Raw genomic sequence first — 144,179 nt, 5'->3', positions numbered from 1 at the left:
GTCACAGGATAAATTTCTTATGAAATAATACAAATTTTTAAAAGAAAACTATAAAACATATTCAGTAAGATATCTCTTATCTAGATCAGAAAGTACTTAAAATGTTATACATTTTTGTGGAAGAATAATAGATTTTTTTCTTAAGACTACATATTTTTATGAGTTGTTACTCAAAAATTTCTAGATAAAAACAATAAACTAGTTTAGAAAAAAAGCAACTCTAGGCTATCTTTTGAAGTCACTTCTTCAAAATGTATTTATTTATTGAGTGTGAAATGCTAGAAATACAGTAGTGAACAAGGAAGCCATCACCTCACCCTCATACTGTTTATAGTCTAAAAGAGAACCTAGACAGAAAACACAGAAATATATCTGAATACAGGGGTCTCTGAGAATCAGATCTAGATGCTGCACCTGATTCTGCCTCTGATTTGCCACTTGACTGTAGTCAGCAACTTCTATCTGCCCTGCTCTCCTTTTCTGAAAAACACCCTCCCTATTCATATGGTTGACGTGAAGCAACCATGTTTGTGTAATGGCATCCCACCCTTCATCGCAGCACTCTGGATTAGGAGTAGGAACCTGACTTTAGCTGAGCCAAGAGATCCTTCCCCCAAAGTTTTAGACTGTCACTCTCCAGTGGACAAAATTTTCAAAATGTAAAACTGAAAAACTGTTTGCTTCCAGGCTATGGAGAAAGCCAATCTTAGCATGATATAAAAATACCAGACTGAAAATAGAGATGACAGATAGAGAAGGCTAGTTCTAGTACTTCTTATAGTCCAGTATCCTTGCCCTTCCTACAGTCTACTTTCTAAGTCTTTCCTTCTAGCCTATAAGCCAATAATTTCCCATTTTGCTTGACAGTGTATGCTCTATTTTGGTCAGCTGCAACCCCAAAAGACAGAACAAATAGTGTCGTTTTCTATTTACCTACCCTCCCTATTTTTTTATTTGTACATTGGAAAGAGTAATTGTGTAAATATGTAACTAGGATGTTAAGAAGTTCAAAAGATAACAAAAGAGAATATGCCTTGAATGTGCTATCCATATACTGGTAATTAAAATTAATTTGCAATAAAATTCAAAGCCTGGAAAAAATATTCTAAGTGCCCTTTTGGTGGAGCCTAAATAATTTTTTTTTTTTTACAGAATCTCACTCTGTCACCCAGACTGGGTGCAGTGGTACAATCTCTGCTCACTGCAACCTCCGCCACCTGGTTTAAGCAATTCTTGTGCCTCAGCCTCCACAGCAGCTGGAATTACAGGCATGTACCACCACACCTGGCTAATTTTTTTGTATTTTTAGTAGAGATGGGATTTTACTGTGTTGACCAGCCTGGTCTTGAACTCCTGGCCTCAAGCAATCTGCCCTCCTTGGTCTCCCAAAGTGCTGAGATTACAGGGATGAACCACCGTACCCGACTTCCTATTTTTGTCTCTGGTAAAACTCTGGACAAAGCAATGTGTCTAGCACAGGACTCTGCATCCCACAGCAGCCTAAGATACTCTGTATGAATAGCTCAGTCGGTCAGAGGAAAAAATCTTCTAGACCATGAACTGAGGGTAGTCTTCAGGAAACGGATGAATCCAGTCTTGAGGATCAGCTCTTTGGAGGACAGGACCTGGATGTGGGGCAGTGATAGGAACCATGAGGCCATCAGGACTGAATGGTTTAATGAAGGACATCACACAGAGGCTTAAAAACCCATAGTAGAGCTACAAGTAATCAGCCCTTACACTAGGATGGATGAACTTGAGAGCTATTGAGAGATAACTGTGAGGAGAGAAGCTGCATTTTTTTCTAACAAGACAAGCTGCTGCTTTCACCAGTGATTAGCAATTTCAGACACCAAAGAATAGAGGCAAGGAGAGAGGCAATCACTGAAAAGGGTTCCAATTAAACCAATAGCTTCTATGTTTCCATCTGGAAGAGGCATAAGAGTAACAGTTATAGCCTATATGAAATACTTGGCAGATTAAAAATTACTTCAAATCCAATCTCGTTTAGTCCTCATAAAATTCTGCTAAATATGCTTCTTCACATCCAAAAAATTCTGAGAATCAGAGTGATTCAATGACTTACTCTGTTAATAAGGTTATAACTTCAAATTTTTGGTTAACACAATAAAACATGATTTGTTGTTCACAGAGAAAAGAAGAAAATGATGATGTTGCTGGTTGAATTGTGCTACTGATTGGCTCTCCTCCAAGTATTGACTTAGGATTCCAAACTCTTCTTTACTGGAAATGCTGCTATTTTCAACATGTGTTCTCTGATGTCACCATGAACAAGAAAGAGCACATGGAAATGCTACACTGGATATTTAAGTACCTCAATGTGGAAGTGACACACATCACTTCTGCCCACATTTCTTTGGCCATCCTAGTTATGTGGTCCCATATGGAAAAAAAGATTTTTTTTTTAATGTATCACTAGCTTGTTAGCTGTTTCCCAGGAACAGCTCTCTCCTATGGAAGGAGCAGAGTGGCTTAAATGTTACTGCATCATGGCCTAATTGACTGCTAGAGATGTCGTGAATGAGTTTACACCTGGGAATGTGATTGGCAGTTAAGAGGACTATGAGTTCTCTAGACTGTCTCACCCATCTTCATGGCTGGAAGAAAATAACAAAATTGGAGGAATAACAATATAGATGCAGAATTTTATTTGCAGATGGGGAGATAATAATCTGATAACAGAAATTGAAAAAAATGGTGATCTGTGCTATGCAATAGAAAAATAATTGGTATACCTGCAGCATGTCAGGAGAATAGACCAGCTGCCTCCTAGACTTGTAGCTCTAACAGAAGAGATGTTGGAAAATACAGTGTTGGTAATATGTGTTGGCAACATTTAGTGAGGTAGCCAGATGGAAAGAATTGGAAAGAAAAAAATTGAATAACTGGGCACTTTGCAAGAGAAAAGAGTGAGACTGGAGAGCATATTAGTTTACTATTGCTGCTGCAACAAATTACCAAAAACTTAGTGGCCTAAAATAACAAATTTTTTAATCTTCCAGTTCTGGGTGTCAGAGTCTGAAATGGGTTTCACAAGGCTAAAATCAAGGTGTCAGCAAAGCTGCAGTCCTTTCTGAAGGCTCTGGGGAGAATCTGTTTCCTTACTTTTTCCAACTTCTAGAGGCTGGTCCACATTTCTTGGCTTATGGTTCTATTTCACCTTAAAAGATGACAATGGCCAGTTGAGTATTTTCCAATGAATTGCCCCAATATTGACTCTTCTGCCTCTCTTTTCCATTTATAAGAACTCCTATAAATGAAATTGTGATTAAATTGTCTCCAACCAAAGAATCTTATATCCTTATTTTAAGGTTTGCTGATTAACGATTTAAATTCTATCTGCAATCTTAATTCCCTTTTGCCATATAACCTAACATAGGCCCTGGTTCCAAGGATGAGGTCACAGATTCTCAGGTGGAAAGAGAGGGCATTATTCTGCCTACCACAGAAGGTTTGAAAAAAAAAAAAAAAACTCAGCGCCTTGCAGAGATGGAAAAGTGAACTTCTCTTCTAAACTCCAAACAAAAAGAGATAGTGATATGGTTTGGCTGTGTCCCCACCCAAATCTCATCTTGAATTGTAGCTCCTACAATTCCCAGGTGTCATGGGAGGGAACCAGTGGGAAGTAACTGAATTATGGGGGCAGGTCTTTCCCATGCTGTTGTCGTGACAGTGAATAAGTCTCAGGAGATCTGATGGTTTTATAAAGGGAAGTTCCCCTACACATGCTCTCTTGCCTACCTCCGTGTAAGACATGCCTTTCACCTTCTGTCATGATTGCGAGGCATCCGCAGCCACATGGAACTGCGAATCTGTTTAACTTCATTTTCTTTATAAATAACCCAGTCTCGGGTATGCCTTTATCAGTAGCATGAAAACAGACTAATACAGGTGGTTTTTAAAACCTTCAGCAATATCTCCCCAAATTGTTTTATTAACTTAAGTGCTTAAGGATGAAGATCCTGTTATGGGTATGGTATCCAGTAAGCATCCCAGATGGATAAAGCAACTAAAGCAACTGAGAACAAATGTCAAATTAAAGATGAGACCATCGCACCAAAGCATTATATTTCCAAGTGAGTCTCCAGTAAGTTCAGGGAAATGTACATGAGAATGCTAAAGGGAAAAATAGAAAACTTGAGAATTATGTCTTTAAAAGATTTTGGAGTATATTTACTGGCACATAAGTGGAACCAAATAGATGAGAAACCTACTAGTCTCAATAAACATATACAGTATTGCCAAAGAAACCTAAAGCTCAGCTAATAAAGCCTTTGACTATTTAAGAACTAACACAACTCTTGCATCTCAATCTTTCAGCAATGGAAAGTGGACTGAGAAGGCTATGCTATCCCAAGAAAAGGGTAACTCCCAATGCCCCTTTTATTTTTTTTTTTTTGACTCTTTTTTAGAGATGGGATCTCGCTCTGTCACCCAGGCTGGAGTCAGTGGTGGGACCACAGCTCACTGCAGCCAGGAACTTCTGGGCTCAAGCAAACCTCCTACCTCAACCTTCTGAGTAGCTGGGACTGCAGGTGCATGCCACCACATCTGGCTCACAATGCCTATTTCAGATGTAGCCTAGGAATAAAACAATGAAGTTTCCAAAGAGAAGCTTCCACTGGCAACATAGATGCTTGAACAAGAGAGTGCCTCATAAAGGGTCTAATTAAGAAACTTCTCTAAAACCAAAGGTATAGAGCCTTCCCAATGTCTTCCCAGTAGGGATTTTAAAATTGCTCTGAATTTTTTTAAGTTTAAATTTTTTGTAGAGAGGGGTCTCACTATGTTGCCCAAGCTGGTCTCAAACTCCTGGCCTCCAGCAATCCTCCTGCCTCTACCTCCCAAAGTGCTGTAATTACAGGCATAAGCCATCATGCCCAGCCAAACATTGCTGTGAATTATTGTGTGTTTCATATTTTTTGCCTTTCCAAATGGCTGCTAGATGTCCCTGTTACATTATGAATTTCAAAGGGGGTGAGGAGCAGGCAGATAAATTCCCTTTTAAATCATAGATCTCTAGACCAGTAAGAGCCCCAGCCAAATCTGATGGAAAGGTTATTGTGTATCACCCAAAGATCTACCCTCTGAGCTGGATGGAGTGCTTCGGTGGGACCTTGGAGTTTCTCCTGTGGAGAGAATTTGGGTGTGGTCTCTACATTGGGAAAAGGGAGCAAAGAAATATTAAGTAACCAATAGTACAGATGGTGACAGAGACAATTAATACTGCAAATCCATGAGTACTCCTATATTTCCCAGCTTTCCCTGCAGTTGAGTTGGGGACATGAGGCCACAGGCTTACCAGTGAAAATGTGAATAAAAGTGATGAATTACTTAAGACCAAGGCAATTAATAATTGCTGTGTCTCATGCTTCTCTCTCTTTCCTGGCTTTAGCAACTCTGAAAAATGTATGTTTACATAACATCACAAGATGGAGGGATTCAGGATTCCTGACCCACTAAATGGATAATAGATCCTATTGACACACACTACACTTTAAATGATAGAGGTATGAACTTTGCTTTGATAATTCACTGAAATTGCATGATGCATTACTGTAGCACAGCCTAAGCTACGCTTCTAATACAGACATGTTTATTTTGAGATACCTACTAAATATACAACTGGAGAAGTCAAGAAATAGTTCAGTATATAAATGTGGATCTCAAGGGAAAAGGCTGAGCTGAAGGGAACAGTTTGGAAGTCATCATAATTTATAAATGGAATTTAAAGCTATTCAAAGTTAGCTCTGATTAGATTTTTTAAAAGGTACAAATAGATAAGAGGAACTAGCATCATAGAATATTAGCTTGCTTCATTTTTCTAACATCTGAATATAAGATACATCATTTTTCCTATTATCAGTGTAGGTCCATAACTTGTTCTTTGTTCCTGTGAGTTCAGACCCTCAGCTCTCTATGAGTAGTGCCTGTGTCAGTGTCACCTGGCCCATTTTCTGGATGAGTAAAAGGATTTATTTTTTTATATGTATTTATTTATTTATTTTGAGATGGAGTCTCACTTTGTCACCCAGGCTGGAGTGCAATGGAGCAATCTCAGCTCACTGCAACCTCTGCCTACCGGGTTCAAGCAATTCTCCTACCTCAGCCTCCCAAGTAGCTGGGATTACAGGCACCCGCAACCATGTCTGGCTAATTTTGTATTTTTAGTAGAGATGGGATTTCACCATGTTGGTCAGGCTGGTCTTGAACTCCTGACCTCAGCTGATCCACCCACCTCGGCCTCCCAAAGTGCTGGGATTACAGGCATGAGCCACCATGCCCAACCTGTAAAAGGATTTTAAAATATAATAATGGAGATCGTTCCTTACATATAATCAATGCAAACCTTAATCCTTTTTCAACAGCTTAGTGGGGTTCCCCCCAACCACACCTTTTTTTTTTTTTTTTTTGAGACAGAATCTCTTGCTCTGTCATCCAGGCTGGTGTGCAGTGGTGTGATCTCTGCTCACTGCAACCCTGGCCTCCCAGGTTCAAATGATCCTCCTGCCTCAGCCTCCCAGGTAGCTGGAATTACAGACATGCACTACCATGCCTAGCTAATTTTTTTGTGTGTGTGTATTTTTAGTAGAGATGGGTTTTCTCCATGTTGGCCAGGCTCATCTCAGGCTCCTAGCTTCAAATAATCCATCTGCCTCAGCCTCCCACAGTACTGGGATTACAAGTGTGAGCCACCATTCTGGTCTGCTTCATGTTTTTAAAAAGCATTTTTTAAATATTGATTACCCAGTTTGATTTTCACCACAAACTTGTGATAATGACAGCAGTGATGCTGGAGATGATGATGATGATGACATAGCCTTGGAAGGTAAGCAGGAGGAGGCAGAAGAGCCACTGGAAATATTGAGATTCTCATATACATCAAATCTAAGACATCTTCCTCAGGCAACAAACTTCAAGTTAAAATTATAGCTAACATTGAGATCCCACGTAATAATGGGCAATGTGTCAAGTAGTTTACATATTTAATTTAATCCTTACAAAAACTTTAGAGCATAGATATGAGCAGTTCAACTTTACAGGTTAAAACTAAATTTTCAAAAGATGGGAACCTCTCCATGTTTTTCAAAATCAGAAAGTGAAGGAGCCAGGATTTGAATCCAAGTATATTTTATTCCAAAGTCCATGTGCTTTCTGCTACAACACACTATAGGGCCTAAACTTGGGAACTTGATTGGCAACTTCTCTTTTCTCCTGCTGGTAAGAGAAAACCGTGAAGGGACCATGAACTGTCCCAAGACTTCCCCACCACAGATAACATGTGAGCCATACTGTCCCTGATTTGCTTCGTCTTCGCTCCATAGATAATGGGGTTAAGCATGGGGGGAACTAGCACATAGAGATTTGCCAGAAGTATGTGGACATGATGGGGGATATTCTTGCCAAAGCGGTGGGTCAGGAAAGTAAAAAATGATGGGATGAAGAAGAGGAGAATAACTCCAATGTAGAACCACAGGTGTTAAGAGCTTTGTGCCGGGCATCCTGGGAAGGAAGTCTGAACACAGCTTGCAGGATGAAAGTGTAGGAAAAAACAATGAGTGCAACATCTACCAAAACCGATGCCATTGTCACTGAAAAGCCATACCAGATATTGACAGTTATGTCAGCACAAGCCAATCGGGCCATCCCAATGTGCTCGCAGTATGAGTGGGGGATATTGATCCGACAGTATGGCAGCCTCTTCAGCAGGAATATGATAGGAAAAATTGTCCCAGTGCTTTGTCCCCAGATTGCCAGGGTCATTTTTCCAATTACCATAGTAGTTAAGATGGTAGTGTATCTCAAGGGAGTACAAATGGCTACATAACAGTCAAATGCCATGGCCAGCAGGATTCCTGACTCAGCCACAAAGGCAACTTGAATGAAAAACATCTGAGTAATGCAGGCATCAAAGGTTATCTCCCCAGCGTGGACCCAGAAGATCGCCAAGGCCTTGGGCACAGTGGTGGTGGATAGCAGGATATCAGTGCCAGCCAGCATGGATAGGAAGACATACAAGGGTTCATGCAGGGTGGGTTCACTGAGGACAACAAGGATGAGGGCTCCATTTCCCAAGACTGCAGTGATGTACATAAGGCAGAAAGGAATAGAAAGCCAGATGTGGTATTGCTCCAGTCCTGGGATGCCAAGGAGAATGAATAGAGTGGGATGGAAGGTGGTGAGATTAGCACCAAACATGCCTTCTTTTGGAGTCTCTCTATGAAGACTAAAGAACATGAGAGTTAGTCAACAGAGCCAGTTGTAAGTTCCACTAAAAGTTGAACATGGAATCAATCACTAATGCCTTGACTGAGAGTATATAATGTTATTCTTCCACTTCTCACATTATAATTGCAGATACAAATATAAACAAAGGTTTCCGATCACATCTCAGCAATATCTAGAAGCCATACATACCTCCCCATTCTCATTGGCATGTTCTTGCTCAGGCTTTGATCATCATTCACCTGTTCTGTTGCAACAGTGTCCTAACTAATCTGGTCTCCCTGTCTTCCAGCTTCCCAACCTCAACTCCTTCACATTCATCAGCTATGTTGCAGTCTGGGTGGTATGCTCAAAACAAATACCTTCGTCTGTTTTCTCTTATTACTCTTATATAATTATTTATTGACTTATAAAGTCCGAAGTTCTCAAGCATGCAAAGCCCTCCACAATCCCATTGTTACTTTCTTCTCCAGCTTTAATCGCCTGTAGACTCTAATAAAGCTAAATTAGATTATTTATACTAAATATTCTCCACACAAAACCTGGGTTTCTAACTCTCATAACTTTTCTCAAGTTTTTACCCTAATCTGGAACATACTTTTCTATCTTTAGTGTTTGTTGAAACACTGATCTTCCAATTCACAGCTTAAATATTTATTATTGGGAAAGACTTTCCTAGGTTCAAATCCTAGCCTTCTGATTTTCTGATTATTGGCAAAAAGAGTTTTTCACATATCAGAAATTTAGCCTGATCTGTGAAATTGAACTATCCACAGTTATTTTGCAAGAATTCATTTAAATATTTTCTGTAAACTGCCCAGCATAGTGCCTGGAAGGGAAACACCAAACAAATGCTAGTTATTGCTATTATGTGGATCAGTACAACTTAGTAGACATGTTAGAAACCAATAAAAATATATTTAGAATTCAAAATGTGATAAAGTAGCATTCAATTTAGTGGGGGAAAGGAAAGCCTATTCGATTAATGGCTTTGAGATACTGGACTATATTATTTTTGTAAGAGAATAAATTTAGTTCCCACCTCACTCAGTAAACAAATAGAAATTCCAGATTAATTAAATATGTATACTTTTAAGATGAAACTATAAAAATATTTTCTACACTTAAATGAGGGTCTGAAGCAAAAACATGATAAAATGTTTTGAAGGTTGGAAAGATCTGACTGAGATAAGAAAACCAAATTTCATAGAAAGTAGCCACTGAATGATGCAATATGTAAAAATGTAGTCAATAATAAATTACAATTTTTGGAGAAAAAACGCAAAACATGTAATATACAGGAGGTTAATATATTCTTAAACACTAAAAGTTGGTATAATTGAAAAAGAAAAAATTAGAAAATGTGCAAAGAATCCAAATAGATAAAGTCAATGCAAAAAACAGATGACTAATATACATATGAATAGATGCTTGACCTTACAAAATTTCAAGAAATGAAAATTAGCATCATCTTGAAATATCATAATTATCTTATTATATTGGAAAACATTAGGAAAACAGCCCCCACTGCTGGTGGCAGGTAACTTAGTATAGTGATTTTGGAAAGTAATTTAACAGTAGCTATTAAGAATTCTAATTGTTCAAATCATTTAATCTGATAATATCACTTTTGGCAACTACCTGCTGAAATTACAGCTTAAGAACATAGAGATATTCTATAAGGATATTCTTTGGTACATTGCTGCAATGGCAAAAGAAACTGTTAAAACTTCCATATCCATCAATAGGACAATAAATAAATTATGGTACACACATTATAATGGAATGTTTTGTTTCCATTAAAAATTAAAAAGTATTCATCATGGCATACAATTTATTTATTTATTTGTTCATTTATTTGAGGCACAGTCTCACTCTATTGCCCAGGTTACAGTACAGTGGCATGATCTTGGCTCACTGCAACCTCTACCACCCGGGTTCAAGTGATTCTCCTGCCTCAGCTTTCCAAGTAGCTGGGACTACAGGCGCACACAACCATGCCTGGCTAATTTTTGTATTTTTAGTAGAGACAGGGTTTGGCCATGTTGGCCAGGCTATTCTTGAATTCCTGACCTCAGGTGATCTGCCCGCCTCAGCCTCCCAAAGTGCTACGATTACAGGTGTAACCACCATGCCCAGGCTCCTGTAGTTAACTTTAAAAAAGTAAACTGAAGATTAAAATGTGTAAGATAATTCTTTTTTCTATCAGGATACTTTATATTATGGATTTTGGCCTGCAACAAAGGGGATATCTTTGCCCTGTAACTGAAAAATATGACTCTAGTATCAGGTTTATCTAAAGATTCAAGACATTATCAGGGGCACCATTTCTTTATAACTCTCTTAGCCCTCCAGATGTTGACTCTCCTAGGACCAGAAATAAGGTGAGATTAGTGAGACACTTACCTTGAGTGCAAAATTTAAGTGGGTACCAAAAAACCACAGTAAGCAAGATCAATACTTTAATACAATGTTTTAGAATGAAAACTGATGCAAAAAATTCACTATGAACACAATATTAAAATTTTAAATAAAGATAGGATCTGACAGTGCTATATACTGAGCTATTGTTTGGAGTCTGAAGCCCTTATAAATGTTTTCATGTATTATTAATAGCTAATTTTTTTCAATAATTTTATTTTGAATATATTATTCATTTTTTTATTAAAGCCAATAAAATTTTTTTAAATTCTAATTTTTATCTAAATAAAATATTTAAACTTATACTAATGTTATGAGTTTTAATATACTTACTTTTAAATATTTCAATATATTTAAAATACTTTAATATTCCAGAAAAAAAATTAACCCTAGTCCTAGCCCTGCACAGGAGAAATGTCTGCAGCAGTTCAAGATGTCAAGATGCACACATTAGATAGTGTGTACTTATAATACACTGTCCAGCAGAATTGTGAAGATCTTGTCTGAATCAACAGTTTATTGGATTTATTTCAGGAAAACCTAAAAATCCTAGGAAACAAACGTTTATTCCCTGCCCCAAAACTTACCCCAGTTGAAGAGAAAGTTATTCTCCAACATGGGGAAGGAGCTGCCAGATGCACAGTCTGGAGTGAAACAGGACAGTATTTGTATCTCCTCCTTAGGTCCCTGGAGTGAGGAGACAGCTTCTACCCTACTAGGTCTTTAGGGAGTGTTTGGTTTAATTAGACAGATGCAGACCCCAGCAGAACGAGTCTCCAGTGATCACTGCCTCAGGAACCAAAGAGGATGGGTAATCTAACTGTCCTTCTTGCAGTGTTCTGTACATACTGTGTTTCCTAAGGACTCCATATCTCTGACTAACATATAAACACAGAATGGATTAGAGCTTCTACTAGTTAATATGCAGAATATTAAAGCCCAAGCTGTACCTACTAGACCTCAATATACATATAAACATGTGGAGAGACAGAAGAAATAGTAGGTCAAAAGAAGCTAAGTGTATGGGTGTGTGTATGTGTAAGTGATTCCAGTTATAAAACTAGATAATATTTAACAAGGGTTCAGAGGTCAACCACCTCACCAATATTTCAATCCATAAATATACATATGGATGCTCTATGCTAGATATTGGAACTATAATGATGAGGAAGACATTCTCTGCCCTCACAGAACTCAAGTTCTTGTGGGTTCATAAGTAGAGTTATTAATATTTAGTCATTGGTTTGGAGGCCAAGAAGATAAGGTGATTACCTCTAAATTGGGGGGATCAGTGAAGAGTTCAAAGGACTCTACCATTTACCAGATGAGTGGCCTTGACTACTTATTCTCTCTGTGCCTTGGGTACCTCTGTGTATTAACCAGAGATAATAGCAGCACTATCTAATGGGGTTGTATGAGAATTAAATGAAATAATGCAGCAGAGAACTGAACGCAGTTTCTAGCATAGAGTCATCCCTTAATAAACATGAGTTGTTGAGAGGAGCAGAGCAAGATGGTCAAATAGAAGCCTCCACTGAGTGTCCCCCAACAGGAACATCAAATTTAACAACTATTTACACACAAAAATACAGCTTCATAAAAAACAAAAATCAGGTGAGCAATCACAGTGCCTGGTTTTAACTTTATATCACTCAAAGAGGCACTGAAGAGTGTAGGAAAAATAGTCTTGAATCACTGACGCCACCCCTCCCCCACCCCCAGCAGCGGCCACGTGACACAGAGAATCTGTGCACTTGTGGGAGGAAGAGCGCAGTGATTGTGGAAGGTTTTGCATTGGAACTCAGTGCTGCCCTGTCACAGCAGAAAGCAAAACCAGGTTGAACTCAGCCAATACCCACAGAGGGAGCATTTAGATAAACCCTAGCTGTCAGGCCTCTGAGCCCAAGCCAAGCCATCGCATCCCCTGTGACTTGCATGGATACATCCAGATGGCCTGAAATAACTGAAGATCCACAAAAGAAGTAAAAATAGCCTTAACTGATGACATTCCACCAGTATGACTTGTTTCTGCCCCACCCTAACTGATCAATGTACTTTGTAATCTCCCCCACCCTTAAGAAGGTACTTTGTAATCTCCCCCCACTCTTAAGAAGGTTCTTTGTAATTCTCCCTACCCCTGAGAATGTACTTTGCGAGATCCACCCCCTGCCCCCAAAACATTGCTCCTAACTCCACCGCCTATCCCAAAACCTATAAGAACTAATGATAATCCACCACCCTTTGCTGACTCTCTTTTCGGACTCAGCCTGCCTGCACCCAGGTGAAATAAACAGCCATGTTGCTCACACAAAGCCTGTTTGGTGGTCTCTTCATAGGGATGCGCATGAAATTTAGTGCCAAAATTCAGTGCCGAAATTCCTCCTCCTTCTCCCTTAGCCTGTGTTCTTAAGAACTTAAAACCTCTTCAACTCTCACCTGACCTAAAATCTAAGCATCTTATTTTCTTCTGCAATGCTGCTTGACCCCAATACAAACTCCACAATAGTTCCAAATAGCTGGAAAATGGCAGTTTCAATTTTTCCATCCTGCAAGATCTAAATAATTCTTGTCATAAAATGGGCAAATGGTCTGAGGAGCCTGATGTCCAGGCATTCTTTTACACATCGGTCCCTTCCTAGTCTCTGTGCCCGATGCAAATCATCCCAAATCCTCCTTCTTTCCCTCCCACCTGTCCCCTCAGTCCCAACCCCAAGCGTCGCTGAGTCTTTCTAATCCTCCTTTTCTATGGACCCATCTGACCTCTCCCCTCCTCCCCAGGCTGCTCCTCACCAGGCCGAGCTAGGTCCCAATTCTTCCTCAGCCTCTGCTCCTCCACCCTATAATCTTTTTATCACCCCCTCTCCTCACACCCGGTCCAGCTTACAGTTTCATTCTGTGACTAGCCCTCCCCCACCTGCTCAGCAATTTCCTCTTAAAAAGATGGCTGGAGCTAAAAGCATAGTCAAGGTTAATGCTCCTTTTTCTTTATCCCAAATCAGATAGCATTTAGGCTCTTTTTCATCAAATATAAAAATCCAGCCCAGTTCATGGCTCATTTGGCAGCAACTCTGAGATGCTTTACAGCCCTAGACCCTAAAAGGTCTAAAGGCCATCTTATTCTCAATATACATTTTATTACCCAATCTGCTCCCGACATTAAATAAAACTCCAAAAATTAGAATCTGGCCCTCAAATCCCACAACAGGACTTAATTAACCTCACCTTCAAGGTGTACAATAATAGAAAAAAGTTTCAATTCCTTGCCTCCACTGTGAGACAAACCCCAGCCACATCTCCAGCACACAAGAACTTCCAAACACCTGAACCACAGCAGCCAGTCATTCCTCCCGAACCTCCTCCCCCAGGAGCTTGCTACACCTGCCGGAAATCTGGCCACTGGGCCAAGGAATGCCCGCAGCCCGGGATTCCTCCTAAGCCGTGTCCCATCTGTGTGGGACCCCACTGGAAATTGGACTGTTCAACTCACCTGGCAGCCACTCCCAGAGCCCTTGGAACTCTGGCCCAAGGCTCTCTGACTAACTCCTTCCCAGATCTTCTCAGCTTAGCGGCTGAAGACTGACACTGCCCGATCGCCTCGGAAGCCCCCTAAACCATCACGGACGCCGAGCTTCCGGTCACTCTCACAGTGGAAGGTAAGCCCATCCCCTTCTTAATCAATATGGAGGCTACCCACTCCACATTACCTTCTTTTCAAGGGCCTGTTTCCCTTGCCCCTGTAACTGTTGTGGATATTGATGGCCAGGCTTCTAAACCCCTTAAAACTCCCCAACTCTGGTGCCAACTTAGACAATACTCTTTTAAGCACTCCTTTTTAGTTATCCCCACCTGCCCAGTTCCCTTTTTAGGCCGAGATATTTTAACCAAATTATCTGCTTCCCTGACTATTACTGGACTACAGCCGCATCTCATTGCCACCCTTCTCCCCAACCCAAAGCCTCCTTTGCATCTTCCTCTGGTATTCCCCCACCTTAACCCACAAGTATGGGACATCTCTACTCCTTTCCTGGCAACCGATCACATGCCCATTACCATCCCATTAAAACCTAATCACCCTTACCCCGCTCAACGCCAATATCCCATCCCACAGCACGCTTTAAAAGGATTAAAGCCTGTTATCGCTCACCTGCTACAGCATGGGCTTCTAAAACCTATAAACTCTCCTTACATTTCTCCCATTTTACCTGTCCAAAAACCAGACAAAGCTTACAAGTTAGTTAAGAATCTGCATCTTGCCAACCAAATTGTTTTGCCTATCCACCCCGTGGAGCCAAACCCATATACTCTCCTATCCTCAATACCTCACTCTACTACCCATTATTCTGTTCTGGATCTCAAACATGCTTTTTTTTTTTTTACTATTCCTTTGCACCCTTCATCCTAGCCTCTCTTTGCTTTCACTTAGACTGACCCTGACACTCATTAGGCTCAGCAAATTACCTGGGCTATACTGCCACAGGGCTTCACAGACAGACCCCATTACTTCAGTCAAGCCCAAATTTCATCCTCATCTGTTATCTATCTCGGCATAATTCTCATTAAAACACACGTGCTCTCCCTGCTGATCGTGTCTGATTAATCTCCCAAACCTTAATCCCTTACAAAACAACAACTCCTTTCCTTCCTAGGCATGGTTAGTGCGGTCAGAATTCTTACACAAGAGCCAGGACTGCACCCTGTAGCCTTTCTGTGCAAACAACTTGACCTTACTGTTTTAGCCTAGCCCTCATGTCTGCGTGCAGCAGCTGCCGCTGCTTTAATACTTTTAGAGGCCCTAAAAATCACAAACTATGCTCAACTCACTCTCTACATTTCTCATAACTTCCAAAATCTATTTTCTTCCTCATACCTGACGCATATACTTTCTGCTCCCCGGCTCCTTCAGCTGTACTCACTCTTTGTTAAGTCTCACAATTACCATTGTTCCTGGCCCGGACTTCAATCTGGCCTCCCACATTATTTCTGATACCACACCTGACCCCCATGACTGTATCTCTCTGATCCACCTGACATTCACCCCATTTCCCCATATTTCCTTCTTTCCTGTTCCTCACCCTGATCACGCTTGATTTATTGATGGCAGTTCCACCAGGCCTAATCGCCACACACCAGCAAAGGCAGGCTATGCTATAGTACAAGCCACTAGCCTGCCTCTTAGGACCGCTCATTTCCTTTCCATCGTGGAAATAATCCTCAAGGAAATCATTTCTCAGTGTTCCATCTGCTATTCTACTACTCCTCGGGAATTATTCAGGCCCCCTCCTTTCCCTACACATCAAGCTCGAGGATTTGCCCCCACCCAGGACTGGCAAATTAGCTTTACTCAACATGCCCCGAGTCAGATAACTAAAATACCTCTTAGTCTAAGTAGACACTTTCACTGGATAGGTACAGGCCTTTCCTATAGGGTCTGAGAGGCCACCACGGTCATTTCTTCCCTTCTGTCAGACATAATTCCTCAGTTTAGCCTTCCCACCTCTATACAGTCTGATAACAGACCAGCCTTTATTAGTCAAATCAGCCAAACAGTTTTTCAGGCTCTTAGTATTCAGTGAAACCTTTATATCCCTTACGATCCTCCGTCTTCAGGAAAAGTAGAACGGACTAAAGGTCTTTTAAAAACACACCTCACCAAGCTCAGCCACCAACTTAAAAAGGACTGGACAATACTTTTACCACTTTACCTTCTCAGAATTCAGGCCTGTCCTCAGAATGCTACAAGGTACAGCCCGTTTGAGCTCCTTTTTATTAGGCCCCAGTCTCATTCCAGACACTGGACCAACTTAGACTGTGCCCCCAAAAAACTTGTCATCCCTACTATCTTCTGTCTAGTCATACTCCTATTCTCCATTCTGAACTACTCATACATGCCCTGCTCTTGTTTACACTGCTGGTTTACACTGTTTCTCCAAGCCGTCACAGCTGATATCTCCTCGTGCTATCTCCAAACAGCCACTCTTAGCTCTTGAAGTAAATAAATAATCTTTGCTGGCAGGACTATGCTGAATCTCCTTAGGCACTCTCTAATCAGATGTCCTAGGTCCTCCCAATTCTTAGACCTTTTATACCTGTTTTTCTCCTTCTCTTATTCCATTTAGTTTTTCAATTCATACAAAACTGTATCCAGGCCATCACCAATAATTCTACATGACAAATGTTTCTTCTAACAACCCCACAATATCACCCCTTACCACAAGACCTCCCTTCAGCTTTATCTCTCCCACTCTAGGTTCCCACGCCGCCCCTAATCCCGCTTGAAGCAGCCCTGAGAAACATCGCCCATTCTCTCTCCATACCACCCCCCAAAAATTTTCCTCACCCCAAGACTTCAACACTATTTTGTTTCATTTTTCTTGTTAATATAAGAAGGCAGGAATGTCAGGCCTCTGAGCCCAAGCCAAGCCATCGCATCCCCTGTGACTTGCATGTATACATCCAGATGGCCTGAAGTAACTGAAGATCCACAAAAGAAGTAAAAATAGCCTTAACTGATGACATTCCACCATTGTGATTTGTTTCTTCCCCACCCTAACTGACCAATGTATTTTGTAATCTCCCCCACCCTTAAGAAGGTACTTTGTAATCTCCCCCACCCTTAAGAAGGTTCTTTGTAATTCTCCCTACCCCTGAGAATGTACTTTGCAAGATCCACCCCCTGCCCCCAAAACATTGCTCCTAACTCCACCGCCTATCCCAAAACCTATAAGAACTAATGATAATCCACCACCCTTTGCTGACTCTCTTTTCGGACTCAGCCCGCCTGAACTCAGGTGAAATAAACAGCCATGTTGCTCACACAAAGCCTGTTTGGTGGTCTCTTTACACAGATGCACATGAAACTAGCCACAGGTGAATCGTCCATGTCAGCGATTGGAACTTGAGCTTTGGTAAGTTTCACCACCACAAGCTAAAGTTCTCTGGAGTCCTAAATAAACTTGAAAGACAGTTTAGGGCACAAGTTCTGCAACTCATAGGCAAGTTCTAGAGCTGTGGTGGGCTCAGAGCTAGTGGACATGGGAGGCATGAAATCTAGTGAGACACCAGCTGAGGTGACTAAGGGGATGTTTGTACCACCCCTCCCTCAACCCCAGGCAGCACAGCTCACACAAATGAAAGTAACTCCCTTCTGCTTGAGGTGAGGGAAGTGTAAAGAGGACTTTGTCTTGCAATTTGGATATCAGCTTAGCCACATTTGGATAGGACACCAGCAGAGTCATGAGGCCCTCATTCCAGGCCCTAGCTCCCAGACGACATTTCTAGACACACCCTGGGCCAGAGGGGAACCCACCATCCTGAGAGGAAAGACTAAGTTCTGGCAGGATTCATCAGCTGCTGACTAAAGAGCTTTTGGCCCCTGAATAATCAGCAACACTACACAGGTGGTACCGCAGTAGTAGCCATGGGCTTTAAGTGAGACTCTGAGACGTGCTGGCTTCAGGTGAGATCCAGCACATTCCTAGCTGTGGCGGCTATAGTGAGAGATTCCTTCTGCTTGAGAAAAGCAGAGGGAAAAGTAAAGGGGACTTTGTCATGCATCTTAGGTACCAGGTCAACCCCAATGAGGTAGAGCATCAAGTGGACTCAGGGTCCCCAGTTCTAGGTCTTAGCTCTTAGATAGCATTTCTGGACCTGCCCTAGGCAAGAGTGGAGCCCACTACCCTGAAGGGTGATTCCCAGGTCTGGCAGCATTCACCATAAGCTGACTGAAGAGCCCTGAGCCTTAAGTAAACATCAGTAGTAGCTTGGCAGTACTCCTCATGGGCCATGGGGTGGTGGCCATGGGAAGAAACTATTCTGCCTGTGGAAAGGAAAGAGTGGGATCTTCCCTTTCCTTCCCTGGTATCTCGTGATTTGAGTGCCAGCATAGCTGCAAAGAATGGAGCACCAGGTAAATTTACAAGGTTTTTTAGTGCAGTCCCTGGCCCTTAGCATCTCTGGACCTGTCCAGGCCCTGGGAAAACTTATCACCCTGAAGGGAAGGACCTAAGACTGGCTCGCTTCATTGCATGCTGATCATAGACCCCTAAGGCCTTGAGCAAACACAAGTGGTAGCCAGGCAGTAAATAAGGGAAGAGAACAAGAGTCTCTGCCTAATAATACAAATAATTCTTCTGGTTATTATCTAAGACTGACAAGGTGGTGCTTCTATAAGTATGCAAAACACCAGTGTTACTAGGCTTGGGGTGCCTACTAATGCAGATATGGCTTAGATCAAAACACCCAAGTCTCTCCTTTGACTGGAGCAGTGAAAAAGAACAACAATAAAAAAATTTAAAACAACACCCAAGTCCCTTAAAATAGCTATAAAGTCTTCCCAAGAAGGACAGGTGCAAAAAAGCTCAAACTGGGAAGATTACAATAAATACCTATTTCTTCAATGCCCAAACACTGACAGACATCCACAAACATCAAGAGCATCCAGGAAAACATGACATCACCAAGCAAACTAAGTCCCCAGGGACCAATCCAGGAGAGACAGAGATATGTGACCTTTCAAAGAATTCAAAATAGCTGTTTTAAGGAAACTCAAAGAAGTTCAAGATAACACAAAGGATGAATTCAGAATCCTATCAGATAAATTTATCAAAGAAATTGAAAATAGTTTAAAAGAATCACTCAGAAATTCTGGAGTTAAAAAATTCAACTGACATACTGAAGAATGCATTAGTTTCTTAAGAGCAGAACTGAACAGGCAGAAGAAAGAACTAGTGAGCTTGAAGGCAGACTATTTGAAAAAACACAGAGGAGATAAAGAAAAAATAATAGAAAAGAAGGAAGCACACTTACAACATCTAGATAATAGCCTCAAAATTGCAAATCTGAGTCACTGGCCTTAAAGAGAAGGTAGACAAACAGATAGGATTAGAGTTTATGCAATGGGATAATTAAAAGAATTAAGAGAAAGATATCATTATTCAAGTATAAGAAGGTTACAGAACACCCAGCGGATTTAACCCAAAGAAGACTACCTCAGGACATTTAATAATCAAACTCCCAAAGGTCAAGGATAAACAAAGGATTCTAAAAGCAGCAAGAAAAAAGAAAAAAATAGCATACAGTGGTGCTCCAACATGTCTGGCAGCAGATTTTTCAGTAGAAACCTTACAGGAGAGTGGCATTGTTACAGGACAGGGGTCCTTATCCAGACCCCAAGTGAGGGTTCTTGGGTCTCACGCAAGAAAGAATTCAGGGTGAGTCTGCAGTGCAAAGTGAAAGCAAGTTTATTAAGAAAGTAAAGGAATAAAACAATGGCTACTCCATAGACAGAGCAGCCCCAAGGGCTGCTGGTTACCCATTTTTATGGTTATTTCTTGATTATATATTTTAAAAGGGGTGGATTATTCATGCCTCCCATTTTTAGACCATATAGGGTAACTTGTAAACTGTCATGGCACTGGTGGGAGTGTAGCAGTGAGAATGACCAGAGGTCACTCTCGTTGCCATTTTGGTTTTGGTGGGTTTGGCCGGCTCCTTTACTGCAACTTGTTTCATCAGCAAGGTCTTTATGATCTGTATCTTTTCTCAACGTCCTATCTCATCCTGTGACTTAGAATGCCTTAACTGTCTGGGAATGCAGCCCAGTAGCTTTCAGCCTCATTTTACCCAGCTCCTATTCAAGACGGAGTTGTTCTGATTCACATGCCTCTGGCAGCATGACATATTTAAGGTGATGAAAGAAAAAAAAAAGACTTTTAACCTAGAATAGTATATCTGGTGAAAATATCCGCTAAGCATTAAGTTCCCCAGGCAAACAAAAGCTGGGGGATTTCATCATCACCAGACATGTCCTACAAGAAAGGCTAAAGGGAGTTTTTAATCTGAAAGAAAACAATGTTAATGAGCAAGAAGAAGTCATCTGAAGTTATGGAACTCACTGGCAATAGTAAACAAAAAAAAACACATGACAGTATGTGAACCCCAAAAATCTGAGACAGGTATCAGTTAATTTTGAAAGTTTATTTTGCCAAGGTTGAGGACACAGCCTCAGGAGGTTCTGATGACATATGCCCAAGGTGGTCAAAGCACAGTTTGGTTTTATACATTTTAGGGAGATATGAGACATCAATCAACACATGTAAGGTGAACACTGGTTCAGTCTGGAAAGGTAGGATGACTCAAACAGGGAGGCAGCTTCCACGTCATATATAGAAAAGAGACAAATGGTTGCATTCTTCTGAGTTTCTGATTAGCCTCTCCAAAGCAGGTAATCAGATATGCATTTATCTCAGTAAGCAGAGGGGCAACTTTGAATAGAATGGGAGGAAGACTGGTTCTAAGCAATTCCCAGCTTGACTGTTCCCTTTAGCTTGGTGACTTTGGGGACCCAAGATATTTTTTCTTTCACAAGTATAGCACTGTAATTGTAGTGTATAATCTTCTCTTGACTTAAGTAGAAAAACTAAATTATGAAAAATAACTGTAATAACTATAACAACTTTTTAAGACAGTACAATAAGACATAAAGAGAAACAACAAAAATTTAAAAAGTAGGCAAAGTTAAAGTGAAGAGTTTTTGTTAGTTTACTTTTTGCATGTTTGTTTATGCAATCAGTATTAAGCTGTCATCAGTTTATTTTTATTTATTTATTTATTTATTTATTTATTTATTTATTTATTTATTTATTTTTGAGACAGAGTGTTGCACTGTCGCTCAGGCTGGAGTGTAATGGTGCGATCTTGGCTCACTGCAACCTCCACTTCCTGGATTCAAGCTATTCTCCTGCCTCAGCCTCCTGAGTAGCTGGGATTACAAGCACACACCACCATGCCTGGCTAATTTTTGTATTTTTTAGTAGAGATGGGGTTTCACCACGCTGGCCAGGCTGGTCTTGAATTCCTGACCTCAGGTGATCTGCCCACCTCAGCCTCCCAAAGAGCTGGGATTACAGGCATGAGCCACCATCCCCCGCCTTGTCATCAGTTTAAAATAATGGGTTAGAAGATAGTATTTACAAGCTTCATGGCAACCTCAAATCAAAAAACATACAATAAATACACAAAAAATAAAAAGCAATAAATTAAAGCATACCACTACAGAAAATCACCTTCACTAAAAGGAAGACAGGAAAGAAAGAGGGATGAGAAGACCACAAAACAACCAGAAAAAAAATAACAAAATTGCAGGAGTAAGTTCTTACTTATCAATAATAACATTGAATGTAAATTGACTAAACTCTCCAATAAGAAACATAAAATGGCTGAATGGATTCAAAAAAGAATCAACAATGATCTGTTGCCTACAGGAAATACACTTACCTATAAAGACACAGAGACTGAAAATAATGGGATGGGAAAAGATTTATATCAGACAAAATAGATTTCAAGGCTAAAGCTATGAGACAAAGAAGATCATTATATAATGATAAAAAGGTCAGTTCAGAAAGTGAATATAACAATTTAAAATATATATGCATCTTACACTGGAGCACCCAGATAGATAAAGTAAACATTAGTAGAGCTAAAGAGAGAGATAGGTCCCATACAATAATAGCTAGAGACTTCAGCACCCCACTTTCAGCATTATCCAGACAGAAAATCAACAAAGAAATATTGAACTTAATCTTCACTATAGACCAAATATGACCTAATACATATTTACAGAATATTTCATCTAATGGCTGTAGAATACACATTCTTCTCCTCAGCACATAGATCATTCTCAAGGATAGGCCAAAAGTTAGATCATGGAACAAGTATTAAAACATTAAAGAAATGAAACAAGCATCTCCTCTGACAAAAATGAAATAAAACTAGAAATCATTAACACAAGGAATTTTGGAAAGTATAAAGGCACAAAGATATTAAACAATATATTCTTGAACAACCAGTGGATCAATGAAGAGATTAAGAAGGAACATAAAAATTTTCTTGAAACAAATGATAGTGGAAATACAACTTACCAAAACCTATGGCATACGGCAAAAGCAGTACTAACAGAGAAGCTTATAGCTAAAAGTGCCTACATCAAAAAAGAAGAAAGACTTCAAATAAACAACTTAATGATGCATCTTAAAGAATTAGAAAAGCAAGAGCAAGCCAAACCCCAAATTAGCAGAAGAAAAGAAATAATAAAGATCAGAGCAGAATTACATGAATTTGAAATTAAGAAAATACAAAAGATAATGAAACAAAAAGTTTATTTTTTGAAAACATAAACAAAATTGACAAACCTTTAGCCAGACTAAATAAGATAAAAGAGAGAAGGTCCAAATAAATAAAATCAGACATGAAAAAGGACACATTATAAAAACTGATACTGCAGAAATTCAAAGGATCATTAGTGGCTACTATAAGTAACTACATGCCAATAAATTAGAAAATCTAGAAGAAATGAATAAATTCCTAAACATATACAACCTGCCAAGATTGAACCATTAAGTGATTCAAAACATGAACAGGCCAATAACAAGTAACAAAATTGAAGCCATAGTAAAAAAAAGTCTTCCAGAATTAAAAAAAAAAAAAAAAAAAAAAAAATCTTGGGACCTTATGGCTTCACTGTTGAATTCTAGCAAACATTTAAAGAAAAAACAATACCAATTCTACTCAAATTATTCTTAAAAATAGAGGAAGAGGGAATACTTCCAAACTCATTCTATGAAGCCAGTATTACCTTTGTGCCAAAACCAAAGACATATCAAAAAGAAAACTATAGGTCAATATCATTGACGAATACTGATGCAAAAATCCTCAACAAAATACTAGCATACTGAATTCAACAGCACATTGAAAAGATCATTCATCAAGACCAAGTGGGATTTATCCCAGGGATGCCAAGATGGTTCAACATATGCAAATCCATCAATGTGATACATTATGTCAACAGAATGAAGGACAAAAGAAACATAATCATTTCAATTGATGCTAAAAAAGCATTTGATAAAATTCAACATCTCTTCATGGTAAAAACCCTCAAGAAACTGGGGATAAAAGGAACATACCTCATGCCGTATACAATGGACTCACAGATAATATTATACCTAATGGGGAAAAACTAAAAGCCTTTCTTCTAAGATCTGTAACATGACAAGAATACCCATTTTCTCTAGTGTTATTCAACATAATACTGGGAATCCTAGCAAGAGCAATCAGATAAGAGAAAAAATAAAGGGCATATACATTGGAAAAAAAAGAAGTCAAATTATCCTTGTTTGCAGATATATGATATGATTTTATATTTGGAAAAACCTAAAGATTCCACAGAAAAATTATTCAAACTGATAAACAATTCAGTAAAGGTTCAGGATACAATATTGACATACAATAATCAGTAGCATTTCTATATGCCTCCTGTAAACAATCTCAAGGAAAAATCAGGAAAGCAATGTCATTTTTAATAGCTACAGATAAAATACAATACCTAGGAATTAACCAAAGAATTAGAGGAGCTCTACAATGAAAACTATAAAACACTGATGAAAGAAATTGAAGAGGGCACACCAAAAAATGGAAGGATATTCCATGTTCATGGATTGGAAGAATCACTATTGTTAAAATGTTCATACTACCCAAAACAATCTACAGATTCAATGCAATCTCTATCAAAATACCAATGACATTCTTCACAGAAATAGAAAAAAAATTTCTATGGAAGCACAAAAGATCCAGAATAGCCAAAGCTGTACTGAGCAAAGAGAACAAAACTGGAGGACTCATATTACCTGACTTTAAATTATACTACAGAGCTACAGTAACCAAAACGGCATGGCACTGGCATAAAAACAGATAGTTGCAGCAATGGAACAGAATAAAGAACCCAGAAACAAATCCATACATCTACAGTGTACTCACATTCAACAAAGGTGCCAAAAACATACACTGGGGAAAGGACATTCTCTTCAATAAATAGTGCTGGGAAAACTGGATATCCATATACAGAAGAATAAAACTAGACCCCTATCTCTTGCCATAAACAAAATTCAAATCCAAATGGATTAAAGACTTAAATCTAAGACCTCAAACTATAAAACTACTAAAAGCAAACAATGGGAAAACTTTCCAGGATATGAGAGTAGGCAAAGATTTCTTGAGTTTTATTCCAAAAGCACAAGCAACCAAAGCAAAAATGGACGAATGAGATCACATCAAGTTAAAAAGCTTCTGCACAGCAAAGGAAACAACAAAGTGAAGAGACAACCCAAAGAATAAGAGAAAATATTTGCAAACTCTGTATCTGATGAGGGATTGGTAACTAAAACATATAAGAAGCTCAAACAACTCCATTAAAAAAATCTAATAATGTGACCAAAAAATGGGCAAAATATCTGAATAGACAGTTCTCAAAAGAAAATATACCAATGGCAGACAAGTATATGAAAAGGTGCTCAACATTATTGATCATCAGAGAAATGCAAATCAAAACTACAATGAGATAACATTTCACCCCAGTTAAAATGGCTTTTATCCAAGACAGGCAATATCAAATGCTGGAGACAATGTGGAGAAAAGAGAACCCTCATACACTGTTGGCAGGGACATAAATTAGTACAACCACTATGGAGAACAGTTTGGAGATTCCTCAAAAAACTGAAAATAGAGCTACTATAGGATCCAGCAATCCCACTCCTATATATACCCAAAAGAAAGAAAATCAGTATATCGAAGAGATATCTGCACACCCATTATCTGCAGCCCTATTCACAATAGCCAAGATTTGGAAGCAACCTAAGTGTCCATCAACAGGTGAATGGATATAGGAAATGTGGTACATATACACAATGGAGTACTAGTAAGCCATAAAAAAATGAGATCCTGTCATTTGCAATAGCATGGATGAAACTGGAGTTCATTATGTTAAGTGAAATAAGCCCACCACAGAAGGACAAACTTAGCATGTTCTCATGTGGGAGCTAAAAATTAAAACAATTGAACTCATAGAGATAGAGAGAAGGATGGTTACCAGAGGCTGGGAAGGATAGTGGGGACAGTTAATGGGTACAAAAAAAATAGAATGAATGAATAAGACCTAGTATATGCTAGCAAAACAGGGTGACTATAGTCAGTAATAATTTAATTGCACATTTTAAAATAACTAAAAGTATAATTGGGCCAGTCTCAGTGGCTCATGCCTGTAATCCTAGCACTTTGGGAGGCCGAGGCGGGTGGATTGCCTGAGCTCAGGAGTTCAAGACTGCCCTGGGCAACATGGTGAAACCCATCTCTATTGAAAATACAAACACTTAGCCAGACATGGTGGCGGGTGCCTGTAGTCGCAGCTACCTGGGAGGCTGAGGCATGAGCATTACTTAACCTGGGAGGTAAAGGTTGCAGTGAGCCGAGATCGCACCACTGCACTCCAGCCTCAGTCATGGAGCAATACTCTGTCTCAAAAAGTAAATAAATAAAAGAGTACAATTGGATTGTTTGTCAAAATATAAATGCTTAAGGTGATTTAAATTTTTTTTAAATAAAATAAACATTAGCTGTTTATTGTAATATTGTTATCATTAATATTATCATGTTAATATTTTGTGTTATTATATAGTACGTTTTGTGATAGAGATGGAAAATAAGTTAGGACAAGATTATTAAATTAATGTTTAGCTTAGAACTTACTATGTAGTCCTGTGATTTCCAAACTATGTCTAATGGAACACTAGTTTATTTTACAGATGTAAATTTATATGCTTATCAAAATTATGCCAAAATTATGTGGACATCGATATAGATATCTACAGTCACAGAAGTGTCAGAAACACTGCTAACTTTAACTTTCTCTTGGACAGCCATGTGCATGACTCACAGAATATCAGCATTTTCCACAATTATTTGATCATGGAACTTTTTAATAAAACATTTATTTATATCTGATATCTACTGCTACAGAATATTCTGTGGAAAACTCTCTGTAATTAATGAAAAACCCTCCAAAGTATTTGACAGAAAGTGCCTTGATAAGCTCTGTCTTTTAGAAAATTTAATGTAGAGTCATTTCATAGTTTAGGCTAATGTGTAAAAGATTGAAAACATTGATCTCAGCTAAGAAAGTAATGCAATATCTGAAATGAAAGATGAGAAAAGTCATAAGTAATTAGTATAGGCAGTGTTGAAAAGACTAACGATACTAATAAGTATTAACAAAATATTTCTCAGAAACTATGAGCTAAAGATTATGTTAAGTATAGTCATAATGTTTATTTCATTTAATCTTCTAAATAACCCTGTGAAGGTAACCTATAAGGTACCCATTTTATAGATTTAAAAATTGAGGACTAAAAATGTTAAACGAACTGTGCAAGTTCGCATAGCTAGAAAATGATGGTGACAAGACTTGAGTCCTGATATGAGTCCAAATACTATCCATATACCTATTTAGTGGTACAATCAATATAAATATCAACCAATAACTTTTTGAGTATCAGCCCTAAGAGGAGGAAGTTGAAAAAGGCTATAGGGTTTCCAGCTCGGTGAAGTTGATGGGATCATCATAATCTAGTTCCCAAGAAATGAAATGTAGGAAGAAAAGTGGAGTGGGAGTTCTACATCCTAGGAAGAATAACCAGTTAATAGGTGGATTTATGTTCTAACACTCAAAAGAGAGTTTTAGGCTAGAGACAGGGATATGGGACTCATTAGTGTTGGTGGTGGCTAAAGAAATGAGTGTACATGACCTTTTCTGGAAAAGCATGAAAGAATGAGGGTTGAGACTGTGAATCCCAAGAGAGTACTCCAATTTTGCCAACCTGGCCATGAACAATGTACTATAATTCCTAATTCTGGGTCTGGTCAAAAACTAGATATAAGAGAGAATCAAGAGTACCCTGTTTCCTCCTACTTTGTCTTTTCCCTGGTCCCTGAGTTACAGCAGAGAGAAGTACTGCAAATCAGCAGTTGATTTGGCTCAATTATGCCAAACTGCCTTCATGAGGAGTTGATTTACTAATCACTAGCTGTGTGAACTAATTTAGCTGGTCATTTCAGTGTACCACAGAGATGCCTGTTCTGACCTCAAGGAGATAATTGTGCTCCCATTCATTTTTCAAAAATGTAGTATGCGTCAGGCATATTGTAATGCATTGGGGATACAAGTATGAATAATATACACTCTTCTGATTTCAAGGAGTTTGCAGTCAATTGAGGGCACAAATAAATGAACAACTCATTACACTACAATTTATTATGCACATTTGGAGATTTGTACAAGATACACTAGACATGCAAAGATAGGACCCTTGGCTTGCCTGGAGAAATTAGAAAAGACTTCTCAGGGAAGGCAGTTCTTGAACTAAAATTTGAAGGAGAGGAAGTTTTTCCAGATGACCAAAGGTCATCCATGGCTCTTCCTCAAACTCACCTGCCATTGTGGTAGTGGGTGGCAGGCCATTTGATTCTGTACAAATAATCAATGTACATTTGGGATTTAAAAAAAATTAAAACCCCTTAAAATGGTAAATATAAAATTATTTTTATCCACTTCTTTATAACCTCATTTCATGTGGTGTTCAGATCCTTGTGCTTCTGGTGTCTATCCAGTCTACTGAGGGTACCAAAGCCTCATATCAAAGGCATGTACGTTTAGTCATTATTTCTGGGTTGTACGGAGGAATGTGTAAAGAGGTTAGAGAAAACAAATAAGGAGGAAGAATTATGAGAAAAAAAGAAAAGTGGGGGGATGAGGATGAAATAGAAAGAAGAGGAAGAAAAGCCTTCTCAGTCCAGGAAATCTCTGCATTTCACTTCTAGCTTCCTTGAGGGAGCTGGACATGAAGATTCATGAGGATCCATCAGCCCAGAGGGGAGGAACATCACCAAGTCTTGATGTCAAAGAACCGGGGTGGGCTACACCCTCACGTATCTGCTTAGTCTTCACACGATAGACAATGCGGTTCAGCATCAGTGGCACCACCACATAACGACTGGCCAGCAAGATATGGACATGTTGAGGAATATTACGCCCAAAATGGTGGGTCAATAAGGTAAAGAAGGATGGAACATAAAACATAAGGATGACACAGAGGTGGGAGCCACAAGTGCTGAGGGCCTTGTGCCGAGCATCCTGGGAAGGCAAACGAAACACTGCTCGGAGGATCAGTGAGTAAGACACAGTGATGAGGATCACATCTAAGATGACCATGACAATGGGCACTGAGAAGCCATACCAGATGTTAACAGTGATGTCAGCATAGGCTAAACGAGCCACTCCAATATGCTCACAGTAGGAATGAGGAACAATGTTGGTTCGGCAGAAGGGCAGCCACTTCAGCAAGAATATGACAGGGAAGATGATGCAGAAGCTTCGGGAGATGATGGCCAGAGCAATCCTTCCCACAACAGGCCATGTTAGCACTGTTGTATATCTCAGTGGGGCACAAATGGCCACAAAATGGTCAAAGGCCATGGCTAACAGAATAGCTGACTCCCCCACAAACATCATATGGACAAAGAAGACTTGGGTGACACAGGCATCAAAAGCAATGTTATGTGCATGGAGCCAAAAGATGGCTAGGGCCTTGGGCACAGTGGTGGTAGACAGCAGGATGTCCGTGACGGCCAGCATGGAGAGGAAGAAATACATGGGCTCATGAAGGTTATGTTCCATGACAATGACCACTATCAGGATGCTGTTTCCCAGGACTGCAGTGATGTAAATGAGGCAAAGAGGTATTGACAGCCAAATGTGATAAGCCTCCAACCCAGGGATGCCAAGTAGGACAAAAACTGCAGGATGGAAGATGATAACGTTGGTGTGACTCATGATGCACTTTATGGTCCTCTCTATAATGACTTAGAAACTGATGAGTCTGCTGAAAGTGATAGAAACAGAAAGCACTCCTGAATATGTATAAATATCATAAAAGACAGCATGGGTTTCTAAATTGCTGGACTCTCCAGCGGCAAGTACTCCCAGAGAATGTTCACTTGGTGTAGGAATGGCTTCTGGCTCATGGTGCTTCCTTTGCAGATAGAGCTTCTGTGGCAATAATGCTTCAAGTATGAACAGAAGTGGCAGCACCTGTCTCCAACCACCTGCCCCCCAGAGGCCCCCAGAGTTTGGCCTCACCCTCCCTTTCTGACCTCATTCTACTATTTCCACACAAGCAGCATTTTCCACCTACCTGTGTTGTACTTGTCCCTTTCCCCAAGACTTTGTTCTGCATTTACCTTTAATTTCCTTCCCCTTCTACTTCTGTTTAACAAAATTGTAACCTTAAAATAACTCCTTAAGACATAGCACTTTGTAATGGTCTGTGTTCATAGCAATATATCTCCTTCCTAAAAAACTATTAACTAAACTATATTTTAACTTGGTTATATTTAATCCTATTAAGTTTATCTGGCTATTGCCTTGAACATTTCACAGGACGCTTGCACTTCTGGCCCCTTGTGCAAGGAAGTAGAGTATCAAGTGGGAATCCAGAGGAAGCCTAGAGGGGTACATTTCTCCACTCTGATCCAGATTCATATCTTCCCTAATGCAGTGAGCAATGGGGCAGCCAATGAAGCTGAGACAGGCAATTTTCATCACCGGCTCCTCATGGACTTCTCATGCTCCTCCCCGAATAGTTCTATACAGGAGCCTCTTGGTTGTGTCTGGGCTTCCTTATCTGTAGAAGCCCCCCAGGAAAACGATTCTGAGCAAAAGAAATCAATATATTGCCCACCTGTAACCCCTGCTGACTCCACTAATACTGCTGTTCTTCCCACCCCACTGTTCCCTAACCCTCAGAAAGAACCATGTTTCCCTGCTGCCAAAAAGGATTAAGTATAGAGCCCTTCTTGGCTCTCCTGCCACTCAGGTAATATTTGTTTCCTTCTAAAGTTCTGAACTATCTGTCAGCTATTAGGACTAGGGAAAGAGTGTATGATTAAGAATCTAGAAGGGAACATGAAGAAAAGGGACCACAGAGACAGTAAAGAGAGAATCAGAACTATAAACGTACCAAATAAACACTAGATTGATCTTCTGATAATGGTATTCAGAGGGCCCCAAAGAAGAGATGCAAAGGAATAAAATCCTCAGTTTATTAGTCCATCCCTCTGCCTCTATGCAAATGAACTTGCTCAGAGCACGGTGGGCTGTGGGGAGGTAGCAATGGGACTCCAGATGGATACAAGGAAGGGAATAGAGCCAGATCTAGATAAATAAAGGCCACAGGCAGGCTAATAATTTGATATCATTCAAGCCAGTATATTTTAAATATTGGGGCCAGGCCCAGTGTCTCATGCGTATAATCCCAGAAGTTTGGGAGGCCAAAATGGGAGGATCGCTTGAGGCCAGGTATTCAAGACCTGCCTAGGTAACATAGCAAGACCCTGTCGCTACAAAACAATTTAAAAATTAGCCGGGAATGGTGGCACGCACCTGTAGTCCCAGCTACTTGGAGGCAGAGGCAGGAGGATCTCTTGAGCCCAGGAGTTTGGCGCTGCAGTGAGTGAGCTATGATGGCACCACTGCACTCCAGCCTAGGTGACTGAGCAAGACTCTGTCTCTTTAAAATATATATATATATATATATATATACACACATATATACATATATATGTATATATATAAAATACATATTATATGTACACATATATGTATATATATGTGCTTGTGTGTATATATGTATGTTCAACTTCTACTTAGAAGAGAGGCTGAGCTTTGCTGGAATGAGCACAGAGAAGAAGTCATTAGTAGCATTGCTCTGGCTCTATTTTAAAGTATTGAACTCAAATTTATACAAGCAAAAGCCCCAGCAAAAAACACATTCATTTTCCTTAGGAGGAAATTTATTGGACATTTATTTTCTCACAATTTTCCCAACCCCTCCAGTTATTAACATATTCCTTCTCAATAAAACAGTAAGACACCTGATATATGTCCTCATCAAAACAACTCTGCTCTCTGCTTATGACTCTGTGATGTTTTATCACTCCAACAGTGAGATACCAAAGGCAGGGTGGAGAGAGGGGTAATGAGGCCTAGATGGCTGTTAATGAGGTCCTGGAAAGGAGGTTTACGGCCCATGGAAAGAAGGACTTTCATTTTATTCAGTGGCTTCTTAGAGCTCCATCAAAGCCCTGCTGCTTCTCTGTCAAGCACCTTTGGAGCGTTCAAGCCTCATTTACGAAAGAGTTAAGGGTGAGAAGAAAGGAAACTCACCGGCAAAAAGAGGAATATCCAACGTCTCCCAGAAGTACCTCCCAGAGCTCCCAAGCGAACATCCAGCTGAGCGAGAAAAAAAAGAGCCAGAATAGTAGAGATGGGGCCGGAGCCAAGCTAGCTGGGAAAGAACACAACAAAGAAGGTGTAGATATTAAGTTCCGGAGCCAGACTTTCTGCATTCATTTCCCAGTTCTTCCCTAACTAACTAGATCTTGGGCAAGTCACTTTACTTCTGCATGCCTCAGTTTTTCTATTTGTAAGATGTGGATAACAAAAAAACTTCATGTGGTAATTGTGGGGATTAAATAAGTTTGTATTGACTGCTCAGAAAAGTAGGCTATTATTCTTGTTTATATCATCATCATCATCATTATTATTACCTCTGTTTGGCCATCATTCTCTTGTATTTTTTCCAGTAGGCAAAACACCTTAATGAATATTTAGCCACATTAAAGTCTTATTCTTCATCCAAATATAACCAAAGGAAACTCCTTTCCCAGGAAGAAAGAGGAGGAAAAGGAATGAAGGAAGTGCCCAATGAAAGGAAAATAGCCTGAGAGCAGATCTCTCAGATGAACCTGGTGTCTCAAAAACCAGACCCAAGGGCTTTGGGTGGTGCACCAGGCATATCCACTACTGATGGACTTAGCTTCGGTGAGGACTACCTGGCAGTCTTCCTGCAAATGCTCTGAAAAACACCCACCTGTCTCAACACAAAGAGAAATTATCTCCATCATTTACAGAAGCCTCAGGAACATCGCAGAGCAATGGGAGTCAGCTTCAACTGTAGAATTAAGGAGATTTGGAAGTGGGAATCATAGAGAAGATTTGGTCCACACTTTAAAGGTGAAATGGAGCCACTTCTCCACAGCTCCTGACCAGACTGCCTAACCAGCTCTATTTTTTGGTAATAACTATTTCCTCTTTAGGGGTTATATAAAGGTCTTTTATGTCTTTATGCAATCTCAATTCAGAAGACTCTCCTTCCATCATAACGATGTATTCAAATGTGTTCACAAACCACATGTGATATAATTTTTAGGTAACTATACAGGAGTTGAGTTACATTTTTGCCGAGTTGTATTATCTAGATATTTATTTATACAAGTATTCATTTCACTTTGCCATTTTCCTTGTTATGTACATTTTAGATGTCAAGTATTTTTCACAAATCTTAGGTTCTTCAAAATGCACAGTCTCTGTACACTATAGCCATGTCCCTAATGGATAAAACAGGTGCAAACCTCACTACCCCACTGCCCTCTGCTTGTAAGACTGGTCTCTTTTTGCAGCACAATATATTGCAGGCTTTGTTATAATATGTGTCATAAGAAATTTGTTTCTAATAACATATAAGGTCTCAAAATTTATAAATTATTTACCCTTCTAATATATTGGGGAAAATAAGGATTTATACCTTTAATAAGCTCACTCTTGCCCACGTGCACTTAAAGCCAGCATGTAAGAAGATGTTTTCATAATCTAAAGCCAGTGCTATCCATGATGCAGAGGCACTAAAATTCCCTTAATTCAGACAACCCTTAATAGTAACTCATGGTTTTTTAATTACTTATTTTTTAGCTGACAAATAAAAATGGTACACATTTATGTTGTACAGCATGATGTTTTGATAAATGTATACATTGTGGAATGGCTAAATCAAGCCAATTCATGCTTATTACCTCACATATTTATTTTTTGTTGTTAAAACACTTAAAATCTACTCTCTTAGCAATTTTCAATTATATAATATATTGTTATTAACTATAGTCAGCATGATGTTCAATAGATTTTTTAAACGTATTCCTCCTAATTGTATTGTTTTTTCATTTGACCAACATCTCTCTAATCACCCTTGAACCTCAAGACTCTGGCAACCAGCATGATTTACTTTTGTAATGAATAAACATCTTGAGAAAAATTCCCACCTATCCATTTGCTTTGCTATCTATAAACATTTTGGGTATTTTGTCAAAACTTGAGTAAGCATATGGTGACGTATCATGTGTAAATATCTTCTATGTTCTTGTGATATAGTAGCAAAAATGTGGAGAACCCCAGCTCCAAAGCATCACCTCTTCCCTCCCAGTGTCTAGATCTGTTCTACAAGATGCAGGACAAACAAAAAAAAAAAGAAGAAGAAAGAGGATTTTTCAAGTTTAGACACATCTGACACCCAGATTACCAAAAGAAAGTTTCCTTAAGACTTTGAGACTGAGGAGCTCATAGCAGTAAGTACAGAGCCTGACACATTGTAGGTTCTTAGGAAATATTTGAAAAAAATAAGCCATGGAATTAGTGAATTAATCTTTCTCCAGTAGCTTTGCTTGTTTCCCCAAAACAAGGTGTTGATCAAACCCAAGCCATTTTTATGAATAGCACCCACTAACATACCCTTCCCTGGTAAAGTCTGATTCTGACGGCTCTAAAAACTGCCCTCAAACCCTTAAACAGGAAGTTTTATCTTTCTCATGTGCTCCTGGTGCTTTTCCTGGCCCCTCTCTGCATTCCTATTCCTATCTCTCATCAGCGTCTACCACCTAAACCCACTGATGTATCTCCCAATGCCCACACTCCCCACTCTATGCTCTGTCATGCTGCAATCCCTCTCTCATCCTTTGTCTCACTGACCCCTTATCTTTCTCCAACATACCCATTTCCTTCTTCACAACTGCAGCCTTTGTCCTTTACAGATACCCCTAAATACACAAACACAACACTCTCTCTCTCTTTCTCTCTGTTTCTCTCTCTCTCTCTCTCACACACACACACCTGCCAATCCCTCCCTCTGCCACCATCAATGCTCTTAAACTCACCTACTGTATCACAATATCAGCTTAAGGATGGAGAAAATGGTAGGGAAGAGCTGAAAAAAAAAACTCACTTTGCTTATTCTGAGGAAAGAAGAATGAAAAGAAAAGAGAAAGCTGGAGACTGTTCATGTTGGCATGAGGAGATGTCACTGTTCCTGCCCTGTACAGGACCCTTGTATCTGCAGACTGAGAAGCTACATGCTTCCTTCTTCTGGAGGCAGGTGTCAGAGTCACCCCTGGGATCATTAAGCATGGGGTCAATGAACAAAAGGAGACACAAAAACACTTCCCCTAGTGCCAATAGGGAACCTAACTCTAGGGATAATTAGTAGCTCCAGACAGAAAGCACATAAAGTATTAGAAGACACAGCATAGAGCAATGACAGAAATCTCAACAATAAAATAACATAATAACAGCTAACATCTGGTGATCGATTACTATATCCCTGTCACTATGTTGTTTTTAACATAAATTATCTCACTTAATTATCAGAACAACCCAATGAGAAAAGGCACTATTATTATATATCCATTGTGCAGATGAGAAAATGGAGGCTTAGAAAGACTAAGTAGCTGATAAGGAGAAAGACAAAAGCCCTCAAGTGAACATGTCAAAGTGTTCTGACTCAGTCTGAAAACACTCATTAATTCCTCAGAAACTATAATTTTGGAGGAGTAATTTTGAAGCAACCCTACAGGGTCAATCACTGAAGATAAGTTCAAGAAAAAAAGAACAGAATAAATGAAGATTGACTAAAATTTTTGCACCATTCAAAGCAAAATTTATAAGCACAGAAAAAGATGCTCAACATCACTAATTATCAGGGAAACGCAAATCAAAAATCACAATGCACACCTAACACCTATTAGGATGGCTACTATAAAAAATCTAAAATTTAAATTTAAAAACAGAAAGTAAGTTTTTGCCAGGATTTGCAGACATTGGAGCCCAGTGCACTGTTGGAGGGAATGTAAAATGATACAATCACTGTGGAAAGCAGAATAGTGGTTCCTCAAAAACTTAAAAATACAATTATCATATGATATAGCAATTCTACTTCTAGGCATATATTTAAAAGAATTGAAAGCCAAGTCCTGAAAAGATAAGTGTACAACCACGTTCACAGCAGCATTTTTCATAATTGCTAAAACATGTAGGGAACTGTGTCCATCGACAGATGAATAGGTAAGCAAAATATTATATATACATGCAATGGAATATTATTCAGCTTTAAAAGGGACAGAAATTCTGACACATGCAACAATATGGATGAGCCTTGAAAACATGGTACTAAGTGAAATTAGCCAGTCACAAAAAGACAAGTGGAATCATACAATTCCACTTACATGAGCTACTTACAGTAGTGAAAATCATTGAGACAGAAAGTAGAATGGTGGTTGCCAGGGACTTAGGGGAAAGGGAATGGGGAGTTATTGCTTAGTAGGTATAGAGTTCTAGTTTTACAAGATGAAAAGAGCTCTGGAAATGGGTTGTGGTGATGGTTGCACAATATAGATGTACTTAATCTCACTGAACTATACAACTAAAAAATGGTCAACATGGTAAATTTTATGATATGTATATTTTACCATAATAGAAAACTGAAGAAAAAAGCAAATTTACCTTCTATGAGCATTTAATTAAAGTACTCCAACAGTGTTGGGAGGAGAATAATTCATCCCAAATCATCTTGTAACTTTTGGAGCAATGAAATAGCTAGGAATCCAACAATGGGGAAAAGGGGGTAGAATACCAGCGTTAGATATTTACTAAAAAAAAATACACAAAATGTCTTATACACAAATTATAGTGGCTTTATTTATAATAAACAAAAATTGAGAAAAAAAAGAAATGTCCACCAACAGGAGAATGGACAAACCAATTGTGATACATTCATACCATGAAATATTATTCAGCAATTAAAATGAGCAAACTACTAAAACATACAACAATACAGACTAAACTCAAGATCTTTATGTCAAGTGAAAGAATCCAGATACAAAAGTCTACATGCTGTAGGATTGCATTTATATGAGGTTCTACAACATATAAAACCTAGTCTACAGTGTAGAAATAAGAATAGCAATTGTCTCTGTGGTGGGAAGAACCAGAGGACATTTCTTTGATGAAAATATTCTACATTCCGAGGTGAGTGTAAGTTACATAGGTGTCTGCAACTGTCCAAAGGACTTTTGGGGGTATTAGTAAAGAATAAACAGCAATGGAAAGAGCAGAAATATGAGTAAATTCTTCTCATCAGTTCTTTATAATATATGCAATAATTAAAACAAATTATAAACCATATGATAGTAAAGACAAGATATTTAAAAGTGGGAAGAGTAAGGGAACTTAAATAAAAGTAAAGTTTCCACAAAAGTGGTAAAATATTGATACCAGAAGACTATGATGAGTCACATATGTATATTTTAATACACAAACCAATCACTAAGAAAACTATACAAAGCAATACACTGAAAAACACTATAAATCAGGGGTCCCGTGGCCTGTTAGGAGCCAGGCCACACAGAAGGAGGTGGGAGGCAGGCAAGCAAGCATTACTGCCTGAGCTCTGCCTCCTGTCAGATCTGCCACACATTACGGTCTCACAGGAGCCTGAACCCTATTGAGAACTGAGCATGTGAGGGACTTAGGTTGCGTGTTCTTTATGAGAATCTAATGCCTGATGATCTAAGGTGAAACAGTTTCATCCTGAAACTACCCGCCCTTCCCCTGTCTGTGGAAAAATTGTCTTCCACAAAACTGGTCCCTGGTGCCAAAAAACGGGTGGGGACTGGTGCTATAAATAAATCAAGAGGAAATCCTAAAAATATTCAAGTAACCCACAGAAATGGAAGAAAACAGAAACAGAGGAATAAGACACAGAAGAAACAAAGAGAAAACAATAAAATGGCAGGTAAACCATAACATATTAATAGTTGCCATAACTGTAATGGTTTAAATACACCAATTAAAAAACAGATTGGCAAAGTGGAAAAATAAAACATGATCCAACTATATGATGTTTACAAGAATTAACTTCAAATTCAATGACGTAGGTAGGTTGAAAATAGAAGTTTGCAAAAAATGTATCATGCAACTATTTATCCAAAAAGAAAGCAAGAATGCTAATATTTCAGATAAAGTGGACTTCAGGGCAAAGAAAATTACTAGTGATAAAGTCACACATTACAAAATGATAAAGTAATAAATTCACCATGAAGATATAATCTCAAGTATGTAGGCTTCAAACAACAGTCTCAAAACATTTTCAGAAGCAAAAATTGAAATAACTGAAAGGAGACATAGAAAAATCCACAATTAAAATTTGGGACCTCAAAAGCCATCTTGCAGTTGAAGTTCTATCTCAGCAACTTATAACAGAACTACAGGGTTCCAAGATGGCTGAATAGGAACAGCTCCCATCTACAACTCCCAGCGCGAGCAATGCAGAAGACAGGTGATTTCTGCATTTCCAACTGAGGTACTGGGTTCATCTCACTGGGGCAGATAATGGGTGCAGGACAGTGGGTGCAGCACACCAAGTGTGAGCCGAAGCAGGGCGAGGCATCACCTCACTCGGGAAGCGCAAGGGGTCAGGGAATTCCCTTTCATAGCCAAGCAAAGCTGTGACAGACAGCACCTGAAAATCGGGTCACTCCCACCCTAATACTGCACTCTTCCAATGGTCTTAGCAAATGGCACACCAGGAGATCATATCCCACGCCTGGCTTGGAGGGTCCCACACCCACAGAGCCTCGCTTATTGCTAGCACAGCAGTCTGAGATCGAACTGCAAGGCAGCAGCGAGGCTGAGGGAGGGGCTCCCACCGTTGCTGAGGCTTGAGTAAGTAAACAAAGCCTCTAGGAAGCTTGAACTGGGTGGAGCCCACCACAGCTCAAGGAGGCCTGCCTGCCTCTGTAGACTCCACCTCTGGGGGCAGGGCATAGTCAAACAAAAGGCAGCAGAAACCTCTGCAGACTTAAATGTCCCTGTCTGACAGCTTTGAAGAGAGTAGTGGTTCTCCCAGCACGGAGTTTGAGATCTGAGAACGGACAGACTGCCTCCTCAAGTGGGTCCCTGACCCCTGAGTAGCCTATCTGGGAGGCACCCCCCAATAGGGGCAGACTGACACCTCACACGGCCGGGTACCCCTCTGAGATGAAACCTCCAGAGGAACGATCAGACAGCAACATTTGCTGTTCAGCAATATTCGCTGTTCTGCAGCCTCTGCTGCTGATACCCAGGCAAACAGGGTTGGAGTGGACCTCCAGCAAACTCCAACAGACCTGCATCTGAGGGTCCTGACTGTTAAAAGGAAAACTAACAAACAGAAAGCACATCCACACCAAAACCTCATCTGTATGTCACCATCATCAAAGTCCAAAGGTAGATAAAACCACAAAGATGGGGAAAAAACAGAACAGAAAAACTGAAAATTCTAAAAATCAGAGTGCCTCTCCTCCTCCAAATAAACGCAGCTCCTCACCAGCAACGGAACAAAGCTGGATGGAGAATGACTTTGACAAGTTGAGAGAAGAAGGCTTCAGACGATCAGACTTCTCCGAGCTAAAGGAAGAAATTCGAGCCCATCGCAAAGAAGTTAAAAACCTTGAAAAAAGATTAGACGAATTGCTAACTAGAATAACCAATGCAGATAAGTCCTTAAAGGACCTGATGGAGCTGAAAACCATGGCACGAGAACTACTTTAAAGTTCATGTGGAATCAAAAAAGAGCCCGCATTGCCAAGTCAATCCTAAGCCAAAAGAACAAAGCTGGAGGCATCACACTACCTGACTTCAAACTATACTACAAGGCTACAGTAACCAAAACAGCATGGTACTGGTACCAAAACAGAGATATAGACCAATGGAACAGAACAGAGCCCTCAGAAATAAAACCACACATCTACAACAATCTGATTTTTTACAAACCTGACAAAAACAAGAAATGGGGAAAGGATTCCCTATTTAACAAATGGTGCTGGGAAAACTGGCTAGCCATATGTAGAAAGCTGAACCTGGATCCCTTACTTACACTTTATGGAAAAATTAATTCAAGATGGATTAAAGACTTAAATGTTAGACCTAAAACCATAAAAACCCTAGAAGAAAACCTAGGCAATACCATTCAGGACATAGGCATGGACGAGGACTTCATGTCTAAAACACCAAAAGCAATGGCAACAAAAGCCAAAATTGACAAATGGGATCTAATTAAACTAAAGTGCTTCTGCACAGCAAAAGAAACTACCATCAGAGTGAACAGGCAACCTACAGAATGGGAGAAAATTTCTGCAATCTACTCATCTGACAAAGGGCTAATATCCAGAATCTACAAAGAACTCAAACAAATTTACAAGAAAAAAACAAACAAACCCATCAAAAAGTGGGCAAAGGATATGAATAGACACTTCTCAAAAGAAGACATTTATGCAGCCAACAGACACATGAAAAAATGCTCATCATCACTGGCCATCAGAGAAATGCAAATCAAAACCACAATGAGATATCATCTCACACCAGTTAGAATGGTGATCATTAAAAAGTCAGGAAACAACAGGTGCTAGAGAGGATGTGGAGAAATAGGAACACTTTTACACTGTTGGTGGAACTGTAAACTAGTTCAATCATTGTGGAAGTCAGTGTGGCGATTCCTCAGGGATCTAGAACTAGAAATACCATTTGACCCAGCCATGCCATTACTGGGTAGATACCCAAATGAATATAAATCATGCTGCTATAAAGACACATGCACATATATGTTTATTGCAGCACTATTCACAATAGCAAAGACTTGGAACCAACCCAAATGTCCAACAATGATAGACTGGATTAAGAAAATGTGGCACATATACACCATGGAACGATGAGTTCATGTCCTTTGTAGGGACATGGATGAAGCTGGAAACCATCATTCTCAGCAAACTATCGCAAGGACAAAAAAACCAAACACCGCATCTTCTCACTCATAGGTGGGAACTGAACAATGAGAACACTTGGACACAGGACGGGGAACATCACACACCAGGGCCTGTTGTGGGGTGGGGGGGAAGGGGGAGGGATAGCTTTAGGAGATATACCTAATGTAAATGATGAGTTAATGGGTGCAGCACCAACATGGCATATGTATACATATGTAACAAACCTGCATGTTGTGTACATGTACCCTAGAACTTAAAGTATAATATATATATATATATATATATATATATATATATATATATATATATATGACAGAATATCAATAAGGATATAGAACTACCAAAAAGTGAAATTACACAGACTATGTTCCTGACAATACTGGAATCAAACTGGAAATCAATAGCAGAGGGAGAACAAGAAAGTCTCTAAATAATTGGAAATTAAATAATAGACTTCTAAATAAAGTATGGGTCAAAAAAGTCGTAAAATAATTTTTAAAAAAACAGAACTGAATGGAAATGAAATTACAAGATATAAAAATGGGTGGAATGTGGCTTAAGAAATGCTGAAAGGAATTTTTAGCACTAAGTGCCTACATTAGAAAAAAGAAAAGGTCTCAAATCAATAATCAAAGTTCCTATCCCAAGAAACTAGGGGAGAAAGAGAAAAATAAGCTCAAAGCAAACAAAAACAAGAAAGTAATAAAGTTAAGAGCAGAAATTAAAGAAATTGAAAAATGGAAAAATAAAAAAATCAATAAAATTAAAAGCTGGCTCTTCAAAACATCATTAAAATTAATAAGCCATCTAGCAAGACTGACAAAGATAAAGAGAAGATACGAATCATCAATATGAGGAATAAAATTGAGGAATCTCACTATAGATTCTAGTATCACCACAGAAAATAAGGAAATAATATGAACAACTTTATGTTCACAAATTTGACTGTTTAGAAAAAATAGACCAATTTATCAAGACCCACAAATTTTCTTTAAGCTCAAGACAAAATAGATAATCTGAGAATAGCCTCATAACTATTTTTAGAATGGAGTCTTTAATTAATAAAAAAGAAATCTCCAGGCCCAGATGGTTTCATTGAAGAATTCTACTGAACTTTAAAGAATTAACACCAATTATTACATAATTCTTTCCAGAAAATAGAAGACTAGGAAACACTTCTCAAGCAGCCAATATTGCCCCAAACCAAAATCAGATGAAGACCATACAGAAAACAACCCTCAAAACAACATTAGCTAATTAAAACCAACAATGTATTTTAAAAAATTATACGCCACAACCAAGTGAGATTTTTTTCCAGGTTTGTAAAGTTGGTTCAACATTCAACAATCAATCAGTGTAATTCACCATATGAATAAGCTCAAGAAGAAAAATCATAAAATCATATCCATTGAAGCAGGAAAAACTTTTGTCAAAACCCAATATCCATTCATAACTAAAACTCTTAGCAATGTAGAAACAGAGAACTACCATAACTTGATAAAGAGCATTAACAAAAATACCTGCAGCTAACATCGTACTAATGGTGAAAATGGAATGCTGTTTCTGTAAGGTCAGGAACATGACAAAGATATCCATTCATCAATCTTGTTCAACATCATACTGGAATTTCTGGCCACTTCAATAAGATAAGAAAAAGAAATAAAAGTCATACAGATGGGAAATTGTTGGTAGGAATGTAAATGGTATACCCACTCATAAAATAGTTTGGGTATCTTAGCTCAGACTGCTGTAACAAAAATATCATAGACTGGGTGACTTTAACATTTATTTCTCACACTTCTGAAGGCTGGGAAATCCAAGATGAAGGCACCAGCAGATTTAGTGTCTAATAAGCAGCTTCCTGGTTCATAGCTAGCTGTCTTCTCACTGTTTCATCATATGGCAGAAGGGATAAGGGAGCTCTCTGGGGTTTCTTTTACAAGGGCACTAATCCCATTCATGAGAGTTCTGCTCTCATGACATAACCACCTCCCAAAGGCCCATTGCCAAATACCATCACATTGGGAATTAGGTTTTAACATATAAACTTGGGGTGACATAAACATTCAGTCTATAGCAGGCAGTTTCTTATAAAACTAGACATCTGAATATGCAACTATATATAACCCAGCAATTGTACCCTTGGGCATTTATCTCAGAAAAATTAAAATAATGTTCCCACAGAAAACTCATATACAACAGTTCACTGAAGCTTTATTACTCGTAGCCAAAAACCGGAAACATGCTCTATATCCTTCAACAGATGAACAGTTAAACAAACTGAGGCATATTTATACAATAAAATACCACTTGGCCAGGCACGGTGGCTCACACCTGTAATCCCAGGACTTTGGGAGGCCAAGGCGGGTGGATCACCTAGGTCAAGAGTTCGAGACCAGCCTGGCCAATATGGTGAAACCCTGTCTCTACTAAAACTACAAAATTAGCCAGGTGTGGTGGCACATGCATGTAATCCCAGCTACTTGGGAGCCTCAGGCAGGAGACTCGCTTGAACCTGGGAGGCAGAGGTTGCAGTAAGCTGAGATCATGCCACTGCACTCCAGCATGGGCAACAAGAGTGAAAACTCCATCCCACAAAAAAAAAAAAAAAAAAACACTCAGTAGTAAAATGAATGAACTATTTATATACTGAATCAAAAAAATTCCAAATGGCTACATACTGTATGATTTCATTTATATAACATTCTTGAAATGACAAAATTACAGAAATGGAAAAAAAAGAAAAGAGTAGTGGTTTCTAGGGGTTATCACTGGGGGTGTAGGAAGGAAGGAATCAGGTAGATATGCCTATAAAAGGGCAAAAGGAAGGATCTTTGCAGTGCTGCAACTATTCTGTATCTTGATTTTACCAGTGTCACTATACTGGTTGTGGATACTGTACTAGAGTTTTGCAAGGTATTATTATTGGGGGAAATTAGACAAACATTACCTGAAATCTCTCTGTATTGTTTCTTACAACTGCATGCGAATATATAGTAACCTATAATAAAAAATGTATGTGTATGTGAAATTGGCTACAGTCATGCCCTACATAATGACATTTCAATCAAAGACAGATTGTGTATACAATCACGGTCCCATAAGATTATAATGTCATATTTTTGCTTTACCTTTTCTATGTTTAGAGACTTACCATTGTGTTACCACTCCCTGCTATATTTAGTACAGTAACATGGTATACAGGTGTATACCTTTGGAGCAGTAGGCTATACCCTACAGCCTAGATGTGTAGTAGGCTATACCACCTAGGTTTGCGTAAGTACACTCTACGATGTTCGCAAAACAACTAAATCACCTAATGATGCATTTATTTTTTATTTATTTATTTTTTTTGAGATGGAGTCTGGCTCTGTCGCCCAGGCTGGAGTGCAGTGGTGCAATCTCGGCTCACTGCAAGCTCCGCCTCCCGGGTTCATGCCATTCTCCTGCCTCAGCCTCCCCAGTAGCTGGGACTACAGGCGCCCGCCACTACGCCTGGCTAATTTTTTGTATTTTTAGTAGAGATGGGGTTTCACCATGTTAGCCACGATGGTCTCAATCTCCTGACCTCGTGATCCACCTGCCTCAGCCTCCCAAAGTGCTGGGATTACAGGCGTGAGCCACCGCGCCTGGTATTTCTTAGAACATATCCACAACAGTAAACAACACATAACTGTATTTAAAAAGAACAGCTGTATCTATTGACCTAAAGAATGTATGCAATATGTTATTGTTAAATATTTAAGTATAGTATCAGTATAAAGCAGGTGCTCATTATTTATTGAATGACTAAAAGGAAATTATGGAAAATATATATATTATTTGATTCCAAAATTATAAAAATAAAAAAACTAAAAATATTTATGTTTGTATAAATACATATGAGCATGGAGAAAGGTGTGAAAAGATGCATAAGAAGATGTTAATAAAAAGTACCTTAGTAGTAGAGGAGAGGCTAGAGAGAGGACAGGATGAAAAGATTATTAAAATTCTCTTTACATATCTTTATATTTGGTTGCAGTAAATATTTGCAAAATTTGTATTTTCATAGACAATAAACAGTATTTTAAAATATATTTAAATGATTTGGAAAAAAGCAAACAACCTAATAAGACGAAAAGCAAAAAATATGAATAGTATGAATATGACTGTAGGATGATTTTAGCACAGTGATGGTCAAATGTAACAAAATTTGCAAAATGAGGTAAATGCAGTTCTTCAAGGATGTTGTGGTGAGGGCCCAAGGAAAGAAGAAAGCTGAGAGGTTTCATGACAACAGATGAAGCACAAGAAACAAACATCAAAATGAAGAAGAAAACTCTGTGATGACATGTTGGCCAGAACTACACAGTCTATGGAGTCCATATTCAGGCTCCATAGACTACCAAAAAACTCTATAATATTACCTTCTCCACACAAAAATGAAGAAGGATGGGCTAGGAACACATACACAAAGGTGGTTGGCCAATATGGGAAGTGGCAGTGACACATTGCAGACTTGAGTAATGTGAAAATGGACAAAACTGACATTTGCAATAAATTCTCAGCCCTGGCCAGTGACACACTTGGAGTACAGCAACATCTACAGAGTGTCTTACATTGCTGTGAGTATGCAAGAGAAGCGAGAGGAGAAAAAGGATGCTGGCCAGGAAATTACAGAACTTTTCACTAACTCTTTAGGGAAGCTGAAAATCACGGTTGTGGACCTTTGGCAGGGAGGTTTGTATGACATAGAATTCACAATAGCAACTACAAAGGGGAGGCAGAAAGTCCTAGCTGTATCATGGACAAAAAGCTATAATGGAAAAGATAAAGAAGATAATTATTTGGGTGGATGCAAAAATATTCAAATAAATTCAGAGGTCAGGAGAAAAGCCATCTTATTTCCCAACAGATTGTAGGCAAAGCAATGTGGCTGCTCCTTCAACCCTGAAGGGTGCATTGTCTAGGGAAGGGAGGGGGAAATGCAGACTGAGGAGAAATGAAATTACCCAGGAGAGAAAAGTGAAAACTAACCTGTTTAGTTTTATGAAGCCCGTATAACTCTGATACTGCATAATGATTAAGAAAACTTGTTTTGAACTCACACCGACCTAAATTCAAATTAAGACACATTAGAAGTTTTGTGATCTGAAGTAAGCCACCTATGCCTCAGCTATTTCATCTGTAAAATGGAAACAATAATAGTGTCTACTTCATAGGGATATTATATTGAATGAGATGGTATGCATAAAGTGCCTGGCCCAGTGCCTTACTCACAGTAAGTGTTCAATACATCATAAATTGGGAGGCAATATTAAGTGTTGTCAAGGTCTATACACTATAAAAAGAAAATATATAATACTGTATACTTCAGGGTAAGAAAAAATAAATAATATATAGAAACCACATGTCCTTGATGTGCTTTCAGCTAAAATTTAAATGTTCTGTAAGACAAATGAAACTACACATAAAATAAAATAAAAATAAATCAGATTCACAAAAACATAAGAGTCTGATAATATAGTGTTTTCAAGGATATTTAAAAAAACAGGATCTTTCATAAAATTGCTAGTGGGAATACAAATTGGAACAACTATTTTGAACAGCAATTTGACAATACCTGCTAAAGATTAAAATGTACATGCCTTATGACCTAGCCATTCCAATTCTAGATATATGCGCAAGAGAAGCTTTCACATATGTGAAAATGGAGACATATATAAAGATATCCATAGCAGTATACATAGCAAGATAACCAGAAACAATTTGAACTCTATCAATGATAACTATTTGGCATAATCATATGCTATAAAACTATATAACAATTCAAAGGGATAATAAAGATCTGTTTATTCACATAAAAAGAACTCAAAAACTTAACTTGCTATATACAGTAGTAAATAATTTATGTAAACACTTAAAAGAACCAAGTATTATAGCAAAAGCATTAAAAACTGAATCAGAAGAGTACACTCAAAATTCATGATAAATTATTGTTTCTAAGGTGAGAGAATGAGACACTACAGGGGATTAAAAAGATACATTTTTACCTGTAATTGTTATTGTCTTTATCAAAAAGGAATTGGAAGCAAGTAGGATAAAGTGTTAATAACCATCAATTCTGGGTGTGTTGATACATGTGCATGTTCTTATTCTTTACACTTTTGTATCTATTTGTCACTTCTCAAAAGTATGACAAAAAATAAAATACAAAAAAGTACATTATAGACCAGAGGATCAGTCATGAGGTTGCTGCAATATTCCACAATAAGGTTGAGGTGTAAAATAGGTCATATTACACTGGAGACAGAGAGGAGTCAGATACAGAGCTCTTAAGCAGATAGGTCTTAGTGGCTGTTTGGATGTTTAGTTGGCTCAGGCTTCCATAACAAAATACCATAGACTGGGTGGCTTAAACAGCAGACATTTCTTCCTCACAGTTCTGAAGGTCAGCAAGCCCAGGATCAAGCTGCCAACAGATTAGGTTCCTAGTGAGGACTCTCTTACTGTTTACAGCGTGCTGTCTTCTCACTGTGTCCTCACACAGTGTGGGAGGAGAGAGACAGAGTATATATCTCTCTCTCTTCCCCTTCCTATAAAGACACTAATCCCATTCATGAGGGCCCCACCCTCATGACCTCCTCTAACCCTAATTACCTCCTGAAGGTCTCATTTGCAAATACCATAACCTTGGGGGTTGTGGCTGGAACATGTGAATTTAGTAGGGGGACACCAACATAACAAATGTAATGATAAGAGAGGCTGTTTACCCATCTGCAGTACTTTGCTTGATATGTAATGAGTTCTGAACAATGATTGCTGAATTCTGTGAATGACATTCATACTTTTGGTGGTTTTAAGAGTCACCCATGCTATGTGAATTCAGAGGGAGTGAGATAATCATGGGAAAAGATAAAAGTGTTATCTATTACCACAGAGAACAACATCAGGGCATTAATTTCTTGAGCAATAACCTCAACCCAATCTCAACAAGGTGAGTCACTTCAAAAGCCCTCTTCTAAATGCTAGAGAACCCTTATAGGGAACTACTTGTCTTCTATTTTTAAAAGTCATTGGAAGACCATCCCAACAGTGTTCTCCTCAGCCACTACTGGTCAGAGAGACTTAGTCAAAAAACATCTCTTGAAGGAATAGAATGATTTGCTAAGTTAAGAGAGTATCAGGGTCCTAACCCAATTTTACAGATATAGCGTTGCCTTGGAAACAAAGATGGCAACTGTAACCTTGGCATGCATAGAGTCACTTCTATATATGGTCAAAGTTAGTGTCAGTTCCAAAGATTCTGGGATTGGAAGGAATGACCCTATTGCAGAGGAAGGAGACATGGATAAGGAGAGTAGACAAGATCAAAAGAGGTTTAATTAAAAACTAGATGTGATCTATTCCATACACCTACCATAACCTGACTTCTGGAAGATCTTATTATGACGGAGCGGGAGAACATTTCCCTTCTCAAATCTACAACCTCAAAGCAAGCACATCTACTATCCTCCTAGGAACTGGGGATGCCCAATGCTCCAGAGCTTTATGGAATACTAAGGACCTGCTCATGGAAGAGCTGGGAAGCATGAAGTAGAGGAGTAAAACCAATACTAGAAGAATGGGCATAGTGGTTCCACGACTCCTTCCACATCTCCGTAGGGTAGGGCAAACCTGATCTTACAGGGTCTACCTCTCCTGAAACTGAGTGAAGGAGGCCTGGGCTACTATGCTACCATTAGTCACAAAAGGATCTCATACTGACCCAGGAATTGGGATTTGACAATTGAGTTTGCTTTAGTAGGTTTCTGGAAGAGGATTTAGTGCTGTACGACACCACGCGGACCCAAGATTTCTGATCTGTAATCTGTCATGTAAAGTGATAAGCTACTCATATGTGTTCTTGCTCATGGATCATTTTAAGCAAAAAACAATAGAACAGGCCCACATGGAGCCAGCTGTTATCTAAGAACCCTATTCTATAGAGGTTGGTGGTAGCTGCATTAGCCAAAAATGTGGGAAAACCAGAGTCAGTCTCCAGACAGAACCCTCCTATCCTATTTTTCTTGTCAGTCTAACAGCAACTAAGAAATCCAACAAGCCTCCCCTCTCCCTACCCCACCCAACTCCTCACAGAGAGCTGACACCCTGCTCTGGGGAGCAGGCTGTGGTATATAGCCCCCAGATCACAGGTGTCAAATCCCCTCCTCTAATGGTCAATGTCACAGGAAAAGACCAGCCAGTTGGTTCCCAAGATGTGCTTAGATAGCTTCTATAAGTATGAACTGGAGCTTGGGAGGCTAACCAAGGAATCTTCTAAAGACGAAGTCAATGATATCTCCCAGTGTATCTTGGATTACTGGAGAATGGGAAATGCATAACACAGTAGATTTCCAAGAACCCAGTGACTTCAAATTTGGACTTTTTGGGCTTATGGATTCTGTAATTTATCTTACAAACAATCTTTGCACAAAGAGCAAGTGTCCAAGACAGCCAAAAGTTCCATTAGTGTTCTCTGGAGGCCAAGAGCACTTTTTCTTAACCCTCTCCTTCATGGCTCTTAACCCACTGCTCCCACCTGCTCAGTACTCCTCTCCTCCCTGAACTGATGACAGCTCACCATTTACTGCCAAATAATTACAGCTCTTTGTACATCTCTCCATTCAGCAATCCCTATGATCACCTGCCAATCCCAAAATCTCCTGAACTCCTTCTCCCAGGAATGGGTGCATTTTGCTCTAACTATTCTAAAAACTCATGTTCTAAACCTCAGCTACAATTTTTGAGGTAGTGGCTAAGAGCAAGTATGCTAGAGCCAGACTGAGTTAGTATCCTAACTCTGCTATTTACTAGCTATATGACCTTGGCCAAGTTAATGTCTGTCTCATAGTTTCTTTTGTAAAATGGAAGAAAGAATTTTGCCCACCTCAAATGACTGTTGTGAGGTTAAGGCTTAGAGCAGTGCATGTACACAGGAAACTCCACAAGACTTTTAACCACTACTATGATTCAGAGATTTCCCTGACTCCCCCAGGAAGAGTGAAAGTCTTCTTTCTCTGTGCTGCCATCGTATCTGGTATTGACTTGAGTTAAGGCAATTACCTTAACAACCCTTCAACAACTGTTTAGATCACTGTGTCCATTAGACTGTGAACTCCTTGAGAGCAGCAGTCTTATTATTGCCACTGTATTCTCACCACATGACACAAGGCCAGGCAGAAAAGAGATTCAACTAGTTCTGCTATAATGCTAGTTTTGAAATACAAATTGTTCAAAGACAATTGACATATGTATTAGGGAACTGATAATAATGTGAATTTCATGTTTGCTTGCATGTAACTCCACTTCCAAAAAAGTAGGTGAACACAGAAAACTGAACCCAGCTGAACTGAGCTAAGAAAGCTCAACATGCACACGTGCACACACCTCAAACATCGATCAGCTACTTCAGTTCACCACTTGTGTTATGAGCCACACCCATTCACATCTGGTATTACAACTTTCTGCCCAATTTCATTTTATTGTATTTATTTTTTAGAGACAGGGTCTTACTCTATCACCCAGGCTGGAGTGCGTGGCATGATTATAGCTCACTGTAGCCTTGAACTCCTGGGATCAAGTGATCCTCCTGCCTCAGCCTCTCGAGTAGGTAGAAGTACCAGTGCACACCACCATGGCTGGCTAATTTTTTAAATTTTTTGTAGAGATGGGCTCTCACTGTGTTGCACGGACTGGTCTCGAACTCCCGGGCTCAAGTGATCCTCCTGTCTTGGCCTCCCAAAGTGCTGGGATTACAGGTGTGAGCCACTGTGCCCAGCCCATCTTTTTTTTAAATGTGTCACTGATGAAGTTTTTGAGTGTTGTGCCCCTACCTTCATTTTTCCAATAGGCCCTATGGTCTTTATTGTGTGACTTTACATAGTGTGGTGAGTTTAAGAATATGTCTCCTTACAATAGAAAGAACTGTATTCAGTAGACTTGTTGATGGTAAATAACTCTTTTTCTTCATGGATACCTAAAACTGCTGCAACTAATAGGAGCCCCTATTGGTCAGCAAAGGCTGTTTGGACTAGCAGTCTGTCCCACAGTTAAAAGCAATATGTATTTATTCATAGCTAACTACATACCAGACATTGTGGTAAGCAGTAGAGACACTGTAGCTAACAAAAAGCAATATCTGCAACTCTTTTGGTCTAGTGGGGAATTGAGAGACAAGAAATTACAACAGAGTGGGCTAGATGCTATTAAAGAATAAAGCAAGGAATTTTCTCCCGGACTTCAGTGAGCTAGCAAAGACCTCCCTGAGAAAGTGTTCCTTACCCAAACCTTTCCACCTGATAGTCTCTCTCCTGGCTTGCCCCCATCTCTGCCTCCTTACTCTACTTCCTGAGTCACCAGCCCATCAGCACTGAGCAAAGAGATACAAAAAGAGTTAATGTGGCACAGGTGGGAGGGAGAAAGGCCCTGAGGGAAGCAGGTAGAACAGCCACATAAAGAGCCCCACAGGCACTGATTGAAGCGAAGAGAAGCTGCCAACACACAGTGCTCGAGATCTTTCCCAGTCAAGCCTTCTGCTGGCGATTTCTTCCTCATTCATGTATCCATTCAACATATATTAAGCTTCTTAGGTGGGCTAGATCCTGGGAGAAGTCAATCTACTTGTCCTGCCTCCTCCAATGTCAGAGGTGCTTCTTCCTCAGATGGCTGCTACTCTGAGTTGAGTGCCATTTTCTCCCTCTATGTCACCTCCACTCCCTCTGGCATGCCAGGAATAAGACTCTAGTGGGACCCTCTTTTGTATGTGAAGAAGGAAAGGAAATGGAGAAGAAAAGTCCTATTTCATACTGCCATCTCTCTCTCTGTTGCTCCCTAGCCCCAACTTCAACTCTCCAGCTGGTGTTCAGCATCAAGTTCAGAACGTAAGCACCCTGCACCCCAAAAACCCAGCAAGTTTCCCCTTGACACACCAAGCTCCCAGATTCACTCCAGATTCCATCTGCCTCCCACTACGGTTTCTCCCTTTCTTTCTACTCTGCCTCCTCTCTTCCTGGATGGTTGGTGCCAAGAATGGGCAATTGCTCAGAGCTGGGCAAACCTTAATATCACTGTACCCACCAGCCCTATACAGCTGAAGAAGCTGAGGTCCAGAGGTCTTGCCCAAGGATACACAGGCAGGGACAGGACAGCCAGAAGCCTGATTCCCCACCCTGCCCCCAGCACTGGCTTTCTTCTCATATAGAGACTGAGACTGACTCTATTTGGACCCTGAGGAAGAAAAGTATTCATCCCCACTCCACCCTCTGCTGACATCCAATTAGAAGGCTCTCTCAGGCTATCTATACCAACCATTGCAGCAGGCAGCCTCTTCCTCACTACCCCTTCCTCTTACTACAATACATAGACTTTTAGGAGCGAAGGATTCTCCTATCTTAGCTAGAATTGCGACCTTAATTATCCATCCAAACCCCCCTAAACCAAAAGTTATAACCCTGTGATCCTCCCAGCCCTGCACTACTCCTACACATATGCCATGGATGGGTTTGTGCCACTGTGACACCCCCAAAATCCCTCCCCTTGTCTTTCATGGCAGGAGTCATGCCCCCATGAGCCCTCAAGTTGTGCCCACCACAGAATGGCAGAAACTCTACAACTCAATTCCACCTTCCTACACCCAACCTTCTTCATATTGACTGGCTTTCCAGGGCTAGGAAGTGCCCAGACTTGGCTGACACTGGTCTTTGGGCCCATTTATCTGCTGGCCCTGCTGGGCAATGGAGCACTGTTGGCAGTGGTGTGGATAGACTCCACACTGCACCAGCCCATGTTTCTACTCTTGGCCATGCTGGCAGCCACAGACCTGGGCTTAGCCACATCTATAGCCCCAGGGTTGCTGGCTGTGCTGTGGCTTGGGCCCCGATCTGTGCTATATGCTGTGTGCCTGGTCCAGATGTTCTTTGTACATGCACTGACTCCCATGGAATCAGGTGTGCTTTTGGCCATGGCCTATGATCGTGCTGCGGCAATAGGGCGTCCACTGCACTACCCTGTCCTGGTCACCAAAGCCCATGTGGGTTATGCAGCCTTGGCACTGGCACTGAAAGCTGTGGCTATTGTTGTACCTTTCCCACTGCTGGTGGCAAAGTTTGAGCACTTCCAAGCCAAGACCATAGGCCATACCTATTGTGCACACATGGCGGTGGTAGAATTGGTGGTGGGTAACACACGGGCCAACAACTTATATGGTCTGGCACTTTCACTGGCCATCTCATGTATGGATATTCTGGGTATCACTGGCTCCTATGGACTCATTGCCCATGCTGTGCTGCAGCTGCCTACCCGGGAGGCCCGTGCCAAGGCCTTTGGTACATGCAGTTCTCACATCTGTGTCATTCTGGCCTTCTACATACCTGGTCTCTTCTCCTACCTCACACACCGCTTTGGTCATCACACTGTCCCAAAGCCTGTGCACATCCTTCTCTCCAACATCTACTTGCTGCTGCCACCTGCCCTCAACCCCCTCATCTATGGGGCCCACACCAAGCAGATCAGGGACCGACTCCTGGAAACCCTCACATTCAGAAAAAGCCCGTTGTAATGTCCAGTGGTAACAATGGAGCCTAAGAGTGGAGGTGAAGGGACAATCGGACGGGAGTCTGGGGGTGTGGATTATGTTATCTTCATCCCACTGTCTGCATATGACTGTTATCATCATTTAACAGGTACTTGCTGTGGAGTCCCTACTATTTGCAACACTGGCATCTGTAGACTTTGACTTAAACATGTATTCTGCTTGGGAGGAGGCAGGAGGTAGAGGTCAGGGGGTTACACTACCAAGCAGGAAAAATTAGTGAAGGATCATAATAAACAAGATCTAACTTAACTCCCTTTCCTGCTCCCCACTTCCATTATTTCAACCTAAGTCTGCCCATGTTCCCCGGCAAAAGCTCCTCTATAGATCCCAAACTTAAGGGAAGTGCTTGCCACTGCTGCAGATGGTGGTGCTGTCCCTGGAGTCAAGTGTTCGGGTACCTGTCTGAAATCACAGCCCTCTCTACTCCTGGAGCCAGATTCTGTTTTCAGACTGCCCTCAGGAAACGAGTTATACAGGCTCATCTCCCACCTTCTGATAATCTAAATAATGTGCCCTGTGGTACCAATTTGGCCACTTCAAATTCAAAGAATCCTCTTTTGGTCTCGTGGAATTACTATTCCTCCTTCCCCCAACTCCCACCAAAGCCCCCCAAATTAACAGCTATTTCTTCCCCTGTGGCTGCAGCTGCAGAGGTCAGGGGTACACTGAAAGAAATGTTGATATCCCAGAAAATCACTGCAGCCACATCATCTGATTGTCTGAGGCTGAATTACTATGGTTTCTTGTCAATCTGCCCTTTCGTGCACCCTCAACAAGAAAGTACAATTCCCAAATAAAATCCCCATTGGCACCCCCATTTGTCTTAGCCAACATCATTAGAAGCACATGATGTTAGTGCAATATGATGAAATGAAACATTTCACACTTCTGTAACTGCCAGGGCAGCAAGAACAGGAAGTGTGGTGGTGTTGCCCAACAGGGGATTCATTTTCAGCTAAGATACCACACTGGAAGGGACATTACATAACAAAAGGTCTTTAATACCATCATGGAGTTCAGAAGAAGTATAATCTGACAGAAGGCAGGGAGTCACCATTATGAGATCAGAAAAATCTGCAGACTGCAAAGGCAAACCCAAGCTCTCCGGGAAAACGATCATAACCAAGGTATTGGAGTTAGCCATGAAGCCAGGAGCAACCCAGTCCACTCAGCACAGATAGCTGGACCAAGCTGGACCATGAAAACCTGAAGCCAGGAGCAACCCAGTCCACTCAGCACAGATAGCTGGACCAAGCTGGACCATGAAAACCTGAAGCCAGGAGCAACCCAGTCCACTCAGCACAGATAGCTGGACCAAGCTGGACCACGGAACACGACACAGATAAGGAGGCTGCAGATCAGAAAAAGCAGATGATGCCATCTCCAGTGCCACACTGGGTCTTAGCAGGTCATCAATAACAGGCACTCAAGAGCCCAGAAGCTCTGTATGATTTTCAGAGGCATCATCACACTGCATACAAGTAGATACAGAGGAAATCTACAGTCAACCTAAGTGTGGGCTCATTCATTCTCAAGACTAATTTTTTTCATGAGGTTCTAAGTCTAAATGGCCTCCAAGCAATGATTTTGCAGATAACTGTGACACAATTCTAATCCTAATGAGTCACAAGTCTTGAAGATGTTCATATCCTTCTCTTACTCTAAATTCCCCTTTATTGCAGTGAGCTGTGATCACACCACTGCACTCCAGCCTGGTGACAGTGAGACCCTGTCTCAAAAATAAGTAAGTTCTCCCTTAATAAATCTATCCTAAGAAAATAATTGAGATGTGAACAAGCATATATGCAGTAAAATATTTATTGATTATAAATATATGTGTGATAATCCTGTGTCTCACATACATACAGGTATACCATTTTTTGCCTTTCCCCTCTGATACATGAAAGGGAAATCATCTGCAGCCAACGTTCATAAACAATGAATTCTGTCACCCTCCCACCACAGGAAGACTCTCTTCTAAGGCACCTTCAACCCCTGGTTGTGCACAACTTTTCAAGGTAGCTGGTTCCAGAGTTGTACGTTGTCCACTGTAGCAACTTTCTTCCTTCAAGCTAAAAATCCACTCCCTTGGACATTTTTATCTTGTTCCAAATTGAGATTGCATACATACCTACCATACGACATGTTTCAAGAGCTTTACACACTCTCATTCTTCATGACAACCTGAGAATTAATTATAACCCCACAATCCCTCATCCATAATTCCAAAATAAAACTCTGATGAAACAATATTTTTTATAACTTTGGCCCAAAACCTGACACCTCAACCATCATGACCCTATTTATAATCTTTATTTATTTAGTGTAAATATTCATACATCAAATAGAAATGTTGATGTGTTTGATTATAGGGCACTGTCCTGAATCCCACTGGGGTATTCCTTAATATATGATATATATATATATTATATTCCTTTTCTATAATCTGAAAAAAACTGAATTCCAAACTATCTGTCCCTAAAAGTTTCAAATAAGGTATGAGGGGTCTGTGTGATTATCCTTGAAGTCTGAGAGACGTGAAGAGACTTGCTAGGGCTCTTTATCACTCTAAAGTCTTTGTTGTCAATACTATTCTATACTGCCCTACAGGTTCATACTGAGAACATGTTCTCTGGATAAAAAGATCCATCTCTTTATTTCCCTCATGCTCTCCATTCAGATCACCCTAAGATACCCTGTCTCTCATGCCACACCAGAGGCAAATCCTATAAGCAGGATATGGCCCAAAGAGCCCAGCCCTTAGGCTCATCATCTCCATCCAGGACCCAGTTGTCATCCATTTTCCTTCAGTAACTTTTAGGGTCAGTCTCTCTCTGAGTCAAAAGGAAAGACCGACTTACTTAGTGTTGGGGTAGATCAGTAGGGAATTTAGGGATCCTAGGGAATCATGATAATCAGGCAGCAGAAGAATGTACGGGCTTCTAACTGAGGAGTAATCAGTCAGAAGTTTTCAGTCACAATTTCCCCTCTGAGCCCCTCTCCCAAAAGTCCTAAAGAGATCCTCCTCGTCCTTTTTTTTTTTTTTTGTATAAATTCAAAGGGCACAAGTGCAATTTTGTTATATGCGTAGACTGCATAGTGGTAAAGTCACCACAATCCACCATCCCTGCACCTACCTCATCCCTCCCCTTCTCATTATGGAATCCCCTCGGGATCTGGATGTACACCATTCCCTATCAGTCACTCTCATTGTCTCTGTACCACTGCATCTGTCTCCTTGTACCATTTGTCAGTTTTATCCCATATCTATGTCTCTTGTCCTTGTGTATGTCTCTCTCTTGCTCTATATCCACCTGCCTCACTCAGAATTCTTTCCTGGAGAGAACAGAGGTGCAGCTATACTACACCAGGTGACCTCTTTTTGTCAACCATAATCAAAATGTGCTAAAGGCAGGAATTTGGTTTCACTTGTCTTAATAAGAAACTTGGGGTTTCTGATTTGGCCCATCGTGGCTCCTCTCTTATCCTGCCCATTTCCTTTTCATTAAACCACTTGGTACTTTCCATCTGGCAGACACTCCTCCCACCATACACTAAAGTGAGCCAAAGGAATGTGTTGGTTAAAGGTTCAGTCAAGCAGACTTTTACCTAAATCCTAGATCCTCTATAAACTCACCATATGATTTGAAGTAATTATTTAACCTCTCTAAGCCTGTTTCTTTGCTTGTAAAATGAGATAATAGTAGTAACTACTTCAAGAGGATACCAAATGGATTAACTAATATAATGAATTCAAAGTATTTGGCACAGCCCCTAGCACAAAAGAGCTCAACATTAATATTTGGTATAACTCCTCTCCTGGAAATATTTGATATTAACTCCTCTCTTGGAAAATAGGACCACACCCACTATAAAACCTTTGCTCAAAGACCCAGCACCCATATCCATAGCTCTATCTAAGGACACCTGCCCTCCCGAGGCCAGTTACATCCCCTTTAGGAAAACTTTCCTAACACTCTTTCTCACCACTGCAGGATCTTTGCCTATGCCCCCACTCATACCACCTCAGCCAGCTCAGATGACAGCCAACTTTGTGGGACTGCTCTACAGAGCTATGCTGGGCTGGGCTAGGGAAGGATACCTCCTACACACAAGAGGTCTTCCTGGGCACAAAAGAGACTCTCCAAAGGGACTCAGAGAAAGGACTCCTTGAACAGATAAGGTACGGAGTAGAAAAGTTAACTATAGGAAAGGCTCTCTAGAATGGTTCTTCTTTAGCAAAACACAGTTGAGATCTCTGGACAAAGATGCAAAGGAGATAACACATAGCTAATATTCCAGCTCTTATCTAGCTACTAGGCACAAATCAGACTAGGACAGGGAGTGGAGCATGAAGAAATTTTTCCTCAAACTTACCTGGGTAATTCTGGCTTCCTGAAAATTCTCTCGTTACTAAGGCAACATTATCCCAATTATATTCTTACCCTCCACATTGTCACACTGCTCAGCACAGAAACCTCCTACACACACCTGGTTTTCATTGCAATTGTAACCCACCCATTAATAATGGTTTTCAACCTAAGTTATGCAATAAAATTGCCTGAAGAACTTTTAGAAATTGTGAGGCCCAGGCACACCCCAGACCAATTAAATCAGAATCTCTGGCACCAGTAATTGATCCAAGCACCAGTTATTTTTAAGCTCCCAGGAAAGTCCAAAGTGCAGCCAAGGTTGGGAACCACTGCTTGGTTCTCAGTATAAGCCCTGATCTATATAGTCATGCATTGCTTAACAACAGGGTATGTTCTGAGAAATGCATCCTTAGGCAATTTTATCACTGAGCAAATATCATAGAGTGTACTTACACAAACCTAGATGGTATAGCCTACTACACAGCTAGGCTCTGAGGTATAGCCTATTGCTTTTGGGCTACAAATCTGTACAGCATGTTACTGTAGTGAATACTACAAGAAATTGTAACACAATGGTATTTGTGTATCAAAACATACCTAAACATGGAAAAAGTAAAGTAAAAACATGGCATTATCCTCTTACAGTGTCAGACCACTGTCAGTCACATATCATCTTCCAAAACATTGTTATGTGGCTCATGATTGTACTTCTCCCATGTCCTTTAGGACCCCAATCCAACCTCACAGAGAAGCATCTGCAGCTAAGACAGTAAATTGCTTCAGAGATGCTGCTGAAGGGAGGAGAGGCCTGATCCTGTTTCCTTGACGAACTCAGACCAAGAACTACACAAACACATACACATATACAAACACACCCTAACAGACACCTGCATTTTCTTCCCCTAATGCAGAAGGATGGATAGGTGACTCAAGAGTATGAATTACAGGCTGCAGTGAAGCTAGGAAAGTCACTGTCCCTCCCCTATCCAAGGCACAATTATCTAGCAGGACCTCTATGATGTCATGCAGTGGCTTAGGGCCCAAGACCTCAGGTCTCACCTCCCTGGGCCGCCTGGGGTTCCTGTAGCAGCCACTTCCCTGCCCAATCCCTCCCACACCCCACCATGTTGGTGGGTACTCCCAATCTGCTGACACTGGATGAAGCTGATACCACCTGGACCCTCATCAAGGATAAGGTAGGTAAAGTAAGGAGGCTAAAGAGGAAGTAACGAAGTGTGACCTGCATGGGTCTGAGCAGCTTGAGAGTAGGATGGGGTGGGAAGTCTGGAAACAATAATAACCAACATTTACTCAGTGCTTCCACATGTGCCAGGCACTGCAGTAAAGTTATTGGCACGAACTGCCCCATTTAATGACAACTGCAAAAACAGTAAAAAAGGTTCACTGAAAAGCAACATATAGGGAATTATGAGCAAAGAGGAGACACGCTAAGTCAGGGGTGAGACAGGAGATCAGGAAGGCTTCCTGGAAAGAGTGACATTCTAGCTAGGCAAGCAGGAGTTATTCACACAAAGAGGGAGAGGAGAACCTGACATAAAAAGTGCTTAATAAATATCTGAATTAATGAGCAGGGGGGTGGTGACTGCACAGTAATTTGACGGTAATTAAACGTAAAGCATTTGTAAAAACGAGGAGAGGAAAAAGAACAACTCATATTTGAGAACTCCTGATAATCTTCTAGAGCAGAGTTCAAAGAAGCAGTGGTAAAAATAAAGCCAAAGAGTTATAGGGGCTAGTCTTAGAACCTGGACTTCCTTTAGAACCTGGACTTCCTGTAGAACCAGCTTCCTATAGAATCTGAACTTTATCTGAAACTCTTTCACAGATCTCCTCCACCTTAACTTCCACAAAATAAGAAATCTGGATTTCGAGGCAAATTTATATATTTTAAGGAGCAGGACAATCTCAGCTGTATCTGGGTTGCAGATATCCAACAAATCCTACCAAATCACTTTTCAGCTGCAGACTGGAAATTTCAGATCAGAGAATTTAGAACCAGATTCTGACTGTGAGATTTGAAGGAAGGTGAATTTGAAACATTCATAGAAGTCAGCCGACCAGGCTTAAAAAAAAAAAAAAAATCTTAAAGCAGTGCCTACCACACTCAAAGAAGATTTAATGGCACGCTGCTTCCATTCCAAATACGGTAGCTGCTTACCACAAAGGCCAGCTTCCCAGGGAAGCAAAAAGAGGAGAGCTCAAGGTCTTCCCAAGTATTAGAGCAACCGGTTTCAGCAGTATAGAAGGTTGGTCCTGGACTAGATCAAGCAGAATTAGACTGAAAATAAACAGAGTCTCCCACTATTAGAAAGCTATGCCATCTCTGAGTATCAGAAAAACTCACTATCCTATTTAAATTGAAAATTGTCAGGAAAATCGGGGTAGAGATATGCAGGATAAATCACTGGCATTACGGGGCAAATTCAAGGATTAGGTCACCTTTAAGTGACCTGGTTTCCTGTGTCCAAAACCACTGACAGTTTACTGAACATATGGTAAAACATTTGGCTAAAGAGAATGTGGCTCAAGAGCTCCACATTCAGAATTCGAAGCAACCAAGAGACATATAGGAAAACAATATTCCACCATCACTTTCCTGGGATGCCCCTGGAAAACCTAAATGTGTGGGTCTAAGGTCCATATAATTTCTATCCAGAAGCAGAAGTTCAGTAGGAGCATATAGTAGTCTTAAATAGTGATTCTACCAAGAACACACTCTCCCTAACAAAGAACCAAGCTCCTTATTTTTCCTATTTTAGGATAACCACTGGGGCTGTCGAGGTTAAGGAGGGTTAGAATTAGGCAACTTAATGCCTGTCAGCATATAGGAAGAGCATACGGGGAATAAAGAGCCTCCAGCTAAATCAGAGATTCACCCTTTTAGCAGAAACTTGGATAATAAGCACCAGGTATTTTAAATGTCACACTCCTATCAGAGGGGCCTCTTCTAGAGACACTCCCATTTGTCTTATTTGTGCAGGATCCTTGACACCAAAGGAGCAGTTAGGGTGAGATTCTGATGTCATGCTTGGTGCCTGATTTCATGGTCATGGGGTAGAGCATTGCATCCAAAAATGTCAACCCACCAGTGTTCTGCACTCTCCCCTGGAAACCCAACTGGTCCTTCTCAGAGCCCCACCCAAAAGGAAGTGTTCCAGTGAAGCAAAGGAGAAGGAATAATGGGAAACTGTCCCATGCAGACCACAAAAGAACATCAGTTATTCCTTCAGCCAGGTGACAAGACAGTAGTCTACAAGCTACCTCAGCTTATCCAAGGTGCAGATGCAACTCCATAGTTAGCTACCTTCCTCTTACGCTAGGAGGCAGTACTTCCAAAACAGCTTTGTAGAAAAAGCAGATCAGCCTTATGGAGCCACTGGTGAATTCTACCAGAACGCCAACAAAGAGGGCAATGCCATCAGTAGGGGCATAGACATGCGAAATTTGGGCCTGGAGGTAGGGAGTAGAGTACAGCACTGTAAGCACTGGGCTCAAATATAAGAGATGCCCAAAGAGGAAATTCTGTGTGCCCTTGCTCCCTAGTAGAGCAGAGAACCAGAAACGTCAGCCACAAAATCCTGAATGGGTTGAAACCATACTTAAGTACAATTACTAGAGAGGCTCTTATATGTTTCCCAATTAGTCATGAAATAAACTTTCCAGGGTTACCAACCCCAAAAAGGCCATGACAAAACAAACAAACAAACAAAAAACAAACAAAAAAACACACACACATACACATAAGATTAACTAAAATCCCTGAAAGCATACTGTAACTAACATTATAAAGATGAGGCCTCAAATTCCCTACAAGAACTACCCCTTGCAGCTAGGGCAGAAGGTATATACTATGAGGTAAGAGATATGGTATAAGAATGGACATTCCAAATCTATTTCTGTGTAACCTACTATTGATTAAAGACATCACCCATGTAACCAGTCACCTAAGAAGAATCCTTGAAGATTCTTTTCTCTTTTTCTTGAGACTCTGTTGAGTGCAGTGGTGCCATCTCGGCTCACTGCAACCTCCGCTTCCCAGGTTCAAGCAATTCTCCTGCCTCAGTATCATGAGTAGCTGGGATTACAGGCATGTGCCACCATGCCTGGCTAATTTTTCTGTTTTTAGTAGAGACAGGGTTTCACCATGTTGGTCAGGATTGTCTCCAACTCCTGACCTCAGGTGATCCACCCGTCTTGGCCTCCCAAAGTGCTGGGATTATAGGCATGAGCCAGCGTGCATGGCCAAGGATTCTTTTTTCCCTACCTCCTAAGTGACCAAGTTCTACTAATTCTATAACCTAAAAATCTCTAATATCTTCCCCCACTATTTTAGTTCAGGACCTTATTTACCTTGCCTGGAGTATCGCAATACTCTTAGCTGATCTATCGCCCCTTATTTTATGCCTTCCTATTAAAAATTAGCTTCCTGGCCAGGCGCGGTGGTTCATATCTGTAATCTCAACACTTTGGGAGGCCGAGGCAGGCGGACTGCCTGAGCTCAGTTCAAAACCAGCCTGGGCAACAGAGTGAAACCCCATCTCTACTAAAAATACAAAAAACTAGCCAGGTGTGGTGGTGGGTGCCTGTAGTTCCAGCTACTTGGGAGGCTGAGCCAGGACAATCACTTGAACCCAGGAGGCAGAGGTTTCAGTTAGCTGAAATCGCACCACTGCACTCCAGCCTAGGCGACAAAGGAGACTCGACTCAAAAAAGAAAAAAAAAAACTTAGCTTTCGAAAACACCTATTTGATCCTGTTCCTCCTACCCAGAGCCCTTCAAGCAGCTTCCCTCTGCCTTCAGAACAAAGTTCACTTGACATACATACACGCCTTTCATAATCTAGTTCCTATGTGCCTTTCCCTCCTCATACCATACATACAAGCAATATAAAATTATGTGTTCCTAAATGTGCCCCCCTTGTTTTCACCGACTGACTCTTATACCTGAATTGACCATTCTCCTACCTAGATAATTCCTTCAAAACTCAAGTATCACCATCTAGAAACCTTCCTTGATCCTCCATGAAAGGTAAAGATTGTTCAATCACTTCTTGTCTCCTTCAAACCTTGCTCTCTATTAATATTTTACATAGCAGACTGTTTACATTTTTGTGTTCTCCAGTAGACTAAATTATATTAGGACAAAGACAAAGTCTCATTCTTTTATGTTTTCCCAGTACCTAGATAGTTTGACATGTAGACATTCAAGGTTTTGCTGCAGGAGAGCTGGGAGATAAGCAGAAAGCATAAATCTGAACACATTATAGAGATGTAACTGAACAGTGAACCTGGGGGTCAATTTAAAGTAGGCAACCAGTTAACTTCTGACCCTAAGTCCCTGACCTATAAACTGGCCACCTGCAGGTCATCGAGGAGCACTTTGGGCCCAATGCAGTACCAGTACCTTTCCTGTCAGATGCAGTCTGCTATGATCTACTGGGTGTGCTGGTAAAACAGTCCCGCCCAGCCCATACCCGCCTGGCTTTGCCAGGTCGGCAGGGCCGGAGGGCACTGAAACCAGTGGGGCCACTACCAAGCCTCCTGGAGCAGGCAGGATCTGAGGGTGCCTTCGCCCACTGCACTCGGGAATACTCACCAAATGGCCGAGAAGAGATAGCCTATGAAGAGATGCGAATGTTGGATGGACAGCCCTGCAAGATCCGCCTACATATGGGTGGCCTGCGCAAGAAGGTTGCCTTCCTGTTGCTGCCACCAGGGCAGGTGAGCCTACAGCAGACTCTTCCCTGGCTCCGAAGCACCCACAGCATCTATGTCATCTACCAGGTCTTCTCTTGTTCCTGGCTGCAGCTGGGGCTGATGCCTACAGCCCGTGAGCCCCAGCTCCTCCGGCTACTTCGGTCATTACCTGTTGCCTTCTCCTGCCTCAAGTTTTCACTGCAGTCTAAGGGCGTGCTGGGACCACAGAAGCCTCTGACTAAAGACCCATTGCCCCATGGGGCCAACTGGGTCAGACCCAACCTCAGCATCATGCCACCTCTGGCCCCCACATCAGCACCTGCTGATACAACTGAAGCTGCTGATGTGCCCCAACCTGTCCCAGCCCCACCTACGCCACCTCCCCAGGAAGGGCCAGAGGGCAAACCCACCAGATTCTCCTACAAGGGCCGAAACCCCTTCTGGAGGGGGCCCCACATACTGTCAGGTATTACTAGGGGAAATGATGATGAGATGGATGGGAGGGGCAAAGTGAAGGAGGTAGAAGGCATGAGAATTAAGTATGTGGCGAATCCATTACTCAGCACAGGGCTCTGGTGAAAGAGATGGAATGAGGGAGCCCGGGGAGGGTGAGATGGAATGAGGAGGCCCTAGTAAGGGGATTGGGATGGCACAGAGGACCAGAGGGAATGCTAGGGAGGAAAAAGACCAGCCATGAGTCAAGCTGTGACCATCCCCAACCCTGGCAGAGAACTGGCTCTTCAGCCCCTGCAGCCCTCCACCAGGAGCCCACGGTGGGGGCCCCAGGGACCCCAACGGGCACTCCATGTCCCTGCCCCTGCTGCAGGGTCTATCCTCGGAGTTCGACAGTGACAACTGAAGCTGAAGCAAAAGATTCCGGGGGCAAAGCCCCCAAGATCTGGCATAGGGGTACTGGTCTCTAATAAACTTCAGCTGCTGCTCCCCCAAACCATGGGCCCATGCTGCTTATTCCTTCTGGGATCCAGAGAAGAGGGAAGAGTCCCTTCACCCTCTAAGGGCACAAGGGGTACCTTGAAACCTTGGCAGCAATGTCCTAACCAAAGAGAAAATACTTCTGACCACCTCCCCCACTATGTACAACCTCTTCTGGGGCCCCAGCCCCACAGAAAAATAATGGGAAAGAAAAATGAGCACAGAATAGAGATTTCCCTTTTATACATATTGCAACAAGTTCTCCATAAAACATTCATCTGAAATAAATTAAAAAGTCCTTTTGCCACTGCCTCCAAACATAAAAAGGAGCCTGTGCCCTAGCCCCAGCCCGGGCCACCCATGGCCCTGATTGTCCATGGAAGAAAGTTAAGGATTGAGGGGCCCACAGCCTGAGATGAGAGGGCCAGATCCTTCCTCTGAAGTCTCCAACAAGAAAGGTGAGGTGACAGCATGAGCCTGGGAGATGGCAGCCAACTCCTTGAGAAATTCAGGGAAAATGACTGCACAGTAGACAGCATTCTTGACTCGAAGAGCCTCACCTTGGCGTTCAGGGGCCCCGCCCCGGGTGGGCAGAACTGGAGTTGAAGCCCCAGGGGAGCCCCCACTTAGGCCAAGTCCTGCTCCGTCTCGCCCAGGCTGAAGGACCAATTGTGCCGCCTGCCGGGCCCTGGTTGGACTGTGTGCATGCCGCAGGAGTAACTCTCCCAAGGATGGCCTCCGGCTCTTCACTGGGAATAAACAGGGGTATCATGAAGGTGCTGGGATCAGGGAACCTCCCTTGGACTGAGAGGGGAGATTCCCCCACCCCCTAGGTTCTTGGACTTCTCCTTTAGGGTTCTGAGGAAATGGAAAAAAGGACAAAATGGACCAGAAATGAACCTCAGGTACCATTGCCTGTCCCATCCCTGAAGTTGACTCTGAGGACTAGAGTGAGGAGTTCTTTCTCACTCTAACACCAAAAATACTGCCTGCCCAGCCTTTTTCCCTCTATCCCGCCTCCCCACCCAGCCAACCATCCTTCTCAGTCTTAATCAGTCAACACTTTAGCCACTTCATTCCCAGTTAAGATCCATTCCTTCTCCATGCCCTCTCACCCTGACGAATTCTCCTATTTCCAATCACTAATCTACCACCACCAAGCTATTTCTCCTCTGTCTATAGCATGCCCTGATTTCATGCTTCCCATAACCCTTCCGAACTAGTCAACCACTTCCCTATTCCTCAGCCTATCTATAACACCCAACCCACATCCTCTGCTCCTACAACATCCACAGGGGCTATATATGCAATTATACTTCAGTGACAATTTCACTTCTGTCATACTCTACTGTCCCTCCAAGATCTGCTCTTCACCATTCACCAGTTCACCATTCACCAGTCCCTGTCCTGCACCAAAGCCTCTCTCCCACTGGTTGCGGCCAATTTCAAGTCAGCTTAGGCTCAAGTGAGCCATTCAAAACAATGTCCTCTTGACTCTAACATTCTGCCTAGATTTCTGGGTCTGGATCCAAATCTACTATAAAGGCCTAGATCATAATAACAATTCCCATTTCCTACATCTAATACTGGCCACAGATATACTGATCTATTAAATTTGGCATTCAGAGCCCTTCACAATCAGATTCACACTCCTTCTACAATTTCTATTCAAACTCTCCACACCCCACCTTGCTTTTGCATCCACATATATCATCTTGGAACCCTCCAGGCACTTTTCATGCACCTGTAGCTCCCTCTGCCTAAATTTTCTTTTCTCTACTTTTTTCATCATTTTAGGTGAAATTTTACTATCCCCACTTCTCTAGGAAGCCTCCTCTGACTTGTCTTCCACTGACTTCCAATTTTACTTCCCTTAACTCAATATACTTAATTTATTTCTATGTCTTCTACCTCATACACTAACCTGTGAGCTTAAAGGCTTAGATTGTGTCTTGTGTACCTTGTCTACCTGGCCCCTCTAAAGTGACCCCAGCACCAGAACTCTAGAAGGAAGAAATATTCACAATACCAGACCATGAAGAAATCATGCAAAAGAACTTTACCTGAGACTTCACAGCTGTGCAATAACTTTTGTGGTACTCTCTTCCCAACCTATACACTTTTCTCATTAAGCCTCCATCTCTGCTTTTAGCATATCATTTTGCCTTCTACTTTGATTAGTAAATAAAGAATGATGTGAAATCCCTTTCTCCTTTACACTTCACAACTACATTGGCACATGTCAGTTCCTCCTTGCTCTCTGCTCATTTTCCTCAACGGGAGAAAAACAAAAAGCCTTTTCCTGTCCAAAGTTAATCCTTTTCTATTGCTCTAGATCCCATTACTCCCAACACCTTTAGGACCTTGCTCCTTCTGCTATTACATTCCTCTAGTCACTCTCCAGATTGTACATTCTTTGAAGGTAGAAATTACATCTTGTACCTCCCTGAATTCCCTGTACCAAAGACAATACCCAGCACACATGGCAAATGTTCAAGATACTTGGTAAGTGAAAAGTCTATATTTAAAACTTCATAACCATATTTAATTCTTCCTCCTTCCTTATACCACTCACCAAACTCCACCAACACTTCCTTCTCATTTCTGCCTCATTAAATGCTTCCCTTCCATGTCCACTATTCTAATTCAAGCCTCCCTGGTAACATCTACATTATAGCAGAAGCCTCCTGATGCTTCCTGACTCTTTTCTCCTAGCTTGACTTCATCTGAGCTAACATACTAATCTCTCCACTTCCAGATTTAGAACTTCCAGTGGTTTTTCACTGCCTAAAACATCCCAACTTCTACTCTGAGAAATTCAGCTCCAGCCAAATCTCTCCAGCCTTACTACCAATTATTCCACCATCTTTTAAATCCCCTACTCCAACTAAACAGTCCAGGATCTCTCCCGAAAAAAAAAAAAAAAAAAAAAAAAGATTCCCCACTCCTTTGCCTACCTAAGTCCTATCCATCTCTCAAGGCCCATGTCAAATGTCATGTCCTTTACTAAGCTATAATCATATCACAACCTAGAGACTACTCTGTCCTCTTTCTTGTCCCCAAATTCTAGAGTAGTTTTTGCTAGAACTGCTGATCTGGCTCTTAATAGATAGAACTATGTTCTATCCTCTGACCAGAAGCCTGAGAACAAACATGAAGACTCAATTTTCTACAACTCACTAGGTCCTGGCACAACATTTCACTCTTAATAAGAGCTCAATCAACCTGGGTTAATAGGCTATCTAGGGAGGGCAGGTACGGGTGTGGTGGGATAGGCCTCACCTAGGGGATCAGAACGACGCGGGGCAGGTCCTGCTGCAGGGCCCTCAGCCCAGTCCAACTTGCCACGGGCAATGAGGTACTTCTTGGCTTTGGACAGCAGTGCTGGGAAGTCCTCCTGGGAAGCCGCAAAGTTCTCAATCTTATTCTTCACAGAGCCCAGCACCTATGAAGCACACCTTCATGACATTTCTGAGCAGCTCTAGACTGATATAGTCCTTTCTAGTCCCACTGGGCCTATTCCCAGCCCACCCAGGGTCACTCCAGCTGTGGGCCTGGCCCACCACGGAGCCTGGACGCACCCATGCATGCATGCATCGCACACCTGCAGCAGGGACTTGACACTGGGCTGGAAGACCATGTTGGTGTTGAGCAGGAAAGAGCGGAGCAGGGGCTGGGGGTGACAGGCCAGCTGGGCCACCAGCCCCGTCAGCAGGAAGTTGACATAGACGGAGTTCTGCAGCATGTTCTCGAGTTTGGCAAAGAGCACAGCCATGAAGGGGCCTGGGTTGGGGGGGAGGTGGGCACAAGGATACAAGGCCTGAACACAATGCACATCGCACGCATTCCTCCCCAAAACAAGAGACCCCCACCAGATGAAAAGTACTTGTATGTCAGCCTCTGGGTATGTTTAAATATCCCGTGGCCACCTATTCTGGAGGAAGTAAGATGGCAGACACCATATGGACCCACAAGATTCCAGATGCCAGCTTTACACACATTCGAGCTGACGAGCCAGATCTTAGGCTCTGGAGTCTGAAAGATCTGGTTTCATTGGCTTTGCCCTTTACTAGTTTGGACAGGCCAAAACTCTCCAAGCCTTAGTTTCCTAGTTCATAAAATAGGAAAATATACCTACCTCATAAGGTGATGAAGAGGATCAAAGAGTTATCAATATAAAGCATTTAGCCTCAGATCTGGCAAATTTTAACTGTTCAATTATAATCATAAGCTACAATTACATATTCTGTTTTTATAAAAGATTCACCCAAGAGGCACAACAGAAGAACAAATAGGCTGAGAAAGTAATTAGGCCCAAAAAGAATTAGGTTCCACAAAAGATGGAGGATAACACTATACCTGCTCAGAAAGAAAGCTAGAAGACGGTGTTGCAAAGACAAAGTAACTATGTGAGCTAATTTAAGTTAGGGAAAAAAACCTTTGGAGGACCAGAGAAGACATCAGTTTTGTCTTTCAGAAGCTGGGAACCAAGATGGTGAAACAGAGTATGTAGTAAAAGGATAGCTTAGTGCAGGGGCAGAGAAATTGACTGAGGACAGACTCTTTGATGGGACAGAACGGAAAGGAAAGGATCAGCATTATCCACTGGGAAAACTGACCTCAGCTAAGCCAGATCACCAGCAGTAGGCCTCTATAACCATCACAGTCCTTCTGATTAGGGATTTTTTTTGCGGAAAGGGAGTATATCTAAGAACTGTACTATGAATTGAGACAGGAGAATGATGGAGGGCAGGAGGGAGTGAATCCTGAAAAAGATGCTAAAACATTTTTCACTCCAGGTGCACATGTCTAGCATTAGCTTCAAAACAACTCTAGCTTAACAGAGTCCTAAGATACCCCATAATTTTGTCCTATTCCTTTCATTTCCTGGAAGTTTCTTGCAAAAAAAAAAAAAAAAAAATTCGAAAAGCTCAGATAAGTTTACCAAAGGAAAAAGACAAAAGCTTCAATTAATACTTCAAGACTGTGGTAAAACCTGCACGTTATCACCTAGTGGTACTGAGCTGAAAGGAGCAGAGGCTAAATAAATGGAAAGACGATTTTCTGTAGAAGGCAAGAAGAGGGAATTGGCACAACTCCATGGCAGAAGCCCTGGTGCTGTATGAGCAGGATGGCCAGCATCTCCCAGGCCCAGTCAGGGCATGAACTTATAAAGGCATGACAATCTGACTATGAACAACTGGAAGATGAGTGTTTGCCTTAGTCAACTCAAATCTGCTATGCACCCAGAGATCCTAGTGAAAAGCTACCATTTGCTGAGTTCTCACAATGTGCCATAATTGTAGTAAATGATTTATATGCATCTATGGCAGAGATGGGAGGCTAATTAAGGTATGCCTAATCCAAGGCCTGTGATCTTGGCCTTAGCCACTGCTTCTCAGAGGTGGGTTTGTTTTCTGTTTGTTTGGTTTTTTGGTTTTCCTGGCCTGAGGTTTAGAATGGCGGGGTAAGCTGGCTCTCATACAAAAACAAAGAGGAGTTAGTCCAACCACTCAGATCGAGTCTAGCTCCAGGGCATCCTTGAGAGTCCAAATGAACTCAGTCAGGGAGCTCAGGGCCACGCTTTGTCATTTGCCTTCAAAGAAATTGCACTCTATCTGCTTAAGACAGTCTTACTGCTAGTAGACAGTCACAGCAACCAAGAAGGTACAAGGAAAGTGAACAGGAAAAACTTGAAACCAAGTCCTTCTTTGAAGAGGTGGGGAGGAAGGAGCTGAGTAGGGAGAAAAATACCAGAAGGTTAACCCTAGGCCCCAGGAGAGCTGACAGAAAACCCAATACTAGACAGATAAACTGGAGGGAATGGCATAGAGAGAGTTTAGGTGCCTCTCCATACAGGACAGCACATGTCTTCCATATGGTTCAGAAATATCACTGTGATTCACCAGGAAACACCAAACACAGAATATCCTAATTACAAATCGCAGGAAATGGCCAGACTAGGGAAAGAGGAGGAACATGCACATAGGGCACACATACAAGGCTCAGATATAAGTCAATACTCAAACCAGCACAAGCATGGAAGACGTACAGACAGACACAGGGACACAAGTATGACATGACATGTATCTGGAAGTGATGCAAGCAGGATAGATGAGGGGCTAGGCAAGTACACAGAAATGACATGGCCAAGAGGTCCAAGAAATCAGCACAAACAGGTCGAGAACATGCAGAGTACACAGAAGGGAAGGCCTAGGCTAAGTAGCTTACCAGTGAAGGGCTGGCTTGGCAGCTGGTTGAGAGTCCGCAAAGGGCTGCTGAGGAAGGGGCCAGGGGGCTCAGGGGGACAGGTGAAGCTCTCGTAGGCCTCCTCCTCCTCAAGGGGCAGTGGAGGTTCTAAGGGGGACTCTGAGCCAGTTCCCCCATTGCTCAATGCCACCTCTAGCTCCCGGAGCTCCTGCCCAAAGCCCTCTAGTCCTGCCATGCCCTCGGAGGTGCCCTCTAGCAGTTCCCCAGCTCCCTCCTTTGGCACCAGACGAACCTTCTTGGCCCCCTCAGGCCATGATCCTGGCACTCCATTGAGCTGGGGAGGGGGCAGGTGACTAGGGCCCTCCCCTGCACCCCCAGCCAGCCCCCTACTCCCCAGCTCTTCCTCCTCCCCTTCCCCCACATTGTTCCTGTCCTCCTCAGGCAGTAGGCTGCGTTTCTTAGTCCGGGAGCCAAAAGGACTGGGCTCAGGAGAGGGCCGCTCGCCATCATAGGGGGCAGACCAGGTACGACAGGCTCGGACACAGCGGTCCACACCACGACGTGCCTCACGCAGGTACTCCAGGTAATTGTCTTCCAGCTCTCCAGGCTCCTCTGCAGGGGTAGGCCGTCGGCCAGGGCTGGAGGCTGGGGATGCAGAAAGCCCTGGTGAGCAAGGGGCTGGGCCTGGAGACTCAGAGCCACCCAGGCTCTGCTGCCGCAGGAAGAGAGCCAAACGAGATGGTGTGGAGGGCCGGGGTACTGTCATCACAGAAGAGGAGTCCACACTTGGGCTTCCAGGACCTGCAAAGGGAAAAGATATAAGAGAAATCAAGGAGACAGAGGTTCAGGAGGAGAGATAAGACACCTCAGGAGACTAAGAAAGAAGACAATGGGGAGGCAGAAACATGTAATCTATTCAGACAGCTAACTCTCCAACCTCCTAATTAACCTTATCCTCATCCACCACCCCCACTCACCACCATCACCACTGAAGAAACAATGGAAACAGGAAGAGTATACGACTAGAGAGAAGAAAAAGAAAAGCTTTGCCCAGAAGTCCCACACTAATTTTCTTTGGTGAATGTTAAGGATCCTCCCTGCAAGACAACTTCATCAACCTCCCCAAAGACAGAATATCATTCATGGCCACCTTCCTCCCCTCACCCCAGCCCCTCCTTGCTATGCTCCCCCAGAACCCAGGCCATACCCGTGATGTCCTCCCTTCTCCCTGTCTCTCTGCTAGGCCCACCTCGTGCCCATGAGGCATGCTCTGGACGAGGTGGGCTGGGGGCGTGGTGCCGACAACAGCGTGGGATTAGGGAGAGAAACTTGTCAGCTGCTCGTCCATATAGGTCCACATCACGCACAGCCGGCTTCTGGCTCAGCATAACGTGGTTACATGGAACAAGATACCTGAGAAAGACATCAGAAAGGGGACACAGGGTAGATCAGGAAGGAAGGACAGGGCCTAGAAGAACATCAGGCCAATGAGACTGCATGGTTAAGCCAGGATCCAAGTGGAAACTCATGAGCAACCCCTGTACAGCCCATTGCCCCAGCAATGCACAAGACTGTGAGGCTTCAGGGTCAGCCATCCCTCAGCCCTGCCCCAACAGATACCTGAGAACCAGCTGCAGCAGGACATCCTCACAGCTGAGGTTCAGGAGGGTCCTGAAGAGACTCAGAGAGACCATGCAGAGCTGGGGGGGGTGGAGCGGAGGGAGGGAGTCACCATAAGAGCTCTCTGCCCTCCAAGCCATTCACCAAACGGGAACCCCCCAAGCCCCAAGTTGGCCCAACCAACCACTCCTAGAGGAACTCCTAGAGGCCCGTGTACCACGACTGGCACGTAAGTCATTCAAGTATTAGCTAGATGATCACAAAATCTTTGTGAGCAAGACTTTACTATTTATACAAATGGAGCATCTCAGACCCAATGGACTTTACTATAGACTCTCTAGCTATATATACACCTGGTCAGCAGACTCCAGCAACACTTGAACGAAAATCCATGAGAAGAGACTCTAAGAAACACTGTGATTGAGTGAATGACTAACAGGAGACAACAGAAACACGGTAATTAACTGAATGCCTGCCAGAAGGGACTGTAGCAACACAGTAACTGAATGCCTACCAATAAGAAACTAGAGGGAACCGGGAAGATTCCCAACTGGGAAGTAGGTGGGGTTGCGAACATGAAGTCTGAGTCACCTCTCTAACACTAGTGTACCTCTCACAAGACAGGATAAAGAACAACTCAAGCGCAGCTGACAGGAAAAGGAAAAAGTAGGTGGGTCAAGATTAGAGGAAACCTTTTATTTTAGAAAAGGAAGAAGGTTGGTTCATCTCTGACTAGGCAAAGAAAACACACATGTAACCTTTCCCTCACTTCTCTGAATCTTCCTAGCACTTTCTCTATACTTCCCTTACAGCAAGTGTGTCAGACACCTTGAGCTCTATGAAGACAACAAATGGGTCTTGGTCTACGGCACTACCTGAACAGTTTAGGCATTCTTTATTTGCTAAATGACCATGGGAGAATTAAAAGTACACCAGACAGCAAGAAAAACACGCGACAGCAGCTCACATTTTGAATAGCATGGATGTTCAGGAGGCTATCCTAAATGACCACTTTAGCTAGCAATGTAAAAATTCAGACTCACTGAAAAGTAGTAAGTGGGTAGAAAAGTGGTCCCTCAAAGATGCTCACATCCTAATCTCCAGACCCTAAAAATATTTCACCTTACATGGCAGAGACGACTTCGTAGACGTGATTATCCTGGATGAGATTATCCTAGATATCCACAGATAATAGAGATCCATAGATATCTATTATCTATGGATGAATGGGGGCCATGAGCCAAGGAATCTGGTTGCTCTACAGGCTGAGAATGTTCTTCAGTTGTCAAATAGCAAGAAAACAGAGATCTCAATTCCACAACTGCTAGGAAATTAACTCTGCCAATAGAAATAAGTAAGGAAATGGATCCTCTCCTACGGCCTCCTGAAAGAACACAGACCCCACCCCCCAAAATTTTGATTTTAGCCTGGCAAGATCCATGTCATATGTATGACCTACAAAACTGTAAGACAATAAATCTGTTTTAAGCATTAGGTTTGATAATCAGTTATGACAGCAATAGGAAATTAACACAGGCTGGTTAGCCAAAATTAGTCACTTCAAGGCACACAAGACAGGCTATATAAGTTACAAAGTCAAGCCAAAGAATCAAGCTTGAAAGGACCACAGTGGAAAGGACAGCATCTACATGTTTAACACAGGCATCCTGAAATTAGAAGAGATCTGTTCCTCCAAGAACCAGGAACCAAGAAACATCCCAAGAACATGTAAGGCTCCTAAGACCAGAGGACCAAATGGGAGACTAATAGAAACAACTACTAAAAAAATGAAAGATAGTGAGTAAGAATCAAAGTTAGGATAAGTTAAGACAAAAGGAAGAAACAACAGATAAAACCTCAAAAAGAAAATCAACTGTCTCTAAACATGAACAGGACAATGTGAGGCCAATCACGGCCTAATTTCAGCATAATGAGGGAAAAAAATACTTTTGGTATCTTTGTAAAATTAAAGCTTTAATACCTATTCCCTATTGGTTCCAATAAATCTTAACCCAAGGCATCTATCATGATTACTTTTTGGAAAATTTTAAAAATACACATGTCCTGAGCCTACTCCCAAAGATTCAAGAAATCTGAGGTAGAGCTCAGAATCCGTTGTAGTTGTTAGTTGTCATCTTCAAAGATTCACAGATGTTTCTAAAGTATACACTTGGTTTAGAAACACTGGTTTAATCAGTCAGTCTGGAATATTTCTTATACACCCTAACTTAGCTTCAGAAACTGCACCTATACAAAACACAGCTATCCAGGAAACTGACCGGAAACTCTACCAAGTATCTCATTATCTAGAAGTTTTCTAGAGCCCTTAGTGATGAAAGAACTTCTATTTTAAACACATGGATCCAGGGAACTTTAACTTATAATAAAAAAAAAGGAAGCAAAAATGGTCCCAGAGGCAAAATAAATGCCATGAAGTCCATGGCAAAATTAATGCTTTATTCTCCTGGAAAGGCTTAAGTCTTTATAACTTGGAAACTATCCACTCCCATGTTATATATATTTCTATTTGTTAATATCCAAAGTTCTTGCCATGGTCTTCCAGGTCATGCATGATCTGAATTTTACCCCTCTATTTTTATCTCATTCCCTTCTTCCCCTTGCTCACTACACCTCGTCTTTCATTTCCTCAAACATGTTAAGCTCTTCCCCCATTTGATGTCCTTTGCATGCTATTCCCCTTGCTTTCCTGTACTTCTACTTGATCAGTAAGTTAACTCCTTTATAATCTTTATGTCTCAGTTCAATGTCATCTCTTCAGAGAGGTCTTCCTTAACCACCCTATTATTTCTAAGCACTCTAGTTTTTTCATAACCCTGACCACAACTTATTAATGTGTTTGCTTGTCTGTCTTCTCTACAAAGTAAACTCCATGAAGTCAGCAACAATGTCTACCTTATTTGTCACTGTATTCCCAGCACCAGCAAACAGTATGACACACAGTGAACATTCAATAAAAATGTTTAGGAGGAAAGACCAAAAGTAGATAGGTGGGTGGATGAGTGCTCCAAGTTATAGTTCAAAAGCAGCAAATCCAAAGGAGAAAGAAGGTAAGCATATCAGTAGCACCTGGATCATCTACCAAAGCAAACACACAACCTAAAGTGCTCTCGAGTCACCCAAAGCAGGCCACAGAGTGATAAACAGTTTAAGAGAACTCAGGCCAATACTACATTACAAACACTGCACAGTAGCAAAACCTATAGTCATGATGAACAGCCAAAGTCATCCAGAAAAGGTGACTGTGTTCTAGATTCATCTATCACAAAAGCAGGGGAGTAGATTAAAATCTGTACCCAAAATGGTTAAAAGCTTAATGCTGCAAAGTTAATGCCACTTAATTTTGAGGTGACTGCTGGAGATACAGGCAAAAGAAGGGCAGGAATACCCTCCCAGAACAAAGGTCAGAGAGAGAAGATGGCTCACCCAGGTAAGCCAGGACAGGGGTAAGGGCCATACCCGGGAGTTGCTGCCAATACGGGCAACGAGGGTGTCGAGGATGGTGTGGGTGTCATGCCGGTGCAACAACAGGAATCGCAGGAAGGTACGGAGCAAAGCAGGCTCTGAGATACTCCGTAGGAAAAGTTCCAGATAGGCGGTACTGGCGATCATCTCCTCCACAGAGGTCTGGACAAAAAGAAGGGAAAGTCTGGAAATGTACAGCTTCCCTGCACATACAAGGCCATTTTCCCTGGATTCTAAGAGAAATCAGGAGCAGACAGGGGAAAAGGGAGGAGTACTCTACCCACCGCCTCCTACATTAGTCCTGACACTAAGGTTACCACTGCAGCTTAGCCCCTTATATGCCTTGCCACCCATGACTCTCACCTTGTGCAAGGCAGGACCCATGACAGGCACCAGGAACCCATTATGGATATAATCAACCAACTGCTTCTGTACCAGGGGGTGAGCTACCTGTAGGAGTGCCAAAGAGAAGGGGGAGGGTTATGAGGAGACCACTGCCTGGAAGGGAGTAGAACAGTACACTACAGAGAGGCATCCTACTTCCAAGATGGAAAAATGACAGAACTCCAGGGAATATACCCCCTCCTACCTCATCTCCCAAGAATGACCAAGGGCCAGACTTCCAGGAAACTCCAGTCCTACCTGAATTACTGCATTGCAGAACTCTAGGGAACTCATGAAGAGTGCAAGGGCTGGCACTCCCAGCCAGTCTTCCCGTCGCAGACAGTGCCAATCATCCCCTGGAACCTCAATCTTTCGAGGCAGTGATGAGTACAGGGCACTGAGCCCTGTGGCCAGCACCTATGAGAAGTTACCAAAGGCTCATATATAAAATATATTTACAAAATATAAAAAGTGGAACAGGGGAGCTATTAATCCAGAGTTTTGATGGGAATAGGGGTATAAGCTATTACCAAAGCAAGCATTTGGCTACCCAATGTGCCAGAAACTCACCTAGAATTCACAGGCCTATGAAGAGCCTTAGTATCTGCCCTATCCATCTAAGCCCATGATTCATCCCCACTACAACTCCAGGGGGCTGCTTTCAAATCCAAGAACTGTTCCCTAGAGGAACGGGCCCTGGTACATAGCCTCTCCCCATCTCCTGGATAGGAAGGTGCTGTCCAGTATCTACACGCCATACCCTACCCTCCAAGACAGGGGGTGCTAACCGGGCAGAAGTAAGAGTGATCCGCGATGTAGCGGCCCACAGTGGGGCTCCCAGCTGACAGAGCCATGAGAAGAAGTAGGGCATCACGGGCCTGCTGGCCCAGGGTGCCCTCTCGATGCACAAAAGGGACAAGGCGAGAAAAGAGAAGAAGACGGGGAGCAGCTCCAGGCTCAGGAGGTGGCTGCAGGAAGAACTCGAGCAATGAAGGCTCCTGGGCCACACAAACACACAGCTGGCTGAGAAGTAGCACCAGGCCTTCATCCAGTGCTGGGCTACTGGGCACAGGGCGGCCACAAGCATCCAGCAGGGTGAGCAGAGCCTCACGAACTGGACCATGCCGCAACAGTGGCTGGCGGGCTTCGCTCACTAGCATCTCAAATAGTTTCAGTTGCTCAGCCCGCCGTTCCTCGACCCCATCCCCAAGCTCATCCCATTGCAGCTGCCATGTCAACACACGGGTCAGCAGATCCTCGCGCAGAGCAAACTCCAGCAGGGGCCCAGGGCCTGTGGCGGCCGAGGGAACTGCACGATCCTCTGCCAGCAGTGTCAACATCTGGTAAGTGTGGTTGCGCACAGCACTGAGATCGTCTGCACCCCCAGGAGCTGCCCGAGGGCCTTGCCGCTCCAGGATTCGCACCACCTAGGGAAAAAGGACAGAAGATGGAAGGAATCTAATTGATAAGGTGACGAAATGGGATGAGGAGAATATAGAAGGTTGGGAGAACTCAGGTGATCAGCAGACGGGGCCCTCTGCCATACAGTCTCCTACCTGGGACCAGTGATTCTTGAAGACCATGAGGCAGGTCTCGGGATCAGCCATGACTGGGGTTTGGAGATTGGCCCCTTGAGGTATACGGTGCCCAGGGCCCCGGGAGGCCAGTCTGCTCAGCCAATTCATCCTCTCCATGAGGCAGGCTGGGCAGGACTGGCAGCCAGAGGCCTACACTCTGAGGATTTGCCAGCTGGAGGTTTTCTCCACTTGTGTCTCCAGTCTGCTTCATCCGGTCTGTAGGAGCCAGTAGCTGCCCATGGAGCCAGAGGTTATACCAGGCTGGAATGGCAAGCCCAGAGGTCACTGGCCAGTCCAGATTTCTAAATCTAATTCAGAGAAGAGATAATGGAAGGGATAAATAGAAGCTCACTTTCCAGAACTTAGAACCACCACTCCACTGAAAACTCCACACACCTATATATACATACACACACACAGTCAGCAACTGACATGTCTAAAACAGAACTCAGATTTCTACCACCAAACCTGTTACTCCGTCAACTTTCTCCATCTCAAAAGAAAATGATACCAAAATTAACCTAAATGCTCAAGCTGAAAATGTGCACGTTATCCTTGCTTTTTCTTTTCCTTACTTCCAATATCCAGTTCATCAGCAAACTCTATCATCTCTACCTTCAAAATATGTCTCACTATTGCAGTAGCTTCCAATCTGGTCTCCATGATTCCTTTATTACCCTCCTGAGAGTTATCACAACAACCAGAGTGATATTTTTAAAACCTAAATTATATGACCTGTCCTCTGCTGAATACTTTCCAATAATTTCCTAACATACTATCACAGTTCAAATTCCTTATCTTGGCCTACAGGAGCCTACATAATCTAATCTGTGTAACTTCCTACCATTCTCCTTCTCACTCACACTTTAGTGACACAGGCCTTCTTGAATACTTTTTGTTACCTCTGCCTAGACTAGAAAGTCCTTCTCCCACTCTTCACATTGCTGTCACTGCTCGTTTTGTTTGTTTGTTTCAAATCATCTCCCCAGAGAGGCCCTGCTTAACAATTCTGTCTAAATAGCACATCTTCTCACCTTCACTCTCTAGCTTCCTAATCCTTTCTTCTTAGCAGTTTTCACTATCTGAAACTATTTATTTGTCTATGTTCCCCACATTAGGTAGCTTCTTTGAGGGCAGGGTTTGTCTTATTGTGTCTGTTGTATCCCCAGGGCCTAGGGACTCAATAAATATTTGTTGAATGTATGAATGCTGAAGCAAATAAGTGAGTGAATGAATGAATGAATGAATGAATGAACAATCAATCAAGAAATCCAGCCTTGATCTCACTCTAGCCCTCTGGGACTACTGAAGAACAAATTTCTGTCTATCACAGGTGCTTCCCTAGAAACCTACCCAGCGACCTATGGGAGATGAGCAAATAGACCCTTAACTGACTGAATACTCTTAAGAGGAAGAATTCAGAGCCAACCAATAAAGAAGAGCTGTTTCCTTTCCAGTAAGGAAGACAGACACATTCCCATCTCCACTCCTGCCAGACACATCCAAAACTCGCTCCAAAGAAAATGATAAGACATCCTCACAAGACAAAGGAAAAAAGTACCAAGTAGCTATTGGAGAAGGAACCACAGTTCCTTCTCCTTTACAGCCACCACACCCTCATCAGTACTGTCTCTCACAAGTATAAAACCTTGAGAGGAAAGGGGTGGTTCAGTTGTCCTTCCTCTTTATATTCAAAAAAGGCTGAAGGAATCCAGAGACCTGGCACCAGCCCCACATTTTGCCCTAAGGTTATATTAACAATATCTCCCTTCACCCACATACTCTCTCACACAATTTCCAGCTCACAACTAAAGGAAGGTAGCCACTATGTCTAAGGAAAATTTCTATAGAATAGGTGAGTCTTATAAAGGGAGGGGCCCAGTCCCAAAGAGCAGGTAGGGCTTACTCATTGATTAACTCAATGTACATCCATATGGATAAAATACTGGGCACTGTACTCAGTAAGCACTCGAAATAACAAAGACGGATAAAAATAGTTGAGGTAGCACAAACATAAATCCAACAAATATTGTAAACACAAGTATTTACAAAAAGTGTCATGGGGGCACGAAGGAAAGCAACTAACTCTGCCTGGGGTGCTATTAGAGGGTTCCACAGAGTTAAAATTGAACTTCTCTCTTTAATAATGAGATACTAATTAAGCAGAGGGCAGAGGAAAAGGTTTTCTTCATATTAAAAACAGTATGTACAGTCTGTGACTTTTAATTGGAGCATTTAGCCCATTTACATTTAAAGTTAATATTGTTATGTGTGAATTTGATCCTGTCATTATGATGTTAGTTGGTTATTTTGCTTGTTAGTTGATGCAGTTTCTTCCTAGCCTCGATGGTCTTTACAATTTGGCATGTTTTTGCAGTGGCTGGTACTGGTTGTTCCTTTCCATGTTTAGTGCTTCCTTCAGGAGCTCTTTTAGGGCAGGCCTGGTGGTGACAAAATCACTCAGCATTTGCTTGTCTGTAAAGTATTTTATTTCTCCTTCACTTATGAAGCTTAGTTTGGCTGGATATGAAATTCTGGGTTGAAACTTCTTTTCTTTAAGAATGTTGAATATCGGCCCCCACTCTCTTCTGGCTTGTAGAGTTTCTGCCAAGAGATCAGCTGTTAGTCTGATGGGCTTTCCTTTGTGGGTAACCCGACCTTTCTCTCTGGCCGAGCTTAACATTTTTTCCTTCATTTCAACTTAAGGAGTCAAGACCCATCAGTTTGCTGTATTCAGGAAACCCATCTCACGTGCAGAGACACACATAGACTCAAAATAAAGGGATGGAGGAAGATCTATCAAGCAAATGGAAAACAAAAAAAGGCAGGGGTTGCAATCCTAGTCTCCGATAAAATAGACTTTAAACCAACAAAGATCAAAAGAGACAAAGAAGGCCATTACATAATGGTAAAGGGATCAATTCAACAAGAAGAGCTAACTATCCTAAATATATATGCACCCAACATAGGAGCACCCAGATTCATAAAGCAAGTCTTGAGCGACCTACAAAGGGACTTAAACTCCCACACAATAATAATGGGAGATTTTAACACCCCACTGTCAACATTAGACAGAACAACGAGACAGAAAGTTAACAAGGATATCCAGGAATTGAACTCAGCTCTGCACCAAGTGGACCTAATAGACATCTACAGAACTCTCCACCCCAAATCAACAGAATATACATTTTATTCAGCACCACAACACACCTATTCCAAAACTGACCACATAGTTGGAAGTAAAGCTCTTCTCAGCAAATGTAAAAGAACAGAAATTATAACAAACTGTCTCTCAGACCACAGTGCAATCAAACTAGAACTCAGGATTAAGAAACTCACTCAAAACCGCTCAACTACATGGAAACTGAACAACCTGCTCCTGAATGACTACTGGGTACATAATGAAATGAAGGCAGAAATAAAGATGTTCTTTGAAACCAACGAGAACAAAGACACAACATACCAGAATCTCTGGGACACATTCAAAGCAGTGTGTAGAGGGAAATTTATAGCACTAAATGCCCACAAGAGAAAGCAGGAAAGATCCAAAATTGACACCCTAACATCACAATTAAAAGAACTAGAAAAGCAAAAGCAAACACATTCAAAAGCTAGCAGAAGGCTAGAAATAACTAAAATCAGAGCAGAACTGAAGGAAATACAGACACAAAAAGCCCTTCAAAAAATTAATGAATCCAGGAGCTGGTTTTTTGAAAAGATCAAAATTGATAGACTGCTAGCAAGACTAATAAAGAAGAAAAGAGGGAAGAATCAAATAGATGCAATAAAAAATGAAAAAGGGGATATCACCACCGATCCCACAGAAATACAAACTACCATCAGAGAATACTACAAAGACCTCTATGCAAATAAACTAGAAAATCTAGAAGAAATGGATAAATTCCTCGACAAATACACCCTCCCAAGACTAAACCAGGAAGAAGTTGAATCTCTGAATAGACCAATAACAGGCTCTGAAATTGTGGCAATAATCAATAGCTTACCAATCAAAGAGTCCAGGACCTGATGGATTCACAGCCGAATTCTACCAGAAGTACAAGGAGGAACTGGTACCATTCCTTCTGAAACTATTCCAATTGATAGAAAAAAAGGGAATCCTCCCTAACACATTTTATGAGGCCAGCATCGTCCTGATACCAAAGCCTGGCAGAGACATAACCAAAAAATAGAATTTCAGACCAATATCCTTGATGAACATTGATGCAAAAATTCTCACTAAAATACTGGCAAACTGAATCCAGCAGCACATCAAAAAGCTTATCCACCATGATCAAGTGGGCTTCATCCCTGGGATGCAAGGCTGGTTCAACATATGCAAATCAATAAATGTAATCCAGCATATAAACAGAACCAAAGACAAAAACCACATGATTATCTCAATAGATGCAGAAAAGGCCTTTGACAAAATTCAACAACGCTTCATGCTAAAAACTCTCAATAAATTAGGTATTGATGGGACGTATCTCAAAATAATAAGAGCTATCTATGACAAACCCACAGCCAATATCATACTGAATGGGCAAAAACTGGAAGCACTACCTTTGAAAACGGGCACAAGACAGGGATGCCCTCTCTCACTACTCCTATTCAACATAGTGTTGGAAGTTCTGGCCAGGGCAATCAGGCAGGAGAAGGAAATAAAGGGTATTCAATTAGGAAAAGAGGAAGTCAAATTGTCCCTGTTTGCAGATGACATGATTGTATATCTGGAAAACTCCATTGTCTCAGCCCAAAATCTCCTTAAGCTGATTAGCAACTTCAGCAAAGGCGCAGGATACAAAATCAACGTACAAAAATCACAAGCATTCTTGTACACCACTCACAGACAAACAGAGAGCCATATCATGAGTGAACTCCCATTCACAATTGCTTCAAAGAGAATAAAATACCTAGGAATCCAACTTACAAGGGATGTGAAGGACCTCTTCAAGGAGAACTACAAACCACTGCTCAATGAAATAAAAGAGGATACAAACAAATGGAAGAACATTCCATGCTCATGGATTGGAAGAATCAATATCGTGAAAATGGCCATACTGCCCAAGGTAATTTATAGATTCAATGCCATCCCCACTAAGCTACCAATGACTTTCTTCACAGAACTGGAAAAAACTACTTTAAAGTTCATATGGAACCAAAAAAGAGCCCGCATCACCAAGTCAATCCTAAGCCAAAAGAACAAAGCTGGAGGCATCATGCTACCTGACTTCAAACTATACTACAAGGCTACAGTAACCAAAACAGCATGGTACTGGTACCACAACAGAGACATAGATCAATGGAACAGAACAGAGCCCTCAGAAATAATGCCGCATATCTACAACTATCTGACCTTTGACAAACCTGACAAAAACAAGCAATGGGAAACGGATTCCCTATTTAATAAATGGTGCTGGGAAAACTGGCTAGCCATATGTAGAAAGCTGAAACTGGATCCCTTCCTTACACCTTATACAAAAATTAATTCAAGATGGATTAAAGACTTATATGTTAGACCTAAAACCATAAAAACCCTAGAAGAAAACCTAGGCAATACCATTCAGGACATCGGCATGGGCAACGACTTCATGTCTAAAACACCAAAAGCAATGGCAACAAAAGCCAAAATTGACAAATGGGATCTAATTAAACTAAAGAGCTTCTGCACAGCAAAAGAAGCTATCATCAGAGTGAACAGGCAACCTACAGAATGGGAGAAAATCTTTGCAACCTACTCATCTGACAAAGGGCTAATATCCAAAATCTACAATGAACTCAAACAAATTTACAAGAAAAAAACAAACAACCCCATCAAAAAGTGGGCAAAGGACATGAACAGACACTTCTCAAAAGAAGACATTTATGCAGCCAAAAAACACGTGAAAAAATGCTCATCATCACTGGCCATCAGAGAAATGCAAATCAAAACCACAATGAGATACCATCTCACACCACTTAGAATGGCCATCATTAAAAAGTCAGGAAACAACAGCTGCTGGAGAGGATGTGGAGAAATAGGAACACTTTTACACTGTTGGTGGGACTGTAAACTAGTTCAACCATTGTGGAAGTCAGTGTGGCGATTCCTCAGGGATCTAGAACTAGAAATACCATTTGACCCAGCCATCCCATTACTGGGTATATACCCAAAGGACTATAAATCATGCTGCTATAAAGACGCATGCATACGTATGTTTATTGCGGCACTATTCACAATAGCAAAGACTTGGAACCAACCCAAATGTCCAACAACGATAGACTGGATTAAGAAAATGTGACACATATACACCATGGAATACTATGCAGCCATAAAAAATGATGAGTTCATGTCCTTTGTAGGGACATGGATGAAACTGGAAACCATCATTCTCAGTAAACTATCACAAGGACAAAAAACCAAACACCGCATGTTCTCACTCATAGGTGGGAATTGAACAATGAGAACACATGGAGACAGGAAGGGGAACATCGCACTCTGGGGACTGCTGTGGGGTGGGGGGAGGGGGGAGGGACAGCATTAGGAGATATACCTAATGCTAAATGACGAGTTAATGGGTGCAGCAAACCAACGTGGCACATGGATACATATGTAACAAACCTGCACATTGTGCACATGTGCCCTAAAACCTAAAGTATAATAATAAAATAAAATAAAATAAAATAAAATAAAATAAAATAAAATAATTGAGAGTCCAGAAACAAACCCCAACTTAAAAGTGCTAATCTATTCCTTTTTCTTTTATTGTACCATAATGTTTATTTTATTTTTACCTTTTACATCAGTTTTGTAACTGGCATGATAATACACATGAGGTTCAATAAATTCTTTTTTCATTGTCAAAAAAAAAAACAGTATGTACAAAACTATGGTACTGTGAAAGAACACAAAAAACTCAAAGAACAGTTGCAAATTTAGTGTGCCTTAATCACAGACTATTGAGAAGAGAGGCACAACATTAGCTGAAGGGTAAATGTGGGTGAAGGTTATAAGTATCACTAAATATTATGCAAAGGAGTTTAGGTTTTATCTACTGACACCCTAGAAACAAAGGAGGTTTTTAAACAAGAAAATGGTAAGATCAGATTGTCCTTCAAAAATACATTGGGTAACAGTATCAGATGGAGCAGAGAGAGATGGATTGCAGTGGACAATTTATAAGAAGCTGTTTCAATAGTCCATTTGAAAATAAAAAAGTAACATCATGAACTAAGAGAAATATTAGGAAAGATAAATCTGAGATTCACCTCTATCTTAATATGTTCCATGCAATACTGAAATTATTTATACCTGTAATACCTCTGCCAATCAATAGCAAGTTTCTTGACAAAATAAAAATATCATTCATTTTTCTTTGAAATCCCAGTGCAAACACAGAGCCTGAACTCAAATATGCTTGTGAAATTGAATGCTGAATTAATAAGTATTACAGCAAACATATTTACTACATGCCAGGCTCCATTCCAGCACGACATGAAGTAGCTAATTTAAACCTCATAAAAGCCCATTTAAGTATCATTATCCACATTTTACATATGGGGAAATCAAGGCCCAGAGAGGTTAAATAAATTGCCCAACATTACCCAGCTACTAAGTGACAGGACTAAAATGCAAATGCAGAATATCTGCCTCCAGATTTAAATTAACCACAAAGTAAAAGTAACAAGGCCCGGCAAATAAATGGGGGATGAGAGAAGACTCTCATAGGAAGTATAGGAGATTCAGTAAAAGATAAAGCCATTAACAGACTAGAAACACATAAGAAGGGGAACTGTGTTTTAGAAAAGAGGTTGAGTACAGTTTTGAACATGTTAAGTTTTGAGACATCTACAGGATAATCATGATGTCCAGAAAGCAAGTAGGAATACCATACTTGAGATAATGAATAAAATCAAGACAAAAGATACAAACTCAAGAGTTGGCAGCTTATAGACAACTATGAAGCTATGGAAGTAGATGGAATTATCCAAGGAGAACAGCAGATCATGAAAGGAGGTAAGGGTAAAATCCTGGGGAAAACCAGGATGTAGGAAAGTTAAAAAGGAGGAGTCTTCAAGGAAGACTTTGAAGGGAGCCCTATAGAAAGATCAAGTAGAATGAAGACTAAAAATGGCGCAATCAAGTTTTTTACAAACTTAGTCAAATTAGTTGGTTAAAGATTAGGAATTGAAAAGTAAGATGTACTTTCAGGAAATTCAGTGAAATGAGAAAGGATAAAAATAGGGTAGGCCAGGCGCGGTGGCTCAAGCCTGTAATCCCAGCACTTTGGGAGGCCAAGGCAGGTAGATCACTTAAGGTCAGGAGTTTGAGACCAGCCTGACCAACATGGTGAAACCCCATCTCTATTTTAAAAAATACAAAATTAGCTGGGTGTGGTGGTGCACACCTGTAATCCCAGCTACTCAGGAGGCTGAGGCAGGAGAATCGCTTGAACCCAGGAGGCAGAGGTTGCAGTGAGGCAAGAACACGCCATTGCACTCTAGCCTGGCCAACAAGAGTGAAACTCTGTCAAAAAAAAAAAATAGGGCAATAGCTTAAAGAAGTTGTGGTAAGGGGAGTCAAGAAAAGGCGTTTTGATTCTGCTGTAGGATGGGGAGGCTCAAGGGTGTCTGTCAAGTGAGAGAAGTAGTCTGAAGAAAGTGACGAGTTATAAATAAATAAGATAGAGATAAATGGCATTAAAATCAGGTATACTCAGAAAAATAGGTAAGACACCTTCTCTGAAAAAGGAAGAAACGAGTAATAAATAAAGGATGGGTGCTACTTCAGGCAAATCTGAACGTGAAGAAAAACAGAAGCTAACATCCAATCCACCACCAATCCCGCCCCACCTTCCTTCCCTCACTCACCTAGAAGAATGGGGGTGAGAGACAAGAAAATGGGTGAGAAGGTGGCGAAGCCACAGAAGCACTGCTCAGTCTTTCATACATGGTTTCTTAATAAATCATCAACACAGCCACAAAGACTAGTAGCCATCAGCAGGGATGCACTGGAACAAGTACTTATCCATCCACCCAGCTATTTATGGTCCCAACTAGGCATGGACTTTAAAAGATAGAGTCAATGGTTGAGAAAAGTGGTAAGCACTCTCCCCTATGGCTAGCCCTCTCCCCTATGGCTAGCCCCTCTTACAGTTATTAGCCCTGGGATACTGTACCATCCCTTGTTGGTTTCCTTAAACCCTACCCATATCTTTGTAAATATAGTCCCTTTATTAAACTCTTCCCAAACCCAGCTTGAGCTGTCTGCCACCTGCAAAGGGCCTCACTGAAAAAAGAATATTACTGTTTATGGAACACTTTTCTGAATCGTATCTCATTTGAAGACTGAAAACAAAGACAATCAAACAAGAATAATACAGAGTAGTAGGTAAAGTCTGAACTCTGGAGTCCCTCAATGGTTTGAATCTCAGTCCACCATTCTCCAGCTGTGTGACCTTAAATAAATCATTTCACATATCTGAGCCTCAGCTTCCTCATCTATAAATTCCTGATGAAATAAGTATTGCTAGTTTTAAAAATTAAGTCATATAATAACCTATGTAGCATTCCAACCATAAAGAAGGTACTCTGTAAATTACATTTCCCTTTCCTCCTTCCTTCTCCTGATCCTATTTGACCCAAGTGCCCATATCTCTGACTGAGAAGAGAGATATAACCTGCTCTGAAGTGTCCATCCTTATCCCCTCCCATACATACCTTAGCTGAAGAAAGGCCAAGCATTCAGTCTCAGTAAGGTCTTAACATGTCCAAAACTAAACTGCCTCCAGCTTCTGGAAATTAATTTCAAACATTAACTGCTCCTACCTTGCAGTATAACTGAGGTGCCCATTATTGCTCCACCACTTGACCAACAAAGTGCACTGCTCATGGAACTAAGGAAGATTAGCCTCCAGGACCCTTCCTCACCCACCTACCCACCCTAGTTCTACAATCCCATTTCAAAGACCCCAAGAGAAGATGTTGGAATCAGCGTCTCAGATTCCAAAAGCCAATACTTAAACTGGGCCCTGTTCACATACAACAAAAGCATAAAAGAAAGCTATAGTTTGGTATTCCTATCACCTACTTAGACTCTCTGCAATGTTCAGAACAAGACAAAGAAGAGGTTAAAATCACCACCCTCTCATGGTGTCCTTTCCTCCCATAGCAAAGTCCAAAAAAAAAAAAAAAAAAGCAGAACCCACCACTCTCCAGATCTACCTTCAGCCTCAGCCACAGTAAAAAGGGGAAGGAGCTGATCTCTCAGACCCAAAATGGCCAAGATCAGGCATTCACCTTACAGCCCAAAATACAGCCTTACAGCCACACACAGCAAGGGTGACAACCAACCTCGGAACAGCAGATACAGGGCAGGAAGTGGCTCAGCCTCACTTATGAACCTTTGCCCTGGGAGAGGCAAAGAGGAGGGAGCTGGGGGAAGGGATATACCTGCAACACCTACATTGGACAGGGAGAGACCAAAATGATCTTCCAGGAACAGGTCAGTAAAATTCTGTGGTTTCTCTCTCCTTACAGTGGCTCTTCCCAGGCAAGAAGACTAATTACTGACATAAGAAGGATGAATGGGCTGTTACCCTAAATACTGAAAGTTGAATGACCTGATTAAAATCTCATAGAAATACAAAGGGAAAAACAAACCAACCAACCAAAAACACCACCTACTAGGAATTTACTAGAGCTCAGCTTACACATATCTTCCCTGCTTTTCTATCCCTCAGACAAATGGGATGTCAGGGTATGGTCCCAACTCATTCCCTTCCCTCCCCGCAATATCACTTCTGCTTCTTGCAGGGATCTCCTCATGTGACTCCAGCGGGGTCCATCTAATTCACAAAAGTGAACCTCTATTCTACAGTGACTCCTCTTTATAGCAATGAATCCTCATGTCACACACAGTTATCTCTACCTTGACAAAGATGTCAAAAAGGAGGTTAAACTGAACTAGATCCTAAAGGATAAGGAAAGCTCACTGGGCACAGAAGAAAAGGCATTCCTAGTAGAGGAAGCAGCTATTACAAAGATTTCAAGGCTCAAAAAAGCAGCATGGTTTTAGGGAACTGTGAACAATTTATTCAAACTAGAACACAGACTAGGGAGTGGCAGATGAGACTGGAGAGGTAAGCTGAAGCTAAATGATGCCATATTAAGAAATTTGGATGTTGTCCTACAGGACACAAAGAGCCAAAAGTTTTTAAGCAGAGGAGTTCGGAGATCAGATGTGTATTTTCAGAAAAATCATTCTAGAATGAGCAAGTTTTAAGACAAAAAATTGTTTAAAAAAAATCACGAGGTGAGGGGGAGCTAAACTAAAGCTTTGATGTGAAGATGTAGCAATGGAGATATAGAGAAGAGAGAGAACACAGAGGGAAATGTATTAAGATTTTAGCGAATGATTGAATGCAGGGAGTAAAAGAGCAGTAAGTATGAAAGATGACAATGTAGTCCTTGCCTGGACTGAGATAGGCAATATGAGGGCAAAGGTGGGCTTCTGGGGCAAAGACTATGAATTCTGTTTTGGACATGTTAATTTTGAGATACTTGTGGAGATACACAGATCAATAAACATGTATATTTGGAATATAGGGAAAGACTGACACTAGATACAGAGGAGTAATCAACTCATTATGATATATTTTTTCTTTTTTTTTTTTTTTTTTTTTTTTTGAGGTGGGGCTTCACTCTGTCACCCAGGCTGGAGTGCAGTGGCGTGACCTCATCTCACTGCAACCTCTGCCTCCCAGGCTCAAGCAATCCTCCCAACTCTGCCTCCGTAGTAGCCAGGACCACAAGTACGTGCAACCACACCAGGCTAATTTTTGGTGGGTTTTTTTGGTGGTGGTTTTGTTGTTGTTGTTGTTGTTGTTGCTGTTTTGGTAGAGGCAGGGTTTCAAAATGTTGCCCAGGTTGGTCTCAAACTCCTGAGGTCAAGCGATCCGCCTGCCTCAGCCTCCCAAAATGCTAGGATTACAGGTGTGAGCCACTACGCCCGGCCTATTATGATATATTTTCACATTTCACGTTATCTCTCTAAATTGAAATTATGTTTTCATGTGTCTATCTCTCCCTACTACACTGAAAATCCCTTGAGAGCTCAGATGACCATGTTTTATTCATCTCGTTATCCCATAAAATGTGAGCATCACAGGCTGGGTGTGTTGGCTCACACCTGTAATCCCAGCACTTTGGGAGGCCGAGGCGGGTGGATCATCTAAGGTCGGAAGTTCGAGACCAGCCTGACCAACGTGATGAAACTCTGTCTCTACTAAAAATAAAAAATTAGCTGGGCGTGGTGGTGCATGCCTGTAATCCCAGCTACTTGGGAGGCTGAGGCAGGAGAATCGCTAGAACCCAGGAGGCGGAGGTTGTGGTGAGCCAAGATCATGCCATTGCACTCCAGCCTGGGCAACAAGAGCGAAACTCCATCTCGAAAAAAAAAAAAAAATGTGAGCATCACAAGCACAAACTATATGTTGAAGAAGTATTTGCTGAATGAATAAATGAATTCATTCTCCTAGCACTTAGTAGAGTGCCTGGCACAGAGCAGATATGGAATAAATGATTAACACAGTACCCTAAACATGTTTCTATCTCTACATCATCATCCTCATGTATGTTTCATCCTCTCAGAACTACCACTCACTATATGACACAAATCAAAATCCATTATACTTAATGCACTACTATTTCAACAGAGTTTGGGATAGCAAACAATAAGCTTATCAAATCCAGTGCTTTCTCCATTATAACCAAGAATTTAGACAGTCCCTAAGAACCATCTAATATTTGATTTGATTCATCCTATCACTATCATGATATGATCCACTATCAAGACGCGATCCAGGTATTATATACACCTGTTCCAGTGTCACTGCGACAGCATTAAACATAACCTTCATCCCTATGTCACCCTCACAGTCCCTTTTCTGTCTTTTGGAAATAGGACAATTACAAATCATTAAAAAATCTTCTCACATCACCTTCAGTGTCTATTATAAATCTTCTTTCCCAAAGTCTCTCTCACTCTGAGACAAAATTCTGGGTTCAGCTTTGCCACTGTATCCCTATATGACCTCTGGCTATTGAATTTAATTTCTCATCTATAAAATGAAAGTTCCTGTCTTTGTCTACTTTACAAGATATCTATATAAATCAGTATAATAAAATTTGAAATCCCTATGTAAAGCGTGAATGCTGTTCAGATATCAAGTTATACAGAATCATTGTATAAATGTATGCTTCCTCAACCTAATACAACAGCCACGCCATCATCACTTTAAATTTCTGAAGTTCATAAAGCTATAGAAATAATTTTTAAAATTAAAAATTGGGTTGACACTTTTTATTTGGGTAAATTAGATCTTTTTTTTAATCCACCATCTACTGTTACCTTTACTGCATCAATGAAAGAGCACTTCAACACCAAAAGAATAGGAATGATAATCTCTGAGAATAAATTTATCTTCATGAATAACTAATGATGCTGTCTTTGTTTCTCTCCCTCCATCTTGGATAGATGATAATTTTATCATGTACAGAGTCCTTGGTCCAGTGTTTAGGAACCACTACTCTAAACACTGAACTGTAAGTTCTGACTGTCTGGGCAAGTTGCCAAGGGTTCTACCAATATGGAGGCCTGTCTGGCCTCCAGAAAGAAGCAATGAGAATATACCACAGGATAGAGGAGTTGGCTCTGAAGCTAAGACTCTGGAAAAGAATGGAGACTGAGGCTAATTCTCAGGAAATGGTCTCTCCCTGTCCAATGTAGAGTTAAGGAAAGACTTAACTCTTTCTGAGTCTGGAAAGAATAGGATGTCCCGACTCCACAGCAGACCAGCAGTAGAAAGGAAAATTTAGTAGTGTGAAAGTGGTCATTATCACTGAATGCCAACCCAACTTTCTAGAGTTTCATGTGCATTTGGGTTGGTGGGGAGAAGAGGACCTAAAAAAATGCTAGTAAGATGAACCCAATTATAGGGTGTGGAGAGGAAGAGATGAATTTTCAGGTGGTTGAAATGTTCAGTATCTTGAGACTGATGATGGTTTCACAGATGTGTACACATGTCAGAACTCATCAGACATACATTTTAAATATAATATAAACTAGCTTTTTAAAAAATTCAACTGTAAGAAAGGAGAGCAAGTCCATCCTGTTTGGGATCCTATAGTGCTGTATAGGGCAAACCATATGACCTCCATAAAAGTAGAATTAGCAACTGAATATGGTCAATCCAATCAAAGACCCACAGTTAAGCACAGGTAAGGAGCAACAGTGCAATAAGGTTGTCCAGAAGCAAGTAGAGAGAAAACACAAGCTGTCACAGCGCAAAACATTTCATGAGAGGGCCCATCTTCAACTATGCAGTCCACAGAAGGAACTCGAAGGAACTGAAGTCTCTGTGATTACTCTGTTGAAGTCTGAGCCTCAAATATGATTTTCATTACCATAGTACTATTGCCCATGACACCTTCATTTTCTCGTCCTCCAGAATATGGAAAGTCCATGGGAGCAGAGGAGTCAGGTGCACAACACTTCCATCTAAGCTGCCCTACTTTGTCTACAACTATTGCTCTCACTGGACAGGGCAGTCCATCGAAGGAGGCCTCAGAACCAACCTCTCACCTTTATCCAAGTCTCACAGCCCTAATTCCCCCCTTCCATGCCCCGCCTTCAACTCCCTCACCAATTTGCCGCCACCCCGCAGGCTCCCACCTGCGCCTTTGACTCTCCCTCTCCTCGCGCAGGCCTTACCCCCTCACTCTAGTCCCAGGGTATCCTTCACCCCAGCCCTCAGTAGCCCCAGCCCTAGTAAACCGCGTTCAGGAGTCCCTTCAACTTGGCACCTCCGAAAGCACCCAGCCTCTCACAGCCCCTCATTTGTCCACTCACCTGTAAGCTCTCACTCTCCTTCCCTATCTTAGACACTCACACCCGGACCCTCACCATCTGCCAACCCCTCACAACCAGTACAGTAACCAAACCCGGTACCGTCTTTTCCCAGTCTCTCATCCCCCCAAACGCCTCTTCAGGCCCTCTGGCCCATGCGTACCGTTCACTCACGGAAAGCCGAACCTGGCCGAGCCCGGTTGTTGCGGCGGTGTTAGGTGAGTTCAGGCCGCCGCCATCGCTTCTCAGGCGCACCAGCCGCGCCCCGCCCCGCGCCACACGCAGCCCGCGCCCCGCCCCGCGCCACACGCAGCTCGCGCCCCCGCGCACCGCACGTAACCGCCCGGCGGCGCACGACTGGGCAATGGCGTGCCAGCTCATTGGCTGAGCCCGACCAAACCCGAGCAAGGACGCTTGTTTCCTGGCAACGGCTGAACGCAGGGGCGGGGTCGCCGACGGCTATCCGAGGGAGGAGCACCGTCTCTCCTCTTGGTTCCGCCCCTTCGTACGTAAACCCGGCCCCTCAGAAGAACTCCGGCGTGTCATAGGGGAAGGCCTCTGGGAAGGTGGAGGCCGGCAGGGCAGAGGCGGAGCCCAGGAAGGAAAGGTCGAATCAGAGGGCAGAAGGCGGGACCTAAGGAGAGACGCGACTTTTACAGGCAGGGAAAGATCAGAAGGGCGGGGCTTGGGAGAGATGGAGCCGGAAGAAAGACGAGAGAGAAAGGGGTGGGGCCATGGATTCCGGGAGACGCTTGGAGTGGAAGAGTGGGTGTGGAGGGGCGTGGCTATCACGAAAAGAGAGGAGGAATCAGTAGGTGGGCCGGGCCTGCGGAAAAGCGGAGCCCTGGAAAGGGCTGACTGCGGGCACTGTAGTTCGTTTTGCTCCATTGTCGTGCATAGCTTGGTTTCTACTTTAGTACCCCAGCGGCGACTGCCCCTGGCTCCCCCAACACCGTTGTGCTGTGCTGCTCCGTGACCCCTTGAGCACTTAGTCAAGGAACATGGAATAAGTGCCTGCCTGCCCAGCTGGATTCCAGATCAATTAGAACCGGCTTCTGCTCTCCAGGACCTCAGAGAATTGCAACATAGTGTAATAAGTGCATTGCTGTGGGGGCCATCTAGGAGCAGCACTTAGCATCATTTGCATGTATAGAGGATGAGAGGAAGGTATGGTGAAGGAGCTTAGGGAAGACTTCCGGGAGGAGATGGTGTCTAAGCCGAGTCTTGGGAAACAAGCAAGAGTAAGATAAACTAAAATAGAAAAATAGAAGTTTCAGATAAGGCATGTAGTTTTAAAAGTACTTTACCGGCTGGGCGCGGTGGCTCACGCCCGTAATCCCAGCACTTTGAGAGGCCTAGGCGGGCGGATCACGAGGTCAAGAGTTCGAGACCAGCCTAACCAACATAGTGAAACCCCGACCCTACTAAAAATACAAAAATTAACTGGGCGTAATGGCGCGCGCATGGAATCCCAGCTACTTGGGAGGCTGGGGCAGGAGAATCGCTTGAACCTCACTGAGGTTCAGTGAGCCGACATCGCACCACTGCATTCCAGCGTGGGCAACAGGGCGAGACTCCGTCTCAAAAAAAAAAAAGAGAAAGAAAGAAAAGAAAAAAAAGTATTTTGCCAATGTTAAATACCTGGTTTTTATCATTGTGCTATAGTTATATAAGATCATAACGTTAGGGGAACATGGATAAGGAATTTATAAGAACTCTGTATTATTTTTGCAACTTTTCTGTAAGCCTAAAATTAGTTCAAATAAAAAGTATTTAAAAAGAAATAGAAGTTTCAGACCAAAGGATCAGACCAGGGAAAGGAAGAATGGACAGCATGTGGGAGGTGCTATAAGAACTGCAGTCAGTACAGTGTGTCGGAACCCTAGGGAACATGTGAGGAAACATTGTGAGATGAGGTTGAAGACATGGACTGGAGAACTTTATAAACCCTGTTAAGGAATTTAGATTTTATTTTTGGGATGATAGTTATAAAGAATTTTATACATAGATTGATAGTTATACAGTAACTTTGCAAAAGACCAAACAAGCTGATAAGGCCCAAACTAGAGTAGTAAAAATGCAGAGAAGTGGACATGTGGATTTTTAGAAGGTAGATCACCATGGTTTGATGATTGGGTGGATATAAGAGGAAAATAAGAGGAAGAATTAAAAACTAATGCTTAGTTTATATAAATTCAAAAACAGGTAAAACTAAACTGTGATATTAGAATTCAGGATAGTGATTATTCTTGGAAGAACATTGACTGAAAGGGGCAGAGTGGGGCTCCTGAGGCACTGGTGATGTTCTGTTTCTTGATCTGAGTGCTTGGTTATATGGGTGTGTTCACTTTGTGAAAATGTAGTAAGCTATATACTTAAGGATTGTACACCTTTCTCTGTGTTTATTTGTTCTGGTTACTATGCTATGTGTCAAACCAACCCAAACTTAGTGTCATAAAAACAATAGCCATTTTATTATGTGCACAAATTCTGGGAATTTGGACGAAATGCAGCAGGAATGGCTTGTCTCTATTCCATGATGTCTGGGGCCTTATTTGTAAAGCTTGAACATCTAGGGGTGATTTGAGGCTGGTGGCTGGAAGCATCTGGAGGCTTCTTCAGTCACACATCTAATTCCTGGGCTGGGATAATGAAAAAGCTGAACTCATTGGGGGAACTGTCAAATAGAACTTCTCACAATGTGATGGGTAGGTTCCAAGAGGGAACATTCTGAGAGGGAGCTACCAGACAACAAGCATTCCAAGAGAACCAGAGGGAAGCTGCATGGCCTTTTATGATCTAGCCTTACAAGTCATACAACATCACTCCTGCTATACAAACTATCACAAGGGAGTGGTGTTGGAGAATTTGTGACCATTTTTTTTAACTGCCACAACGTTATACAGTAATAATAATAAATGCTTGTCACAGGTTTTTTGCTGAAAGGGCATAGATAGGAATTCTAGAAGAAAAAGTGGAGGAAGATAATGAGCTCAGTTATAGACCCAATGGGTTGAAGGTGACTGCGGGATACCCAAGTGGGAACATCCAGTGAGCAGTTAGTCATATAGATAACCGCAACTCAGGGAGAGTTCTCGGGAGCCACTATATGGGAAAGGAAGTCCTGTGGGTGACTGACGTCAACCAGACAGAGTTAGGAGGATGGCAAAAGTAGAAAGCCTAGAACAGAATCCAAGAAAAAAAAAAACACCATCATAGAAGGAATAGACAGAGGAGCTTATGAAAGACACTAAAAAGAAATAAACAGAAAACCAAGCCATTATGGCATCATAAAGGATTTTATTCATTTTGTTGCATTACTTTGAACATTGTCTTTTTATTTCAACAAGCGTAATACTTTGCAAAAAGAAATTAAGAAGCCATGGGAAAAGAGAGTTTTTCAAAATTTAATTAGGGACCACAGGTTTTTCTTCTAAAAAACACTCCAAAAACACAAACCTGATTTTATCACTGAACTGTGCAAAACTCTTCGCAGGTTCTCCATTGCCGTTGGGTAAAATCCAAGCTTTATAACATGGCTGACAGAACTCCTCCTGAGCTGGCCTCTGTCTATCATTCAACCTCATCTCTCACCACTACCCGCTAGGCCCTCTAAAATAAGCCAGTTGATATTTGCCCAGTCACCCATGCTTTTTGATATCTCTATGCCTTTGCCCACTCTGTGCACTCTGCCTCTAGTGCTCTTCACCCTCCCATCTCTGTACCGAACTCCTATTCATCCTGCAGAACCCAGGCTCTGTAGGGACACTTCATGTGTACTATAATAGCTTTCTATGTATCCACCTAACAGAGTACTCATCAGTAGCCTGGCAATGACTGCTGCTGTTTAATTACCTAATGTGTAATTACCTGCCGGCCTGACTATTTCACCTAGCAGACTGTGAGCTTCTGGAGAGGGGGGAGTGTGTCTTATTCATCTCCAATTCCTAGTACTTAGCACAATATTGGCCTGGCACACAGAACACCTGCCTATGGGTGTTCTGATTTTGATTTGTTGACTGAGAAAGATGATAGCAGTGAAAGGAACATCAGGTTGAGGGAGAAATGATAGGGTTTTTGTTTGTTTTGATATAGGAGATATTTAAGCAGGTTCACAAAAAGAGAAAAGTTGAAAGATTGGGAACCATAAAACACATGGAATAGTTGGTAGGATCAGGCACTAGAAGTAACAGAAGGAAATGAAGACAAAAGCACCATAGGATGGCCCCTATCACACTATCCATGACAGTGGTGTGATGGGGGAAGGTATATGTGGAGGTAGATATGGGTAGGAAGTAGGTTACAAAAATAGAGCTCACTTCTCATGTGAGAGGCATCTCTTTGTCACTGGAGAATAGTTCAGCACCTGACATAAATGAGCCATTCAGTAATAGTTGTTAAATAAATAAATAGCGAGGCCCAAACAGAATTTGCAAAGATAAAAGAGTGAGTGTCTGATCCTACACTAAAACTCAGGTCTTCTGACCCAGAGGACACCTATGGAGCTCAGTTGCTGTGGAAAGAGGGGAGAAGGAAAACAGAGACAAGACTCAGGCTTCCCTCTGAGGCATGTACCCCCACCTTCTCCAGGGATCTCATTAGAGGTGTTTAGCTGGGCAGGTGTAAGCTCAGGCCCTGGGAGACAGGGCAGAGTGCTAGAGCTAGACTGTCTCCACCCCTTCAGTAGCGCTAGTTCTGGTTGTGTTGCTAAGAGCCTCAAAGACAAAGAAGTCACAGCCAGAGCCCAAGGGCAGCCTCCTTCAGGCAGTCAGGCACTAGTCCCCAACTCCAGAAGTCCCCTACAGGGAGAGAGGGTGGGGACATCTCACACCCCAGCACCAGACCACAGAACCATGAGCCGGGACACCAAAGTGAAGACAACAGAGTCCAGTCCCCCAGCCCCATCCAAGGCCAGGTGAGAAGTCCTGGTCCCTTGTGTGGGACCTCTCTGCACTCCTCTTGGTGCCCCAGTCACAACTGCAGCTTTGAATACCTGGTGAATAAATGAAGCAAGACTTTCCTTCTTACAGGAAGTCGCTGCCTGTCCTGGACCCATCTGGGGATTACTACTACTGGTGGCTGAACACAATGGTCTTCCCAGTTATGTATAACCTCATCATCCTCGTGTGCAGGTGTGGCAGGGGTGCTAAGGGAGGGGCTGGAAGCCAAAAAGAGGACTAAAGAGAGGTCAAGGAGAAGGGCAGACCCTTGGTGGGGCAGGGAGGAGGAGCAATTCCCATGGGAGGGCCTGAGGCAGAGGGTTAAGGGCCCTGGGGAGACGCCTCGCACAAAGAGGGTACCCTTAATCCAATCATGCTTAACCCTGCCCTGCAGAGCCTGCTTCCCCGACTTGCAGCACAGTTATCTGGTGGCCTGGTTGGTGCTGGACTACACGAGTGACCTGCTATACCTACTAGACATGGTGGTGCGCTTCCACACAGGTCAGTGAGCTTCTAGGAATGACCCTTTGTTCCACGTTCCCTTCCTAAAGACAGACACTTAAAAAGTAACAAGAAAGGCACTCCCACCATGATAGCACCTTCGCGTGCCTCTATGCCTGACAGCATCCCAGCGCTCACCCCGGAAACCCGGGAGCAGAGTTATGCCCGGCTCCACTCTGTCCTTCAGGCAGTCTCCCTGGCCTGCCCTGGGCAGCTCATGCTCAGCCCAAGCTTGACTACAGCAGGTCCCCTTCCTACCGGCCCCCTCTCCCCAGGATTCTTGGAACAGGGCATCCTGGTGGTGGACAAGGGTAGGATCTCGAGTCGCTACGTTCGCACCTGGAGTTTCTTCTTGGACCTGGCTTCCCTGATGCCCACAGACGTGGTCTACGTGCGGCTGGGCCCGCACACACCCACCCTGAGGCTGAACCGCTTTCTCCGCGCGCCCCGCCTCTTCGAGGCCTTCGACCGCACAGAGACCCGCACAGCTTACCCAAATGCCTTTCGCATTGCCAAGCTGATGCTTTACATTTTTGTCGTCATCCATTGGAACAGCTGCCTATACTTTGCCCTATCCCGGTATCTGGGTTTCGGGCGTGACACATGGGTGTACCCGGACCCTGCGCAGCCTGGCTTTGAGCGCCTGCGGCGCCAGTACCTCTATAGCTTTTACTTCTCCACGCTGATCCTGACTACAGTGGGCGATACACCGCCGCCAGCCAGAGAGGAGGAGTACCTCTTCATGGTGGGCGACTTCCTGCTGGCCGTCATGGGTTTCGCCACCATCATGGGTAGCATGAGCTCTGTCATCTACAACATGAACACTGCAGATGCGGCTTTCTACCCAGATCATGCACTGGTGAAGAAGTACATGAAGCTGCAGCACGTCAACCGCAAGCTGGAGCGGCGAGTTATTAACTGGTGAGAAGGCGGGGTTCCAGACCAGGACAGGGACCAGTGTAGGTGATAGAACCCGAGGGAGGTAACTGGGTACTTAGTGCCTGGTGAGCCAGGCAAGGCTGTCAAAATGTAGCATTCAGCCGCGGGTTTGCTGGCTGGGGCTTGGAAAGAGGGAACTAATTTCAACTGAGGGAATCAGGACTTGGGGGAGGGGTAGGTAAGAGACTGACAGGGAGAGGAACTCATACTCAAAAAAGGATAACATGGAGACCAGGGAATGGGAACTGCCACTGCCTGGTAGGGCTCAGAAGGCTCTGGAAGGAGTGGATGAAGAAGGGCAATCTCCCCTGAGAACGGTCAGCAACAAGATCATTGGCTACCTATGGTGATTCATACTGTGGACTGAACAAAAGGAAGTGTCGCAAAGTTGGGGAAGTAGAGCAGAGGGTCTCCAGAGAGGAGGGGCCCTTGGTGGCTGAAGTAGCTAAGAGTAGGAGTGGAACAAGACATCACTGATTGGTGGGCAGGGTAGAGCCTGATAGGAGGTGAAGGGTTATGTAAAGTGGTAGAGGTGTCTATGCCCTGGAAAACAGATGATCCAACTGTCAGGTACTCTCATGACCCCTGTTAGATCTCAGTATGGTGGGATTCTTGGCTGGAGCTGAGCTAAGCCCTGATGGAAGGGATGGAGGCAGGCACATAAAGGGCTGGTAAGGAAATGGCACTGTCCTTACTCTCAGGTATCAGCACCTGCAGATCAACAAGAAGATGACCAATGAGGTAGCCATCTTACAGCACTTGCCTGAGCGGCTGCGGGCAGAAGTGGCTGTGTCTGTGCACCTGTCCACTCTGAGCCGGGTGCAGATCTTTCAGAACTGTGAGGCCAGCCTGCTGGAGGAGCTGGTGCTGAAGCTGCAGCCCCAGACCTACTCACCAGGCGAATATGTATGCCGCAAAGGGGACGTTGGCCGAGAGATGTACATCATCCGAGAGGGTCAACTGGCCGTGGTGGCAGATGATGGTATCACACAGTATGCTGTGCTCGGTGCAGGGCTCTACTTTGGGGAGATCAGCATCATCAACATCAAAGGTGGGTATCTCAGTATTTGTTCCAGGGACAAGGATGGGGTGGGGGAGGGGGGAACAGCAGAACCCAGCGCTGGGACCAGATAGTACTTCAGGCCTAAACTTCTGATTGAGGAAACCTGGCCCTTCTCTGAGTCACTAGATGGATCAGGGGAAAAACAACACATAGAAGATCCATTCCCTGAGAAGAAGCTGAGCCAAGGCCAGTGAACAGGGTGGGTTCGTGGAAGAGAGAGTAGACTTGCTCTGTGGATATTCAACTGAAGCACCAATAGACTACTGGACAGTGATAGAGATAATAATAATAATAGCTAATATTTATTACCTGCTTACTGCACGCCCTTTTCTAAGTGCTTCACATGACATTAACTCATTAAATTCCCGCAGCAGTTCTATAAGTACTATTCTTATCCCAATTTTAAAGATAAGGAAATCAAACTCAAAGAAGTTGGGTAATTTGCCCAACGTTGCACAGGTATGCACATGTGGGATGCGTGGAAAGAACAACCTTTTTACAGCCAAGTGGAAAGAGAAAGGTAGAAGAGAAGAAGTTCCCATTTACTGACCATCACCTCTAGGCCAAGCCAGGTACTACCTACTGGCTTACTTTTTCCTCTCATCAGCCCTGTGCAGTAGGAATTGTTATGCCTAGTCACAGGTATTAGGCATGAGGTTGTGCAAGCAGGAAATCCTGCAAATGGGGTGAGCACACTGTCACGGACTGAGAAGCTGGATGTGCTCTGGCTCTCTCAGCATGAGAATTCTACCCTCAGGGATTCTGAAAGCCTCACATCTGTCCTCCAATGATCCCCTCAAGCTCCACATCCTGTATGTGGTAGGATGCTGTCTGTTTGACTTTGGACAAGTCATTTCCCTATTTAGGCCTCAGTTTAATCACCTATCCAATGAGGATAATAATAAAAACCCAATGAGTTATTTGTGAGAATAAATGAGCTATGTGAGTGAGACATCCAGCGCAGTGCTTGGCATACAGCAAGTGTTCAACAGATAGTAGCTCCCTTTCCCTTGTCCAAGGTCCTTCTAGCTCTAAGACTTCGAAGTATTCAGCCTCACCTATCTCCCCACCCATTCTCCACCTACATTTTCCTAAACTGCAAAGGATATCATACAGCTCCCTGCTAAAAATATTTCAATAGTTTCCTACTGCCCTCAGCATAAGGCCTGAACTTCATGTCATGGCTTATGAGACCCAGCGTGACCTAGATCTCCCCTCTCTCCACCCCCCCTACACTCTGCGCTTCTTCCACTCTGAACTGCTTACTATTTTCTGCATCCAACTGACTCTTTTCTACCCCCTTCCCTCTGTTCCTGCTCCTCCCTCTGCCTAGATTGCCCTACCCCCACTTGTCCCCCTCCTCCCCCTAGTTAACCTCCTACTCAGTTCAGGTGTATTAGACTGTTCTTGCATTTCTATAAAGAAATATCTGAGACTGGATAATTTATAAAGAAAAGAGGTTTAATTGGCTCACAGTTCTTCAGGATTTATAGGAAGCATGGTGCTGGCATTTACTCAGCTTCTAGGGAGGCTTCAAGAAGCTTATAATTGTGGCAGAAGGCAAATTGGGAGCAGGCATGTCATATGGTGAAAGCAGGAGCAAGGGTTGGGGGAGGTGCCACACTTTCAAACAACCAGATCTCGACTCACTATCTCAAGGACAACATCAAGCCATGAAGGATTCGCCCCCATAATCCAATCACCTCCCACCAAGTCCCACCCCCAACATTGGGGATTACATTTCACAGAGATTTGGGCAGAGACAAATATTCACATTTTATCTTAGGACATCTCTTCCTCCATACTTCCCTAAATTCCCTGCCTTACAGTTTGGTAGGAGCTCTTTGCCTGCCTTTCCACAGCACCTGATGAATATGTCTTCACTGCACTAGCCATACTGTTATATATTCCAATATATGTGTATCTCCTCTAGACTGTGAATTATTTGAGGCAGGTCACTGATACCCACACAGCATGGAGCCTGGTCCCCAGTATGTTACTAAATGAAAGAATTAATGAGGCAGAAGGAGAGGCTCAGAAGCACAAATATGGAGGTGAAGGTCCTGGTTCAGGAGTGAAATGCCACCTCCTCACCCTCCTACTAACTATCCTCCCATCTGCCCATGGGCCACAGGGAACATGTCTGGGAACCGCCGCACAGCCAATATCAAGAGCCTAGGTTATTCAGACCTATTCTGCCTGAGCAAGGAGGACCTGCGGGAGGTGCTGAGCGAGTATCCACAAGCACAGACCATCATGGAGGAGAAAGGACGTGAGATCCTGCTGAAAATGAACAAGTTGGATGTGAATGCTGAGGCAGCTGAGATTGCCCTGCAGGAGGCCACAGAGTCCCGGCTACGAGGCCTAGACCAGCAGCTGGATGATCTGCAGACCAAGTTTGCTCGCCTCCTGGCTGAGCTGGAGTCCAGCGCACTTAAGATTGCTTACCGCATTGAACGGCTGGAGTGGCAGACTCGAGAGTGGCCGATGCCCGAGGACCTGGCTGAGGCTGATGACGAGGGTGAGCCTGAGGAGGGAACTTCCAAAGATGAAGAGGGCGGGGCCAGCCAGGAGGGACCCCCAGGTCCAGAGTGACCCCATCCCCATCCCTAGGATTCCCACCTCCTAGTGAATCCAGAGTTGTAGTAAAGCCTAACTGCTGCAACTCTGTCATCCTGTCTGCGAGATCACAGACACAGGAGCAAATTGGTCTGTAGATGCCCAGCTAGAGATATAGGAGTATAGCACACATTCAGCCCCCACCTACCAATACACACACACACACACACACACACACACACACACACACAGTTGCTCATAGACCTGTTGGCCCCAAGACTGTGCATTCCATCTAAAATGCTCTGGTATTTCCATTCTCAGCACACATAGCACACATGCTTTCTCACAAGCACCGATGTATCTTACACCCACATAATATATACACATTCAGTCATGCACCTCCTAAACACACATATGCTGACAGTCATACACCAATAGACACAGATGCCCTTCACAGGTGTGCACACACTTGTGAAAACACAAAAGCACACCCTGAGCCCTCTAGGTCTAAGATGTCTTTTGAATGTTTCCCATATGGGCGATTCAAAAGTATACCCTGAAAGTTGCACTTCAATAAAGTATTTGCCTCCTCCCTAAGCATTTATGGGGCTGGAAAGAAAAGGCAAAGTCAGTGGTGGGCCAGGATGGATTCTGTCTGAATTCTGAAGTCTGAAGCCTGAATTCTGAGTCACAGAGGTGATGAGCATGAACTGTGTAGTAACTAGTGGGTTAGAGTCAGAGGGGAGGTACCTGAAGAATAGAGAATCAATACTCAGCCTAGGCAAAGCAGGCTCTCACATGACACTGCTGTAAGAGTGCCCATGCACACTGGTCTTTGCATCCTACACCAGAGCATATGTTCTCAATTTATAAGCTCTGAGGGGTTTCATCTAGTTAAATGGGCCAGAGCAGATACTTCTTCTTTTTCTTCCCTCTGGCCAGCCATGGAGCCTGGATACAGGGCTTCCCTGTGTTCAGGGCTGATTCCAAGAGGAGAATAGTTCCATTCTCCCAACAGAAAGAGGGTGAATAGTTCCAACAGGACCATTCACCTGGCCCAGCCCTACCATGACAGTTGTTGGAACTGGTGTTGGTGCTGGTGGAAATCCAGCCTTTCTTCTTTGCACAGTATTCCAAAATATAAGGGAGAGTAGAGACTAGGTGCAGTGGAATATTACAGTCAGAGGCAATTAGAGATGAGGGTGTTGGGAATTTTGGAGTTAAATCTGGTGTACTTGGAAGGAGGTCTGCACTTGGGGCAGGAAAGATATCATAGGGTCTATGGGGAGGAGTCTGGTATCATGTCTGAACCAGATTCACCCTGAGTCACCACTGCAGCTCCTCCAGGGCCTGGCCAGTCTTGAAGTCTGAGCTGTGCCAGGTTGTAGTTTAAAATGTATTGAGGATTTAACTTATAGATATAACTGAGTGATGTGTCTCTACTCTCAGGAGAGATTATGAGGATAATCACACTTTAAATCATCTTAAAATATATAGTTTTTTTGTGATATGTCCTTCTCACAAAATATAAGATCCACAAGACCAACACTGGGTTTTTCTTGTTCATCTTTGTGTCCCCAGGGATGTGACTGGCACCTAGTAAGTACCCAAATATATATTTGGTAACCAAAGAAGAAAGAGTTGAAGCAGATAGAGGACAAATGTTGGAGGAAGATGTGTGTCAATTTCTTGAGAGGTTTTTCTATCATCTCTGCCCTCATATCATCTTGAACTAGAATGGATGGGTACATCGTAAAGGCCATTTGGGTGGCATCTGATGGATTTAGGGAGTTGAGAACAAGTTTTTCACTGACATATTACAATGTGCACAGCTATCCCCAGTGAAGGCTGTCTTGGAAAAGTTGGCCTCTGCCATGCCATCTAATCCTGGTCTATAGCACTAGCAGGGTGATCACTGGTTATCTGGCATTTTATGGTTGCAGAAACAAAACTCTCAAAGGGCCAGCTATCCATTTTGCCCTGCCTCTGCTATTCCAGGATGAGGAGATCAGAATCTTCATGGTGGAGCCACCATATCATAAGACACCTTGAATAGCATCAGTTGCTTTCTGAAGTCCTCTAGTTGTAGAATTGTTTTTATCACTCTGTTGAAGACAATATTTGGACAATTTGGGATCAAGCTGGGTAAAATTAGGTCAGGATATTCAGAATTGAACACAATTTTAAGTTCCTGGAATAACCAAGAAATAATAATAAATTCTTTTAGTCCAAAGAATATTAACTAATGTGTATGAAGCACTAGGCTATACACTTACAAATGTGGCCAAAAATTTTATTAAAATTTTCATTTGGGTTTTGTTGATTTTATCCCTCCTCCCATCACAAGAAAGGACCTAAATCTTTGCATCTCTTAAAAGTTAAAGCTTTTGGCCAGGCACAGTGGCTCACACCTGTAATCCCAGCACTTTGGGAGGCCGAGACGGGCGGATCACGAGGTCAGGAGATAGAGACCATCCTGGCTAACACGGTGAAACCCTGAATACAAAAAAAAAATTAGCTGGGCGTGGTCGCGGGCGCCTGTAGTCCCAGCTACTCGGGAGGCTGAGTCAGGAGAATGGCATGAACCCGGGAGGCAGAGCTTGCAGTGAGCCGAGATCGTGCCACTGCACTCCAGCCTGGGCGACAGAGCGAGACTTCGTCTCAAAAAAAAAAAAAAAATTTAAAGCTTTTTGAATTATAGGATCAGAAACAGAAATTGACAGAAACTTTTTGCCAGAGATTTTGTGGGAGTCTTGGAGTTTGTTTTGTTTTGTTTTTGAGACAGGTCTCACTCTGTTGCTCAGGCTGTAGTGCGGTGGTGCCATCTCGGCTTATTGCAACCTCTACCTCCCTGGCTCAAGCAGTCCTCCCACGACAGCCTCCCAAGTGGCTGGGACCACAGGTGTGCACCACCACGTCTGACTAATTTTTGCATTTTTTGTAGAGATGGGGTTTTGCCATGTTGCCCAGGCTGGTCTCAAACTCCTGGACTCAAGAGAACTGCCTGACTCTGCTTCTCAAAGTGCTGGGATTACAGGTGTGGGCCACCATGCTCAGCCAAGATTTTGTTTTTGAAAAATAGGGCTCCTAGGATTTCACAAACGATGGAGTTAGGGGTAAAATGTGCCCTGTTGTCTGTGAGAGCTTAAGAAGAGTTTAAGAAGCAGAATTTTATTCTGACAAGGGGAGATTCCCTAAGACAAGGAAAAGGAATGAGATTCTTGAGAGTTATATTAGTTTTTTTGTTTTTTTGCTGCTGTAACATATTACCACAAATTTAACAGCTTAAAACAGCACCCATTTATTCTCACAGTTCTGTGAGTCAGAAATCCAAGCCAGTGTCAGTCAACTAGACCTCTGTTCAGGGCCTCCAAATGCTGAAATCAAGGTGTCAGCTGGACTAGGCTGTTACCTGGAGACTGTAGGGAAGAATCTCCCTCCAAGTTCATTCAAGTTGTTGGCAGAATTCAATTCCATTGACTGTAGGAGAAAGATCTCTGATTCCTTGACACATGGCCCCTTCATCTTCAAGTCAACAAAGGTGTATTAAATCTTCCTCATTCTTCAAATCTCTAATTTTCCCCTTCTACTACCAGGCTAAGAAAGAGCTCTCCTTTTTAGGGTTCATCTGATTAGAGTAGGTTCACCTAAATAATCCAGAATAATCTCCCTATTTTAAGATCAACTAATTATTAACTAACTTAATTACATTCTCAATGTCCCTTTTGCCATAACCCTGGGAATAACATCAGAGGGCAAAAGTAATAGAAGTCAAAATTCTACCACAGGATTTCTAAAGGAAAAAAGCAGCCTAGACTCCACTTTCTATGGGGGCCCAAAATAGGGAACACTAAGAGTTGAGTCTTTGGAAAGAATTGGAGAATGATCACTATGCCGGAACAGGTACTGGAGACTCAGAGCAGCATCCCCTAGAAGTGTGCAAGCTTGAACAAGGCACATACCAGCATTATCAGCATGCTCCAAAGACCAGAGGCCCTGCCCCAGTTCAACATAAAAGCCCCAGAGACTTTTACAAAGCCCTAAATTGGGAAAGACAGTGGGAAGAAAGCCCAAAACCCAACTGAGATTAAATCTCCCACATAGTGAAAACAGTATGGAGATTACTTAAAGAATTAAAAGTAGAACTACCATTTGATCCAGCAATCTCACTACTGGGTATCTACCCAAAGGAAAAGAAGACATTATATGAAAAAGACACATGCACACACATGTTTATAGCAGCACAATTCACAATTGCAAAGATATGGAACCGACCTAAGCACCCATTAACCAACAAATGGATAAAGAAAATGCGGTATATAAGGCCCCGGGTGCAGTGGCTTATGCCTGTAATCCAAACACTTTGGGAGGCAGAGGTGGACAAATCACTTGAGACCAGGAGTTTGAGACCAGCCTGGCCAACATGGTGAAACCCCATTTCTACTAAAAATTAAAAAAAAAAATAGCTGGGCATGGTGGCACACACCTGTAATCCAAGATACTTGGGAGGCTGAGGCAAGAGAATAGCTTGAACCCGGGAGGTGGAGGTTGCAGTGAGCCAAGATCACGCCACTGCACTCTGGCCTGGGCAACAGAGGGAGACTTGGTGAAAGAAAGAAGAAAGGAAGGAAGGAAGGAAGGAAGGAAGGAAGGAAGGAAGGAAGAAAGAAAGAAAAGAAAGAAAGAAGGAAAGAGAGAAAATGTGGTATGTATATGCCATGGACTACTACTCAGCCATAAAAAGGAACAAAATAATGTCTTTGGCAGCTTGGATAGAGCTGAAGACCATTATTCTAAATGAAGTAACTCAGGAATAGAAAACTAAATATTATATTTCTCACAAGTGGAAGCTAAGCTATGAGGATGCATAAGAGTGATATAATCGACTTTGGGCACTCAAGGGGAAGGTTGGGAGGGGGTGAGGGATAAAAGACTATGTATTGGGTACAGTGTACACTGCTTAGGTGATGGGTGCAGTAAAATCTCAGAAATCACCACTAAGGAACTTAACCATGTAACCAAAAACCACTTGTACTCCCAGAACTATTGAAATTAAATGATAGATAGATAGATCTTTCATAAAGTAAGTATTTAAAAGTTTAGACGAGAATTATCTGATTTAGACAATCAAATGTCTAATTTTTTACACACTGTTGTGGAATAATTTACAAACTGCTCTACATGTATTATCTGATTTGGTTCTTAAAACGATGTGAGGAAATTTAAATTATTATTAATGCTATGATGATGCTGCTGCTGCTGATAATGATGCTCATCTTTCCAGATCAGGAATCTGAAGCCCACAGAGCCACTAAAGATATTAGATCTGATTTACTGAGAAGTTACTTTATGCCAGATCCTGGGTTAAGTTCATTGTCTCAATCCTAAAACTGTATGAGAAAGATGTCATTATTACCCCATTTTGAAATGAGGAAACCAAGATTCTGGGATTAGATAACTTGCCCAATATCACAGGTCCCTAAGTCACATGGAATGAAGCCTAGGTCTGTCGTGTTGTTTCTTTTAGGGAGATAAGGAAAGGAATCACCTGGTTTGAGGCCAGGGCCAAGCAAGCTCTTCCCTTCTTGAGAATGACTATCAGAGGCAGTAACTGCAGTAACCAGGGGGAAGAAGCCAGCTGTGCCAGGGAAAGCTTGTGAGTCACTGGCAAGGCTGTCTGCCCGCAAAGATAAAGGACCACCAGCTACTCTGGATAAGAGCTCCCAATTCCAACCCCAGGGTCTGCACAAAATACAGCTGTGAGAGGAGGGCAGGAGTTTGAGAGTCACTGCTAGATTTCTACAGAGGTGTCAAGACTGTTCTAGGGCCTTCCATCTGAGAGCCCTACTACTTCGGGCTTAGCTCTGTTCCCTCCTACAGGACCTGGATCCTCACTTACTTCTTTCCTTGGGTCCTTAGGAAACCTCAGTCTGACTAAGATTTGGGATGTAGACTCCTCCTTGGTGTTCCCAGTTAGCTACTCCCCCACAGAAACTTCTTGGACCCACCACACTCCACCCTTTCTTTCTTGGGGTTTGGCTGCTAGCCCCATAAGGCAGATGGAAATAAGGTATCAAGCTTGGGAGGAAATCAGACTCTAAGGGAAAGGGGCCATTCAATCCAGTGGAGTGCTTGCTCCTAGTGCAAACACTAGGAGCCAGAAGCAGGAGGCAGGGTGGGAGGATTCTAGTTTGGGTTAAGCTGGAGTTTGGCTTGAGGCTAGGATCAGTGGTGGTGGTCAAGCTGGGTTAGAGCTGGGATCAGAACCATGACCCAAGTCAGGGCAAATGTTAGGCTGGCCTTAAAGTACAACATATAGAAAACAGCATGCATTAGGTGCCAACCAGACTGTATTTTAGTTCTGAAACATCACTTCCTAGCTGGGGGACTCTCAGCCTCTTCCTCAAAATCTTTCAGGGTTGTTTAGAGAAATGCTGAAGATTTAAAAATCTAAACGAGATAATGAATGTAAACTGCCTACTAGTGCCTAGAAGGTGATAATTTCTTAATAATTAACAGTAGCTATGACTATTATTCGTGTCCCTCTAGCAGCTATTATGTCTTTGAGGGCCCTGAGCACAGGTTGTCCTGCTCTGCTTGTCCCAGGCCTCTGGCAGGGCCTCCAGGTTGTGCAGGCAATACCAGGTCTGACCAGCAGAGAGCAGAAGGCACTTCTTCCTTCCTTCCTTCCTTCCTTCCTTCCAGCTCCCTCCCAGGCCTTTGGATTGCATTGCCTTGAAAAGCTTGGAGAATTTCTCAGGGAGAAATGGAATCTTAGGGACAGGGAACAATCTTGGGGAATTGTGATCTCAACTGCTCTTGTTTAAGCTTTTTTCACAATGACTGAAATATATCAGTGGTAATGCTGAGAGACGTTACTGAAGAGGATGTGCTAATCAGAGCCTAAAGCAGCCCTGTCACAGGCAGCACCACTGAATGACTGGGAACATTCAGACTGCCCTCCCCACAGATTGAAAATTCTTTGTGCTTCTCACCACTAGCTCACATGAACCCTCTCTGTGTCTGTCTTCACCTTTTCAGTTCCCATACCTTGGCCTGTTGTCCTCAGCCTTTTCTTCACCGGTATGTCCAACAGACAGGGCCCCAGAGGCTATTTGCTTGTATGCGTACATGGAAGCCTTCTCTAGGAATGATCTTCTGTTGGCTGTCTTAAACTTTGAATGAGGCCCTGACCTGGGAGATCTAGGCCTCTCTTGGCCTACCCGTGAGGGTCTACATCTGAAGTCAAGTATCCAGCCAGAGCCAGCCCCTGAATGGGTGCCTCTGCTCTTCCCCAGCACAAGCCCCAGGCTTCTGAAAGGCCAGTCCTCGTCCTGGTTTCTTTCGTCTGCTCAATAGCCCTGCCTGCTCTGGCTCTAGCCCATCTGCCTTCTCAGCTGGCTTCCTCTGTTTAATCATCCCAAGAGAAGGGCCTCCTGCATGGGCAGGGAATGTGTGGGCAGGAGCTCAGCACAGAAGCAAGTCTGCACATCATAGAAATGCAGAGAACAGAAGGCCTTGAAAGATATAAGCAGAAGGTGGCCTAATCAGACACAGAGGGCGGGGCTGAGCCAATGGGGAAAAGGGCAAGCTGGGCACCCCAAGGACTAAACTGTAGCTGATTTCTCTCCTAGCACCAGACCTCAGCTGCACGTGTGTGCGTCAGAACCAAGAGTGCTAGAGGCAGAGCGTATTACATGACCCTCACACTACTGGGAATGTAAACACTGGGTTTCCTGGTTAAAGCACTGATATTTTGTGGACCTTGCAAGCTACCTAGAATAAGCAGTCCCTTATAAAGCAGCTTATCTGGCACTGTGCATGAGGCACTATGTTCTGCTCTCTGCGGTTGTTTCCCATGAATATTTACTGAAGTTTTATTTAAATGTTCCCCTCTTATCTCAGTTGTGATATAGAGTATTGAAAGAAGGACCATGTGCCCACATTTGGGCCAATGGGGCAGTACCATGGGAGATTGAGACTTCCTAAAAGGGAAAGTAAATTGTTCTAGCTACAAGAGTCAAGCTAGGTGGTCCAAAATCCCCCTCTAAAAAACCAAAACCAAAACTAAAACCAAATAACGAACAACTTTGGCAGGTAAAAGCTCGAGTTAGAAAGACAGAGTCCCTCAGGACTGAGCCCAGGCCTACTTCAGGACCTCTTGCATGTGCTTCCTTGACCTCTTAGTTTTCTGACTTATTCCTGGAAAAGGGTCCAAGTCTCTTTCATACGGCTTTGCCCATATTGGCTTTGCAATTCCTTCCTTACTCTGATCTAAAGCATCCCTATTTTCTTGCCCTGAGATATCTCATTCTCTCCAAAATGCTGGCTTATGTCTAGCAAAGGAAGTATAGATGGAATTTCATGATTTCAATTTAGCCCTACATTTTCATTCCTTTCCCCTCCATCCTCTGCTCCCCCTCCCTTCTTCACTATAGCTATTACTTGTTTTTTATTTTCCCTTTTACAAAACATCTTGAAATCAATCTACACATGCCATCTCCTAGCCCTCACCTTCCATAACCCATCTGCATTTAGTTAGAGGGGAGAATATGAGCAAGATACAAAGATGATGAAAACATGGCATCCACAAGGAAAATATGAGATATTTGAGGTTCCTGAAGCCAAGTATGACCATCCAGCTAGAGCCAGTGTTTGGGTGTGAGAGTAAACAAAAGATAGAAAGTAAGTAATGACAGCAGTGTGACGAGAAGTCTGAGAGACTATTGGAGAAAGGGACATGTATTAGTCAGCTCAGGCTGCCACAGCAAGACACCATAGACTGGATGACTTAAACAACAGAAATTTATTTTCTCACAGTTCTAGAGCCTAGAAAACCCAGATCAAGGTACCAACACATTCAATTTCTGGTGAGGGCTCTCTTCTTGGCCTGCAGAAAGCATCCTCACATGGTCTTTCCCCTGTGTGTGGCTTGCAGGGGGAAGGGGTGGCAGGGGATGAGGGAAATGGTGGATCAGAAGATATCTGGTGTCTCTTCCCTGTCCTGTAATGACAACAGTTCTAGCCCCACCCTTATAACCTTATTTAACTTTAATTACTTCTTTAAAGGCCCCATCTCCAAATACAGTAACAAGGGCAGGAGTCAGACCCTTGGAATATAATTCTCTCTTCTCCATGTCCAGCTGAGATTTTATGGCCCATTTTTTCACACTTGTCCCTTTATTTTGCCATTCCACTCATCTGGTAAAATTCCAACTTTGGATGAACTGAACCATCAACATTCTCCTTGCTTGCATCCAACCAGCTGAGCTCTGCTGAGAAATTCATCCCACTAGAAATTTGTAGTCATCAACCCTTAAGTGGGCCCTCAGTATTTTCCTATTATCTCACTACATTCCTCAGGTCTCCTTTTACCTTCTCCCATTATATATTGTTTTCTTAAACCATCTTGACTACTAAAAATTGTCATTACACACACACACACAAACACACACACACCACTCTCTGACAACCAGATCTCCATAACAAAATAAAAACTATCAGACAGCAGCTCCCTACCAAAACTACAAACAACTGTCTTAGTTAAGATGCAGGTTAGGTTGCCATGACAATAGAGAAAAAAATTGTAAGGAGTTAAGCCTGCAGTTTCTTTTTCATGCAGAAGAATCAGGGATGATAAAATGGTTTGAGAGTATAGGAGACCCAGACTCCTTCCATTTGGTCACTCTGCCATCCCTAATATGTTACCCTCACTGCATGATTGAAGGTGGCTTGCTTTCCTATTTACATTCCTATTGCCCTCCCACAGGGGCAAAGAGGAAGAGAAGGTCCATTTCTCTCCTTTAAGACCTTGATGTGGAAGCTGCACATATCACTTCTACCTAGTCATAATGTGCAGTTTCTGCACTTAGCTGCAAAAAGGTCTAGGAAATGTAGCTGTTAATTTGTAGGCCATAACTTATTTTCATCTATAATCATCTTTTTCTACTAATTTCCTCTTACAATTGAGTCTCTACTGCAATCAAAAGCTAGGATCCTCCACTTCCGCTCTGGATTGCATACATCCCTGACTTCTCAGGAACCTTGCATTGTTAATTAATCATTCTCTCTCTCCTGTTATCTTTAGTCTTTTTATATATTGGAGTAATTCCATCTGCCAAAAAAATGAAAAAGAGAAAGAAAGAAAGAAGAAAGAAAGAAAGAAAGAAAGAAAGAAAGAAAGAAAGAAAGGAAAAGAAAAGAAAGTTCAAGTCCTCCCATCTTAAAAAAAAAAATCTTTCATTTGACATCCTCTTGCAGCTCTATCCCCTTTCCTTAGTAACTACATTTCTTAAAAACTTGCCTGAAGTCATTTACTCCACTTCCTCCCATCACATTCAGTTTTCAGGACATCTACCCTGCCTTCTGCCTCAACAACCTCACTAAAATGGCTCTTTCTAAGGTTGCCAAAGATCTCCAGGTTACTAATTTTGGACCACATTTCTCATTCCTCATTTTGCTTACCCAGGAGCAGCATTTGAATGAGTTCACCAGTTTCTTCTTGCACCTCTTCGCTTTTAGCTTTTATGATGTTTCACTCTCTGGGTTTCCTCCTGTCCCTCTGTCTGCTCTTTCTTGGTGTCTTTTTCAGGCTCATCTTTCTCTCTCCAGTCTTTAATAATGACCTCTAAAAGTCTGACTTGATCCTTCATTTGTTCTCATTCTACACACTCTAATTCTGTGGTTTGCATTACTTCCTATATGATCTGTTATATTTAGCTTCCTAATGGAATTCTACTTAGATATCTAACAGATATCTGAAACTTAATATGTCCAAAACAGAACAGATTTGATGGTGGGAGTTTCTCTCTGCTAGTTACTATTTTCTCTATGAAGTTAGAGTCTAGATTGAGAGTGAAGAATGCTGTGTGTGTGTGTGTGTGTGTGTGTGTGTGTGTGTGTGTGTGAAGAAATTAGAGATTTTATGAGACAAGAAAATTTGAAAACAATATTGTGTAAAATGAGAGAAAGAAGGTAATCAGAGAAATTTCGTAAGACATCTACTCATTCTAAGCAGCACAGTATGAACAACTGAATTCTGATTTCCAAAATCCCTGACTTTGAATTTTGGCTCTTTCACCTAGTAGCTTTGTGGCTTTGGGCAAGTTACTTAAACTCTCTCTAAGCCATAGTTTTTTCATCTAAAATAGTGATCAACAATATTGGACCTAAATTCATGGTTCTTCATGAGGATTAAATGTACCTTCAGGTAATGTGCCTTGAACATCATAGGTGATCATCAAATAGTTTATATTGAGTTACCAGAAACCTTATTCATTTTTTATCTCATCCTTCTTTCTCACCCTCCACATGCAAATTACCTTTAAATTCTGTTTCTACCTCCTAGATAGGTCTTAGATCAATCTTTTCCACTATGTCTATGACTTTAGGTCAAGCCACTACCATCTCTCACCCAAATTACTGTCATAGACTCCCAATTAGTCCCACCTTTTAAGTTGCTCTCCACACTAGCTCCACTGCAATCTTTCCAAATCTTTCTAAATCTTAACAAATTTCCAATGCTCCCAATTCTTCCTTGCATGGCTTGCAAGGGTCTGCATTTGCTGCCTCATGAGATAGAAGGTGTATGATTTGTCTATTGCTGTTGTAATAAATTACCATGAATGTAGTGGCTAAAAACAACACCCATTTATTAGCTCACAGATCTATTGGCCAGAGGTCTACACAGTGTGGCTGGGTTCTTTGCTCAGCGTATGAAAAATCAAGGTTTCAGCCAGACTGAATTATTTTCTACAGACTTGGGGGAGGACCGAAGTCTCTGTTCTTTTGCTGGCTGTCAGCTAGAGACTGCTGTCAACTAGAGGCCACCCTCAGGACTTGCCCTGTGCCCTCCTTCACCCTCAAGCCAGAAAACAGCCACCTGCATTCCTTGCCACATTATCCCTTCCATCTTCAAGCTATCAACAGTGTGTTGAATTCTTCTCATTCTTCCAATCTCTTTGATTTCCTCTTCTGCTACCAGCAAGAAAAAAAAGAACCCTTGGCTTTTAAAGGACTCATGTGACTTGGTTAGGACTAGCCAGATAATCTGTCTATCTTGAGATCAACTGATTAGTAGAATTAACTCCATCTGAAAAATCCCTTTTGCCATATAACATAATTGTGGGAGTAGTATCTCATCATATGCACAGGTCCATCCACACACAAAAGAAGATTATATAAGGGTGAGAGTCATTGGGGGTCATCTTCTAATTCTGCCTACCCAAGGAGAGGAAGCCAGGGGAAATATCCCTGAAGAATCATAGCTTGAGCTGAGATCAGATGGATGAGTAAGTGTTAATTAGGTAAGGAAGGAAAGAAGAAGCTTCCAGAGAGCATATGGAAAAGCCATGCAACTGGAGGACATATAGCAAAAAAAAAAAAAAGAAAAGAAAAACAAAAGAAAAAAAGAAAAGAAAAGAGAAAAAAGAGGGAGTGACCAAAAAAAGGCCAGTGTGTTTACAATGGAGAGAATAAGAATCACAGTGACTCATAGCGATTTGAAATAATGTGACTAGAGAGGTAAGTGGGAGCCAGGCCACACAGGCTTTCTAAATTCTGTTAAAATGTTTTCTCATTCCCGAAAGCAAAGGTCAAAAGAGTGGGACAGTCAGATTTGTATTCTGAGCATAGTACTTGGGCTATAAGGTGAAGGATAGATGTAGAGAGGCATCAGTAAAATGTGGTGGCCCACTTAGGAGGTTAGGAGTGTGGGTCAAGGGTAGGGTAATATCAGTGGACATATAAGCAGACAGATTCAAGGAAAACTCTGTAGCTAAAATGAACAGGACTTTGTGATTGATTCAATATGGGAGTGATGTAGTTATGTTCCTCAGGAAGCAGACTCTCAAACAAAGATTACTGTGGAGGATGTTTACTAAGGAGTCCTCTTGGAGTTAACACCTGTGCAAGAGAGAGGATGAAAATAGGATTGGGCAAAAGGAGAGGCTGAGCAGTAATTCAGTCCCAGCAGAGACCTCAGTCAACCCTATGAAGAGTTCTAGGGGTGTGAGCATCTTTCAGAGTTGTCCACCAGAGGGTTGAGGGGATTAAACCTTTATGCCTCTGTGCTGATTGGCCACTGGATATAGAATGCCCAAGAAAGGGAGCGTAACCTTGGATGAGCTGGCTTTCTTCTGCTTAGGCAACTCCTGAAGGGTTATGACGGCTGAGGGCCATCTTTTAGCAGCACTCTCCACAGCTGGAAAATAAATCCTTCATTTTTGAAGAGGGTTCTGGGTTTTGCATCACAGCATGCAGCACAGGGGTGAAGGAGCATAGGGGAGTAAGGCATCAATAATAATTCCTAAATTTATGATTTGTACATCCTGGTGGGTGCACTGAACAACCATATATTACAATCATTGGCTTACTTGGGAAAATCCCCACTAGAGTAGGTGCTACTCAGCGGCAAACTATATTGGACAACTAGTGCGCACCCCTGGAACTGGCATAGTTTGCTAAATAAGTGAATGTCCATCTACTTCTATTTTCACTCCCCTGTCCCTTATATCCTTTGCTCCCTTCCCTCCTCATGGTACTGTCATCCAATGTGGGAAAACTTGAGCAGGTTATCTGAGGCCCCACCTGTGCTGGAGTTGAACAAATAGCAAATCAAGCTCTTCTGGTCCAGGCTCTCTGATGGGCAAGACAGGCAGTACCAGGAGGAAGGAAAGAGGGAGCAGTTGATGGCCTCTCAGGAATAAACTGTCTTTCAACTCTCTTTCAATGCTTCAGCTCCTATAAACTCAGGGCTGGCTGAACCAGGTCCTCTCCAAAAGATTAATTGGATACGGGCCTGCTGAATCCCCCATAAAGCCAGACTCCATTCTCTAATTTGCACTTCCACTGATGCCTGCCCCCCACCTCTTACAGCTACTGCTGGGGGTCAGAAGAATTTCACATCGTATTGAAGTTCATCCGGAATCTGAAGAATGGATGGGAATCTGGAGATAGGAATCTGGGGAAGAAAAGGAATGGATAGGAGAATGCATAGGGAGCAGGGCTGAAATAGTAGAAGAGGCAAATCCTGCCCCGAGAAGCTGAACACGGTTCAGTCCTGCACCCTTCAGCCCTGTTCCCGCTGCACCCCAGTGACCCAGTCCCCTTCCAGCCCCCTCTCGTGGGAACCTGACACCCTACACAGGCAGCTCTGCCTGCACTGAGAGCAAACAGGGAGCGTTAGCGTGTCGGGTGGGTGTGGGCGCTGCCTGGAGACGGTGGAGAAAGCCAACCGTCTCCTCTTTTGCCTGCGCTGGGCCGGCGTTAGAATTATATCCCATCCTCACCTTACTCGGGTTTATCCTTGTCAGTGCTTGCCACCACCCCCAACTGCCCTCAACACTCACGTCAGAAGCTTCCTCCCGGGAGCCCTTTCCCCTGGCAAGGCTTCCCTGGAGCCAAATCTCGGCCCCGGCCCCACCCCCACTCCCGCCCAGCTGTGGAGGGCTCCTTGGGACCCTTAAGTGGAAGCCTGAGTGTTGAGCCTCAGACAGGAGATGGAGGGTGCGGAGACAGATGCAGGAGCTACCCCAGTCCCGCAGCGAGGAGCTGCAGGGAAGTACAGTGGCAACAGTGTCACGGTCACTGCGGCCACTGCAACACAGTACGGTAAACGCGGCTCTAGGCTCAGACTAAAGCATCCGCCCCTCAGCAGGTGACGCACGCAGACCCGGTCTCCAACGCCACCTCCACGTTCCCTGATGCACCAGAGAAAGATGTTGGATCCGTGGCAGCCGTCTGTACCCAACGCCTCCTACCCTCCCTTCCCCGAAACCTCCCCTACACTGCCAACACTCCTGTCTTCAATCTCTCTCTCTCTCTCTCTCTCTCTCATTCCGGGGAATCGGGGGTGAGGGCGGGTGATAAAGAGAGGTGGGCAGGAGAGAAATCTCTAAAAGGAGATGGGACACATCTAGGGAGGGGGCGAGCCTGGAGGACAGTCGCACAGGGAGGGGCAGAACTCCCGAGCCAGGGAGGGGGTGCACAGTCACCTGGTGGGACAGAGGCTGGCGGAGGGACGGGAACCCAGGCGGGGCGAGCCGCGGGAGAGTGGAGAGGCAGGCGCCTGGGCTGGGGGCGGGGACCAGGCGGGGCAGGGGGGCGGGGGAGGAGGGCGGCGGGAGCCTGAGCCGGAATCGCAGCGTGAGCAGGTGGAGCCGCGGTGGGAGCCCGCCGGGTCGAGCTGAGTAAGGCGGCGGGCTCGGCGGGGGCCATGGAGCTGCTAAAGCTGAACCGGAGCGTGCAGGGAACCGGACCCGGGCCGGGGGCTTCCCTGTGCCGCCCGGGGGCGCCTCTCCTCAACAGCAGCAGTGTGGGCAACCTCAGCTGCGAGCCCCCTCGCATTCGCGGAGCCGGGACACGAGGTGGGTGCCTCCCTCAGCCCCCTCCACAAGCTCTTTCTCACTGTACCCCAGAACACTAATAGAGTCCCCCCACGAGCCCCACACTACCTCCTCAAACGCCCACACCGTGACCCTCATAGTACTCCCTCAGCCCCCAAACAGCTCCCCTCACACCTTCACCCCCGCAGCTTACAACTTCATCATAGCTTCACACCACCTGGTCGGAACTCCTTCACATCCTGGTCCCCTGATTACACCTAGAGCCCCTGCTCACCCCAAAGCACAGCCCCTTCCCCAACACGCAGCGCCTCCTAGACACCGGTCAGAAGGTGAGGATCTCCTCTTGCCAACCCTGCAGATCTCCTTTTCCCTCTTACATCCAGTTCACAGAGCCACAACAGAGAAGGGAAGGAAGAAAGGAAGGCAGGATTGGGAAATGAAGGGGGCTGGTTGAGGGAGGGAGCACTCTGGAAAGCTTGAATGGGAAGCTGAAGTTGTGATCACATCTGCCACCCCAGCCCCCAGCCATCCCAAAAAAAGATCTTCAAATCTGAATTAGGCTGGACACTAGGGGATGCTCCTTAGAGCTGCCTGTCTCCATTTCACTCCTTCTCAAACCCCTCTGCCTCCCTAGTTGGAGCTTTCAAGGCTCTGTGCCCTCTCTGTCTGCAAGTAATGTTTCCAGCTATCTTCCAAGCTCTCTCTCCAGCCCTAGGCTAGGTGCTGGGAGCAAAGGGCAAATTAGACCCAGTCTGGACCCTCATGGCCCATAGCCAAGTGCAGAGAGAAAACAAACAAATGGAAAAATCACAGACACAAGGGAAGTCCCATGAAAGGGTCCAAACTGTGGGCACCAGAAGAACTTCACAGAGGCTAGAACGTTGGAGCTGGGTCTTGAAGTTGAGTGGGCAGAAAAGGAAGGAGTGGGATTCCAGGTGAAGGAACCATGTTAAGCAGAAGGAAATTTTTCTAAACTCAAGAAGGGAAAGTTGGAATAAATTGTAATCCAGGTATTTATTTACCCCACGAAATAATCTATGCTTTCTCAGCCGAGTTATTACACACTCACACTTGGATTCTGTCATTCAGCCAATATTTATTGAACCAGAGATTGTGCTAGGCAGTGGGAATGTAAGTTGAACAAAACTGACACAATTCCTGCTTCACAGAGCTCAAAGTTTAATGGGTGAGACAGACAAGCAAGGGATTGCAGCACAAAGTGGAAGAGCCTTGATAGGGAAAAGATAGTGGGAACACAAGTGGAGCACCTCTAGCCCAGCCTAGCCTCCTTGAGAATTAAAGTTGGCCTCTTGAGGAAATGAGATACAAAGTCCAAAAAATTAGGGAGACTGGCTCTAAGCTTCCTGTTGGAAAAAAAAAATATGTATATATATATATATATATATATATATACACACACACACATACATACATATGGGAGAGCCAGTCAAGTGAACAGGCAGAAGAGGCAGAAAGCATCCCAAATAAAAGGACAAGATGTATAAAAAGCTCGAAGTTTGAATTCATGGCACTTTTATCCACTGTGAAATAGTTTTGAGTGGCTAGAACATATATCTTAAGAAGGGAATAATGAACAGGCTGGAGACCAGCCTAGAGGGTTTGCAGAGAGCCTGCTAGGCCTGACCACGGAATGTGGACTTTATCCCGAGGGCAATAGGAACTACTAAAAGATTCAGTAGTACTACCAGGATTAGTTCTATAATGTGGAGAACGGATTGGAAGACATGAGATGGAAGGCAGGGGGATACTTTAGAAGGTTACTATATTACACTGGTCTGGGTGAAAGATGATACTAGCTGAGACTAAGGTAATGGCAAGGGGGATGGAGAGAGGTGGATAGATTTGAGAGCCTCTTCTGGAAATGGAATCAACAGATTAGAAGCAGAGAGGATGGAAGAGGTCAAGGGATGACATTCAGATTTCTAACTTGGACAATTGAATGGATATTGGTGCTATAGCAATTGTATACAATGAGAAAGATAACAAAACAGCAGAAACAGTTTGGAAGAGGGAATTATAAGTTCAGTTTGGAACCCATTGAGTTTAAATGTTAGTGGGACATCCAGGTGAGGTTACCTAGGAAGCTGTTGAATCCAGGGGTCTGGAACTTACAGGAGAGGTCTGAGGTGGAAATACAGACTTGAAGAAGGTCTTTGCCTACAGGAGGTAGAAGCCATGAGAATAGTTAAAATCAGAAAATTTTGTATAGAATGAGAAGAAAATAGGTCCTGGGTCAAGACTCTGCATAAGACCATTATTTAAAAGCCTGGCAGAGAAAGGAGAATTTATGAAGGAGATTCAGATGAAACCATCAGAAAGGCAGGAGCTATGCCCTTCCAGAAAGCAAGAAAAAGAGAGTTTCAAGCAGGTTGGGGTAAGTGATGTCAAATGCTACTGACATAAGTTAGATAAATAAAAAACAGGACAGTCAGAACAGCATCCTTCACATTCAATAACAAGAAAATATTTAGGAGTTGTAGGTATTGAGGCTTGACTATGGTAGGTTGAAGATTGGGCTGGTGAGAGAGGGAGTTATGAGAAGTGAACCAGGGTATGTAGCCAAAACTTTCAAGAAGTCTAGTAGGCAAAGAGAGAGAGAGAGAGAGAGAGAAAGAAAAGCAGGATATTGCCAAAAATAGCATGAGATTGAGGAAGGGGAGGGGGCGGGTATGCGCGTAGGTTTGTTGTGTGTGTGCACGTGTGTGCACACGCATTTTAAAACAAGAGCTTTTTAAAATGTTTGATGGTGATTGGGCCAAGAGAGGAAGATTGAAGGTGCAGATAAGAAAGGGGATAGTCAATAGAGAAGATTCCCTGTGAAAGCAGGATGTGACGCAATTCAGAGCACAGGTGCAAAAATTTGCCTCACTCATCTAAATGCTCCTCACACATTTGGATGTTACCCAGCCCGTCAGATGTTACACACAGAGACCCTGTCAGCCACACTCACTCAGATATTATCCCCGCAGATGCATAGGTTACCCAGGTTCACTCCAATGTTAGCAATAGGAATTTGGATGTTACCACTTTATTCTTATATAATCCATGCAAACTTGAGTATTACCCATGTTCACTCAGATAGTACCCACAGAAAGACGAATGGTACCACACTCACTTTAATATTGTCCGAAGTCATTTTGGTATTACCCATCCATCAAACACTACTCACTTTCATTTTATTATTATCCACTCACCATCAGATATGACCTATGCTCACTTCAGTAAGCTTTTCCCAGATACTACCCATAAAATTACAAATATTACTCTCACATATTCAGATAATACCCACAAAAGCTTAAATATTACTTACATTCACTCAGGTGCTCAGTTATTTCATTTACTCAGATTAACATCTTTTTTTTTTTTTTTAGACAGTCTCCCTCTGTTGCCCAGGCTGGGGTGCAGTAGCATGATCGTGGCTCACTGCAGCCTTGACCTCCACAGGCTCAGGTGATCCTCCCACCTCAACCCCCTGAATAGCTGGGACTACAGGCATGTGCCACCACAAGTGGCTAATTTTTTGTATTTTTTGTATTTTTTGTAGAGATAGGGTTTTTCCATGTTGCCCAGGCTGGTCTCTAAATCCTTGGCTTAAGAGATCTGCCCACCTCAGCCTTCCAACGTGCTGGGATTACAGATATGAGCCACCATGTCTGGCCCAGATTAATATCTTAATTTAGTTTAAAATGCTAACATCTAACATCCGTACTCAAATACTACCCATACACACTTGGATATTACTTCTTCCCAGTCAGCAATTTCTATCATTATTTGGATATTCCACTATTCACAAGTAGACCTCTGAATGTAATCTATGCTTCCTGAAGTTGTTACCTACAAAATGTCATCTACAGAGAGGTGGATATTAACCCTTGCCCTTTCAAATGTTACTACACTTACTCAGATATTATCTAAACTTAAATGTAAGCCATATTCAATCAGATATTACCTATAAGCATGTAGATGTTACCATTCTCCAGATATGTCCCACAGAAATAAGCGTGACTTTCACCTACCCATATACTATTTCAAAGATTAAAGTGTGCCCAACACTCACTCTGATATTACCTACACACCCTTGCATATTACTTCTGCTCCCTCAGTACCCACTATGTGGATTCCCCCATTCACCCAGCCACTACCCACAGTCAGGTGGATGTGATCCCTGCTTATCGTAGAGACAAGGATATTACTTTGATGTCTGTGTGCATGGGTGAACAGATCAAACATGCCAGTAGAACGCAGAATTTGAGGCACCAGCAGCTTCAGTGTTCTGTGGAGTTTTTCGTTAGAAAGGCTTCGTTTTCATTTTATGTCACATTGTCTGGATTTTTGCGCTCATACCTCTCTGCCATTATCTAGACAGAACAAATACAGATCATCTAAACACCAGGAGAAGAACTGAACTGTCCCAGTCTTCTGAGTCCTCTGGTCTGATGCCAGTTTTCCTCTCATGCCCAGGAAGATGATGAGATGATGCTCACGGGTAGACTATCAAGGCACTTGTGGATGTACCCCAGGAGGTGCTATCTCCCATCCTTCTACTCATGCCTGTTTCCTAGTCACTGAAGCCACTGTCATCACTCATATTCCACCACGCAAACACACATCAATACACACGCACACACACACACACACACACACACACACGTACACGCATGCAAGTCTAATTCTGATTTATTTTGTGCATGACTTTTTAAACTAATGGATTATTTTTAGAGCAGTTTTAAGTTTACAAAAAGTACAGAGTGCCCACACACACACAAACACACATATACACAGAATTTACCCTATTATTAACAGCTTACATTGTGTGGTACATTTGTCACAATTTATGAGCCAATATCAATACATTATTCACTAAATTCTAGAGTTTACATTAGGGCTCACTTTTGTGTTGTATGGTTCTATAGGTTTTGACGAATGTATAATGGCATGTATCCACCATTACAGTATCACACAGAATAGTTTCACTGCCCTAAAAATCCCCTATACTTCACCTATTTATCCCTCGCTCTGCCTCCCCAAACTCCTGGCTCTAAAATTGCTTTTAATTAGAATTTTTCACATTTCTGAACTGTTCAACAACAAAGACCTGTGGAGACAGTGGTGGCTGGGAATAAGATAATAGCTAGGAATGTCCAGTAAAACAGCAAAACACTGCACAGTTGCTGGTCATTTTTACTGGGACTTTTGTCTTATAAATTTCAGGAGTCCCCAAGCAAGTAAAGTTTGCAATCTTTGCAAACTTTATAAGGGTGAGATTTAGCTCCATCTTTATGGTCCATTACAATTAGCCAAGCTCAAGGGCACACACATGGGACATCAGCTGGATGAATGAATGAGAAATTGCTTTTCATGCTTCACAGTACTGTACCAATTTGAGGTGTGGCAACTGCATCAATAATTAGTTGAAGAAAGACACCCAGATGCAGATGTAAGCAAGATAATGGAACCAGAAAGATTAAAGAGGTGGAGGCTGGGGGTGGGAGGACAATGGATTTGGAGGAGAAACAGTGAGTCCAAGATAAACCACCAGCTCTTTTCTGAGTCCAAGGACCTCTCTGACAGAGGTCTCCCTCCTAAAGGTCCTTTATTCTCCACCATACACACTTACTCCCCTCAAATTTTGTCACCTATAAGCCTTCCGTAATCCTTCCTTACAGAGAGAGGCCCAGCTTCTAAAGGAAATATAGATGGTTTGCATATAAAAAACAAAAGTTACGCATCTGAAATCATAACCTCTCACTGACCCCCACAAGGACCTTCCAACATGCATCTCCAAAAAGACAGAGGCAAAGAAGAAGAAGCGAGGGCATGCTGGAGCACCTCTGCAGAGATGACGCATGGATGAGGAGGGGGAAAGCAGATGCACTTCTGTCTTGAAAGACAGAATCATCCAAGATTCATTAACAAGCATGTGTTGACTGCCTCCTCTGTGCTAGGGATGATGAGTGCTAGGGATATACTGGAGAGCGAGATGGACCTTGCCCCTGTCCTCAAGAAGCTCCTAGTCTAGTGGGGAAGACAGAGAATTACATATATACTAACACAGTGAGAAATGCCATGGTTGAGTATAGAGAGAGGGAGAAAGAGGCATTTAGATTGAGATTTGATTAAGAAGGAGGCAGTATGGGCCGGGTATAGTGGCTCAAACCTGTAATCCCAGCACTTTGGGGGGCCAAAGCAGGCGATCACCTGAGGTCAGGAGTTTGAGACCAGCCTTCCCAATATGGAGAAACCCATCTCTACTAAAAATACAAAATTAGCTGGGCGTGGTGGTGCATGCCTGTAATTCCAGCTACTCGGGAGGCTGAGGCAGGAGAATCGCTTGAACCCAGGAGGCAGAGGTTGCGGTGAGCCAAGATCATGCCATTGCACTCCAGCCTGGGCAACAAGAGCAAAACTCCATCTCAAAAATAAAAACGAAAACAAACAAAAAAAAAAACAAGGAGGTAGTATGATGAATAACAGAGTACTGCAGGAACAAACAGTAGGAGGCAAAGCACATTAGGGATCAGGGACTTGGCTTCTATTCTGATTCAGCCCCTTATCAGGTGTGTGGTCTTGAGCAAAGAATGTTATTGCTGAGTTCAGTTTGGAAGTTTTTATAAATAGCATTTATTTGATGCCTACAATTTCTAAATAAATTGGTTTTTGTTATGAGAAAATACAGTCATGCATTAACTAATCATGGGGATACCTTCTGAGAAATGCATCATTAGATGATTTCATTGTGTAAACATCAGAGAGTGTTTGTCACACAAACCTAGAAGGTATAGCCTACTACATACCTAGGCTATATGGTATAGCCTATTGCTCCCAGGCTGCAAACCTGCACAGTATATTACTGTGCTGAATATTGTAGGGAAGAGTAACACAATATTATGTATTTGTGTATCTAAACATAGAAAAGGTACAGTGAAAATACAGCATGAAAGATAAATCATCACACACCTGTATAGGGCACGTACCATAAATGGAACTTGCAGGAGTAGATGTTGCTCTGGCTAAGTCAGTGAGTGAGTGGTGAATGAATGTAAAGGCCTAGGACATTACACTATTGTAGACTTTATAAACACTGGATACTTAGGCTACACTAAATTTATTTAATAATAAATTAAACTTAGCATACTGTAACTTTTTACTTTATAAACTTTTTTACTCTTTTGTAATACAGTGTAAAACAAAAAACACATTGTATGGCTATACAAAAATATTTTCTTTTTTTATACTTTTATCCTATAAGCATTTTTCTGTTTTTAACTCAAAAAAACAAAACAAAACAAAACAAAACAAAAAAAAACCCTTTCTGTTAAAACCAAGACACAAACACACACATTGGGCTACACAGGGTCAGGATGAATATTGCCATCTTCCACCTCTACATCTTGTCCCACTGGAAGGTCATCAGGGCAACAGCACACATGGAGCTGTCATCTCCTATAATAACAGTGCTTTATTCTGGAATACATCTTAAAGGACCTGCCTGAGCCTGTTTTATAGTTAACTTTTTTAAAAAATAAGTAAGCATATACTCTAAAATAATGATTGAAAGTATAATGTAGTAAATACATCAACCAGTCACACAGTCATTTATTATCACTATCAAGTATTATGTACATCATTGTATGTGCTAGGCTTTTATATGACTGACAGCACAGTAGGTTTGTTTATACCAGTATCCCCACAAACACATACATAATGCATTATGTGGCAATGTTACAATAACATAACCAGGTGATAGAAACTTTTCAGCTCCATTATAATCTTTTGTTGTTGTTATTTTGGGTTTTGTTTGAGACAGAGTCTCACTCTGTTGTGCAGGCTGGAGTGCAGTGGCAGTATCATAGCTCACTGCAGCCTCGAACTCCTGGGTTCAAGCAATCTTTCTGCCTCAAACTCCTGAATAGCTATGACTATAGGCACGTGTCACCACACCCAGCTAATTTTTTATGTTTTGTAGAGATGGGATTTTGCTATGTTGCTCAGGCTGATCTCAAGCTCCTGGCCTCAGGTGATCCTCCCGCCTTGGCCTCCCAAAGTGCTGGGATTACAAATATAAGCCACTGCACTCAGCTATTCATTATAATCTTATGAGACCACCATCGTATATGAAATTTGTCATTTACCAAAACATCGTTATTCAGTGCATGGCTGTAGTTTTCAATTTGGGAGCTAAAATGAGAATCAGTCAAAGTATGGGGCTCTGGAAGAGAGAGCTGCAGCCTTGAGCCTTTCCTTCTCTGCAATCTAGGAGGCTCTGTCCCCTGCCCTCTCTACCTTCGAGCTCTAATCCCTCTCATGCTGAGGCCATAGGTGTGAGTGATTCAGTCCTGTTCAATCCAATTCGATTTTATCTAAATCTGCTTGGCTGTGGTGTGGTGGTCCAAAGATTAATCCATCTTTTAATAGACAATGACACAAAAGAATGGGGTCAGCCTCCCAGCCCCTCTGCCTCACACAGGTGTCCCTCCTATGAGCTCCGACAGCACCTTATACATCCTTCAGCCTCACTCCTTATCACATCTGTTTATGTATCTGAGTTTACTTCCCCACTGTGAGCTCTCAAATGGCAGGGAGCTTGTCATGTTCATCTCTTTGTCCCCAGTGCCTAGCACAAAGGGAGTCCTCTGTAAATGTTTATAGAGTGAGAATGAATGTTTGGAGAGAATTAAAATACAAGGCAGAAGTAAAATAGGCTTTAATAGTTGTGTAAGAAACAGGCATGGGTCAGAGAAAGAGGAGAGTAATACCAAATGAGGTGTCCAGAAGGGCCTTACAGAAGAAGTAGCAGTCAATTTGAGTCTCGACCAACAAGGGGTGAATAGGAATTCACCAGATACAGAAAATAAGCTTGTGATGAGGGGTGGAAGTTGTGAGGAGGGTTGGTAAAAGAGTATTCCGGTCTGAGAAACCAGCTTGAGCAGGGAGAGAGTCACAAGTGCAAATGATGCATTCAAGAAACTGAGTCATCCAGTGGCTTGCTTAAATGCGTGCAGTACACGGAGGGGGTGGGAGAGAAACAGGTCCCTTCTGGGAGGATCTTGATGATATTCTGAGGGGTTGCAGACAGTAGAGAGTAAGTGAAGTATTTTTTTTGCTTTTGATTTTAAAGAATAAAGACATGATCTGATGTGATTCAAATGGTAGTGGGTTGTCAACAGTGTAGAATACTCTGGGGGTGTCAAATAGTGTAGGCTAAGAAAGGACCTTTGAATTTAGCAGTTAAAGATTAGTGTACTTGGGAAGAAGTATGCACTGATAGGGTACAGAATATTGTATTGTAATGGAATGAAGAGCAAATGAGAAGACACAAATATCCTCTTAAGAAGTTTGGCTGCAAAAAGAAGGAAAGATTTGGAACAAACCTTGAGAAGAGACAGGCTTTCTTAAGGAAGGGCAGAGTTGGGCCAATTTAACCAAACCTCAAGGGGTTAGAAGGCTAAAGGATTCAAGTTCACCATTTACTGAGCAGTTCATGGGTGGGGAATGTAGGCATCTGGCTGGGTAGTGAGGGTTGGGGATAAGAGGGAAGGAGGGGGATTTGGCTGAATGAAGGCTGACCCCCTACTGCCACCTCTCCCTTTTCTTACCCAGAATTGGAGCTGGCCATTAGAATCACTCTTTACGCAGTGATCTTCCTGATGAGCGTTGGAGGAAACGTGCTCATCATCGTGGTCCTGGGACTGAGCCGCCGCCTGAGGACTGTCACCAATGCCTTCCTCCTCTCACTGGCAGTCAGCGACCTCCTGCTGGCTGTGGCTTGCATGCCCTTCACCCTCCTGCCCAATCTCATGGGCACATTCATCTTTGGCACAGTCATCTGCAAGGCGGTTTCCTACCTCATGGGTGGGTGAGACAACCACCACACCCCCACTTGCCACTCTCCCCTCCTAAAGCTCTTGTGGATGTAGGGGTCTTCCCCAGTTGGCAGGGAGGGGTGTGAGGAAGTCCCACTGATGGTTGTGTAGTGCAAGTTTCCTAGGTGACTCCTTCCTTTCTCTTCCCTTGCTTAGGGGTGTCTGTGAGCGTGTCCACGCTAAGCCTCGTGGCCATCGCACTGGAGCGGTACAGCGCCATCTGCCGACCACTGCAGGCACGAGTGTGGCAGACGCGCTCCCACGCGGCTCGCGTGATTGTAGCCACGTGGCTGCTGTCCGGACTACTCATGGTGCCCTACCCCGTGTACACTGTCGTGCAACCAGTGGGGCCTCGTGTGCTGCAGTGCATGCATCGCTGGCCCAGTGCGCGGGTCCGCCAGACCTGGTGAGCTTGCCCACAAACTATCCTAGGAATTCCTTTCTCACCCCTATTAGATGCTTACGACCATTGCCCAGAATCTTCCTCCAGCTTCCTGGAGAATTACCACGCCAATTCCTATTCCGCATCCACCACCCTGGAGTTCCAGTTTGGGTCCCCTCCCCAGTTCTCTCTCCCTTCCCAGCGGCACCCCCAAATCCTACTCCTACTTCAGGTACCTGGCCACAGCCCTAGAAACACTAGTCCTTGGCTTTTTCTCCATCTGTGATTATAGCTGGACAGAAACCCGAGTGATCTGTCTGTGTTGCCTTCAGGTCCGTACTGCTGCTCCTGCTCTTGTTCTTCATCCCGGGTGTGGTTATGGCCGTGGCCTACGGGCTTATCTCTCGAGAGCTCTACTTAGGGCTTCGCTTTGACGGTGACAGTGACAGCGACAGCCAAAGCAGGGTCCGAAACCAAGGCGGGCTGCCAGGTGGGGCTGGACCACGTGAGCAAAATCTGGGAGAGGCGGAGCTTTGGAGGGCGACGGGGCCTGCTGGAGTGGGTGGGGCTAAAATGAAGGCGAGAAGAAAGCTGGAAATGGGGTTAAGCTGGGAGCGGAGGTCAGGTGGGGATTGGGCTGGAGACTGGGAGGACTCGCCTTTTTCTCTGACCGCCCACCCTTTGTGCTCAGGTGCTGTTCACCAGAACGGGCGTTGCCGGCCTGAGACCGGCGCCGTTGGCGAAGACAACGATGGCTGCTACGTGCAACTTCCACGTTCCCGGCCTGCCCTGGAGCTGACGGCGCTGACGGCTCCTGGGCCAGGATCCGGCTCCCGGCCCACCCAGGCCAAGCTGCTGGCTAAGAAGCGCGTGGTGCGAATGTTGCTGGTGATCGTTGTGCTTTTTTTTCTGTGTTGGTTGCCAGTTTATAGTGCCAACACGTGGCGCGCCTTTGATGGCCCGGGTGCACACCGAGCACTCTCAGGTGCTCCTATCTCCTTCATTCACTTGCTGAGCTATGCCTCGGCCTGTGTCAACCCCCTGATCTACTGCTTCATGCACCGTCGCTTTCGCCAGGCCTGCCTGGAAACGTGCGCTCGCTGCTGCCCCCGGCCTCCACGAGCTCGCCCCAGGCCTCTTCCCGATGAGGACCCTCCCACTCCCTCCATTGCTTCCCTGTCCAGGCTTAGCTACACCACCATCAGCACGCTGGGCCCTGGCTGAGGAGTAGAGGGGCCGTGGGGGTTGAGGCAGGGCAAATGACATGCACTGACCCTTCCAGACATACAAAACACAAACCACAACTGACACAGGAAACCAACACCCAAAGCATGGACTAACCCCAACGCACAGGAAAAGGTAGCTTACCTGACACAAGAGGAACAAGAATGGAGCAGTACACAGGAAAGGAGGCATGCCCCTGATATGGGACTGAGCCTGGCCCATAGAAACATGACACTGACCTTGGATAGACACAGCATCCCTAGCAGTGAACTATTTCTACACAGTGGGAACTCTGACAAGGGCTGACCTGCCTCTCGCACACATAGATTAGTGGCACTGATTGTTTTAGAGACTATGGAGCCTGGCACGGGGCTGACTGGGATGCTCCTAGTTTGACCTTACAATGCCCTTTCCCAATCAGCACTGAAAATACCATCAGGCCTAATCTCATACCTCTGACCAACAGGCTGTTCTGCACTGAAAAGGTTCTTCATCCCTTTCCAGTTAAGGACCATGGCCCTGCCCTCTCCTTCCTTACCCAAACTGTTAAAGAAATAATAAATTATTTGGCTTCCTCCTGAACTTCCTTTATGGATTCTTTTGGGGCAGGTGAGGAGGCATAGGATTTTGCAGTATCCTTCTGTCAGGTCTCTCCCACTGTTGCACACTGCTGTGCACAACCCCTTGCCAGAAAGCCCAGCCTCTGAGGTTCAGTATGGCTGTGCATATTCTTTCTGAGTTTTCATCCTCTACCTACATTCCAATGTTGCAATAACTGTGAATGGGGATGGAAAATGGCACATCCATGACATATCATGATTCCTGATCACATTATCCCAAAGTGGTGCCACTATTAAGGTACTATATTAATGGATGCTTATTAAATTTTGATGAAAAGATAAAAGAGGAAGCACTGTATAAGACGACTAAGTTTATTCAATGTGTGTTTGAAACACCAGAGATCAGACCATGACAAGTATACAGAAGTTAATTAAAGAGTAGGGATTTTTTACTGTACTGTCTTCCCCAGTGTCAAAACCTGGCCAAGATTCTGCCAAATGGAAGCACTTTTAGTAGCTACAACAAAAAAGTCCTGAATAGGAGTCTGAGGACCCAGTCTCCCTTTTACTATAAGAATGATCTAGCCCCAGAGACAGGCAAAGAACAATATCACCTCCCCACACACAATGACAAATGAGGAAGAACAGGAACTGAGGACCTCACTAAGAGGACAGACGTGGATAATCAGAGGCATAGTATATTGGAGGAGGGGTCTTTTGATGCTTCATCTTGTAACAGACAGGGGAAACTGAGGCCCAGAGCAGGAATGTAAGCTGCCTAAGGTCATACAGTAAGTTAGAGCAAGATAGAATAATGGTGTTGAAGTAGACACTGGGCTGGAGATGGGGAAGAAGACCCACCCATGAGGAGCAGAGACAAGTTTTATGGGACCTAAAGTTTATAAAATTGGGTGCTCTTTTTTTAAGAAATAAAAAGAATACAAAGTTACACATACAAAATTACTGCGACCCTGACCAGGGCCTTGAAAGGGGCCTGTGCAAGTGACGAGCCCGCAATTTTAGGCCTCATTCACTTCCCAGCCAATATGCCTCTAAAATACACCCACTAACTACCCTGGAGAAGGCTGCATGGCGTAGAGGACAGTGAGAAAGGAGAGTGGTTCTTCTGTTTACCAGTGCTGGGGTTGCTCCCATCCATCGTTTCTACAGGATTCTCGGCTGCAAGAGGAAGGAAGAAGGAAGAAAAGGAGGGAGGAGGCGTTCCAAGCTGTCAACTATGACAGGGATAGTTAAAAATAGAATCCCAGCTGGTCTGAGGAGCTGCAGGCAGATATTGGGCCTTTCTTTCTCATGCCAGCTTCTCTGTGGAGTGGGAGTAGGCTGGCCCATAGGCTACCTAGCACTCCACCGTTCCTTCTAAAGACTGCCTGGGGCTGTTAGCCCCTTCTAGCTGGAGCCTGGGCTCCAGATGACCACGAAATGGCAGCCTGGAGCTGGGTAGGGGAGGGCTGGGTCTACAGAATACTTTTACCTCCATCACCCCACTCCATGCCCTATCCAGCTGTCAGATATGGACTCTTGAGCTCCTTCCATCTATTTTCCGTTTCTTGGAATCTGATAAAACATGTCAGGTCTAGATTTAATATCACTGTCCCCATGAAATCCTACTTTGTCATTCTGACAAAGCTTGTATGCTCATATGGTACTTACTGCTTTCTCTTTTTTGTCATAGTCATCTGTGTTCCTGCCTAATTTATCCTATCAGCCTGAGAGCAGCATGATGTAGTAGGAAGATGACTGAGCCTGGTCGGGTGATAGAGGAGGGTAGTGGTAAGATCTAATTCTAAGTGATAGGCATTTTATATACACTGATTCATTTCATTCTCTGAATACTTCCGCAGAACATTTCTCCTCATTCAAAAGACAAATAAAGTGAAGCTAAGAAAGCTTAAGGGAGTTATATGAGGTCCTACAGCCAGAATACAGCCAAGAGCTGAACTCGGGTATCTGACTTCAAAGCTTTTTCTCTTTCCATCATACTGTGTTGCCTTCTTTCAAGTCTTTCCAGTCCTAGTTCTATCTTTTAAAAGTTCTGTGATTTTGTACACATTATCTAAGTGAGTTTCAGGCTCCGGTGTAAAACGGTAATATTATATTAACCTTACACTGCCATTTTGAAAATTAAGTAAAATAATGCATAGAAAGTGCGTATCATTGTATCAGGCACATAGCATAAGAAGAGTTAGATGCATCAAGACTGGGAGGAAACAAAAGCACCAGGAAACAAAGCCTTCTGTAGACAGGTAGCCACCCATAATTGAATAGGACAGAACTCTGGGTCCAAGGGGAGGCTCAGAGCTTGCTATGAGATGATATTAGAAAGTGATATGTGTAGGCAAATAAATGATAGGAAAAAAAAGAAAGTGGTGTACACTGGAATAAAACTAGAAATCAAAAACAAGAAAAATTTTGGAAACTATACAAACACATGGAAATTAAACAATATGTTCCTGAATGACAGTGGATCAATGAAGAAATTAAGAAAAAAATGAAAAATTCCTTGAAACAAATGATAATGATAATGATAATGGAAAAACAACATACCAAAACCTATGGCATACAGCAAAAGCAGCGCTAACAGAGAAGCTTATAGCTTGCCTACATCAAAAAAGAAGAAAAACTTCAAATAGACAGCCTAATGATACATCTTAAAGAACTAGAAAAGCAAGAACAAACCAAACCCAAAATTAGCAGAAGAAAAGAAATAATAAATATCAGAGCAGAACTAAATGAATTTGAAATGAAGAAAAAAATCAAAAGATCAATGAAACAAAATGTTGGCTTTTTGAAAAAATAAACAAACTCGACAAACCTTTAACTAGAATAAGAAAAAAGAGAGAAGACCCAAATATATAAAATCAGACATGAAAAAGGAACATTACGACTGATACTGCAGAAATTCAAAGGATCATTTGTGATGACTATGAGCAACTATATGCTAATAAATTGGAAAATCTAGATGAAATAAATTCCTAGATACATAAAATCTACCAAGATTGAACCATAAAGAAATCCAAAACCAGGCCGGGCGCAGTGGCTCACGCCTGTAATCCCAGCACTTTGGGAGGCCAAGGCAGGCAGATCACCTGAGTTCGGGAGTTCAAAACCAGCCTGACCAACATGGAGAAACCCCATCTCTACTAAAAATACAAAAGTTAGCCAGGCGTGGTGGTGCATGCCTATAATCCTAGCTACTTGTGAGGCTGAGACAGGAGAATCGCTCGAACCCAGCAGGCAGAGGTTGCAGTGAGCCGAGATCACACCATTGCACTCCAGCCTCGGTAACAAGAGCGAAACTCTGTCTCAAAAAAAAAAAAAAAAAAAGAAGAAGAAGAAGAAAGAAAGAAAGAAATCCAAAACCCGAACAGACTAAAAATAAGTAATTATATTGAAGCCGTAATAAAAAGTCTCCCAGAAAAGAAAAGCATGAGACCCAGTATCTTCACAGCTGAATTCTACCAAACATTTAAAGAACTGATACCAATTCTACTCAAACTATTCCAAAAAACAGAGGAAGAGGGAATACTTCCAAACTCATTCTGTGAGGAAAGTATTACCCCAATACCAAAACCAGACAAAGATACATCATAAAAGAAAACTATAGGCCAATATCAATGATGGATATTGATGCAAAAATCCTCCACAAAATACTAGCAAACCAAATTCAACCATACATTAAAAAGATCATTCATCATGACTAAATAAAATTTTTCCCTGAGAGGCAAATTAATCAATGTGATACATTATATCAACAGAATGAAGGACAAAAACCATATGATTATTTCAACTGATGCTGAAGAAACATTTGACAAAGTTCAACCTCCCTTCATGATAAAACCCTCAAAAAACTGGGGATAGAAAGAACATACCTCAACATGATAAAAGTCATATATAATAGATCCATAGCTAATATCATACTGAATGGGGAAAAACTGAAAGTCTTTCCTCTAAGCTCTGGAACATGAAAAGGATATCCACTTTCACCACTATTATTCAACATAGTACTGGAAGTCCTATAGCAATCAGACAAGAGAAAGAAAAAAAGAACATCCAACTTGGAAAAGAAGAAGTCAAATTATCCTCATTTGCAGATGATATGATCTGATATTTGGAAAAACCTAAAGACTCCACAAGAAAACTATTAGAACTGATAATCAAATTCAGTGATGTTGCAGGATACAAAATTAATATACAAAAATCAGTAATATTTCTATATGCCAACAGTGAACAATCTGAAAAAGAAATCCAGAAAGTAATCCCCCAGTTAATAGGATTCCTATTTTAAAAAAGAAGAAAAGAAAAATATTAAAAGAAAGTAATCCCATTTATAATGGCTACAAATGAAATAAAATACTTAGAAATTAACAACAACAAGTGAAAGATTCCTGCATTCAAAACTATAAAACATTGATGAAAAAAATTGAAGAAGACACCAAAAAAAAGAAAGATATTTCATGTTCATGGATTGGAAGAATCACTATTGTTAAAATATCCATACTACCCAAAGCAATCTACAGATTCAATGCAATGCATATCAAAATACCAATGACATTCTTCACAGAGAGAGCAAAAAAATCCTAAAATGTATATTAAACCAAAAAAGACCTAGAACAGCCAAAGCTATCTTAGCAAAAAGGACAAAACTGAAGAAATCATATTACTTAACTTTAAATTACACTACAGACCTATAATAACCAAAATGGCATGGCACTGGCATAAAAACAGACACATAGATCAGGGGAACAGAACAGAGAACTCAGAGATAAACCTGTACCTCTACAGTGAACTTCTTTTTGACAAAGGCGCCAAGAACATACAATGGGGAAAAGACAGTCTCTTCAATAAATGGTGCTGGGAAAACTGGATATCCATATGCAAAAAATGAAACTAGACCCCTATCTCTTGCTATATATAAAAATCAAATTAAAATGATTAAAGACTTAAATCTAAGACATCAACCCATGAAACTACTACGAGAAAACATTGGGAAAACTCTCCAGGACATTAGACTGGGCAAAGATTTTTTGAAGAATACCCCACAATCACAGGCAACCAAAACAAAAATTGGCAAATGGGATTACATCAAGTTAAAAAGCTTCTGCACAGCAAAGGAAAGAATCAACAAAGTGAAGGGACAATTCACAGAAGGGAGAAAATATTTTCAAACTACCTGTCTGACAAGGGATTAATAACCAGAATGTATAAAGAGCTCAAACAACTTTATAGGAAAAAATCTAATAATCTGATCAAAAAATGGGCACAAGATCTGAATAGACATTTCTCAAAATGTACAAATGGCAAACAGGCACAAAAAAAGGTGCCAATATCATTGATCATCAGAGAAATGCAAATCAAAACTACAATGAGATATCATCTCACACCAGTTAAAATGGCTTTTACCCAAAAGATAGGCAATAACAAATGCTAGCGACAATGTCAAGAAAAAGGAACCCTCATACACTGTTGGTGGGAATGTAAATTAGTAAATCACTATGGATAACACTTTAGAGGTTCCTCAAAAAGTGAAATGGAGCTACTATAGGATTGAATAATCTTGCTCCTAGGTATGTACCCAAACGAAATGAAATCAGAGGGGCTGAGCTCAGTGGCTCATGCCTGTAATCCCAGCACTTTGGGAGGCCAAGGCGGGTGGATCACCTGAGGTCAGGAGTGGAACCCCATCTCTACTAAAAATACAAAAATTAACCGGGCATGGTGGCGTGTGCCTGTAATCCCAGCTACTCGGGAGGCTGAGGGAGGAGAATCGCTTCAACCTGGGAGGCGGAGGTTGCAGTGAGCCGAGACCGCGCCACTGCACTCCAGCCTGGGTGACGGAGCAAGACATGGTTTCAGAAAAAAAAAAAGAAAAAAAAGAAAAAGAAATGAAATCAGAGAGATCTGCACTCCCATGTTTATTGCAGCACTATTCACAATAGCTAAGATTTGGAAGCAACCTAAGTGTCCATCGACAGATGAATGGATAAAGAAAATGTGGCACATATACACAATAGAGTACTACTATTCAGCCATAAAAAGGAATGAGATCATGTCATTTACAACAACACTGATGGATGGTCATTATGTTAAGTGAAATAAACCAGGTACAGAAAGACAAACTTTGCATGGTCTCACTTATTTGTGGGAGCTAAAATTTAAAACAATTGAACTCGTTGACATAGAGAGTAGAAGGATGGTTACCAGAGGCTGTGAAGGGTAGTGGGGGAGCGGAGGGGAAGTGAGAATGGTTAATAAGTACCAAAAAAAAATTTAGAATGAATAAGACAGTATTTGCTAGCACAACAGGGTGACTATAGTCAAAAATAATTTAATTGTACATTAGAAAATAACTTATTCAATTGTTTGTAACAAGAAAGATAAATGCTTGAGGTGATAGATATGCCCCATTTATTCTTAAGTGATTATTACACATTGCATTCCTGTATCAAAATATATACACCTAGTATGTACCCACAAAAAATTAAAAAATTAAATTTTTTTAAGTGATGGAGTCAGGATTTGAACCCAGGTCTGCCTGATCCCAAAGGCCATGCTCTTTTCACTATATATTCTGACTCTACCTAGAGTGATCATTCAGGGCTGGAAAGAAATGAACTGGTGGGGAGCAGTTTGGAATCACTCAAGACTCTTCCCTGAGGCCAATGTAGAAGAAAAGAGGTTTAAATTTATAGCTCTGCAGACTTCAATCCCTCAGCAAACCCCGGGTGTACTGTCCCCATCCCTGCAGGGAATTCCCCATCTTGTTTATGGATTAACATCCATAAACAAGACGGGGAGTAGCTGTATTGGAAATCTCACTCACAACCTTCTAAGAAAGCAGGTTTCATGCTAAGGTTCAGAAACTCTGGGTGATATGGGGACAAACCAAAGACAGGGAAGTGTCACAGTAAACATGCACAGGGTGAACCTTAGGCCAGAAGCTGGCACCTGTCACAGACACTCCCAACCAGTGTCTTGAATGACCACACACTCCGGTTAGTTATTGTATGTTTGACTAGTAGGGAGCAAGAGATACTTTATGGAAAAACTTCGTTCCTTCAAGCTAGCTATAGGAGAGAGCAGGTGGGAGGGAAGGAAAGAAAATAGAAGGGGTGGTGAGAAAGCAGATACAATTTGGAGTCTAAGCTTTGTTGCTGAGACACACTGCCTACAGATGGGGCCTCCTAGAGACTATAACCCTTACTACAGATGCTAGCCATTGTCCTTTGGCTGCTTCCTGCTCTGTGAGCCTCATTTACTGCCTCTCAACCCTAGGAAGCACTTGGTCAGCCAGACTCGTTTCATCACTAGCAACATGCACAAAGATTAGCACCTCCATCTCAATAGGGTCCAATCCTTCGGAAACAAAATGCTAACCCAGCCATATAGCCAAATATTCAGGGCAGAAAATAGTTAACCAATTAGGCCCATTGACGTAGTACCTTGTCTTAACCAGTTTGGGGCACCAGAACCCTAATTGGGCATATAAGTAGTGAGAGATAAGACATGGAGGTCTCTTGAAAAATGTACATTTGAATGAAAAGGCTGGTTGGAGTGATAAGGCTATCCAATTTTCCAGGTTGAAATAAGCAAGCTTTGAGTAACATGGGAGAGGCAGAAACCTGAGACATTCCCTACTAGGATATATGATCCCAAGTATAGTTCAAGAAACAGGGCTGTAACACTGAATGTAGGCAAGTAGGGGCAGGTGGAAAGGCCCAATCTGGAGAGGGGCAGATCCCTCCAGGTGGAATCCAGCTTGTGGGAAGGGGGAAAAAACCTCTTTATTGCCTAAAACCAGAGATAAGTCTTTGGTCCTTCCAAATTTAGCAGTATCAGCCCTCCCTGAAATAATGGGGTAGCGCTTTGGGGCATTTGAAGGCCAGCCCCCAGGTTGCCCAGATATGTGGACCTGCAGTTCAATTTAGCCCAGAAAAGGCAAGAGCAAAAGCAATGTGGTGGTTGACTTAGGAAACTTTAAGCATGGAATTTTTAGCTACTACAACCGGAGAGGTGGTGAACCCTCACATATGGCAGGAAGGAGCTGCACCCACCAACTTGGAAAGGTAATGCACGTCAGATCAGAACTAGACAGCAAATGTGGGGATCTGGCCAGAGGAAACCAATATGCAGCTACAGTGTAGGGAGCTAACACCAGTGTCAAGGTATGAACACTGGTCTGTCTCATTGGCAGAAGGCTCTAGGACCCAGCCTACTCCAATGCCACTTGCTAACTGTGGAAAGACTAGCTCTGACTGGCTATTTTTCCTTTCTTAGCCTCAGTTTCCCTCATCTGTCCCACATCTCTGTGTAGATATTTCATGGCTTGCTATGTAGTTGTGAGGGTTATGGGAGATGGACTAACTGTCTCTCCTGGAAAGATTGGTAGATACTCTAGCACTGAGACAATTCTGGCACCTACACCCATGTGTAATTCAAAGTAAAAATGATACCAAACTGTAACATCCATGCAATGAAGTTCAATAAACTTCTGCCTTTCCCATCATGAGTACTTTAGACTCGTTTTTTTGAAATGCCAAACACTGATTTACTTATTTCATTAGTCATAAATGCACATAGTTTAAAAAGTCAACTAGTTCCACAATATTAAGACAAATAGTCCCAGCCCCCTACCTTGTGCCTTGCTCTACCCCAATTCTCCTCCCCCAGAAGGAATCACTTTCCAATCTTTTATCCATCTTTTTTTAAAATTTATCTCCATGTCTTTGTATAACATGTGAATATTACTTCTCATTTGTTTCTATTTGGTATTAGTTTCTATTGACTACACACCATGGAAGATGAAGGTTTAACTCTCATTCCTACCACCACGCCACTACACACTCTACTATCCTCTTTCCTCCAAATTTAATCATATTCTAATTTTTGTTATGTGACAACCAGGCACTCCAAGAGGGCCACCAATGAGTCTCTCACCTCCTTGTATTCATGCCCCTATGTAGTGCCATCCCACAAGATCCAAATTTGGGAAAAAATTTCATCCTAGAATTCTATACTCAGGGCTTGTGTCAGGCTGCCTTCCAGTAAGTGTCTTGAGCATAGGGCCTGAAGGAAGGACCTACACAAGACAGATCAAGAGAAGATGTAAAGACGCAATGCATGCTCAAGGAAGGCAATTCAGTGCAAGATCCCGAGACACAAGACGTGCAAAACTTTGGGTTCCCGTGAGTACTGACCTATAGGTCGCCTTTCCTTGGCAAGCCCCAAGGAAGCCAAGGATGTGCCTTCTCAGGTGCCACTCCACACCCCAGAAGGCTGTGTGCTGCTGAGAGCTTTGTACTTCCAACACCTGACTGGGAGAACCTGAATGATGCACGGAAATGGCTAAGGCCAGCATCAGCTGAGAGGAGGGAAAGAGGCTGACACGCAGTAGTGTCTCAGGCTGAAACGGACATTCAGGACAAGGAGGTAGGAGAGAGGGGAGGAATAAGTGCAAAGAAGGGTGGCTAGGCTAGGAGGAGGAAGGGCTGGGGAAAAGCCTGTCAGGTCAATGGGACCAAGGAGGGGTAATGAGAGGAAGGGTCCAGGGTGAGGGGAACGGGCAGTTTGAGTGAGTGATCAAAACGGAGTGGGAAATAGATGGTCAAGAAGGAGAAAGAGGAAAATGAAATCGAAGACGGACATTTGTCTTGGGAAAAAGAAAGAACTTTGGAGGAAAACCAGTGTGCCCACTTACTCCAGCAGGGACAGGAAAGACATAGTGTTGCTGTGGAACCCAGAAGTAGCAGGCTGCTCAGGTAAGGCTTGATTCTAGTATGTGTTGATGATGGGATAGGGCTCTCAGCAGCCTGGCCAACCTTACTGTAACTTTTGGGTTTCCCATGATCTGGCAAATGCAAGTAACTGTACTAATTCCACCTCCTAGTCAGATAATAACCTTTTTTTTTTTTTTCTGGGACTGAGTCTCCCTCTATCACCCAGGCTGGAGTGCAGTGGCACAATCTCAGCTCACTACAATCTCCACCTCCCAGGCTCAAGCAATTCTCTTGACTCAGCCTCCGGAGTGTCTGGGATTACAGATACCCGCCACCATGCCCAGATAATTTTTTTATTTTCGGTAGAGACAGGGTTTCACCATGTTGGCCAGGCTGGTCTCAAACTCCTGACCTCAAGTGAGCCACCCGCCTCAGCCTCCCAAAGTGCTGGGATTACAGGTGGATTACACTGCACCCAGCCAGATAACAACCTTTTCTAAGTGCTTTCCTTTGTTCTTATCTGGTTCCTACAACACTTAACCAGTATGATGAGATGGTTGCATTATCCCCATTTTACAGGGAAAGAAATTAAGACTCAGGTGAAACAACTTGCTCAGAGTCATAGATCAAGTACGTGACTGAATAGAAACAACAGGTTGGTTGTGATTTTACCAAAACCATTATTGACCAGTCTGAGATTATAGGCCGCTGTGGCTCAAGCCTGTAATCCCAGCACTTTGGAAGGCCAAGGCAGGCAGATCACCTGAGGTCAGGAGTTCAAGAGCAGCCTGGCAAACCTGGTGAAACCCCCATCTCTACTAAAAATACAAAAATTAGCCAGGCATGGTGGCAGGCTCCTGTAATCTCGGCTGCTTGGGAGGCTGAGCCAGGACAATTGCTTGAACCTGGAGGGCGGAGGTTGCAGTGAGCCAGGGTCACACCACTGTACTCCAGCCTGGGCGACAGAGTGAGACTCTATCTCAAAATAATAATAATTATTATTATAGCAGGAAGTGACCCAGTGACAAGAAGTAACATACAGGTGATGACGGGCTGAGCCCACCAAAAAATATCCCCACCCTCAAAAACCATTCCTTCTTTGTCCATAAAGTCGACGAAGGCAGATGCTTCTCACCCTAGACCTCAGGTCTCCAGGTCCCTCTGTAGCAGCTCTGAGAGTCCTCAGTGTGGAGCCCCATGTCAAGCATTCCCTTAGTGAAAACAATAATCAGTTTAGTAATTTGGGAGCCATCAAGAACTCATTCATGGCTTAGATATTGTCAAATACATGCGAGTGAAATTACTGCTCCTTGTTCTTCGGGAGTGAGGTGGTATTAAACACCTCTATCTTATCTCTTAGGCTGCTTTGCTTGCCCTGTTGTTTTAGAAAGTGATTAGCTTTTTCTCTGGTTGGTGTGCAAGACCCATATAACTTAGGTGGTCATTTTGTAATGCCCAACCTTGTTTTTTCCTGTATTCACCTAGCCTTGTTTCTCCCTTAGCTAAGAGAACCGGACAAACTCCATCTTGGCCCTTTCACTGGCAGCCCCTTCCTCAAGGACTTAACTTGTGCAAGCTGACTCCCAGCACATCCAAGAATGCAATTAACTGATAAGATACTGTGGCAAGCTATATCCGCAGTCCCCAAGAATTTATCTGATTGATAACACCCAAAGCCCCGCGTCTATCACCTTGTAATAGTCTTAAAGCCCCTGCACCTGGAACTGTTTACTTTCCTGTAACCATTTATCCTTTTAACTTTTTGACTACTTAACTGCTGTAAAATTGTTCTAACTAGACCCCCCCACTTCCCTTCCTAAACCAAGGTATAAAAGTTAATCAAGCCCCTTCCTTGGGGCCGAGAGAATTTTGAGCGTTAGCCGTCTCTTTGGCCACCGGCTTAAATAAAGGACTCTTAATTCGTCTCAAAGTGTGGCGTTTTCTCTGACTCGTTTAGGTATAACAATTTGATCTATTGATGCTGAACACTAGGGATTCCAAAACTTTTGATTGCTGGGAGGGAGTCAGCTACCTGAAGGTCTGGGGGAAGAGTTTTCCAGGCAGATGGAACAGAGACAAAAAGGCTCTAGGGCAAGAGTGATCTTGGTGAGTTCAGGAAACAAAAGTTTGGTGAGGCTGAAATGCAGGGAGCAGCGGGAAAATGGCATGAAAAGGCCAGATGCAGTGGCTCATGCCTGTAATCTCAGCACTTTGGGAAGCTGAGGTGGGCAGATCACATGAGGCCAGAAGTTTCAGAGCAGCCTGGCCAACATGGTGAAATTCTGTCTCTCCTAAAAATACAAAAATTAGCCAGGTATAGTGGCACACTCTTGTAGTCTCAGCTACTCAGGAGGCTGAGGCATAAGAATTGCTTGAACCTGGGAGGTGGAGGTTGCAGTGAGCTGAGATCGCGCTGCTGCATTCCAGCCTGGGTGCTCTGTTTCTGAAAAAAAAAAAAAAAAAAAAAAGTCAGAGAGGAAGGCAGGTTCAACTATGGGATCCTTGCAATGTAGGGTATGAAATCTGGACAGGGATGGGCTGCCAGAAGAGATAGGAATGTCCCCTTTGGAGTCCCCAATTTAATATTACAGAATGGCAGAGAAAGTGAGACTGAGGAAACCCATTCCAACCATGCTGAGCCCCTAAACAAAGGAGGCTGTTAGAAATGAGGTGGGTGATTGGGAGGAAACACAAAGACCACCAGTTTGCAACACAAAAAGCAAGTGGCCTAAATAACTTTGTTAAGCACCACACCAACTTCTCCAACTTAGAGAACAAGGGTGGTTCGAGAGGATATTTGAGATATAATCCTGATTTAAAGCTGCAGATTGTCCCAGGTGATTTCCCTCTAGAGGGCACCTCTGGAGCGGTACGGTACCTTCCCATTGTTCTGTTTGCTTGTTTGTTTTGTTTTCGTTTTTGTTTTTGTTTTTTTTGAGACGGAGTTTTGCTCGTTGCCCAGGCTGGAGTGCAGCGGCATGATCTCGGCTCACTGCAACCTCTGCCTCCTGGGTTCAAGCCTTTCTCCTGCCTCAGCCTCCTGAGTATCTGGGATTACAGGCACCTGCCACCATGCACAGCTTATTTTTTTGTATTTTTAATAGAGATGGGGTTTCACCATGTTGGCCAGACTGGTCTCGAACTCCTGACCTCAGGTGATCCACCCACCTCGGCATCCCAAAGTGGTGGGATTACAGGCATGAGCCACGTCGACCGGCCCTATTGTTCTCTTAATAGAAAAATGGGAAACATTTTATTGATGGCGGTACATGAAAGTTTATTATTACACAGTAGCTCAGGACTTGTTCTCTTAAAATGTGTAGCTAGAATATATAGGGTTTTAACATGTTGTCTGACGGTAAGTATGGTTGAAACTGAGGCTAAAGTCCTGAAAACCAAAACAAACAAACAAAATACTGAAAGGTAACACTACCCTGTAGATCTCAGTTGTGTCACTTGAGAGAAAATGAGGATGTTAAACTCTTAGGTATTTGTTTTTAGAGGGCTTATTTGAAAATTATTTACCTCTTGCGTCTGGGGTTTCTGTATACTGTTGCCACTTTAGATGAAGCCACCATCATCTCTCAATTGCATTGTTGCAATATTAATAACTAACTTACCTTTCTGCTTCCACGCTTGCATCCTTACATGTGTTCCCCAAACAGCAGTCTCAGTGAATCTTCTAAAAACTACTAAACAAGTTTTTAGAACTTCTAAAGCCCTAAAATCAGGACTTTTTTTTCCTAATAAGTGGTTGGCTAGGTTATTTACATCAACCCTCCTGCTGAAATAATTTTAAAAAGAAAAACTGGACAAAATATAAGAAATATTTTCTTAAAATCAATAAAGAGATGGCAAAACAATAAGGAATTATCATTTCAAAAAGTGAAGGGAAAGCTTAGAGGGTTTGGAAACCATGGAAACCACTTTTGCCCTGAAGGCACTTGCATATTCTCCCATTTCGAATATTTGACACCATCACTGGGGGCCTCAGTGTACAGAAACCAAGGCCAGGGGCTGGCAAAGTAGGGAGTCTCATAGAAGACTGTGGTGGACAGCCTCTAAGCTCCCTCTACCCCAAGTGTCAGGAAAGGGACCTGTGACTTTCATGTAACTGACAGAAAGTAGCAAAGTGATGGGATATCACTCCCAGGGTAGTTATGTTATAAAAGACTAGGTCTTGTTAGTAAACTCTCTCTCCATTGCAAGCTTTGAAGAAGGAAGCTGTCGTAAAGTAAGTGGCCATAATGGAGCAGCCCACATGGCAAGGAACTTAGGGCAGCTTCCAGCAAGAAATTAAAGCTACAGACTCAAGATGCCCCATTGTCAGAGGCATGTGAACCAGAGCAACTCCATCTTGAATAGGAGCTGGGTAAAATAAGGCTGAGACCTGCTAGGCTGCATTCCCAGATGGTTAAGATATTCTAAGTCACAGGATGAGTTAGGAGGTCGGCACAAAATAAAGACCTTGCTGATAAAACAGGTTGCAGTAAAGAAGCCAGCTAAAACCCACCAAAAGCAAGATAGTGATGAGAGTGACCTTTGGTCATCCTCACTGCTACACTCCCACCAGCACCAGGAGTTTATAAATTACCCTATATAGTCTAAAGAGGGGAGGCATGGAAAATCTACCCCTTTTTTTTAAGCATATCATCAAGAAATAAACATAAAAATGGCAACCAGCTGCCCTCAGCCTGCTCTATAGAGTAGCCATTCTTTTATTCTACTTACTTTTTTAATCAACTT

At 42.7% G+C, this 144,179-nt stretch overlaps 7 protein-coding genes across 13 annotated transcripts; 4 read left to right on the top strand and 3 right to left on the bottom strand.

Moving 5' to 3' along the window:
* Positions 1 to 7,198: 7,198 nt before the first annotated feature.
* LOC116477321 (olfactory receptor 52B2-like) lies at positions 7,199 to 8,220 on the bottom strand. The gene is given in 2 exon segments (XM_032168040.2): positions 7,199 to 7,482; positions 7,485 to 8,220. Coding segments are annotated over 2 exon segments (1,020 nt in total).
* Positions 8,221 to 28,409: 20,189 nt separating this feature from the next.
* LOC116477320 (olfactory receptor 52B2) lies at positions 28,410 to 29,380 on the bottom strand. Its single transcript, XM_032168039.1, is given in 2 exon segments — positions 28,410 to 28,457; positions 28,460 to 29,380. Coding segments are annotated over 2 exon segments (969 nt in total).
* A 22,743-nt stretch (positions 29,381 to 52,123) lies between these two features.
* On the top strand, positions 52,124 to 53,086 carry LOC116476597 (olfactory receptor 52W1). Its single transcript, XM_032166785.2, has one exon. The coding sequence runs from the start codon at positions 52,124 to 52,126 to the stop codon at positions 53,084 to 53,086; it is 963 nt and encodes a 320-aa protein (XP_032022676.1).
* A 4,223-nt stretch (positions 53,087 to 57,309) lies between these two features.
* CUNH11orf42 (chromosome unknown C11orf42 homolog) lies at positions 57,310 to 64,164 on the top strand. The gene is made up of 3 exons (XM_032166784.2): positions 57,310 to 58,691; positions 62,880 to 63,678; positions 63,941 to 64,164. The coding sequence occupies exons 1-3, from the start codon at positions 58,620 to 58,622 to the stop codon at positions 64,069 to 64,071; spliced, it is 1,002 nt and encodes a 333-aa protein (XP_032022675.1). The 5' UTR covers positions 57,310 to 58,619; the 3' UTR covers positions 64,072 to 64,164.
* A 196-nt stretch (positions 64,165 to 64,360) lies between these two features.
* Positions 64,361 to 92,565, bottom strand: FHIP1B (FHF complex subunit HOOK interacting protein 1B). 3 transcript variants are annotated; one of them, XM_032166781.2, is made up of 12 exons: positions 92,467 to 92,565; positions 77,399 to 77,727; positions 76,631 to 77,269; positions 76,101 to 76,259; positions 75,822 to 75,908; positions 75,453 to 75,620; positions 71,976 to 72,055; positions 71,563 to 71,768; positions 70,377 to 71,156; positions 67,750 to 67,928; positions 67,428 to 67,590; positions 64,361 to 64,894 (listed from the first exon to the last, which is right to left on the bottom strand). In XM_032166781.2, exons 2-12 carry the CDS (start codon positions 77,534 to 77,536, stop codon positions 64,533 to 64,535), a joined length of 2,961 nt encoding a protein of 986 aa, XP_032022672.1. In that variant the 5' UTR covers positions 77,537 to 77,727; positions 92,467 to 92,565; the 3' UTR covers positions 64,361 to 64,532. The 3 variants fall into 3 exon arrangements, with proteins under 3 accessions (XP_032022672.1, XP_032022673.1, XP_058302361.1); XM_032166782.2 differs by having other exon boundaries at positions 71,605 to 71,768; XM_058446378.1 differs by lacking the exon at positions 64,361 to 64,894 and having other exon boundaries at positions 67,437 to 67,590; positions 67,727 to 67,928.
* Positions 92,566 to 94,693: 2,128 nt separating this feature from the next.
* Positions 94,694 to 117,087, top strand: CNGA4 (cyclic nucleotide gated channel subunit alpha 4). 4 transcript variants are annotated; one of them, XM_058446380.1, is made up of 7 exons: positions 94,694 to 97,218; positions 97,334 to 97,435; positions 97,638 to 97,744; positions 98,020 to 98,665; positions 99,385 to 99,734; positions 101,881 to 102,267; positions 116,962 to 117,087. In XM_058446380.1, the coding sequence occupies exons 1-7, from the start codon at positions 96,803 to 96,805 to the stop codon at positions 117,006 to 117,008; spliced, it is 2,055 nt and encodes a 684-aa protein (XP_058302363.1). In that variant the 5' UTR covers positions 94,694 to 96,802; the 3' UTR covers positions 117,009 to 117,087. The 4 variants fall into 4 exon arrangements, with proteins under 4 accessions (XP_058302363.1, XP_058302364.1, XP_058302365.1 ...); XM_058446381.1 differs by lacking the exon at positions 116,962 to 117,087 and adding an exon at positions 116,181 to 116,732 and having other exon boundaries at positions 94,695 to 97,218; XM_058446382.1 differs by lacking the exon at positions 116,962 to 117,087 and adding an exon at positions 103,887 to 103,978 and having other exon boundaries at positions 94,695 to 97,218.
* Positions 117,088 to 117,398: 311 nt separating this feature from the next.
* On the top strand, positions 117,399 to 130,086 carry CCKBR (cholecystokinin B receptor). 2 transcript variants are annotated; one of them, XM_032166779.2, is made up of 5 exons: positions 117,399 to 117,670; positions 127,271 to 127,522; positions 127,690 to 127,939; positions 128,248 to 128,405; positions 128,607 to 130,085. In XM_032166779.2, exons 1-5 carry the CDS (start codon positions 117,520 to 117,522, stop codon positions 129,137 to 129,139), a joined length of 1,344 nt encoding a protein of 447 aa, XP_032022670.1. In that variant the 5' UTR covers positions 117,399 to 117,519; the 3' UTR covers positions 129,140 to 130,085. The 2 variants fall into 2 exon arrangements, with proteins under 2 accessions (XP_032022670.1, XP_032022669.1); XM_032166778.2 differs by having other exon boundaries at positions 128,248 to 130,086.
* The last annotated feature ends 14,093 nt before the right edge of the window (positions 130,087 to 144,179 follow it).

The sequence above is a fragment of the Hylobates moloch genome, unplaced genomic scaffold, assembly GCF_009828535.3.
Source record: "Hylobates moloch isolate HMO894 unplaced genomic scaffold, HMol_V3 SCAFFOLD_11, whole genome shotgun sequence".
NCBI lineage: Eukaryota > Metazoa > Chordata > Mammalia > Primates > Hylobatidae > Hylobates > Hylobates moloch.
This window is presented reverse-complemented; position numbering and strand designations above follow the sequence as displayed.

Bases quoted from the DNA above. Each gene is read 5' to 3' on its own strand.
- CUNH11orf42 (XM_032166784.2), top strand. From the start codon at position 58,620: ATGTTGGTGGGTACTCCCAATCTGCTGACACTGGATGAAGCTGATACC. The intron at 58,692-62,879 runs GTAGGTAAAGTA...GGCCACCTGCAG, and splicing joins GGACCCTCATCAAGGATAAG to GTCATCGAGGAGCACTTTGG. The intron at 63,679-63,940 runs GTATTACTAGGG...CAACCCTGGCAG, and splicing joins GGGGCCCCACATACTGTCAG to AGAACTGGCTCTTCAGCCCC.
- FHIP1B (XM_032166781.2), bottom strand. From the start codon at position 77,536: ATGGAGAGGATGAATTGGCTGAGCAGACTGGCCTCCCGGGGCCCTGGG. The intron at 75,909-76,100 runs GTAGGACTGGAG...GCACTCCTACAG, and splicing joins TCTGCAATGCAGTAATTCAG to GTAGCTCACCCCCTGGTACA. The intron at 72,056-75,452 runs GTATGGCCCTTA...CACCCCCCCCAG, and splicing joins GTATTGGCAGCAACTCCCGG to CTCTGCATGGTCTCTCTGAG.
- CNGA4 (XM_032166780.2), top strand. From the start codon at position 96,803: ATGGAGCTCAGTTGCTGTGGAAAGAGGGGAGAAGGAAAACAGAGACAA. The intron at 97,436-97,637 runs GTGTGGCAGGGG...CCTGCCCTGCAG, and splicing joins CTCATCATCCTCGTGTGCAG to AGCCTGCTTCCCCGACTTGC. The intron at 99,735-101,880 runs GTGGGTATCTCA...CATGGGCCACAG, and splicing joins CAGCATCATCAACATCAAAG to GGAACATGTCTGGGAACCGC.
- LOC116476597 (XM_032166785.2), top strand. From the start codon at position 52,124: ATGGCAGAAACTCTACAACTCAATTCCACCTTCCTACACCCAACCTTC.
- CCKBR (XM_032166778.2), top strand. From the start codon at position 117,520: ATGGAGCTGCTAAAGCTGAACCGGAGCGTGCAGGGAACCGGACCCGGG. The intron at 117,671-127,270 runs GTGGGTGCCTCC...TTTCTTACCCAG, and splicing joins TCGCGGAGCCGGGACACGAG to AATTGGAGCTGGCCATTAGA. The intron at 127,523-127,689 runs GTGGGTGAGACA...TCCCTTGCTTAG, and splicing joins GGCGGTTTCCTACCTCATGG to GGGTGTCTGTGAGCGTGTCC.